General features: G+C 34.8%; 50 protein-coding genes across 50 annotated transcripts in view; 20 read left to right on the top strand and 30 right to left on the bottom strand.

Annotated features, from left to right (window-relative positions):
• RO3G_00099 (uncharacterized protein) overlaps positions 1–729 on the bottom strand; it is a gene marked incomplete at both ends in the record, with an annotated part of 1764 nt that extends 1035 nt beyond the window's left edge. Inside the window, 2 exons of the mRNA XM_067654690.1 lie at positions 1–591; positions 727–729. The exon at positions 1–591 is cut by the window's left edge and continues 38 nt beyond it. Of these exons, the coding sequence (XP_067510791.1) occupies positions 1–591; positions 727–729 (594 nt within the window). The remainder of the gene's footprint in view (positions 592–726) is intronic.
• A 509-nt stretch (positions 730–1238) lies between these two features.
• Positions 1239–2710, top strand: RO3G_00098 (uncharacterized protein; the record flags this gene model as incomplete). The annotated part of the gene is made up of 4 exons (XM_067654689.1): positions 1239–1637; positions 1695–2144; positions 2199–2480; positions 2537–2710. The coding sequence occupies 4 exons, from the start codon at positions 1239–1241 to the stop codon at positions 2708–2710; spliced, it is 1305 nt and encodes a 434-aa protein (XP_067510790.1).
• Positions 2711–3493: 783 nt separating this feature from the next.
• RO3G_00097 (uncharacterized protein) lies at positions 3494–3910 on the bottom strand (the record flags this gene model as incomplete). The annotated part of the gene is made up of 1 exon (XM_067654688.1): positions 3494–3910. One exon carries the CDS (start codon positions 3908–3910, stop codon positions 3494–3496), a length of 417 nt encoding a protein of 138 aa, XP_067510789.1.
• A 2107-nt stretch (positions 3911–6017) lies between these two features.
• On the bottom strand, positions 6018–6483 carry RO3G_00096 (uncharacterized protein; the record flags this gene model as incomplete). Its single annotated transcript, XM_067654687.1, has 3 exons — positions 6018–6119; positions 6308–6361; positions 6481–6483. 3 exons carry the CDS (start codon positions 6481–6483, stop codon positions 6018–6020), a joined length of 159 nt encoding a protein of 52 aa, XP_067510788.1.
• Positions 6484–7284: 801 nt separating this feature from the next.
• Positions 7285–9459, top strand: RO3G_00095 (uncharacterized protein; the record flags this gene model as incomplete). The annotated part of the gene is made up of 9 exons (XM_067654686.1): positions 7285–7377; positions 7430–7578; positions 7634–7682; positions 7737–7928; positions 8074–8181; positions 8246–8365; positions 8421–8520; positions 8584–8703; positions 8753–9459. The coding sequence occupies 9 exons, from the start codon at positions 7285–7287 to the stop codon at positions 9457–9459; spliced, it is 1638 nt and encodes a 545-aa protein (XP_067510787.1).
• A 403-nt stretch (positions 9460–9862) lies between these two features.
• Positions 9863–10024, bottom strand: RO3G_00094 (uncharacterized protein; the record flags this gene model as incomplete). The annotated part of the gene is made up of 1 exon (XM_067654685.1): positions 9863–10024. The coding sequence occupies one exon, from the start codon at positions 10022–10024 to the stop codon at positions 9863–9865; it is 162 nt and encodes a 53-aa protein (XP_067510786.1).
• A 2550-nt stretch (positions 10025–12574) lies between these two features.
• RO3G_00093 (uncharacterized protein) lies at positions 12575–13014 on the top strand (the record flags this gene model as incomplete). The annotated part of the gene is made up of 2 exons (XM_067654684.1): positions 12575–12902; positions 12995–13014. The coding sequence occupies 2 exons, from the start codon at positions 12575–12577 to the stop codon at positions 13012–13014; spliced, it is 348 nt and encodes a 115-aa protein (XP_067510785.1).
• A 140-nt stretch (positions 13015–13154) lies between these two features.
• RO3G_00092 (uncharacterized protein) lies at positions 13155–14574 on the bottom strand (the record flags this gene model as incomplete). The annotated part of the gene is made up of 6 exons (XM_067654683.1): positions 13155–13353; positions 13415–13950; positions 14079–14163; positions 14217–14260; positions 14307–14420; positions 14470–14574. The coding sequence occupies 6 exons, from the start codon at positions 14572–14574 to the stop codon at positions 13155–13157; spliced, it is 1083 nt and encodes a 360-aa protein (XP_067510784.1).
• Positions 14575–16274: 1700 nt separating this feature from the next.
• RO3G_00091 (uncharacterized protein) lies at positions 16275–18023 on the bottom strand (the record flags this gene model as incomplete). The annotated part of the gene is made up of 3 exons (XM_067654682.1): positions 16275–17267; positions 17337–17384; positions 17526–18023. 3 exons carry the CDS (start codon positions 18021–18023, stop codon positions 16275–16277), a joined length of 1539 nt encoding a protein of 512 aa, XP_067510783.1.
• Positions 18024–19285: 1262 nt separating this feature from the next.
• On the bottom strand, positions 19286–19879 carry RO3G_00090 (uncharacterized protein; the record flags this gene model as incomplete). Its single annotated transcript, XM_067654681.1, has 1 exon — positions 19286–19879. One exon carries the CDS (start codon positions 19877–19879, stop codon positions 19286–19288), a length of 594 nt encoding a protein of 197 aa, XP_067510782.1.
• A 1171-nt stretch (positions 19880–21050) lies between these two features.
• Positions 21051–22828, top strand: RO3G_00089 (uncharacterized protein; the record flags this gene model as incomplete). The annotated part of the gene is made up of 4 exons (XM_067654680.1): positions 21051–21471; positions 21524–22322; positions 22386–22578; positions 22628–22828. 4 exons carry the CDS (start codon positions 21051–21053, stop codon positions 22826–22828), a joined length of 1614 nt encoding a protein of 537 aa, XP_067510781.1.
• A 1635-nt stretch (positions 22829–24463) lies between these two features.
• On the bottom strand, positions 24464–24988 carry RO3G_00088 (uncharacterized protein; the record flags this gene model as incomplete). Its single annotated transcript, XM_067654679.1, has 3 exons — positions 24464–24467; positions 24644–24683; positions 24883–24988. 3 exons carry the CDS (start codon positions 24986–24988, stop codon positions 24464–24466), a joined length of 150 nt encoding a protein of 49 aa, XP_067510780.1.
• Positions 24989–30896: 5908 nt separating this feature from the next.
• On the top strand, positions 30897–32075 carry RO3G_00087 (lipase; the record flags this gene model as incomplete). The annotated part of the gene is made up of 1 exon (XM_067654678.1): positions 30897–32075. One exon carries the CDS (start codon positions 30897–30899, stop codon positions 32073–32075), a length of 1179 nt encoding a protein of 392 aa, XP_067510779.1.
• A 3728-nt stretch (positions 32076–35803) lies between these two features.
• On the top strand, positions 35804–36694 carry RO3G_00086 (uncharacterized protein; the record flags this gene model as incomplete). Its single annotated transcript, XM_067654677.1, has 1 exon — positions 35804–36694. The coding sequence occupies one exon, from the start codon at positions 35804–35806 to the stop codon at positions 36692–36694; it is 891 nt and encodes a 296-aa protein (XP_067510778.1).
• A 1107-nt stretch (positions 36695–37801) lies between these two features.
• RO3G_00085 (uncharacterized protein) lies at positions 37802–39604 on the bottom strand (the record flags this gene model as incomplete). Its single annotated transcript, XM_067654676.1, has 3 exons — positions 37802–39157; positions 39245–39493; positions 39560–39604. 3 exons carry the CDS (start codon positions 39602–39604, stop codon positions 37802–37804), a joined length of 1650 nt encoding a protein of 549 aa, XP_067510777.1.
• A 747-nt stretch (positions 39605–40351) lies between these two features.
• Positions 40352–40747, bottom strand: RO3G_00084 (uncharacterized protein; the record flags this gene model as incomplete). The annotated part of the gene is made up of 1 exon (XM_067654675.1): positions 40352–40747. The coding sequence occupies one exon, from the start codon at positions 40745–40747 to the stop codon at positions 40352–40354; it is 396 nt and encodes a 131-aa protein (XP_067510776.1).
• A 487-nt stretch (positions 40748–41234) lies between these two features.
• Positions 41235–41964, bottom strand: RO3G_00083 (uncharacterized protein; the record flags this gene model as incomplete). The annotated part of the gene is made up of 3 exons (XM_067654674.1): positions 41235–41239; positions 41372–41596; positions 41781–41964. 3 exons carry the CDS (start codon positions 41962–41964, stop codon positions 41235–41237), a joined length of 414 nt encoding a protein of 137 aa, XP_067510775.1.
• A 706-nt stretch (positions 41965–42670) lies between these two features.
• On the bottom strand, positions 42671–44719 carry RO3G_00082 (glucoamylase 1; the record flags this gene model as incomplete). The annotated part of the gene is made up of 5 exons (XM_067654673.1): positions 42671–43177; positions 43239–44161; positions 44210–44264; positions 44331–44507; positions 44567–44719. 5 exons carry the CDS (start codon positions 44717–44719, stop codon positions 42671–42673), a joined length of 1815 nt encoding a protein of 604 aa, XP_067510774.1.
• A 1322-nt stretch (positions 44720–46041) lies between these two features.
• On the bottom strand, positions 46042–46341 carry RO3G_00081 (uncharacterized protein; the record flags this gene model as incomplete). The annotated part of the gene is made up of 2 exons (XM_067654672.1): positions 46042–46112; positions 46245–46341. 2 exons carry the CDS (start codon positions 46339–46341, stop codon positions 46042–46044), a joined length of 168 nt encoding a protein of 55 aa, XP_067510773.1.
• Positions 46342–46994: 653 nt separating this feature from the next.
• Positions 46995–48504, bottom strand: RO3G_00080 (uncharacterized protein; the record flags this gene model as incomplete). The annotated part of the gene is made up of 4 exons (XM_067654671.1): positions 46995–47417; positions 47477–48217; positions 48273–48364; positions 48495–48504. The coding sequence occupies 4 exons, from the start codon at positions 48502–48504 to the stop codon at positions 46995–46997; spliced, it is 1266 nt and encodes a 421-aa protein (XP_067510772.1).
• Positions 48505–52599: 4095 nt separating this feature from the next.
• RO3G_00079 (uncharacterized protein) lies at positions 52600–55034 on the bottom strand (the record flags this gene model as incomplete). The annotated part of the gene is made up of 6 exons (XM_067654670.1): positions 52600–53161; positions 53217–53806; positions 53905–54251; positions 54309–54462; positions 54525–54659; positions 54720–55034. 6 exons carry the CDS (start codon positions 55032–55034, stop codon positions 52600–52602), a joined length of 2103 nt encoding a protein of 700 aa, XP_067510771.1.
• Positions 55035–55533: 499 nt separating this feature from the next.
• RO3G_00078 (uncharacterized protein) lies at positions 55534–56656 on the top strand (the record flags this gene model as incomplete). The annotated part of the gene is made up of 3 exons (XM_067654669.1): positions 55534–55704; positions 55755–55844; positions 55904–56656. The coding sequence occupies 3 exons, from the start codon at positions 55534–55536 to the stop codon at positions 56654–56656; spliced, it is 1014 nt and encodes a 337-aa protein (XP_067510770.1).
• A 400-nt stretch (positions 56657–57056) lies between these two features.
• On the top strand, positions 57057–57701 carry RO3G_00077 (uncharacterized protein; the record flags this gene model as incomplete). The annotated part of the gene is made up of 3 exons (XM_067654668.1): positions 57057–57135; positions 57268–57425; positions 57654–57701. 3 exons carry the CDS (start codon positions 57057–57059, stop codon positions 57699–57701), a joined length of 285 nt encoding a protein of 94 aa, XP_067510769.1.
• A 1917-nt stretch (positions 57702–59618) lies between these two features.
• RO3G_00076 (uncharacterized protein) lies at positions 59619–61438 on the top strand (the record flags this gene model as incomplete). Its single annotated transcript, XM_067654667.1, has 3 exons — positions 59619–59649; positions 59712–60789; positions 60922–61438. 3 exons carry the CDS (start codon positions 59619–59621, stop codon positions 61436–61438), a joined length of 1626 nt encoding a protein of 541 aa, XP_067510768.1.
• Positions 61439–64761: 3323 nt separating this feature from the next.
• Positions 64762–66694, top strand: RO3G_00075 (uncharacterized protein; the record flags this gene model as incomplete). The annotated part of the gene is made up of 5 exons (XM_067654666.1): positions 64762–64898; positions 64963–65224; positions 65281–65347; positions 65400–66269; positions 66327–66694. The coding sequence occupies 5 exons, from the start codon at positions 64762–64764 to the stop codon at positions 66692–66694; spliced, it is 1704 nt and encodes a 567-aa protein (XP_067510767.1).
• Positions 66695–67025: 331 nt separating this feature from the next.
• Positions 67026–69395, bottom strand: RO3G_00074 (uncharacterized protein; the record flags this gene model as incomplete). The annotated part of the gene is made up of 6 exons (XM_067654665.1): positions 67026–68052; positions 68240–68588; positions 68757–68813; positions 69005–69107; positions 69172–69286; positions 69343–69395. The coding sequence occupies 6 exons, from the start codon at positions 69393–69395 to the stop codon at positions 67026–67028; spliced, it is 1704 nt and encodes a 567-aa protein (XP_067510766.1).
• A 1872-nt stretch (positions 69396–71267) lies between these two features.
• On the top strand, positions 71268–71568 carry RO3G_00073 (uncharacterized protein; the record flags this gene model as incomplete). Its single annotated transcript, XM_067654664.1, has 2 exons — positions 71268–71282; positions 71332–71568. The coding sequence occupies 2 exons, from the start codon at positions 71268–71270 to the stop codon at positions 71566–71568; spliced, it is 252 nt and encodes an 83-aa protein (XP_067510765.1).
• A 456-nt stretch (positions 71569–72024) lies between these two features.
• Positions 72025–72978, bottom strand: RO3G_00072 (uncharacterized protein; the record flags this gene model as incomplete). The annotated part of the gene is made up of 3 exons (XM_067654663.1): positions 72025–72333; positions 72389–72833; positions 72881–72978. 3 exons carry the CDS (start codon positions 72976–72978, stop codon positions 72025–72027), a joined length of 852 nt encoding a protein of 283 aa, XP_067510764.1.
• Positions 72979–74917: 1939 nt separating this feature from the next.
• On the top strand, positions 74918–75262 carry RO3G_00071 (uncharacterized protein; the record flags this gene model as incomplete). Its single annotated transcript, XM_067654662.1, has 2 exons — positions 74918–75103; positions 75134–75262. 2 exons carry the CDS (start codon positions 74918–74920, stop codon positions 75260–75262), a joined length of 315 nt encoding a protein of 104 aa, XP_067510763.1.
• Positions 75263–75758: 496 nt separating this feature from the next.
• RO3G_00070 (uncharacterized protein) lies at positions 75759–76703 on the top strand (the record flags this gene model as incomplete). Its single annotated transcript, XM_067654661.1, has 3 exons — positions 75759–75840; positions 75897–76034; positions 76087–76703. The coding sequence occupies 3 exons, from the start codon at positions 75759–75761 to the stop codon at positions 76701–76703; spliced, it is 837 nt and encodes a 278-aa protein (XP_067510762.1).
• Positions 76704–77120: 417 nt separating this feature from the next.
• RO3G_00069 (V-type proton ATPase proteolipid subunit) lies at positions 77121–77783 on the bottom strand (the record flags this gene model as incomplete). The annotated part of the gene is made up of 5 exons (XM_067654660.1): positions 77121–77222; positions 77275–77351; positions 77409–77486; positions 77541–77699; positions 77753–77783. 5 exons carry the CDS (start codon positions 77781–77783, stop codon positions 77121–77123), a joined length of 447 nt encoding a protein of 148 aa, XP_067510761.1.
• Positions 77784–78138: 355 nt separating this feature from the next.
• On the bottom strand, positions 78139–79430 carry RO3G_00068 (uncharacterized protein; the record flags this gene model as incomplete). Its single annotated transcript, XM_067654659.1, has 4 exons — positions 78139–78561; positions 78608–79121; positions 79167–79308; positions 79427–79430. 4 exons carry the CDS (start codon positions 79428–79430, stop codon positions 78139–78141), a joined length of 1083 nt encoding a protein of 360 aa, XP_067510760.1.
• Positions 79431–79972: 542 nt separating this feature from the next.
• RO3G_00067 (uncharacterized protein) lies at positions 79973–80455 on the bottom strand (the record flags this gene model as incomplete). Its single annotated transcript, XM_067654658.1, has 4 exons — positions 79973–79999; positions 80041–80123; positions 80181–80298; positions 80360–80455. 4 exons carry the CDS (start codon positions 80453–80455, stop codon positions 79973–79975), a joined length of 324 nt encoding a protein of 107 aa, XP_067510759.1.
• Positions 80456–84094: 3639 nt separating this feature from the next.
• RO3G_00066 (uncharacterized protein) lies at positions 84095–84739 on the top strand (the record flags this gene model as incomplete). Its single annotated transcript, XM_067654657.1, has 4 exons — positions 84095–84263; positions 84363–84380; positions 84431–84486; positions 84557–84739. The coding sequence occupies 4 exons, from the start codon at positions 84095–84097 to the stop codon at positions 84737–84739; spliced, it is 426 nt and encodes a 141-aa protein (XP_067510758.1).
• A 251-nt stretch (positions 84740–84990) lies between these two features.
• Positions 84991–86812, bottom strand: RO3G_00065 (uncharacterized protein; the record flags this gene model as incomplete). Its single annotated transcript, XM_067654656.1, has 6 exons — positions 84991–85427; positions 85486–85671; positions 85715–85909; positions 85959–86258; positions 86313–86468; positions 86521–86812. The coding sequence occupies 6 exons, from the start codon at positions 86810–86812 to the stop codon at positions 84991–84993; spliced, it is 1566 nt and encodes a 521-aa protein (XP_067510757.1).
• A 2699-nt stretch (positions 86813–89511) lies between these two features.
• Positions 89512–90055, bottom strand: RO3G_00064 (uncharacterized protein; the record flags this gene model as incomplete). Its single annotated transcript, XM_067654655.1, has 2 exons — positions 89512–89905; positions 89964–90055. 2 exons carry the CDS (start codon positions 90053–90055, stop codon positions 89512–89514), a joined length of 486 nt encoding a protein of 161 aa, XP_067510756.1.
• A 1069-nt stretch (positions 90056–91124) lies between these two features.
• RO3G_00063 (uncharacterized protein) lies at positions 91125–92133 on the bottom strand (the record flags this gene model as incomplete). Its single annotated transcript, XM_067654654.1, has 5 exons — positions 91125–91172; positions 91284–91437; positions 91494–91627; positions 92003–92011; positions 92074–92133. The coding sequence occupies 5 exons, from the start codon at positions 92131–92133 to the stop codon at positions 91125–91127; spliced, it is 405 nt and encodes a 134-aa protein (XP_067510755.1).
• Positions 92134–92352: 219 nt separating this feature from the next.
• RO3G_00062 (40S ribosomal protein S3) lies at positions 92353–93332 on the bottom strand (the record flags this gene model as incomplete). Its single annotated transcript, XM_067654653.1, has 4 exons — positions 92353–92722; positions 92775–92984; positions 93034–93140; positions 93324–93332. The coding sequence occupies 4 exons, from the start codon at positions 93330–93332 to the stop codon at positions 92353–92355; spliced, it is 696 nt and encodes a 231-aa protein (XP_067510754.1).
• A 752-nt stretch (positions 93333–94084) lies between these two features.
• On the top strand, positions 94085–94822 carry RO3G_00061 (uncharacterized protein; the record flags this gene model as incomplete). Its single annotated transcript, XM_067654652.1, has 1 exon — positions 94085–94822. The coding sequence occupies one exon, from the start codon at positions 94085–94087 to the stop codon at positions 94820–94822; it is 738 nt and encodes a 245-aa protein (XP_067510753.1).
• Positions 94823–95197: 375 nt separating this feature from the next.
• On the bottom strand, positions 95198–95641 carry RO3G_00060 (uncharacterized protein; the record flags this gene model as incomplete). The annotated part of the gene is made up of 1 exon (XM_067654651.1): positions 95198–95641. One exon carries the CDS (start codon positions 95639–95641, stop codon positions 95198–95200), a length of 444 nt encoding a protein of 147 aa, XP_067510752.1.
• An 855-nt stretch (positions 95642–96496) lies between these two features.
• Positions 96497–97644, top strand: RO3G_00059 (uncharacterized protein; the record flags this gene model as incomplete). The annotated part of the gene is made up of 3 exons (XM_067654650.1): positions 96497–96558; positions 96712–96861; positions 96912–97644. 3 exons carry the CDS (start codon positions 96497–96499, stop codon positions 97642–97644), a joined length of 945 nt encoding a protein of 314 aa, XP_067510751.1.
• A 1401-nt stretch (positions 97645–99045) lies between these two features.
• On the top strand, positions 99046–102003 carry RO3G_00058 (uncharacterized protein; the record flags this gene model as incomplete). Its single annotated transcript, XM_067654649.1, has 3 exons — positions 99046–99215; positions 99261–101907; positions 101962–102003. 3 exons carry the CDS (start codon positions 99046–99048, stop codon positions 102001–102003), a joined length of 2859 nt encoding a protein of 952 aa, XP_067510750.1.
• A 663-nt stretch (positions 102004–102666) lies between these two features.
• Positions 102667–104655, bottom strand: RO3G_00057 (uncharacterized protein; the record flags this gene model as incomplete). Its single annotated transcript, XM_067654648.1, has 6 exons — positions 102667–103325; positions 103379–103987; positions 104050–104194; positions 104256–104422; positions 104472–104538; positions 104605–104655. 6 exons carry the CDS (start codon positions 104653–104655, stop codon positions 102667–102669), a joined length of 1698 nt encoding a protein of 565 aa, XP_067510749.1.
• Positions 104656–109852: 5197 nt separating this feature from the next.
• RO3G_00056 (uncharacterized protein) lies at positions 109853–111813 on the bottom strand (the record flags this gene model as incomplete). Its single annotated transcript, XM_067654647.1, has 3 exons — positions 109853–111248; positions 111384–111665; positions 111713–111813. 3 exons carry the CDS (start codon positions 111811–111813, stop codon positions 109853–109855), a joined length of 1779 nt encoding a protein of 592 aa, XP_067510748.1.
• Positions 111814–116525: 4712 nt separating this feature from the next.
• RO3G_00055 (uncharacterized protein) lies at positions 116526–118543 on the top strand (the record flags this gene model as incomplete). Its single annotated transcript, XM_067654646.1, has 6 exons — positions 116526–116942; positions 116993–117097; positions 117149–117238; positions 117291–117623; positions 117674–117812; positions 117933–118543. 6 exons carry the CDS (start codon positions 116526–116528, stop codon positions 118541–118543), a joined length of 1695 nt encoding a protein of 564 aa, XP_067510747.1.
• A 975-nt stretch (positions 118544–119518) lies between these two features.
• On the top strand, positions 119519–120895 carry RO3G_00054 (uncharacterized protein; the record flags this gene model as incomplete). The annotated part of the gene is made up of 4 exons (XM_067654645.1): positions 119519–120072; positions 120136–120331; positions 120394–120463; positions 120522–120895. 4 exons carry the CDS (start codon positions 119519–119521, stop codon positions 120893–120895), a joined length of 1194 nt encoding a protein of 397 aa, XP_067510746.1.
• A 592-nt stretch (positions 120896–121487) lies between these two features.
• Positions 121488–129477, bottom strand: RO3G_00053 (uncharacterized protein; the record flags this gene model as incomplete). Its single annotated transcript, XM_067654644.1, has 4 exons — positions 121488–121589; positions 121638–128441; positions 128573–128686; positions 128824–129477. The coding sequence occupies 4 exons, from the start codon at positions 129475–129477 to the stop codon at positions 121488–121490; spliced, it is 7674 nt and encodes a 2557-aa protein (XP_067510745.1).
• Positions 129478–130635: 1158 nt separating this feature from the next.
• RO3G_00052 (uncharacterized protein) lies at positions 130636–131550 on the top strand (the record flags this gene model as incomplete). Its single annotated transcript, XM_067654643.1, has 4 exons — positions 130636–130689; positions 130745–130810; positions 130865–131043; positions 131100–131550. The coding sequence occupies 4 exons, from the start codon at positions 130636–130638 to the stop codon at positions 131548–131550; spliced, it is 750 nt and encodes a 249-aa protein (XP_067510744.1).
• A 61-nt stretch (positions 131551–131611) lies between these two features.
• On the bottom strand, positions 131612–133130 carry RO3G_00051 (uncharacterized protein; the record flags this gene model as incomplete). Its single annotated transcript, XM_067654642.1, has 4 exons — positions 131612–132037; positions 132106–132423; positions 132475–132943; positions 132997–133130. 4 exons carry the CDS (start codon positions 133128–133130, stop codon positions 131612–131614), a joined length of 1347 nt encoding a protein of 448 aa, XP_067510743.1.
• Positions 133131–134225: 1095 nt separating this feature from the next.
• RO3G_00050 (uncharacterized protein) lies at positions 134226–135727 on the bottom strand (the record flags this gene model as incomplete). Its single annotated transcript, XM_067654641.1, has 4 exons — positions 134226–135216; positions 135344–135374; positions 135414–135609; positions 135662–135727. The coding sequence occupies 4 exons, from the start codon at positions 135725–135727 to the stop codon at positions 134226–134228; spliced, it is 1284 nt and encodes a 427-aa protein (XP_067510742.1).
• Positions 135728–137810: the final 2083 nt, after the last annotated feature.

Genomic DNA, 137810 nt, shown 5'->3' with positions numbered 1-137810 from the left:
ACCTGAGAGACCAATAGTTTTACCTTTTGTCTGCAAAATATTCGTATAAAGCTCAAAACATTCCTCAATCGGCCAAGGAAAAGGATATTCAGGTGCTTTTCTATAGTTGATACTGATCACAGGAAGGCTAGTATGTTTAGCCCATGACGTCAATGCATCTTCATGACAAGGAGGTGGCATAGATACAAAACCACCTCCAGGAATACTAAGCAGGATAGTATCTTGGTCAGCATATGTATCCATTGGCCCTGCATAGTATCGATAAATTTCAGTCAAAGGCTTACCATTAGATCGTTTTACATTCATACGATCCCGAAGGACCATACGAGGCTGTATCATGAGTCGGGAGATAGTCCTTAGAATTGGATTGTGATCGGCCTTTTCCCAGGAGTAACGCAACTGCTCAATGGAGATCGTTGCCCTAATCCTTCTCACTTTTTCATCTGCGGCATCTGCAAATACGAGATAATAAAGTGAGATAATAATAGACAGGATTTCACGAAGCCATTTAGGTCTTAGAGGCATAGCAGTAAAGAAACCAGCATCAAGAGCTGTTAATATCCAAGTTGCACGATAAAAGTTGCGATTGTACTACACGAGTTTATATATATGCTGCTGCTTAATAATATCTATTTTATGATTTACCGATCTTGCTAATGGATTAGGAGCTAGTTAGGATATAAAGCTTAGATTGACCGTTATCATAAACAAAAATAAGTATTATACCATTGAGGTTAGCGAGTAAGAAGATGTTTCGAATAAAATATTGAATTAAATAAGTAGCTAACGCAATTCTCCAAGGTGATCCGCCCACTATATTGTTTGTTTTTAATTCTTTGTTTTAATGTGGAATAGACGCTACTGACTACCTGATTTTTGGTTTATATTTTGTATAATATTTGGCAACTGTCTTGTTCTGCCCTTTAAAATGATATACCAGCTATAGTTATCTTTAATATCTCTTGCTATAATATTATTTCATTAATTACCCTATAACCAAAGTAATCAATACTTGAGTTCTTTTCCAACTAGGCGACGGTTTTCCTATTATGTGATCTAACATATCTAAATAAATAAATAAAAAAGAGAAAGAAATAAAACAAAAAATGGCAGTCTTTCATATACCAGCTTTTCGATGATCACATGCGTACTACGACGTACACGGTCGGGCATTGATTAAATATTACTACCGCGTTTTGGTGGCTTTCTATTGCACTTTTTTTTTTTTGTGCACAAAAATGTCAAAAAGACTTGCATCGGAAGAGCCTTATGTTTCAAATAAAACACTTAAACTTGATTTAAGCAGAAGCCAAATAAACTCACTCGTATTAGGAAGGCTTAATGGCAAAGAATTACCCAACAAGCTTCATGGTCTTCATGATCAATACAATAAGCTATACTCCTTACTTAAACAGACAGTATCTTCAGGAGAAAGCAATTCTTGCTTATTATTTGGAAATAGAGGAACAGGAAAAACTGCTCTTGTCCAAACTGCACTGAGAGATCTTCGAAAAATATACCCTGATTTTTGTATTGTCAAATTAAATGGATTAACAGAAACAACCGATCGATTAGCTCTCAGTGAAATCTCCCGACAGTTAATCACTGAACAAACAGAGCAAGGCCAACGTTCATTTGTACATTTCACTCATAACCAATATCAAAGTGCTTTGCTAATTTCATTCTTTGTATAGACTTCTTTTGCCGAATCACTTGATTATTTATTATCACTCCTCAAATCAGGCAACAAATCATCACTTCCCGTTGTATTCATCCTTGACGAATTCGATTTGTTTGCACAGCAACCTAAACAGACTTTGTTATACAACTTGTTTGATGCGGCTCAAAGTGCACAGAACCCTATGGCAGTTATTGGCCTGACCTGTCGACTGGATGCACTGGATTTATTAGAAAAGCGCGTCAAATCAAGATTTTCACATCGACAAATTTATCTATTTTCTACAACAAACTTTGATGGATTTATGGAGATGGCTAAAGATACCTTTATTATTCCTGAACATATTCATGGATATAAAGAATTCAACGCTTCTGTTGAGGAATTATTTAAAACCCCTGTGATGATTGGTATTGTTCGAAAAATATATGATATTTCTAAAGATATTCGTTTATTTCATAAAATTGCAGTAAAAAAAAATGCAGCTTATATGAAGATGTTGTTAATATAATTTATTCTATAGTATTATCCAGCAATAAAGCTATACACTCAACCTCACTTATCAGTAGACGATTTTATAGAATCTAATTTAGCACAGAGAGCAGACGCGAAAACTGAATTACTACAAGGGATTGCTTTGCTAGAACTCATTTTAATTATTAGTATGAAGAAATTGTTAGAAAAGGAAATTAGCACCTTTAATTTTCAAATGGTATATGATGAATATAAAGAATTCATGACACAAACACAGGTGAAAGGGCAAGGATTTGGTATGAGGCTCTACAAACGGGCTGTAGCATTAAAGGTAGAAATTTTTTCTATTTTAATCTGTGAATGAACTTTTGTCTCAATATTTATTAGGCCTTTGAAAATCTTCAATTGTTTGAATTAGTTGCTCCAATTGAAAGCTCAGGCAAATGCCCCAAAGAATATCGCATGGCAAAATTAATGCTAGAAAGAGCTCAAATAACAGAAGCCGTTCTCAAATATAATTGTCCTGCTATCATCAAAAAATGGGGCACTGGTGGTGCATAATACTAAATAAAAAGAAAAAGCACACTTTTTTACTCTATATATACAGATTAATTTAATCTCCATTCGACGATAGAATTATTCAATGGCTCATAGTCCGGACCAGTTGTATCGTCTTGTAAGAGCTTGTTAGCATGCCTCAAGAAATGTGATAAATATTCAATAATACCTGATGTATATATGCCACCTATCAAACCATATGTATTGACAAGATATTCCCATAAAGTTGGAGTAACAATTGAAAATCCTCCTTTGAATGATCCACGCGGTCTTGAAGCAGGATTCAATCGTCCAGGTACATCTGGATCTTCTAAACCATCATTTGTTACTGGGCCTTCACCCAGTTTACCATCACATAAATGTAAAAACCATGAGCACATCCACATTCTATCTACAAAATAGTATTTTTCCCCAATATACACCGAATACCGATCAGCCTGCTCTCTGTATAGTTCTCGTTCTTTCATACATTGGTTTCTTCTTTGCAAGGCCTGTTTGCCTTGCACACTATCATAGGTCAACGTCTGTAATAATAGATCAACATAATGTGCCTCGCTTTTATCTCCTCGCATTTCGCCAAGCTATTGGAATTGTAAATAAGGTCAATGATGACTCCAAGAAAAAAAAGCACTCTTTTTCTTACTAATCTGTTACAAACAAAGCAATATAATTGTAAAACATTCATTCGAATCAGAATACCCTGTCCTTCGACAGATTTGTGAAAAGTGTATGCACAATCTTTGCAACCTAACAATCAACCAAAATTCAATAATCTTGTGCACATCTCTAGCAAGTATACATACGATTTCTAACATTGCCTTTCCAGATATAGAGACACAGCCCTGTGTCTTTGCAGTTCGTTCCACAAGTTGCACAGTTCAAATTTTTAGGAAGCCAATTGAGTACTTGTTGATACTTTGCAGCATAAGGTTTCAATATATTTCCATCAACATGGCCAACATGAGGACATATTTTGCAATCGTTCGGATCTTCTGATTTGCGTTCATACATATCTTTCCAACTTTCTTCGGGCAATTTGTAAGTCACGCCAAAAGTATTGTAAAGCTGCTCTTTCCATACAGCGTCACTGTGAGCAACAATGGCCAATTTATGGCACACTTGAGAAAACACCCTTAAGTCTTTGAGCGACAAATGGCCTGCAATGCAAGTGAGCACTTCATTATTAATATCTGTCAAAAGCATATTGGTGTCAAAGCAACAAAAAAAAAATGTTTTTAGAATTTTTTTTTTTTTTGCAAGTACCGCTTTGAAGATAATGAATGCAATCTCCGGCTTTCGTCATTAATTGCCGCAGTAACTCTAAGCAGACTACAGTTACTTGAAAAGAAAGAAAAAGCAGAGTCATGAAAACTGCATAATTTGTATGATAAAGTATAAGCACACAATATTTATTTTAAAAAATTATAAGCCTAATTCTTTCATATTCTGCTGTAAACCTTGAGTTTACGTAAATGATAGCCCATGCAAAGGATTTCCCAAAATGTATAGCGTTTGAAATTGTGATTGGTTGTCCAAGAGCATTTTTATTTTGCAACAATTTAGCTACTTTTTTTTTCCCTTTGTCATTACACATTCAAGAACTATTGATGTTTTAGTTGAGTTACAACTATATACTGTACAAATAGCAAATTTTTATTAACCCAGTATTTTTGTGAGGAAAATTCATGTAAAATTGAAGTTTATTATTTTGTCAATGAACACATGTATTTACATAAAAGACATCAAGAAATAACAGTATCCCTATGTTGTTTGTAGATATTACAGCTTGACCATTTATAAAAAAATACAAATTATTCGTACATCTTCAAAACACTATATTGGCTTATTGTTCACGCAATCCTCGATCTAGCGGCTAAGTATCTATTTTCTGATATCAGTACTCTTGTGAATAGGAGCATTGTCCATAATAATGTACCTGCTCTTCAATTACTCTTGCTGATACAAATTTATCAACAGCATTGCAATAAAATTGTAATTCTCAGTAACATTTCCCGTCTTGGCATTTCAAAAGTTTGAGCACCGCCTGCTGTTTTTCTCTTCTTCGAAAGAATAGTTGCTCTTGGTCTTTTTCACTTTGTTTATTACAACATAAGGAGAAATAGCATTCAAATAGTTGTTGTTTTGATCTTTGTCTTGGGTAAATATGCAAAAGGAAAGTAACCCCTCTCATTTTTCTATCATGCCACAGAGCGCCTCGTGTTTATTTAGTTTTATTATTTATTGATACATTCATAATTATGTTTAGCCATTAGCTTTGTTTTAATATATTCCATAACAAAGAAAAAGCAATGCTATTTTAATCCTTTGAGAGAATTGATAACCAAAATAAATTACAAATAATAGGACCTTTTTAATAAAAGAAAGATACTTATTCTTTGTACATGTTTATTATTTCTAGTTTGAGAAGCTGCATCTTCATTTCTTTGACTTGATGCAGAATAATAGTGACTTTTTACTATTTGAATTTTAGGTCGAGGCTGATGACTTGAATGCTTGTTTAGATATTCTATACCTTGACCATCTATTAACATGTATTTCTGTTGAGTCCTTTCAATGTCTAATCAAATACTCTGATCAATGATTATCAAAATTGTTTGCTGACGTCTTTTTTCATTTTTTTGTCTCTTAGATGTACAAATCAAAATTGCAAAGTGACTGTGCAAAACATTTCAGGTGCTGAAGGGCTTCGTGAACGTTTATGGAATCGGGATTTAACAGCATATCTAAACATGATTCGAATTATTCGTAACCTTCATTTGAATGGTGAAATACCAGATATGTTTCGACGTGCTGGAGCTGAAAGAAGAGGCACAACTAGAAGAAGAAAAAGATCTGAAGAAAATGAAGAACTATGAGTTTTATCTAGAACCCTGTAATTTCCAACACAGTTATCGCTGTGTTACCCTAGATGCTTGAACTTAAATAATTTGGTACTTTGTTTATTGACATTCAGATGTCACACCTTTTATCGTTGAATGTAGATTTCGAGTTATTGGTAGGTTTTATGTTATTGATATATTATCTATTTCCTACTCATTATCACTGTTATTCTTATTCCATCTTTTGCATCAAATTTTTCTTGTACTTTTGCTCAAAAGTTTTTCCTGCTTCTACGCTAAATTTCTTTTTACTTATGCATCATTTTTTTCTATTTTATTTACACGAATTTTTTCTCAAAAGTATACCAATAATTTTGGAATAAAGTGTATTACGAGCTCTCGGTGCTCTCAAACATCCCTCATCAACTCACTCAGCCTGGACTGTCCGCTGGCCTACTATCTGCCAAATTCTATTCGAACTCGACTACCTCCATCATGGCAAGATCCCTTCGGAAACCCCCTCTCTTGGAAACAAGTTGGTGAACTGGCTCAGCAAGACCTAACCTAGTATCCTATCATACTTTTCCTTTCTCCTCTTCCCTTCTCTGTCTTTTTTCCTTTTTGCCTATCAAAAAGGTTTTTAGCTCTCTACACATTTTTTCGATCTAGCCCAGGCAATTCAATCACAAAAGTGATTATGTGCTCACATGGGTTTTAATTATTTTATTTATATAAATAAAAGTCACTTTAATCGTATTACGAGCTCTCGCCGAGTGCCTATCTCTTTGTTAACAAGAGTTACCAACTTCGCTTGCTATGATAATCAATGTATGATTCCTGTTTTCCTTTGACATTATATTTATCGCTTTGCCTAACTTGCACGAAGTGTATATCGATTTTGAAACCCACACTCTTATATTTTTGTATTGTTACCATTTCATTTGAGTCGTTATACTACTGATATTTTCACGACCACATTAAGAGGAAAACATAGCATTTTAGTAAACAAACTGGTGACATTACCAAGAGCACATCATTTGGGCCCCACCGTTTCCTGCTTGGTAACCTTTGAGGTACTTGCAGTTAATAAGATTAAATAAAAAAGTTAATATTTGAAAGTCTAGTGAATGAGTTTCTATATAACTTTCAATCAAACTAAGTCTTGACACACAATATGGAAACATTAAAGGTGATCCATTGTTTGAAAATGGATTTTATGCTAGTGATGTTTTTGAATTAGCACATCTATCAATAGCTTTTTGGCCTCCACCTACTTTTCTTTGCCACTAAATATTTAATACACTAGAATTCACAAAACCACAAAAAATAGCTTATAATTTTAATGTGAAATTTTCTTGCTGATTTAATACATTGATTGTCATCTTCTTCTTTATTATAATATTCATAAGTAGTATGTGTATATATAGCTAGGTATGGGACAGCGTTTCTGAGAGATAATGAGATTTCTATACACTGGAAGGAAGGGGGTGAGGGTACTGTACGCATTTTCTCATAAATCAAGTATCTTAGCCTAAGCGGCAACTAAATTATATAAAGATAAAGCGACTATTAAAAAAATGTTATTTTTTTATTCATATTTTCATAATGTGTATACCTAGAACCGCAATCGACATAAGTACCCAAGCCAACATTGATCAAGTCAAAACAACACATATTCATTTAAATTGGAATGTTGACTTTAAACAACAAATTATTTATGGAAATGTCGTGTTAAGTATGGTTACTTTGGTTAATGAAGTTGATAAGATTACTTTGGATACACGTTATCTTGACGTTAAGTCCGTGAGCATGGAAGAACAAAGCTTGAAGGTATACTTTATGCCGTGTTTGCTTGAAATTCATTATTTTTTCTTGGATGTAGTTCAGCGTTGCCGAAGCATATGCAGGTCTAGGTTCTGCTTTGACTATTCATTTACCTAAGACTATTACCAAATCGGGTGAAAAGTTTCATATTAAAGTAGATTATGCTACCACTGAAAAATGTACGGCTGTACAGTTTTTACATCCCGAGTAAGTGCTTGAAAAATAATCTTTTGGCACAATCACTCAAATTTTTTTGTTTTAGACAAACACTCGGTAAAAAATATCCATACTTATTTTCACAAAGTGAGCCTGTAAGATAAACTTCATATGTAAACTATACATTTTGGCTAAACATATATAAATAGATTCACGGACGTGCTATGATTCCTTGCCAGGATTCACCATCCGTCAAAGTAACCTACTCAGCTTCTGTCACTTCCCCTCTCCCTGTTGTCATGTCTGCTCTCCAAATCGGTAATGAGGAGGCTAGTCAAGGTTTAACTACATATCATTTTGAGCAGCGCACGACAATCCCTTCCTATTTGATTGCTATTGCTGTAGGTAACTTGGTTGGTCGTGAAATTGGTCCTCGTAGTACAGTCTGGTGCGAACCTGAAATGATAGAAAAGGCTGCTTGGGAATTTTCTGTAGTGTATTTATTTAAATAGAAAACAGAAAAGACTTATAAGCTTCAAAACATAGGACACTGAATCATTCATTGCTGCAGGTGAAGCATTGCTAACACCTTATGAATGGGGCCGTTATGATTTATTGGTTTTACCACCTTCCTTTCCTTATGGTGGCATGGAGGTAAATTTAAAAAGAACTGGAAAGAAGAACATTGAATCTCTTATACTTGCATATTAATGTACAGAACCCATGTCTTACCTTTGTTACACCTACTTTACTGGCTGGAGACAAGAGCGCCGTAAATGTAATTGCTCATGAAATTGCTCACAGCTGGATGGGCAACTTAGTTACGACTAATTCTTGGGTAAAGCATTGGGAGAATATAAAACATAGGAAAGATTATTGATCTATTATATTAGAAACACTATTGGCTGAATGAAGGCTGGACTGTATTCGTTGAACGTAAAATCCTTGGCCATCTTTACGGAGAGGCTACTAGACAATTTGAAGCTCTGAGCGGTAAGTTCTTTTTACTTCATGTAAACAAAGCCAAATGATTTAGTATATTTTTCTTTCAAAAAGGCCTTAAATCACTACAGGAAGATGTTGACTTATATGGTAGCAATTCTCCAAAAACTGTACTAAATCCTGATCTTAGCGGAGGCGCTGATCCTGATGACTTTTTCTCTGAAGTTCCCTATGGTAAGTTTCGTAGTACGAATACGCTTTGGGCTCACATTTTGTTTTTCAGAAAAAGGATTCAACTTTTTATACCATATTGAAAAGGTAGTAGGTGGACCCTCTATCTTTGAGCCCTTTATGAAAGCCTATGTAGAAAATTTTGCATCAACTTCTATTTCAACTGAAGACTGGAAAGACTTTCTATTCCATTTTATGGGCAAAGTTCACGGTTCTTCGATGATTGAAAAGCTTAATACCATTGACTTTGATACATGGATTAATAAACCTGGTATGCCTCCGGTGGACAATGAATTTGATAGAACGCTTGCTAACGCCTGTATTAATCTTGCTATCCGTTGGGATAAGGCTCGTGATCAACAAGATTTAAGTCAATTCACATCAAAAGATGTGGAAAACTTTTCTGCTAGTCAAAAAATTGTGTTCTTGGAGCGTTTAACAGACTGCAAACCTCTACCCCACCATCTTATAAGCAAGATGGATGATGTTTATCGCCTTACCCCAAATCGCAATGCCGACTTGCGCCTTCGTTGGCAACAAGTCTGTTTGATGGCAGATTATGAACCTATTTATTCTGAAGTTGTCAAATTCGTCACAGAACAAGGTCGGATGAAGTTTGTTCGTCCTCTTTATCGACTTTTGCATCAGGCCAAGAACGGAGCACAGTTGGCTGTTGATACTTACTTGAAAAACAAATCATTCTATCATCCCATTGCTGCACAATTGATTGAGAAGGATATTGGGCTTACAAAGTCCTAAACAAAGTCTCTCAATTACGCACCCGTAAGAAAAAAATAAAGATCAAGTAGAATTGATTGACAATTTTGAAAATAAAGTGTACTGTAAAAATACTTCTATTTGCTACTCTTTTGCTTTGTTTAACCGAAAATACCGATACCCATTTCCTATACAAATGATGACAATTAGCTGATATTTTTGTTGCTGTCATAATATAAACATATATCATCAGATTTTTTCTTTTCTTCTTTGGCTTTAGCAGCAGAATCGACAGCGGAGACAGCGGAGACATTAGCACTAGCAGCAGCGACAATACCACCAGTAGGAGCAGAAACTATCTTTTCCTTACCTTCATCAATAAGCTATTTTGTTAACAGTAAATTGCTTGTTGTAAGCATAAATTAAAATGTATCTTATTGTCTTTTTACTTCATCCACATTCTTACCTTGAGGGAAGAGATTAAGGAGGTTAAACGCTCTTCTTCGACTTCAATACCGATGGAAGCAATAAGTAACTTGATATCATCAGCAATAGTAGCGGCCTTGCCACCAGCGATGAGGGGAAGATAGGAAGCGAAATAATTCATTATCTCGATCGATAGAATAAGTAATTGAGAGAGTCCACCCAAGCTACTAAAAGCTTAATACAAAATTCGTTCATGTTCCTAATCCAACCTTGGTTACTGGATCCAAAAGCTGCAGCAGCCGATGCATTTTCGCAGCATTGGCCCAAGAAAGGGCTGCATTTCCACCCATCTTATGAACTAACCTCGAGAATCCTACAATATTTCTAAGAATAAAAAGTATGGGAAGCAGGGTTGATGACATCCTTAAGGACAACAGAGTATTGGTATCCTATTGCTATAAATGACCAATCAATCTCCAGTTGTGATGAGGCTAAAGGAACACTGAATATTAGTCACCTAAAATCTATTCAGCAAAGGCAATATAAGATGGGCTTAGAGGCAGACTTTTTTTTTTTCACAAACTATCAAATCGGAAGGAGAACTTCTCATGTTTATAACCTTGTATGGCCAATATAGATAAAGTAGTGTATTTCTTAGGAATCGAAACTCAACCCTTTGATCTATGAGCCAGAACTACTCTTACTGTTTTTTATTTCTCATCATCAATACTCCATTCAACAATTGAAAGTGTGTCGTGTAGTGATGGCTTCAGTATTTCGAATACTTCATCCAAACCACCTGCCAATATTTTGATTCAAGATTTTTCCAAGCCAAGCATAAAACGGTGCTTCAAACCCCAAAGCAAATATAAAAAGAGACTTGCGGCCTCTTTATTTTTACTAAATACTTTGAGGGCAGTTTTAATGACACGGATTCGTCTAGTTCACAACAGCTATTATATATACTAGCCAAACCATCATATGCAGTAACTTCAATGCAAGAATGGGAGTTCATACTAGAGATCAAAGCTCAAACCTTAATTAACTAGATGCAAAACTGGATTCAACGAAACAATCTAATTTTGTGGAATTCAAGGCTATTCTATGGTCAACTTACTTATATGACATGTCAGGACAGCAGCATAATAGACTACTTTTTTGAACAGCAATGAATTGAAACCCATTACTTGATAATAAGAATCAGCCTGTATTTGGATTTTAATCACAAACTGATCACTTTACCCTTCAATCTGTTGGAAATCTCATAAACAAACGAACCACTTGGAGATTCAATAGACTAAACAACAAGAGCTCAAAGCAATACATAAAGAAATTTGAAGTGACTACAAATATATATTGTACAATCATACAACAACTGTTGCTCAACTACGAGATCATCAAACATCAATTGTATATATTGAACAGTTCATCAGGCAAGCTTGTCAAGCAACTTAGCATTCCTTGACCATAAGTTATAAATGTCAGTCATAATTAGTAAAATCATTGAAGGGCTTCTGGAAAGAAGTAATTAAAAGCAAATTTTAAAAAACAGCAAACACCAACGATAAGAAACTATTTGAATTCGATAGTTTCATAGCATTAGACCAACATAGCTTGAAAGCGATTTTAAACAAAAGAATATGGGATCAATATGTATTACCAGTCGTCATCTAATATTAGCGCTTATCTTGCCAAATCGCGTACTTATTCATATACTGCTATTATCCATTGTAAATTGTCATTTTATAAGAGAGTATCTAAGATCATACTATGCATCTTTGTAATCCCCATAATTTTCTATCAGATCATGCAGATATACAAAGTACCTATATAAAGAATAGCTTATATACAAATGTCTGAATACAATACCTCAGTGATACATTAAAGGTACGTGATCATGATACAAAACTAAATCTTCTCTTCATCCATGCAGCCCAGAGTCTAAATATTAAATTAAAATATTTATGCTTTAACAAAGAGCCGGTTAAGGAAGTAAATATTATATGAAGTAAGCAAAGTACCAGCGGGATCTGTGCTATTGTCTCATTAAGCATGTGATACAATAGTAGAAAAAAAACTTTGATGCGTCCATATTTGTTACAGATTTAAATTAAACCAAATCTTTATATATTAGCTTTTAATCAACCTATTTGTGTACAAAACTACTGTTTTGGCTTACAAGTAAGCGAGAATAGGGATTTTGATGTTAATCTATAGCAACGTACTAGACCTAAACTTGAATATTTCATTAAAAAAATCAAGTTATAAAACATACCATTATCTTAAAAGCCCTTCACTTTATCAACTTTAAATCTTTATTAACTCTTAAGATACAAATTTCTTGAACAGGTAGACATTTAAACTTTACGAAAGAAACTAATTTAATAAAAGCAGTGCTCAAAGCCTCTTTCAATTGAAATTAGATAAATACTACAAGTGTATGCAAATGCATTAATGCTACTAATGACTTTTATTTATATTCTTATGCGTATCCTGAAACAATAGGCACAAACAAAAGTGTATAAAACAGAAAATAAGAATTTTGAAATTCTATTGTTTATAGATCAGACTGGAGCAATTCTGTGAAACATGAATATACTCTTTTCTTTTATCTTCTGGACTGAATAAAAGGTATAGTAACACTTACACTCAGTCTGGACTCATATGATCATACATGTATATATAAGAAATAATCATCGTCTCTTTCTTCTTTTCTCTTAATTCATTTGAAATGTCAACAGTGATCAAGCCATCCAGTTTCAACAGATCTTCTCCGATCATATTTCCATCTTCTTCACCTACTCCTAAATTATATGCCACTCTTTCAAAAAAGATCCCAGAAGTAGAACCATGGCAAGATGCTACATTAGACTTCTGCCAAAGTCCAAATCTATTTGGCTATGAAGACAGCATATTAAAAATGAGGGAAAGATACCATTTGTCAAGCACTGATTCGCCCTTATCTATGGTTAGTGATATTCAATTGGAAGAATCAGATCATTTATTAAATGAAGAAGTCCCAACTTCTTCTGTTATCCTATCGAAATCTCCTATAAAAAGTATTGAATTACATCAAGCGGCTTCATTGCCATCATCTGATGAAGAAAATGTTTACAAACAAGCTTCAATTGAATGCCCAACGACTATAAAGACAACAAAACATTTTATTGATTTTCCTGATGCAATTGAATTAAAGAATAGAAGATTTGGTAGCTTTAAGAAAGTTATCATATCAAAGATGAAGAAAGCTACAATAGGCATTTAAAGAAATTGTGTATAAACAAGAATAAATATGCTTTGAAAGCAATTTCTTAGTGAAATTTGTTCCTCTTTGAGTTAGGTGTTTCTTCCCAGTCTGCAAAGTCTTCGAAATCACTTTCTTCATCATCATCGTGATCAGCTATTGTAAAACCGTCTGTTGGCTGCTTATGCTGTTGACTATTGAAGTGTGATTCTTCTTCAGAATCTTCCGCTTCAAATATAGTAGGAGTTTCAACTACCAATTCGTCACTGTGCACAATATATTAGTTATGCGCACATCTCATTTCAAAATGAAAAAGCAGTTACTTACAGTTCGTTTGTTTCATCTTGGTCTCCTAAGCGTAAATTCTTCTTCTTTCCATGAATAGCCTTGTGTTTAAACAAATTCATGACAGAAGCTACAATACCTGGCTTTCGAACTCCTTCGCGTTCCTGTCTTGGAGCGCCACCAAATTCTTCGGTAGGAGACAGTTTTCTTCTTCTGGTGCACCAACAGCAACAAAGCAAAAGAGCAAAAAGTGAGATAATTGCCAGAACACCGGTACCCCAATTATAATACATGGACCATTTTTCAGTGTTCGACTCTTGTTCACTATTCACTTCTTCATTTGATTTGTCTGTATCCTCATGTGATTTTTCATCTTCTTGGATCGTATCTTCATGAGTTTTTTTACCTTGTTCTATTTCATCCTCTTGTTCAGAATCACCTACTTTACTATGCTTTCCTTTGACTTTGCTATGACCAACTCCCATAAATCGGTTCATCATATCAAGAGACTCGATGGGTTTATCATATGGAACCATATGACTTCCATCTTTAATAATCACATAGGTCAGGTTACGATCCTGGGTATAGTACCCTGTTATTTTGCCCTCTATTTCCCAAGTCTCTTTTATAGTTCCTTTCTATTGTTTTTTTTTTTTAATTGTAAAATAACCCACCATTTGTTTAATATTCATTCTATTGCATTTACCTTAAATCCTTTAGAGCCACTCCATGTCATATTGCCAATTAAATATTCTATACCCAAGCTATTACATATTAAATCGTATTCACCACTAAGAATATAAATGTAAGAGCTTCTGTATACCATTTTTAAACAACTCCTTACCTGTAAAGCAACACAGGAATTTCTTCTAATATATCAGGCAAAAGCTAGTCAAAGTTAGCAACAGGTTTATATTATTATTATTGTATTTACTTGATCCGCAGGAGGACTCTTATCCCCATTTAAAGCCGAAGATACAAGTGAAGTACACTCTTTCCAACCTAAAGCTTGCTTCTCTGCATGAATTGCTCTTTTTACTTCTTTAAGCTAGATTGAGGTTATTTGTTGTTTTTTAAAAGAGATTGTTATTGCTTACTCTCAAATAGTTTGTCACATCTGACAACTCATATGGCCAAGATAATCCGCATTCAGGATAAGGTTCATCCTTCATGCGAATATCATAAACATTCATACAAACCATTTTGCCCTCCTTATTTCTAAGCTTAAAAGTTAGTTCTCTTTACCTCTTTCCTTGTTTATATTTACTCTTGAGTATTGCTGTCTGTTATGTCTGTTAATACCCTTTCACAGGAACTGACATGGATTGTTTCTTCCTTTTCTATATCTTCCTGACATTGTTTAAAATGACCATCCATAATGCCCTAGAGTAGCAATTTATTTCAGTGTTTATAAAATTAAAATATTACTTACTTGGCGATCTTTTTCTATAAGTCCTTTTTGCATGCTAAAATCATAATAAGCGCTATACTTGTTTATTTTTCGATTAAACAAGAATTCACTGTATATACTCTTTTTCTTAATGTTACCTGATGTTTAGGTGATATCCAGCCATTTCCAATAGCAATTCCTTTTATATTATACTGCCTTTTCCCCTTGTTTATATCCAGCAGACGAGATGCAAAATAAGGTATATATGATCCAGCAAAGCTTTCTCCAGCAATATATAAAGATTGTTGACGTAATTTTGGAAATATCGTAAAGAGTTTGTCCACAAATTCAACAAATTCATCTGTGATCTGTGTCATATTATGCATATAACTACTTGTGTCTGCGAAACTGAAACCAGTTCCGACAGGTTGATCCACTGTAAAGAGTACACATAAGCTACCGCCAAAGAAAGATAAAGCCAGTTCTTTTCTCCCTTACCATATACATTAGTTGCATAGTTTTGCCATCCACCCTCATTAATTTCCAACGATAAATCTTTCTTTACTCTAAAAGGACCGTTTTCCAAGAATAGGCCATCCATACTAAATTGGGCTAAGCAATTCTATTTTTTATTTTTTATTTTTATTTCACCTTGAGCAGCCAGGTCCACCATTCAACCATATTATCTATATTTCTCCCCTCTATTATTAGTTTTTTTTTTTCTTTTTCTTTTGTATGTGTCGTTCTACGTACGAGATTTTCAGGATCTGTCTTTTGTTCTTGTTCTAGCATCCAAAAGAATATATTGGAGTTAGTTTCTTTTGATAGTTCAATATGCCTTTGTATATACATATTAGAGGCTACATAAACATTAGAGCGCTTTTTTTTTTCTTTACCCAGCGTATTGTGAAAACCCGAGAGTTGTAATATCGATTCCGGGTAATGAGGTTATTTTGTAATCTGCCGCTATGTTGCAATAAATGAGTAAATAAGCAGTGGTGCATCTATTAAAGTAATCGCTTACCATTTTGGCATATAACTCCAATTGCTGTCAGAGATGCAACAAGTAACCTTCTCATTAGATCTTGATAAACAAAAAAAGTCGAAAACAGAATAACAGAAGACATCAAATTTGTATCTCGTTTTCTAAGCCCCGATCATGCCGTTAAACAATGATAAACGGTGATGCATATTGAATTTATTTCCCCATGTGAGTAAAGGAAAAGCCTACTTAATGAATGTCGCTTTGCTTTCTCGCTGGATCTACCATCGAATTAATATAACATTCTATATTAATGATTTTCTATCTTTAGCCTCAATAGTGATTCCAGGTACACACCGAAAAGCTTTTTAGTCTACAAATTATTTATCCATTTTTGTATTGCCGTTAAAGTGAAGACTACACATTGCCTAATAAGTAGAATAAATCATGTTGAACAAGGCAAGAAGATTTGAATTTTATGTATTAAACACGGCTGTTTTTATTATAGCCCAATGCTTGAGAATACAATACTAAAATGATAATTTTCCCAACTTGTCCACTAGGGCTACATTTTTTCCGTATAGTATAAGTGATTCCTCTTTTAGTGTCATATTCTTTTGATACAGGATTTCAAGATTGCTATGCATCTGCACTTGCTTCAGCCTATGCTCCAATAATAACTGTTGTATTCTCTTTTCGTATTCTTCGCTAATCTTTTGTCTTTCGATATTCATTTCCGTTTTATGTCTTTCTTTCATATGATCTAATTCTTCCTGTAAATCCACTATTTTCCATGACAATTCTCTAATTTCTTTGTACACATTTACCAGGCTAATGTCGTGCTTTTTTTGGAATTCTTTTAATTGCGCCTGTTTCCACATTCCTTGTTCTTTTTCTACAGTTTGCATAAACTCTTGATGGATACACAGCTTATTTCTTTTTGAAAGCTCTTGCTTGAATTTATCTTGTAAATCTGTCATACAATCATTCAAATCGGCCAGCTGTTGGTGATGATACTTTTCTAATTGATACACTCTAGCCCTTTGAATTACACCATCTGATTTAGCTGCTTTGAGGGCCATCTGAAGTGCATACGTATCTATCTCATCAACACCAGAACATTCAGAAAGCTCTAGTAATTCTATTTTTCTCTTAAGCTGTTCATTTGAGAGCTGCAGCTTTGATATCTCTTGCCTCATATTCTTCACTAACACCTGATTAGCTTCTTCGGTAGCTTTTAATCCTTCTCTCACGCTTGTTAAAGCCAGGGCTTGCCTTTTACATTCGCGATCTAAATCTGTAGCTTGCCGCTCTGCCTCATTCAGTAATAGTCGAACAGCTTCCATCTCTCCATCTTGTTCTTCGTTTTCGCGGCTTCTGTGGATGGCTTCTAGACCTGCTTTAAGCCTTGCTGCTTGGTTTTTAAAACGTGATTTTTGCTGTCTTGTATCCTCTATTTCTTCCATCATGTTTTCCATTTCTCTCCTCACAATTTCCACCGTCAATTCAAATTCATCTCTTTCCTCTTTACAGGTTGATAGCATGTCTTCCAAACTTTTCACTTGGGCCGCGTATGTGCTGCGACATTTTACCAGTTTCCTTTGGCAATGAGCATGGCTCATTTTGTCTTGTTTTTGCTTCTTTAAAATGAATGACATATCTGTTTCCAGCATTTTGTTTTTTATCAAACTTTTCTGCAACGCGTCCAGCAGCCGTTGTACTCTACTTTGTTCCCTCATCATCTTTTCATGTTCTTTCAGTGCCGTTTTGTAATTTTGTACCTCCCATGCCTGAATTCCCTCCAATATCTCTTGACAAATTTCGCTATGTGGATCATTGCTGTGGTCATAAATGAACGATTTTAATCGAAACAAGAAGATAGGGGTCACATCTTCACCTTCATTATCGTCGACTACTGGCTGGTCTCGATCATCAAATAAACTCGGCAGTTCACTACCCGTCAAGCTTTGCCAAATGTCCTTTGACTGGCTCACTCCTTTTTCGTGCGATGATAAGAATTGATCGATATGCTTACTGAGTTGTACAAAAATAGACTTGTCTTGTTTTTGCTTTAAAATAATCAGTTGACTTTCTAAATCCATCTCTCGTTTCACGTATTGCTGAATCTCGCTTTCTAATATCTGTACTCTCTTTTCTAGTCCATCAATGACTTGATATAATGATGCTTTTGTGGATGAGCAACGGCGTATCAGCGTGGGTGTATTTAGTATGGTATCTGCTTCACTAAGAGAATCGTCTGTTATGATATCAATCTCCATATTAATTTTATCTATTCAAATATAACAAACAAAAAAGAAGAAAAAGCAAAATCAGAAAAGTGAGGGAGAAATAATTAAGATCCTTTTTATTTATCTGCGTATGCAATTGTTTCCCCTTCCTCCCCTTAATCTATAACTTTACATTGAAGGCCACTAAAAAAGGACGCTTAAAATTTTTTCAATATCTATAAAATCTTTCAGTAATAGTAAGATTCTGTTTTCTAGTAAACATTTCCATTATATTGCAACCATATTCAAACAATGACAAAACCTGTTTTTAATAACCATTCCATTTGCAGCAGGTAAAACTTCCTTTTCAGGACAATTGATAGCTATAAGTTCCTGACCTAATGGTTCCCTGGGCAGTGAGTCTGTGTAACATTGCGGGTTCATTTTATAATAAAAGCTCATGCCAGGGAACTGAGAGAAAATTTGTTCTATTCATGTAAAATTATTTTACTATGGTTTGGCCTTTTTGTAGTCTAAAAAGGAATTAGCCCATTTTTACTATTGTCCCCTTTCAATGACTTCAATGGCTTTCATTCTAAAGTCTACAAGACGTACTTTTATAAGGAATAACTTTCATAAATGTCAGGGTTTAGTTGTTAACATGGCTTCTACTGTAATGCAGACATAATATAATGATTGATCCCTTCATTAGAAAATAAAGCTTAAAGGGTTTATTGACAAATTATAAATAGCCTAATCAGGTTTATGCAAAGGAATACGGAGACAAGTTTATTACCGAGCCGAGACCTTGTTTAGTAGGCATTTTGGTCATAAAGAACGTGAAAAAAAAAAACCTAGTAAATAGTTTCATTGTTGCATAGACAAATACATTTATTAAAACAGGGGGGTATAAAGCTTATAGCTGTTCCTTTTTGCTAAGGTATAGATATAAGATAAACAGTGAAGAAAATAAAGTTACATTAGAATCTACAAGTCAATATACAAGAGATGTGAAAACAGACTAATTAGTGAATCTACACGAGTGGTTCGGAGATTTATGTTTTTGGTATATTCACACAACCCAATACTTTCATCTCTTTTTGAGTAATCATTTATGTTAGCATCTGAGGATTGATAAATAACACTATCGATATGAGGTATCAATTCATAGTCACAGGCACGCATTTCTCCACACAAAGGTTCAGCATGATTAAGCATTTGACAGATTTCAGTTGCCAAATCACCTATGTCTACAGAATCATAATCTGTCAAAAATATCTTTTAGAATGACTGATTGAAGAATACAATGAGCTTTAGAAAATATTACCTTCAGACACACTGTTAATACAAGTCAGTGAACCGGATTGTATATGACTACCATGAGGCTTGCAGACAACAGGAAAGATATCTCTGTCTGATCTTGTCAAATAATCATCCGTGTCTTGAGGACTACCTGTAAAGCAAACCATTATTTGACCTTTTGATTTTTCAGGGTGATTTAATTTTTTATGCCAGTGAACATCACTTTTTATGTCTTGTAGCAACCACTTTATAAATCGATTACGGCTGATTCGATATGTTTTATTTGCTTTCTTTCCAACCCCACCAGGAGTTTGATCATCTTTACTGTTGAACGCTGTGTTATTATCAATGCTGATCTCGTCGTTAACGCCCATTTCTTTATCAAAATTTTCAAATCGTTCAGAGGATACATATTTCTTGAAGTAAGCCAAGTTCACATAAAGATATTCCTTCAGATGTTCAATAGCTTCAGGACCTGTATCTTGCTCATAAACGCTGAAGGAGATGTCCTGTTTTTTTAAAGCATTCGCCAGTACAAGCCCAGCTAAACCACCTCCAAAAATGAGGATTTCTTGTAGCGAGCTTTTGACTTTAAGATGAATCATCCTAAATAATCTATTTTTTTTGAAAGAGAGAAGAAGAATGTTGAATAATTTTTATTCTATTTCTAATTTAAATAAAATTCATGCTAGAGGGCGCTGAACCGGAATCAGGAAAGCCCCACCGCAGTTCCGCGCATGGCCGCATTTTGCCGCTTTGCCTTAAAAAAGATCAGCTTGTGTAACGAGTATCCATACTTTTGAAAGAAAAAAATGAAATAAAACACCAAAAGTTATATTCTATACTAAGTACAATTCACTATTGGCAAAAGAGATCTTTTTTTTTTCATATATAAAATTATGTTACCTAAAACACTGTTTACTGTAACATTCCTCATATACGACGAAAGTATACATTTACACCTACCCCATATGCTATAAACAAGGAATGGCCAAAAACTACCTTATTTCTAAGAACTTTATTTTATGTCAGTCTTAGGTCTTTCATTAGCTTTAAGTTTATCCTCTAAATGGCATAAATATCTAAAACGATCTTAGGCAAGTTCATAAATGCTTCTTGCTAAACTTCATATTACTAAGGTGGGGAATATGAAATACAAAACTTGTGTATGTGTGTTTTTGTTTACTCGAAAAACTCATAGCATTTCTTTCCCTGTAAATAATTAGCTGCGCATTCGCATTATACAAGCCACTAGTATAATAAACTGACTATAATCCTTTGTTCTTTTCTTGCTTTTCATTAAGGGGAATAATCCGAGATCCAAATTTGATTTTCGCAGATGATATCATAGACTTAAACTGAGAAGTGTAATCTTTTGAGTTTCACAAAAAAAAATGAAGTGGCGTTATAAGAGATTCTTTGATCAGGTGCTTTGTCTAAGCGAAAATACAGATAGTTCTCTTACTGTTAAGGCTGAACGAGGAGCCTGTGCTATTCATATGTTAATCGATAAAACGCTAAATTAGTTAGAAATCATTTAATTTTTCATGACAAAAATTTGATTATTCTCGACAATGATAGGTTTATAAAGAGCTCATGAATAATATTAATTCAAGGCATAAATTATGTGAATTTTTGTTAATTTGCACACTGTTGAATCATTATTGGCCTAAAAAAAAACTATGCAAACCTTAATATTGCAGTATTGCTGAGTTCGTAAAAAGTTTAAACAAGCTTGACATTTACCCCACTTTTTTTTTTTCTTGTTAGACAACAATGGCTACAATCCTATTTACATTAAATTCGAATTATTATAATTGCCCTCAACGGGTTCCTCTTACCGAAGACAAGATTCAACCAACATTCAGAAGATTATCAGAGCAATCTGAAAGACGTCGATCGGAACAACATCGAAAATCAGAAGCATCCATCGAGAGAGCATCCATGGCTGAAAGACTTTCATCTATTCGACAAGGAAGGTTCCCATCCAATCAGCAAATAAACGCTTCTATTAGCAAGTTCTTGAATAGTCGTGTGATACAGTCTCAACCAATGTCAGAAGATGGACAACTTGTACTGAAAGATATTCAGGCTCTTTTGATTGCACTTCAAAGGGCTCTCTTTTTAAAGAATTCAGATGAGTTATTTCAATCTATGATATATCATACAAAAAGAGCAACCGAGCTATTAGATGCAGGTGAAGCAGGTTTTTTTTCTATAAGCAAAACCAACTAATTTTTTATATGCAGACAACGATGAATTAACCATAGGAATTTTTGCTGTGTTGAAAATTATAAAGTTCTTCTTATTTGATACATGCTTTAAGGATTTATTAAGCAACATCTTATTAGCAGCCCAAATCATTCTAGTTGAAGAAAATATGTCTGATATTTTGGCTCGTGAAGACGCTTTACGTACAACTCGAGCAAGCTCTAGTAATCAGGGAAAGGAAACACATGATGCAAAGCCAAGCAAATATCATGGTAACAAGGTCCATGAGGATATAATGAACTGTTTAAGAAATATATTTGCCACACTGAAGAAGCATCATGAATATGAATCTCCTCTTAAGACCCTTTTGAAATTACTCATTACATGGACAAACCGTCTGGCCTTGGGTACTTCCGCTGATGATTCAATCCAATTTGATCCAGCGGGCACCATTAACTCTACAGCGATTGGACAAGATAAGGAATTGGCGGCGTCAGAAGCAAAAGAGGTTTTTGAACGATGGACTGAGGGTATAAAACTGGATCCTTTCTTGAAAAAACTAAATGATCTCGCGTGCGCCGTCAAGAATGATCCTCAGCTTTCTGATCTCTATGACCGAATCCGAGCTCTTTCTGAGCAATCATATCAAGGCAGCTTTGACAAACAATCTTGGTCCCAAATCATTGACGAGCTACAAGGCTCTTCTAATATTGCGAAATATCGACAAAAGATGATGGATTTGATCGACGAGGCTCAGGTTATCCTCCAAGCTTTTAAGAACGATGTAATCTCCAAGGAAATTTCTGAAAAACTTTATTCTCTTCATCAGCACTTGTGGTAAATATTGTCATGCGATGATATCGTTTATCAATAGAAAAAACGCTAAACGCATTGGTTTAGGAAGGACAAGGTCATCTTGAAACCCCATTTACTTGATGATCTTAAAATGACTCTACTCCCTGCTCTGATTGAACAAATCAAGTATGTTCCTTTGCCTCAGTTAGTTATTAATGACAGCGACCAGTATGAAGTCATAATTGACAGCATGATCTTACCAGGAGATACTTTAATGCCTGAAACGATCGAATTCAAGGTAAAATAGATTCAAGGTAGAAAAGAAAGGTTTCTTAAGGTTTATTTAGATCGACGATTATCTAAAGTTTTTCCCAAATGCTCAACAAGGATCATCTAGTGTACAGGGTTTATTTATTCATCTAAGTGGTATACAAACATCTATGGAAGACGTTAGTTTTTGTTACAAACGTCAAACAGGATTCTTGGGTTTAAAAGATTCCGGAATTGCTTCTGTTAATGTAAACGATGAAAACAAGCCATCAATATAGCCAGTTAATCATTTCATATAGATAAATGGGCTCTCATTATCCGTTCGACTAACAAGTGATTCAGAAGACCGTTCGCACAGATTCCAGGTGGAAAGCTGTGTATGTAATATCAGTAAGCTCGAAGTGAATGTGAAGAAGAGCAAACACAAGTAAGATGAAAGATAGCTATGTTCCTAACAGATGTCTAATTTTAATTTCTATCTCTACAAAGCAACTTGTATAAGCTGTTCAACCCGGTTCTGACTGGTATGGTCAAGCGACAGATGGCAAAGGAAATAGAAAACAGTGTGATTCAAATGTTTAATAAGGGAGACGCAAAACTAACAAAGCATTTGGGAGGTCGAAGGAAAAGTAGAAAAGAAAAGAGACGCGGTAGTTTTATTTCTCAAATTGCACAATCTGTAAATCATAAAATTATTGGAATTCAATAAAGGTTCATACAAATACACAACACAGACAATCAGAAAAAAAAAATTTATCACTTCGAAATATTTTAATGCTTTGTTTTCTATCATTAAGAAAAAAAGAGCCTTTGAGTAGAACATTTGAAATCAACTGTACATAAGTGCTTTGTTGTCTTTTATTATTATTATTATTATTGTTCTTGAGTAACTTGTTCAATTTTAGCGATAGATCAAACTGAAGGTTTCTTTTTAAATTCAAAGAAATGCATCTTTTTTAGTTGCGTAGTCAAAGTAGCTCTTTTGACATACCCTCTTTCCTTACCTTTTTTTCTCTTAATAGTATTATTAGGTTCTATTTTTAAAGTTGAGGAATAAAAAGAAAGGCCTAATAAGGTTTGACCAAAATTTTGCTTAAGTTGGTGGTCCATTACATTGGAGGGCTCAACCACGACTGGTGAAGTAAATGAATAGCAAACAAGAAAACCTTATGCACAATCGTAGTTTCAAAATAAATCAATTTCTTTACAGCATAGATTCCTACGCCCACATATAAAACTTAAAGCAAAATTAAAATTGTATCTATTACCTACTTTAACTGGATTATACTATTTCGACAGATAATAAATTTGTAGTCAGTTATAGTTATTCATTATACAATATTGGTTTCAATATTAATACTATTTTACGCAAATGATGTCCTGGTGGTGCATTAATGTAAGTTATATTTTACTATAAAACAGTATTTTTTTTATTTCTTCTTTTCAGCCTTTTCTCTGTCCTCTTGATCTATGGATGCCAATGTTTTGCTTGCATTTACAATTTGAACAATGTTGATAAATTGTTTACCAAAACAGACTGTTCCTGTGATACTAAGAGCAATCCACCAATACACTTTTATAAAATGAGAAAATGATAATAAAGTATGCTTTTCTTTTCCTTTCTTATCCCAATAACTTACAGTTTAAAGCACCAGAGAAGTTTAAGATATAAAGTAAGACAAAGAAGAGTTCATTGCCAGCACACATCAGAAACAAGACAATCTGTAGTTAAAAAAAAAATTGATCACCCGATATACTATCTAATTATTTTTTTTTTCTTTTACGTTATTTGTATAATAAATTCGTAAATACCAACTTTGTCCTTCACTAATTTTCTTATGACTAGAAGATCCTGAAACCATGGAGCTTGTACACTGGTTAATACAAAAGAAGTCCATTCATTCCTCTGTTTCTTACCTATACATATGCATATAATGTGAACTAAAGTCGAGCGAAATAAGGAATTGGAATATTAATGTCCATTCAGGATATCGAATTGAAAGAAAGCATAAAAGACATGTTGTTGTACATCTAGCTTTATAATCAATCTCATTTTATATAATCATCCTTTTCTTTTTCTTTTCTTTTTTTACCTGTCGGTTACCATATCCAGTACAGAACCAAATTTACTACCTAATATAATTCATGTCAAAATCACTCTTTTTTTCCCCCTTTTTTCTTTTCACCCACATTGACCAAAATAACGAGCAGCATTTCCATCTACTGCATCCAATAAACAAGAAATACAATACAGTGGAACACACACTTTAGGATGTTCTGGCATATAATATAAAGACAAGGATGCCAAAATAATTCGCGTATATCCTATTACATTGTATTAATAACAAACATGTACACTTGTTCACTTTACCAATAAGATTGGGTATAAATAAAAATACATTTTCTTTTGAAGAAGGGTTGGCTACTTTTGCAGACATTTTTTTTAGGTTTTAATAAAAAAAAAAAAAAGAAAAAGGAAAATGAAAATAGGGCAAAATATAAAAAAGAAACTTTTTTTAAAGAACCGCAACTTTATCATTGTTCTCTCTTTCTCCACTGCAAATAAATGACATGAAAGAGTAGGCCACGATAAGATCACATGATTTAATCTATCTTGAATTCTATTCAAAGGTTTATAAAGTACATTTTCTTTTCATAGACGGATATCCAATTTCTTTGTAAACCCCAGTTCCCGGTAATCAAATTCCAAGGATGATTTTTTTTTTATTGAATAATTTTCAACCGTAATAAAGTCAGGTTCATTTTTTCATATTGCACCATGGCATTTTAAACATTCCTATTTATGAAATCTAGCAGCTACCTAACAAAAGCGTATCAAACTGAATGATGTCTATAAAATTGGTTTTAATCATCTGCTTCTTTTAAAAGCAAAAAATTCATCCTAGCAAATTTACCTTTAAGAGACCGACCAATACTTTGGATCCAATACAAAAGCAAATGATTCAGAAAGTTCATATCAAACACGTTAAAAGAGCATTCATATATATATTTGTAAAAAAAAAAGATCAAAATATTGGAATGGATTTAATGTAGGCGTCAAAGTCAAGAAGTGAACTATAACAAGAACTATCACCATTAAATTATAGGTCATAAAACATTATATTCGTTTGCACTTTAGCAATCACATACAAAAATAGTTGGAATCAGTCTGATATCAAAGCTTACAAGTTCCATGAGTCTCTTAATTATACCAAACTTTCAGACGATTTATGCTTTGCTAACAACGAGGCTAGAAGAGTTTGCATAAATTGATATTGAAACTCAACACATTGAAAGATTAATTTTATTGGATGGATAATATTATCCGTTGAGCTCATAATAAAATGACTTTTCTGTCTATTTTGTACTTGCAGGCATAAACTGGCATTCACATCTAGCCTAATGTCCCTTGTTTAAACCATATTAGTACCATAAAAGCTTCTTTTGTCCATTAATTTCGATCTTTCATTTGGTCATGAATACCCTAGGGCTGAAAGTGAAAACCCCATATTCACAGTATGTGTATAGTCATAAATATTATAAAAGAGGCTCGGTAGACTCATATAAGTCAAATCTGATCTCCTGTTTTCGCAAAGTGAGCTACTATCTTGAACTAAGCCTGATTGATGCATGCTCCTGCTTGAATTTTTTATTCTCCTTTTGCATTCAGGAGAAAAATGATGGATTTGGCTTTATTGGCTTGTCTATGTAACACGATCTTTTATCTAAAGATCTCTGTGAAGTATACAATTGATCCATAATGGTATAATAATGACTATTTATTTTCATGTTTTCATCAAGCAAATTATAACATCTCGATTAAAATCATAAAAGAGTAAAAATGTTACTTTAACCAAATAACACAATGAATTTATTATAGTTGTTGATTTTCCTGTGCACAACAAAAAAAAAGGAATGTTTTCTAGTTAAATACCTTAATGTTGAATACTCCCTATTGTCAAAATCTATTATAAGGAAAAAGAGAGTGTGTGTGTGACGAAGGAAGAAAATGTTGATTGCATTGAAGTAATTGATTATGATTCCGTTAAGTTGTTTAACTCCAAAAAGCATCTTCATTTCCCAGGTACAAAAATAATTATTTTTTTCCCTTTATTGTCATCTTGTGCTTTATTTCAACTGAGTAGTATCAAGATCCAAGCTGAATTTTTTTGCTTTGGGTGACACAAATATCTCGCTCTTTTATTTTGCACGTTTTCTTTTCCATTTTTTTTCTTTCCTTTCAACCTCCCTTTTCCAGCTTCGAATACAATGAGTTCATTGCCAAGTCTAATACAGATCGTTCATATTTGGAATACACTAATCGGAGTCATTCTGTTTGGCCTTTTGATTGGAACTTCTTCAAAGATCAAAGTATTTATCACAAACGGTGCACTGGTTGCAGGCTATGGTGGGTTTTTTCTTTTTTTTTAAAAAAAAAGAGCGAGTTTTATTAATCAATGAGAATCACAAAAAGGCAATTTTCAAACATTTGCATATCCTGCCACATTTGTATATCTCTTTATTCCTACCATCACAGCAACCATCTATAGTGCGATATTAGTCTTTGATTCTAGCCCGAGATATAAAGCATGGCTTCCGTCCAAAACAATGCAAAGCTCCATCCTTTTCTTTACAATTGCCCTTTTTTTAGCATCACTTCTTCCAGAGATTTCAGGAGCTGATGTGATGACAGACGGCTCTGCAGTAGAATGTCTTTGGACAAATTACATGCAGTGGAAAGTTCAGTTCAATAATCCCACTGTGTTCCCTTGGGTAACTGCTATGGACGAAGCATGCTCTATATTCAAAGTATCAGTAGCTTTCTGTTGGATCCTATTTGCCGGATGGTTGTTACAGTCGATTTGTTACATAAGAGCTACTCACCTTGCCAAGGACTACCTTAAAAAATAAAATCATTAGATTTTTTTTTTCCATTCAAAACGATTACTTAGCATTTCACAAATTAAAACTCATAATTAGCTCTGTAACGATTAAAAAACATAGTTCGACAAATTAAGACTGCGTAAAATTCATTTTCATGAAAACTGTAAAATTAAAAAAAAAAAATATAGAGTTTTCTCCATAACTTATGTGGTACGAAATATAGTTTATCTAACGTTACACTGCACATCAACTGCCAATTGCATTGTTTAAATGTGAGAAACATGCAGATGATTGTCACTTTAACTATAACCATTTGCCATTAGTTATAAGAAAATTCATGCATACCTTAAATATGCTAACTCTAACAGCAATGGAGACCTTTTTAATGAAGTTAGTGTACGTTTCACATAGCCTATCCCTTATAAGTAGTAAAGTTTCTTTTTCTTAAAAAGTTGTACTGTACTCCTTTCCTATCTAAAAATTGTTGCCATAAAAACGTTTGATGTTTATTGCGGATTAAATTTGTCAATCATCATTCGGATTCTTAAAACTAGGTAAACATCAAGAAGAATAATCTCATCCACTGCTCGTATCTTTTGACGGTTTATGGGAAGAGATATTAAATAACTGGTGCTTCTTCTTAAGACTGCAACGTATATCGCATCTATATTAGCACACTGAGTATGATAAATTTTGTCCGATCTATTTTCTATTGAATCACACATGTTAGCTTGCCTTACGTAAAATAAGCTATGATAATAATAGTGAGCTCTTTTTTTTATTTTTTTGCTGAGCAGCTTAAAATTATTTCCATTATTTACCCAGTTCATGTCTTACTCAAATTATATATTCAAATAGATCACATCCTTCATGGAAAAAGAATGCCACATTTGAAGCATCATATATTTTGTTCCAAATGCCAATAATAGGTTTATGAATTTGACTCATAAATTCTAAATCACTGACTCCTTTTTTTTTTAGCAAGCTAGTTTAATTATGTATAGATCTCTCTAGAATAGCAAAATAAAACATGTTTTATTTTGCTATTCTTCTGCTTCTTTCCGTAAGGGTTTTGTTACACTGCAACGCAAGAACGTTCTGGTCAACGCCATTAGTTACTACTTAGCTGATCATTTGGCTTTAAATAAAAGCTCTAACTCTTCTAAAAAATTAAAAAAAGTAAAACATTCAATTGTCCATTAAAATAGATAATTAATTTTTACTTTAAACATTTACATATCCTACTGTTATACTTCTAAAGATTAAGTTCTAAGGTGCAATTACGCTTCATTTGGTCTCTAGAATCACTCGGCCTTTGTCTTCAATCTCGGTGAGAAATTATGCATTCATGTACCAGGAACCATATGTATTTGGTCAAAGTTTAAACTCTCATTGAAGCTAGCTTTACTTAGCATGTATAATGCATTCTGTGTTACTATCGGAAATAGCTGAACTATAGATAGTTTTTACATGAAAATGAGAGAATCATAACATGGAACAGGTTCTTAACAATCCAAAGAATGTAAGGAATCATGTACAAATTAAAAATAACTCTTATCATAATAGCGGCGCAACAAAATATTTAGTGTGCTTGATGAAAACGCGAATGTGGCATTAGAAGGTTAATCACATGTTTCACTATGATGTGATACAACTATAAAAAGCTAGCAATCTGCCAATAATACATAATCTTTGTACTGCAGAAATCCAGGAGCAACACAAATTCATGTTTTCACACATTGTCATACATGATCATTGAGCACGAAGAACCCTTTGGCTTCAATAATAAAATAGGTAGCAAAGTGTTCAACTATGGATATCTTGAAATCAATATGAAGCATTGTATGGTTTCGAAATTTAATTCACTGTAATTCATACGCGTATAAAAAACTAGTAGAAAACTCACACGCATTGCTTAATAATCATGTTTCATTTATAAGCATAATAATCTCAAAGAATTAAATGACTAACAGAATTAAATGTTTCATGGATATTCGGGGCCAACCTACAAAGTAGAACGGATTCAAATTGTTGAAAGAATTAAGTTGCAATTTAACATCTCATTAAGATTATAAAAAAAATCAGATTATGTAAACTACATGAACGAACACAAAACATTTGCTGAATAGCATCTTATTCAGGACTGATAAGTTACTTTCAAAGCACGATTTCTTAAGCATTGTATATTCATGTACAATACACACATCCTCGTTCAATTCAAACATAATTCAATTAAGTGAAAAAAGCATAGTCCTATCATTTACATAGAATGAAAAATTCTTGTTTTGTTATACTTCAACACCAAAGTCAATGTAAAAATAAATTACAATGATTAAATGTTTTATTTTGGGTCCTATTTGTTTCACGGATGAATAGCAAAATATTTTCCGAAATTTGTTAAAAAGACAATTGTTATTTGTGAGATGAATGAACTATTTAATTGATTTATGGTGTATTATAAGCTTTTGCTTAATACAAAAGCTATATGAAGGAAGGATTATATCTACAGCAAGTTTACATATCAAACACAGTCCGAATTAATTTTTGTACTATAGATGATGAGCTTACAGTATAGATATTGGTGAGATAGAACAAATGGAGCGCGTATACAAAATAAATTTAGGGTCGTCTTAACTTTGAGTTCATTATGGGACCTTTTTCTGCTGGGAAAAGGACACAAAGTTGCATAACCTCCTTGGTCAATAAAAAGTAATTGAGTGCTTGTGTTTAATGAACCTTTATGCTGTTTCATGCTCTAGAACAAATCATGAGATAAACTTCTGTACTCAATAAATAAAAGTCCTTTCTAAACAAAGTTTTTAATTTGATGAAGTGATCAAGTAATCCTTGTGCCTTGTGGTTGAAGGATGATCAAGTTTGTGCTTCAACAAAATGGGTTGCATAGTGCACTGCTTTTTATATTCTTAATAACATTTCTATTAACTCAAGAGATCTTTCAAAATAAGCTTCATATCAATGTTTGACTTATTTGCTTCAACTGTCTACAAAACTAAATTGAAATAGTTCAGTTTTACTTTTTCAATGGGAGGAAACGGCTGAATTCTTTTGAAAGTTAAGTTATAATATTCAGCTTATTGTCGCACATAAAATCAGTTTATTTTATCCCAGCCAGTTATATAGGGGAAATCAGAACTGTCCCCTTTTTTTGTCTTATTTTATGTAAAATCCGCTTTGTGTGATGTTTTGTATTACATTCAAAAAAAGAGGAATCAGTCGTAACAATAATTGATTACTTGGTACTACTATTAAATGTACCTAATTTCATGAGGGGTTACAATGTGCGTGGATAAATTGCCATTGGTCTCGCTATTTTTTGAACAAAAAAAAACATATAAATAGAGCAAGTTTATGTTATGTTCAAGTCTCTATCTTCATCAAGTCAATTGATACAGACTCTTCTTTTCTTTTCTTCTTACCCCTTCCAGTTCTTTACTATCAATCATGGTTTCATTCATTTCCATTTCTCAAGGTGTTAGTCTTTGTCTTCTTGTCTCTTCCATGATGCTCGGTTCATCTGCTGTTCCTGTTTCTGGTAAATCTGGATCTTCCAACACCGCCGTCTCTGCATCTGACAATGCTGCCCTCCCTCCTCTCATCTCCAGCCGTTGTGCTCCTCCTTCTAACAAGGGAAGTAAAAGCGATCTCCAAGCTGAACCTTACAACATGCAAAAGAATACAGAATGGTATGAGTCCCATGGTGGCAACCTGACATCCATCGGAAAGCGTGATGACAACTTGGTTGGTGGCATGACTTTGGACTTACCCAGCGATGCTCCTCCTATCAGCCTCTCTAGCTCTACCAACAGCGCCTCTGATGGTGGTAAGGTTGTTGCTGCTACTACTGCTCAGATCCAAGAGTTCACCAAGTATGCTGGTATCGCTGCCACTGCCTACTGTCGTTCTGTTGTCCCTGGTAACAAGTGGGATTGTGTCCAATGTCAAAAGTGGGTTCCTGATGGCAAGATCATCACTACCTTTACCTCCTTGCTTTCCGATACAAATGGTTACGTCTTGAGAAGTGATAAACAAAAGACCATTTATCTTGTTTTCCGTGGTACCAACTCCTTCAGAAGTGCCATCACTGATATCGTCTTCAACTTTTCTGACTACAAGCCTGTCAAGGGCGCCAAAGTTCATGCTGGTTTCCTTTCCTCTTATGAGCAAGTTGTCAATGACTATTTCCCTGTCGTCCAAGAACAATTGACCGCCCACCCTACTTATAAGGTCATCGTTACCGGTCACTCACTCGGTGGTGCACAAGCTTTGCTTGCCGGTATGGATCTCTACCAACGTGAACCAAGATTGTCTCCCAAGAATTTGAGCATCTTCACTGTCGGTGGTCCTCGTGTTGGTAACCCCACCTTTGCTTACTATGTTGAATCCACCGGTATCCCTTTCCAACGTACCGTTCACAAGAGAGATATCGTTCCTCACGTTCCTCCTCAATCCTTCGGATTCCTTCATCCCGGTGTTGAATCTTGGATCAAGTCTGGTACTTCCAACGTTCAAATCTGTACTTCTGAAATTGAAACCAAGGATTGCAGTAACTCTATCGTTCCTTTCACCTCTATCCTTGACCACTTGAGTTACTTTGATATCAACGAAGGAAGCTGTTTGTAAAACACTTGACGTGTTACTCTAATTTTATAATAAAATTAAGTTTTTATACAATAAATTTTTGCATGTCTATACATAATTTAGAACATAACCTCAACTTCAAACTTGTATATCAATAGTCTCTTCTCATTCTATCTCGCCCATTTTTAAAACAGTGTTCATAGAGCCATTTATATTAGACGTATTCTATGATATCCTCTGATCTACAGCTTTCATTCATTCTTTTATGATTCAAGTAATGTCTTGAATTTAGAAAGAATAGTTTGAGAGTTATTTTGTAGTTAAAAAATTAATCTTTTACCTTTTTTTAGGATTTAAGTATTATAATGTTTTGCGTAACTTGAAGCCCATACCAAAGTATTTTGGTGCTATTTTACTAATAAAATAACCTTATTGCTTGTGAAGCCAATTGACTTTTATGCTTATTTCATAAAATTGTTCATTTAGGGAAAGAAATAATACAAGGTACAAAGTAGATTGTTTATAAAGGAAAGGAATTGAAATTGACCAGAATAGCCATCAATGTCATTTGTAGAGTAGATGTATTAAGCTAGATCCTGAAGCTATCTAATTGCTCCGTTACATTTAGCCTAAATGTTGTTATTATGAGCATTTTGCAGTGTCTGTAATTTGCTGAAATACTTGCAAGAGACTGACTTGTTATTGAACTAAGATTAACTGAATACTTTGTTTTCTTTTCCTTTTTTGACAATCATAATCGTTGTCTATGTGTGCTTAATTCAGCTTTTGAAGAAAGGCGATTAACCAGATTAATTTTAATTTCATGACCTTCTTCTTCTCCTGATGTTACTTTTAAAAACTTGGGCACTTCATTTGCTATTATTTTATGAGTTTATGTATATTAGAGCCTCGAAGTATTTCTTTCTGTTTGTTTTACAATACTAACTTGCTACTCTTGTACCTTATTAAGAAGATTTTTCATCTGTTCTTTAGTGGTGTCTAGCTATATATATTAATTATTTTTCGTTAGGTCTTCCTCTCTGTTTCTTATGACTATAGTATCTTTTTTTCTGAGAATAAATGTTTCTTCATTTCTACATATCGACAAGTTGCTTTTTACTCATTCGTTCAAATGCTGATATCCTGCTCATAGGATTAGCTTCTCTTTTTGTAGCTTATTAATGAAGGTTCATGCCTATTGCACATACTTAATCATTCATATCAAGAATATATAGAAACAGCCTCTTTCTTTTATCAAAGGAAACCACGATCCTTAACTTTAGATTATAAATATACTAATGGTTACTACCTGTATAATGATAATAGTAAAGATTGTCGTTTGTTTATATAATTATATTAGCTATTTATGATACAAATGCTTGGATTCTAGTGATTAGATATATCAAAAGAGCAGGAAGTTGTAAAATCACTAAATGGGATAGTATATGTATATTTGAATCACTTGGATACATTAAGGAAAAAAACTGCAGATTTTATTTTATGATCTTTTGGAAAGAGCAATTCAATAAAAATGATTCCTTTCGATTGACTAAAATACGGCTTTAGCAATTTTAAAATATATTTCCTTCTAATGATATATATTCGTCTAAGAAATATATCTGTTACAATATAAAAATCCCCTTCGAATATAAACTTTAGCTTCCTTCATGTAGGAGAAGAACTATTCAATACATATTTCTATCATCCTTTACCTTGATATTATCCTATACGTTGCAACAGGCAAACATGAAGGCATCATTCTCTTATTGGTTAAATTCATTAATTTCATAAAATAAAAGTTTATACATCATTAGATTACTCTAAATAATGTATTTAACACATTTTCTTTAAAAATATATGACATAGTTTCTACATAATAAAAAGAATTGTGAGTTTTTTTTTTTTTTTTTTTTTTTTTTCGAAATCAATTGATTTGCTTTATTGTTGTTTATAATTTCAGCTAACTCTGCTGTAATTGGGAAATCAAGGTATTATTAATTTGTTTTTTATCCGCCAATTTCAGCAAAAAGTGAATAATATCAAAACAATTAATATTATAAATTATGTCAGCTACTGATTACTTTAAATGGAGCAAAACGATTACGGCTCGCAATATTATTGTTCCAAAATTGGACCGTCTATTGATTGGCTTCAATAGCATTGGCCTATTTGGTAGCCTGAAAATAAACTTTTATTTTTGGAAAAAATGATGAGCCCGATAAACAAATTTTGTGCGTGCTTTACTATTAATAAAAATAGTATGGATTTGCTCATATTGCACATTTGTGACATTATCTACATACTGGGGACATAGTGAATGTCACAACAATATTTGTCTTAGTCTGTTGCTCTATATATTAAATAGTTAATTAAATGAAGAACTAGGCATTTGCTTGATCGTTTTTTTTTTCCTGCCATGATTTGTTGGACATTTTCAAAATTGTTCAGTTCATTTACTGTAATGATTGATTCACGTCAGGTGGCACAATGGGTTCTAAAACTTAAAATAGCAAAAGGCTTGTAAGAACATCACATTCAAATCAAGACAGCAAAGGGGTAATCCAAAAAAAAAAAAAAAAATCAAAAGGAAACTAGTACAATGAGAGAAAAAAAGGTTAAAAACAATATTTGTGAATTTAATTGTTTTTTTCAACCGTATGTTTTCTATTATGCCAATGTCTAATATATTCAATCTATTATGCTTTTGTTTTGTTTTGCTATTTCGCATTGGAGTAACTCTATCAGTCCCAAATATTCTGCTACCTGTATATTTTGCTTTTATTGATATAATTAGATTTTTGCTTAAGATGAGCAAGAAAAGCAAATAAGGACAAAGACAATACGAAGTGATGAGTGGTAATGTCCCACAATAACAAAATTCATTATCAGATTGAATAATAATACCATTTATGGCACATCCAATAGTATTCCTTAAGTTTATGGAGGAATGGGCCGAATAATTCCTTAAATTAATCCAAGCTTAAAACTCCGTATCCAACCTGTATGTTTATCAGTAGATGGCCGTGAACGCCACAAAAGTCTATAGACAATCTCGTTCATTATAAATGCAAATAAAGTATGCATAATTACTGTTTTTGTATATCTAATCTTAATTTGATTAGCTGTAAAAGTAACTATGGTCAATTGATGACAATGTGTTTTCTTTTTTCGTGATCTAAATCTTGTTCAAGCCTTGTGCTTTCTGCGGAGCCTTCAGATTCTTGGCTAAAAACTCTTGTAGAAACTTCTTAGCAAATAAATGTAAACCAATGACTTAACGGAATAAATTTTTATTCATGATGTTCTTAATCAAAGAACAACATAAGCGTAACAACAGTATTCATATGTAGCATGCTCATTGGCGTTGTATTCTACTTACACATTTCTTCGTTCCTTTTGTTTTCAAAGGTATTATTTGATCCAAGCTACAATAGTTACACCAGCAGTCGGCACAGAGTATCTATTTATGACACTGGATCAACCTGACAAGAAAAGCTTAGATCGTTAAAGACTAATAGTTAACGGCAAATTCGTTGATATTATATGTGTCAATTATGCTCTATAGTACTCGTTATGGGCTTGTAGTATACTACTTTATTAACAATAAATTGATGGTTTTCAAGTTAGAAATGACAAGACAATTTACAAAAGGCGTGCTAATTTTTTCATAATTGTGCAACAGTAATTGAACGTATAAAAGGACACCTCGAGAACCGCAAACTAGAACAAATTACTTTGTTTTTCTTTCTCAATCTTAATTTACTAACAAAATGGACTCATCAGATACATCCGGTCGTCCTGAAGGTGACAGAACTCTTCAAATATTTGGTTACATCCCTAATCTGCCATTGTGTATTGTAAGCTTGGTTGTGTACTTACTGTTTATGCTATACTTGACATATCGAATCTTTAAGTCAAAGAGTCGTCGTTTCCTGTATATATTACCATTTACTGCGTTGATGGAGGTTATCGGTTATATACTTCGAGCCTTATGTCATAATTTTACTTCGGTTGGTCGCTACGCTATTATGCAGTTGCTTTTGCTGCTTGCTCCTAATGCTCTGGCTCTTGTCAATTACAAAACTGTGGGTGAAATGATAAGATTGTCTAATGTTGATGAAAAGCGCTTCTTTTTAAAATACAAGTTTGTCACCTGGTTCTTCTTTGCAAGCGATATTTTCTCGTTTTTGATGCAAGGATCTGGAGGAGGTTTACAAGCTAGTGGAGGAGAAAGCAATGCAAATACGGGTAAGGCCGTTACTTTGGTTGGTCTTTTTATTCAGTTGGTGTTCTTGGCTTGCTTTGCCGTTATTACTGTCTATGTTCATCGTAATCCAAGATATGTATTCCATGTTGAAGGTGTACAAAACCCCAAAACTAAACTGGTATTATGTATGTATACCACGCTCGTTTTACTCTATATTCGTTCAATTTATCGTGTTGTTGAATATGCTGATGGTTATGCCGGTCCTGTTGCTAAAGCTGAATGGGCTTTCTATATTTTCGACACTTTAGCCATCGCCATCTGTTTTATCTTTTATATTCTTCTATTTATTGGCGATTATATTCCAAAGCGTGGTGCTGAATTAATTCCAACTTCTTCACCCACTATCAGTATGAATCGTATACAAAACAAGGAAAATTGGCAGCAGGGAGTATAAATTAGAAACCCCATGAATTTGAAACAACACCTTTCATCCATTATTTCATTAATAAACATACAATCGATATATATATATATACATGATAATCAAAATCTTTGTTTTTGATTCTTTTCTGTTGCTTTACTTCAAAAATACGTTGCTAAATTTTTCTTTATGCTTTGCGTTATATTTAGACATCAATAAGAACTTTATTTTTACCAGGAATATACTCTTTTAAAACATATCATTGAATCCTAATTTTGAAGTACAATAGTGTTACGTTAAAGCTCCATAGAATTGCCTTGTATCATTATACTATAAAAAATCAACTCTGTTCAGTCAAAAAGAATACAATGTGAGAACAATCTTCTGAAGATCATGTTTGGTATAATACATTAAATAGCGTGCAAGCATGTAACTTGATAAATTAACCTTCTCCCTTTTCTTCTCAATAAGTGATTGAGCAGGGCCCGATCACTTAAGCCTTTGAATAACTCTCGAGCGACGTTAAACGACTCGTCGTAAAATACCGTCACTATCAGACAAATAAATTTTAATTTTGCTTCTGGGTGATCATCCTTGCTTGATCCTTTTTCTTACCTCTAGAACCACTGCGTAGCTGCCAGTCTCCTCTTCAAATCTGGAGGGAGAAGTTAATATAGTGTATTTTTCAGCTTCAATGTTGCTGATTTTATGTGATTTGAATGCTGGTAACGGAGCGCCAAACAAAATAGTACTAAGACCTACGATACCGATTGCCAACGCTGACAGAGAATCTCTCGACTTGGCAGCACATTTGGACAGAACTGAAACACACACCGGGTTTGTACAGTAGATGCTGCCTTTGACCTTCCTTGAAAAAAGCTCTCCGTTTTTCGTTACTGATATACAGGGATGCGTCAGTCGTCGAAAGCAAAAAACACAGGTCCTGGAAGTCAAGTTCTCATTGGTAACGCAAACGTTTGCTGCTTCGGAGTGGATGACCTCTTTCCACTGTCCACCGTATCTTTTAAATCCTTTGATGCAGGAACCGACTCCGGTTCCTCTGTCTCCAATGAACATGACCAATTTCTTCTTTGTTGAAGGATTATCTATTAAAGCGCGTTAGAACTCAATTATCTTCCATCATCCTGAGAAGTTACTACCAGAAGTTTGAGACAGTGCCTTTCGTTCCTTTGTGCATATTCGATGAGTGAATCTATACTTCTGAATTTCACGATGTCGGCGCTCATTCATTCTGTTGCCAGTGTTATAGAAGTCACGCAGTTTTTTGCGATGTTCAACATGCGCGTCAAAGTTACGTTTGAATTGTTCAACTGACACATTTGAAGTTGATCTCACTTTCTGAGAAAGACTATTTTCAATCAGTTGTACCTCCTTTCCCTTTCTAGTGAGCTTCTTTCCTGTTTGGCGCTTGATCCTTTGTTTGAATGCACCACAGCCAAAATCTATCTCGCTAGCTGATATGGTGGTTGCCTTTGGGGTCTTCAAATATTTCTGAATTTCAATGACTTGTACCACTGGAGCTGCTTTATTGTCATCATCCAAGACAGAATAGTAATTGTGTAGCTTGAGGTGAAATGAAAATCTTTTCAAAGAAAAAGGGACAGCTGCTGTCATATTCACAAGTCCATTATCTGTGCCGCAAAATGTAAAATCTTCAAAATCACGAAGCACACATGCTTCACTGTTGACTAAACCACGCGAAGCTTTTTTCAATTCCTTTTTCGTTGTAGGTGGTGCACTTGCAGTGTCAATGGTGTGGATTCTTGAATTATGTCTGATAGCCATTCGCTGGTAGTACAACACTTGCTTCTTTTCCATCAATTGGTCTTCGATGTCGTTGATTTTAAGATAAGTTTTATCTCTCAAGTGTCTCTCTTCTTCGATCCTCTGGTACAAAATTTGTTTATCCACTTTATTGTGCCATTCTTTTCGCAATGCCTTTATTTTCTTGATGGAGTCCTGTTCTTTTTGATACTTCAATGCTCTTTCTCTTTCCTGATCAAGTGACTTGACTTCTTTTTCAAGCTTGGCTGTCTCGGCTTTCAAATCCTCCAATGGCGTTTGTCCTTCCCGAAGAATGTTGGGATCTCTCAAAATCCTTTTCAAGTAGGACATCTTCTGAGGTTTAACCAGAGGCACAGTTGTCTTCTTTACTCCAAGAATTCGTACCACTTTCAATTTGGGAAGGACTGACATTCGTTGACCAAATTTCAAACCATTGGATTCACATGTATGTCGGACCTTCTCCATATCGAACAAAGAGTTGAAGACAGCATCTTTATTCCGACGTGCAATTTCGACTGAAGGCAGAGGCTCCTCGTTGTAGCCGTAGATTGTAAGCTCCGTTGACATACCTTCAACTTGTCCTTGATTATCACCAGTTTTGCTTTTCATAATTTGAAAGAGTGACGGGGCATCAATGTTCAAGGCGTTGACATGAGCAGATGACATTGCAGGACATAATTTTCGGGTAAACTTCGAGTACTCAGCTTAATGAAGAACGTCATTCGCAAATATACAGAATAGCAATTTGTAAGGCAATATATGATATTTTGATCTAACAGGTGCAAATTTTTTCAGAGAGTTGATGATGAGCAGACAGACAGAAACTTCTTTGCGTGTAGCATCAGGAAACTCATCGTTCACATCTTTTTCAGTTACAAGATCCTTTGAGAATATAAAATGCTTTGCACCGCTTTTTAATTGACTAATTCTTCCTCTTGATAAGTCATCGCAGGGTGTGGTTTCTTCCTTGATCGTTGTAGTGCTCTCAACAGATTTTTCTCTACTTGACGAGCTGGCATCCTGTTTCTATAGAAATATTTGAACAAAATCAGTAAGAATCACGGCTATTGTGTTCAAAAAAGTTTAACATACTTGAGCGAACTTTTCTTCTAAGCTTTTGATTCTAGTTTCGGCCATTTTGACCGCTCTGATCCGTTTCAGAAGAAGGTCAGAATCTGCCTCAGCTTCTCTCACTTTTTCCTTATATCTCGCGAGCTTCTTCTTTTCAGCGCGAAGAATGTAACGACCATAGTTTTTTGAGGGTTACTTCTCTTCTGATTTTCGTAAGATATAGTTCAGCATATTTTATCTTCGTTGTAATTCCCTCTTTGGTGCCAGTTGCAGACGTAGTAGAATAATCGACATCTTGCCCAGTAATTTATTGATCATGGTTTTATCCGCCCACATGTTTTTGAAGTTTGTCACATATATTTGCAGAGCCAAAGACATCAGACTTGAGGGCACATTTTCGACAGGGAAAGTTTCCTTCTTTATATCCTCGGCGTCCATCAGTTTGAACAAGGCAGTTTGTATTGGATGCGCATTTAATGTTTGATCTTGACTTCCACGATTACTAAAAATATTTAGTACTTATCAGAGAAAGATGCTGTTCTTGGAACAATTGGCTGAAATCAGCGTCGAAGGCAGGAGAGTCGCTGACACCCATTGCAAGTGGTGTGATTGTATATTTCGGTGAATCTGTATGAAATTCGCTTGGTGCTATCGTAGTCATATCAAATCCATTAACCTTTCTTGTGTTTATGACGTCTCCGTCCAGAAAGAATTGATTGGTTTTTAAACAGATTATCATCATTTGAATTAAGGAAGAAAAGTACAGTACGTAGTCTGTTGAACCAATCATAGCACGCTGTAATTTTTTCATGATCAAATCTTTATAGATTGATCCAGGTCTTCTCTGATCAACTTGTTAATTGACGCTGTGCAGGTACGATATGAATTTTCATCTACGGCAGGACAGTCTGCGTCAGGTACTGAATCACGATCAGTATCATTGGATTCGAGCTGTGCAGATTTGGCGAGGTTTGTTTCTTCATTTTTGAAAGTATCAAATTTTTTGACAACAAATTCTTGCCACTCTATTTCATTCTTTTTACCAACCCGATTATCCATGAATGATCGCATTTGTTGTAATATAAGATCTGCTTGGCTAGGCTCATTGTAAGTAGATTCAACTAGTTTGGCAGCTCCAGTAATGATACCACCGGGAAGCTTTTTAGCCGTTGATAATTTTTGGTTCAAGGCTGCAAGTTGTTCGTTCATCTTTTAGTTATTTTTGCGCACGACGGTACGAATACTCTCCTTTAATTTGTTTTCCATCGACAAAAAGAAGAAAGCATCTAGCTCTGTATCAGAAAATTGAATGTGTTTGTGCTTGTTATCACTGGCCCCTTCTCCAGGACTCGACGACCGAGGGCGTTTTGAGTTTGAGGGATGTTTTCTTCTTGGGGGTAGAGTGGAAGTTCCCACAAAACGAGAGGATTGCTTAGCCTTCGTTCTGTTCATTGTATAACCTGTAACTACTAAATTAAACCCAGAGACATATATTACTTGGAATGATCTGTTTTACCTTGACTGCAATGGGTATCTTCAGAATTGATGAATGTGTGATATCAACTACAAGGTTAATCAATATATAAAATAAAAAAAGATAGAAAGAAAAATGATCGAGTATTCAGACGAATGTTGTTAAATAAATTCGAAAGACTTGGAAAAAGAATTGATCTTTATGAAAAATGAACAACAGAATTTAGTCTTTATAAAATATGAATAACAATAATAAAAAAGCAGAGAAAGACGGTGCATTTTGAGGTTGTTTAGATGGAAGGGCTTGGGAGGATACACCAATACCACTTAAAGAAGAAAAGCAATCACGTTTGACTTTACTTAGAAGTTGGTCTAAATTTTCGACATCTCCTTTAACTTCATTGAGTTTTCTTTTTACGATTGAATTATACATTGATAAATACTTTTCAGTATCTTCAACATATTCTTCACAACAAAGAGCAGCAGAACTAGAGTTATCATTATTGATAGAAGTGTTGATAGCATCATCAACGTGTTCTTCAATCCAACGCTTAACTTCGGCAGGCAGACGCGATTGTACAATACCTTTAATATCATGGGGGACATGATTAGCGTGTTTCCAAACATAATCCACGGAGATGGAGTTATCAGTCAGGAAATATTTGTTCAATTTAGTCGTGCATTTCACCTTCATAGAGGTGCGGATTCTTTGGCAGACGAGGGAGAGTCATTTTCAGCAGGTTCTTTTTTAACACTTTTCTTTTTTTACCAGCATGGTCACAAACATAGAAAGTAGATTTAACAGGAAGAGGTTTAACCCAACAACCAGGTTGAGATGCAACATTACGATACCAATTGTCATACTCTATCTCATTTTGAAGTGAGAGCTTAACGCTTTCTTCTGCATAGTCAGGAACAGTACGATAAGCGAAAGCAGATTGAATGTTAAGCATGATAATGAAACATACGATGGTGTTAAAGTAATGAATATAACTAACTTTTTTATTATGGAGGGGGGATGTAGGTAAAAATATGAAAAATAAAAAAAAAATACCCAGTTAGTGGTTTAGTTGTCATCACTAAAGGAAATCGTGGGCAAGATCAAGTCTGGTATGCGTATGCATACATTGAGTAAAATGAAAGACGCCATGAGGAGATCTGTTGCCAACATCAGTGATGTTGATGAGAGCTCTGCTTCTCTTCCTCCTAGACAAAGATAACTTTTTTTTCATATAATATTATTAAAATAAACCTTCAAAAATTTCATCTCTCAAGTGTCAAGTAGAATATTTTTATGTTTTTTTTTTTTCATTTTTTCCCTGTGACTAGCATTTATCGTTGGTCATTTAGATTTATCCATCTCTCACAAAAGCGGAGATTAAACGAATATGTTTATTAAAAATTAAGCCACAGGGCAAATTTCAATACGATACCTGCATAATTGTCCTTGTTTCTCATTGGCTCAAGCCATTACAATAAGAAACACCTTTTTTTTCTCTTACAATTTAATCAAAATAAAGTTTTGCTGCTTTTTGCTGTTTATGCTTATGTGGTTACCCATATTACAGTACAACAAACAAGAAAATGTTATGAACATATCAATATGTTTTTATTTGAAAAAGAAAATAAGCTGTAATGCTTTGCATTTAAATTTACAGCTTAAGCGGCAGGTGCACCAGCCTTAGCGTAAGAAGCGGTGATTAAAGAAGCGTGAGACCAGGTCAAGTCTCTAGCACCGGTGGATAAACCAGTGGTGCGGTCAAACTCTTCAGCAAGAGATCCATTGTTGTGAGCATGGAGCTGGACAGTGGACAAGAAACGGTCAGCAGCGAGTGCAATATTTTGAGCAAGGTTGTTAAAGTCGGAGGTACCAACAGTGTACTTCTTTCCAGATGTAGCAGATGAATCAAACTTCTTGAAGAAGGGTAAACTTATGCTGCTGACAGTGACACCACCGTTGCCGATCCATTCCTTGATGGCACGGTAATAGAGCTCAGCGTAACCAGTTACAGCCAAGAACCAAGGGTTTCCTTGAGAGTTTCCGTTACCATTGTAAGTGTCTTCAGGATATCTACCAATAGAGTTACCAAGGTAAGATGGAAGGTTTTTGTTGATAGGATACAAGGAAGCGAAGGAGTCTTCAACAGCAACAGCAGTGGCAAGGATCTGAGTAGAAAATGTGAATTAGTAATGTTATAGTCTTATTCTTTTATGCATGTTAATTTACCTTTTCAGAGCCAGGAGTGAAGAATCCATCATCAACACTACCAAGGTTAGCAGCCAACAATGTGGAGACATCCAAACCCTTTTTACTGACACCACCAGTAACGCTTTGACTGACTTGAATCCAGTTATTAGAAGAAACCCAGAAGCTAGAGATCTTGTTTGCAATAGTGGATGCAGTGCTGCTATAGGTAGATGCACGAGTAGAGTCACCGTTACGTTTAGCGAAATCTGCACCAAGAAGCAAACCCTTACGCATAACCATTAAAGTATAGAAGTGAACACCGTTGACTTCTTCCCATAAATCGAAACAGCCATTAGACCAGACATTGACGACATAGTCCAAGTCCTTGAAGATAGCAGGCTTGAGTGTACCAGTGACATAGGAAGCATCCTTTGTTTGAGTAAGATAACTGTCAGCAAACAAAATGAAGGTAGTAGCACGTTCAGCAGGTCCATCATTTTGAGGTCTTCCCCAAGCACCAGTGTAGCCAGAACCATCAGGATTGAACTTAGGCTCACCAAGGCAGTTACAGACGGTAGAAGTTGATTGGGTCTTGACTGAGAATGTAACATAGTCCTTGAGGACGTTGAGGATAGTCTTATTACCGGACAAAGTAGTGTTGTATTCGTAAACAATTACATTGGAGGTTAATGCAGCATCACGAGTCCAAGCATAGTAGTAATCGGGACCAGCGGTAGAGAGTGAGGCAGCAATGAAACCGGTAGCGCTTCCAGGAGGATTGATGTTTCGAAGCATAGCAAAGCGGCTGATACCTTCTTGCTTCTTAATCCATGAGGAGATTGTAGAGTTACCAGTTGGGAAAGTAGCTGGCTCAGAGCTTGAGGGGGGAGTCGTGGTTGAAGTGGAAGGAGCGGTAGTAGTAGTAGCAGTAGCAGTAGTAGTAGTAGGCTTGGATGTAGATACTATAAAAATGTGAATAGTTGTAGGCATTTGTATATTATTATCTTTACCTTGGTAATTGGCAGAATTGTTGTTATCATAGTATGTTTTTCCACTGACCTCATACTATAGAGAAAAAAGGGTTAGTTAATTAAGTATAAGGGCAAATATCATAAAGTAAAAATAAGTTACCTTAATGTAGAACTCCTTGATACCATTAATGGAGGCAGAGAATGTCCAGTATTCGTAATTTGATCCAGAAATAGGAGCAGAGTAAGAAGCAGCAATGGTGTTTCCATTATTATTCCAGTTGTCAGAGCCATCGGCGTAAATTACAGTAACCTTCTTGGAGTAAGCAATGTTCTTGACCTACAGCGTACAGCATGAACATTAATATTTTTTTAATGTTTGAATTATATGCAACCTACATAAATTTTTCCTGAAAAAGTAGAGCCATCGTAATTGTATGAATCAAGCTGGACAGAAGCACTACTAGGAATGCTTGCAGCAGAAACGAGCAAAGAAAAGTAAGAGAGGACGAGAAAGAATGAAACTTTCAATGGCAAATTGAACAGTTGCATTAGAGAAAGATCAATTTGAAGACAAGTGATGATTTTTGAAAAACGAGGAAATAAACGCGTCTTATATATGTTTGAAATTTTAAATCTGAATATATCACAACACAAATTGAGATCTTTAACTTCAATTAGACAGGAACATAAATCAAAGGATCTCCCTGATATTCCAGCTTGAAACATTGAAACTGGGAAATATAATTATTGCTTAGCATATTACAGTGTATATTTATGGCAATTTTCGATGGAAATATCAATAATTAATAGATCATCCCAAAATGTTATGCAGTGTGTGCCATGTTGGACAAATAACTATTGGCCAATGCATGATGTTAGCCTTGTTACATCATGCTTTGTGAACGATCTAGAAAACGTTTTACCGACAAACAGTGTCATCAATCAAAAACAATTGGATGATTGCCCTTAAACATAAGGATCCTTGGAAACATGTGGAATTATTTATGCATTCAGTTTTTTACAGTTTTTTACAACTTTTTACAGTTTTTTACAAATCAGAGTTACAGTGAAACTGCATGTTGAACAATTGGTTCAATGTTTAATGTTTATATGAAATTAAAAACTTTAATTGAAGCTTTTTATGCTTAGTATTAACTCGTAACTACACTAACTTGTATGGCTCATGGTAGTTGAAAAAAATGAAGGGTGAATTCTAACGTATTACAGTTGCATTTTTTTTTTTTTCTTTCTTTTTCCTTTTTCCTTTTTCTCAAGAAGCAGAGAATTCCAAGTCTAACCAGAGGCATTGAAGAATTTTACACAAAGGTGGGAAAATGAATTACACAAAGTACCATTAACCGATGACTGGACTCTATATATCTTTCAAAGTAACAGTTTCTAAAAAGACCTACTTTAATGAACGAGCTATTTATGATTGAAGTGGACATAGAATATAAGCGTGATCTTTGCCATTGATTTTGCAAATATTTGAAAGTAAATCATTATTAAGCAGGCATTATGGGAATTATGTTTAGAAATTTATGTAACACTGCTCTCTCTACATTACACCTATTAAATATTTCTAATTGCTAATCCAACTAGCACATAACTTCCCAAAGGAAAATATAGCTACAAAACAGCTGAATACCCGTTTTTTACAGTAAAAACTGACTCTTGGACAGTTTTTTTAAAAAAAAAATTATAATGAAGTACCATCGTACCAATGTAATACAAGAAACCTAGATCTAATTAACTTACCACCCCATTTTATTTTACTTTACCACTTTTCCCAGAACCGAGAAGTCTAAATACACCAAGTTTTTCAGTGGCCACTAATGTGTTTTGAGTTCAATTCTGTCCTCCTTTAAAAATTAATCTGTACCCCTCTTTTTTTTTTCTGACGACAAAGGAGCAGTAAAATGAACAGCATTAACGATATTAACTATACATATCATAGATAAATTTCTTATTGTAAAAAGGTAGTAAATTTCAGTTTGGTTTAGAAACTTCCTTTCTTTTTTGACAACACAACGAAGTTGATAAACACAATGACTGGTATCTTCGTGAAACTTACAATGTGCTAAAAATACGACGCTGCTGGTAGCACTCTCAGGTAAAATGATGATAGTTGATTGTAACCAGACTGAGATACTTACTATCCGTAAAGTCATTTTGAATTATTCAATGTAATAGTGCTATTGGGATATAAAATGAGCACAGGAAAAATATATACAATCAATATCAAACTTGATAATTCTATAATGGAGAGTGTACAAACATATGCTATACCAAAGCTATTTTAAATGTTACAACTTATGTTCATACATAAAAAAAGAAAGGCCGTCGTTTTAACAAGGAAACAAAAGCTTCATTGGATATAGACATAAAGAAGAATAAGAAAATACAAGTAACAAATACCAGCAAAGCCCTTATTACTTTATTAGCAGCTGCCTTCCAAGATAATCATTGAATAAAAAATCAACTATTACACCTTCTCAGTAGTAAATTATGTGACATGCACATTATTGAGACAGGCTAATCGCTAATAATATATGTTTATATTATGTACATATAGACTTCCATAATACAAAGGATGTATGGCTAATTGAATAATACATATATTATGATTTGCATTATGAAATGTATGAAATTTGAACATTGGCTATTAAAAAATCATCGTGTATTTTGGCCCTACGGAATTTTATTCTTTTGTTATTTCCTAAAGAAAAGACTGACTACTATGTAATTCTTATTCTTGTTGTTCTTATCTTCACTTTCATTACAAACCTCGTCCATTAATTTTATCAAAAGTACCTTCAAAGGATCACTTGTCATGTTTTTCATTTTCTTCACTTCGATCCTCAGGTGACATTTTTGATGAAGGTGGTGATCTGTTTGGCGAAGGATTATTCTTCTTCACTGACTGCCCTTTTGGTTTGTAATCATCATCTACTAGACTAGCATATTCCTCAATTATTTCCTTTTGTCTTCCTCGTAAGCTTCTTGGAAATTCAACCTTGAGTGTCACAATTTGATCACCGCGAACAGTGTTACGAAGATGTTGGATACCATGGCCTCTTAATGCTATGTTGTCCTCAGGTTGTGATCCCGGAGGAACTTTCAAATCAACAGCACCATCCACTGTTGGAATACGAATGCGTCCTCCTAATATGGCTTTATAGAAAGGAATCTTTGCATCCACAAAGATATCTGTATTCTGTCTGCGAAAGATCTTTGACGGTTGAATCTATAAAACAGCACAAGAAATAAACCAAAAGAGATAAGAGTATAAACCAAACCTCTTACATTTAACGTAATAAACAAATCGCCATTAGGTCCATTTCCTTTCAATGGCGCATCGCCTTCACCAGGAACCTTTATTCTTGAATTTTGGTCCACACCAGGTGGGACAGTCACTTGAACTGTCTTACGTTCTTTTATTTTACCCATACTATTACATGCAGAACATCCACAACCAGGTGGAATGGAAAAACCTTCTCCACCACATGCCTGACAGGTGGTTTGCATACCAAATGCACCACCCATCATAATAGTTTGTAAACCTGTACCGTGACATGTCCTACACGCGTTTTTACTTTTACCAGGTTTGAGGCCACTTCCCTGACAAGTATTACAATTTATCACTCGATTAACATGAACGTATTTCGTTGTTCCCTTCACAGCTTCCATAAATGTCAATGTCAATGGCATCTGAATTGTATTTCCTGCTGAGGGTTTAGCGAATGGATCACCCTCAGTAGCACCTCCTCCACTAAAGCCTCCACTAAAGCCTCCGCCAAAACCTCCACCAAACCCTCCACCAAAGAATTGACTAAAGATATCATTGGGATCAAATCCACCAGGGAAGCCACTTCCGTGAAATCCACTACCGCCCGCTGCCCCTCCAGCCTCAAATCCATGTCCAAATTGATCGTATTGTTTACGCTTTTCATCATCGGAGAGAACTTCATAAGCTTCTTGAATTTGAACAAATTTTTCACGAGCATGCTTGTCTTTGTTGGTATCTGGATGATATTTTTTTGCAAGCTATTATTGTATTCAATATCTTTTCTTGACTTTTTCTCTGGTGTATTTATCTTACAGCATAATAAGCCTTTTTAATTTCATTTGAGCTCGCATTCTTTTTTACACCTAATACTTCGTATGGATCTTTCTTCGTCGATGTTGTTGGTGCTGTATTTAGATCATGTCAATTTTTTGCATAATTTTTTCTGTTAATTACTTGTTGCGTGGAAGCATCTCTACAAACATAAAAGCCACCATTAGGCAAGATCTGTTAAAATTGGTCTTTTCTTTTTGTTACCTTTTGACATGTGGATTTAAGCGTGCTTCCTAGAATACAATGCTTTTCTACATAAAAGTGAGTAGCTGTCAAAAGAAGTCCAACTTCAATTTTTATGTTCTTCTTTTTACTAACGTTTTTTAGCTGTATTAACAAATCGTCTTATTAAAGGCTTATTCATAATTGTTTGTCTTTTCAAAGCTATTGCAAGAATCACTGAAGCACTTGTCCAACTAAGTCGAGAATTCATGATTTTGTAAAAAGAAAGAAAATAAGAGAAAAAATACTAGTCGTAGTCCCAAATGGCTCTTGAGTTTATCTGGTTTTACATTGCTTCATTTCTTTACTCACTCCATAAATAGACAAACATTATCTATAGCAAGTAAACTGAGCCACTCTAACTGATGATAAATACGTGCTTTGATCAAAAGGATAAACAAATGAAGAATGTTTCTTTTTTTTTTTTGCTTATAGTTTGGACAAGGTCCTCCTCAAGAAAGAAAGGATGCTTCAACCACTAAATGAGTTACTGAAAATATCAAAGAGGGCTGTACAATATTCAATATCTAAATAAATTGGCCTTCTAACGTCAATTTGGTTTTTGGAAAACAACCCATTTGTTTCTATTCTGTGCAATAAACAAGTTGTCATTAGACACAGGATTAGAAAGAGGTACATTTTCTAATTAGTTTCCTTGCATTGAATGCTAATGTAGTTGAAAGATCTGGTTGTCGTGCATTAATAAAATAAAAAAAGCTTCTTTTAAATATTATTGGAGTGTATATATGTTGATATAAATACACCTCTACTCTTGAATACGTTTCATAAAAAAAAAAAATCGTGAAGTACATTTAATCTCAGTAGCTCAATCAAAGACAGCTTTCAGTTGGACAAATCAAACTTCCCCTTTTTCTTACGACAAACAACAGAACATTAGTGATAACCTTTATTAATTACGAGTATTTAATTTCATTTTTCATTTTCATTTAATTATATAAAAAACTAAGCCTTGACTTTTTTCGCAAGAAGCCAAGGTAAAACTTGAATGGTTTTTTTCGCAAGAAGCCAAGGTAAAACTTGAATGGTTTTTTTCGCAAGAAACCAAGAAAACTTGTGTTTTTTTCGCAAGAAACATGTAAACATGAAAACTTGAGGGATAAGTAAAAAAAAAGAGAAAGTGAAAATAGGACGCGTATTTATACCTTTTGTTGAAGTCTGTGACTATGGAATTTCTTCATTCTCAGCATTGAAAAATGAAAGAATCATATGTCATTCCAATATTATGAATGGATAAAACCGGATTTATCATTTTGTTGTGATGCTCAGCCAAAAAATAAAAGACTGTAAACAGGTTTCAACCAAGTTTACTGCATAACTATGAGCTAGCATACTAACATCACCTTTTTAATAAGGAATCATACATTTCAATAAAGTAAATCTTTCAAGCTTCTTTCAATCTTTATAGACATTTGGTCTTTGTTCTTTTTCTTTCTTATGTTGACCTCTTTTTTTATATTTCTTTCACTTTACTCCAAAAATATCTGAAAGGCGTTTAAACAAATCGCAAAAGCATTACCATTTCAGGATTTCCGGTACCTTTTTAAACTCAAAAAATGATTAAAGGAACACATTTTAGCTAAATCCTATGATTCAAACAATAAGCAAAGCATGAATCATCTTGTCTTGAATTTTTATGTCATTTTATTCAATAAATTACATTTTCTTATTTTTTATATTAAAGGAGCTTTAATCAATTAGTAATAAAAATGAGCATTATTCCAATAAAAAAACTTGCATAACAAGAGAGTAAACAAAAGAGGATACGGTCTTGAAAAAAAAGTTTGTTTACTAAAAGAAAAAGCTTGCGTAAAAGAAATAAACATCTTTAAAAAAGCCCATAACCCCCCCCCCTTTTTTTTTTAAAAGTAATAAATATACTCTACAAACCAATTCATTTTGAATAAAGGTTATATATAAAGAGATAATGAACCATGTAACACAAATAAGTTTTTTTATGCAAGAAAAGAAATTCAGCTACAGTCTTTATGATAAAAATCACGTTTACATTCCACTTATTTGCCCTTTGTACTCTACAATCAAATAAGTACTGCAACTATAGATCATTTAGTCTTTATCATACAGCTTTCAGGCACAAAATTAGCCTTGTATGTAGTGATGGGAAATTTTACTGAGTTAATATTTGCGGAATCAATTCAACGATATTTTAGTAAAAATAAAATAATTGGCGCATCACATTTTGTTGAGTTGTTTATATTTTGTTTATGTTTGACGGTTCGTTTTAGTATTTGTGTGAAAAAAGAGCTCAATAATACAGGATGTGAGCAACATGTTCATCCTATTCTCATCTTTATTCTGGATTTTATTTATAAACAAGTAAAAAGCTAATTTATCCCATATTTATATACATGAGAGTAAAAAAGACAAAAGGAAAAAAAAGGATTCCAAGTGAGTAAACATACATAACCAATGTAACGGAAGATTAAGAATGTAAACATAGCTTCTATCAACATATTCTCTATTGAAATGGTTTGATAATCGCGGTCTTTGTCAGAAATGGGCGTCGGTCTATAGTCCTTACCATCTAAGCATTAATCATCGACAATACTTGATATAACTTGTCTTTAGTATAACTCTTTTGGCATTGCTGCTATACACAAGCTTAGAGTGAATGATCACAATTAAGATTTGTAATTAATCTTCATCAAGTTGACAAAGTCTGTGCTAATGCTTTATGAAATTTGGACATTGACTTTAAGACAATGGTTCAGTATCTTATGTATATTTTATTCATTTTATTTTGTATTTTTAAAAGTATGAACAATGAACTTTTCCTAAAAAAGAAACAGACAGACAAAGAAACCTATTAGATGCTTTTCTTTATCATTCCACCGAACTAGGAAAGACTGGGTCATTGTACTTTTTCATTATATTGGCTTATTTCCTGGATTGTTGATGTAAATCTTGTTGCAACATTTTTAAAACAAAAATAAAAGTCAAATTTAAGTTTATGTAGATAGTCTGTAGTACTCTTGCAAAATATCAAATTGATCGATATGGTAAAGGTTTGTTCTTTGGCTATATGAATGATATGAAAAAGAAGTTTTTCTCTTTAAATTAATAGCTATCATTAGAAAGCATTAATCAAAGAGGGCTTGTATCGATATGTATCATATGTCATGGCTTATTTAAAAATTTTATGAACTAAACTTGATTTTATTGCAAAATGTGATTCTGCGAACATTATGGATCAAATGAGATTATCTTTAGCACACTTCAGAAAATGCATTAGCAGAGTTAACAAATAGATTTGCAGTCCAAAAAATTGTACAGGTTACATTAATACACAAAGACATATACATATTAGGTTATTTAGTTAATTAATGGTGATGTTACAGGATAATGTATGCAAGCTAAATATATAAGTGATAAAATAGTCTGTTAAGTTTGCAGCAAGATAGGTTGATTTGCGTTACAGTTTACTTATGTATGAAAATAGTTTGTATGTTCGTATATTCCAATATTCATATCTAATTTACTACAGAAAAATTCTATGGTATGCGAACATATTTTGAATTTTTTTTCAGAGCGACAGCTCAAGCAAACATCTTGTTGAGAAAAGTATGTCCTTTTCTCAATTGTGCATTGTTTCGAATATTGTTATTCTGAATTAGCCCATTCAATTTTTGCTTATTCAATAGATTAGAATATATAAGTATATCATCGATTTCCTAATTACTAATGCTATTTAAGCTGAATATGATTATCTTCAATAATAATTGCAAATTTTATATGGCTGTAAGCTTTGAACCTAGGAAGTAACTTTAGATAGCAATAAGGTACACTATATAATTGATCAGATAGCCTTTTGTAAAGTCGATTTTATTTATTTTCGACATATATTGCTGTCATTTTATTTTTTTATGATATAACCTTTTTAATTGATTTCATTGCATCTTGTTTAATGCCATATCTGAATGAGCCTTTAAAATGCATTTTGTACACAATAAAACATAATAGGTTACTTAATGTATATAAAATTGCTAAAAATAAAATCGGGGCGACGGTAATGAAAAACATAGACGTCTGAAATAACAGTGACTTTATTTCAATGGTTACCAAGTCTTTCTTCCTCTTCTTCATCCTCTTCATCATGCTCTGTTAAAGGTTGAAGCACATCAAATTCATAGCCACCTGGTCTTGGTTGCTGTCTATCAATTTTATCTAATGGGTGCCAACTATTACGTTTATAGAAGTAAAGGCCAGTTGCAACACCAAAGACGGCCAATGAACCAAAGATGACATAAACCACAGTTAAATAATCATCGGCTCCTTTTTGTGCATTATCCTCAAATGAAGAACTAGAGGCTTCTGTAGGAGTAGGTGTGATAGAAGCAACTTCAGATGGTTTGCTTTCAGGTTTGATGCGTGTAGGTCTTGAAGGAGTGTTATCAACGTCAGTAGGTGTAGAAGCAGCAGTGGTAGTAGTGATTGTCACTTCATGTTCTTTGTCTTCGTGAAACCCGATAGTTGTATGAATCGGAGTTCCTACAAATTCAGGGTCTTGTTCTCCGTATAAGGTTAATGTCCAATTAAGCAAATGCCCAGTACTTTTTGGATTATCAACATCATAAATAGTCAAAGTCCAATCACCTACTGGGTTTTCTTCCCTGTTCATGAATTTGAGTGATCCGATTTCTTTTATGTCAACTCCCAATTGCTTACCAATGTTTAACTGACATAAATTTCCAATTAGGAAAACCTTCTGTACTTGTGTCTAAATTTCTTCTTGTAGCCAATTCAGATTTGACTTGATGAGGACTCAAAAGATCAATCGTTAAATCACCACGTCTTTGATGTTCAATGTTGACTGTAGCAGTAATATGTTCCAATCGAAGCAGTCCAGCTGCCTTAATCATTTCCTCTGTTACTTTAACAATACTCTTTAATGCCTTCTTTGTTTTCAACCCTGTCGAATCTGGTATCGTTCTCTTTTTAACTGGACTAGGCAACTCAAGCCAGGTCTGTTGATTGACCCCTTTATGCCCTTTGGCTGCTTCTACCAAAGCATAGGCATCCAACTTTCCATATCCGAATTTATGATTGTAAATTCGACCTGAAGGCAATCGTTTCCAATCACTATCCTCTGTCTTTATAGGCACTGCTGTTTGTACACATAAATGCTGAAGATCACGCCAGGATAGATCCGGTCGAACAGAGAGGACAAGAGCAAAAATACCTGCTGCATTGGGTGCAGCCGCTGAGGTACCGCCATGTCTATCTGAACAGTCATTTTTACCTACATCAGTTGTTTGCTATGTGTTATGAAAGAACAATTAATAATTTTTAATATTCATGTTTATAATATTTTTAAACTCACGATATATTGTCCGCCGCCGCTTGAATAGGTTACCACCAATTGAGCAGAACAAGCTTCAGAATAAGGGGGATGGCTGTTTGTAAAATCAATTGCACCTACAGTAATTGTATAGATACTATTGGTGTATCCATCAAAATTACAATTATCTCCCGAAGTACCGCCGTTGCCTGTCGCAAAGACATAGATGGACCCTTTACCACCTCTTCCATTTTTTATGCCGTTTAAAAAAGCGTCAGCCAAGATACCTTTGGGTGCTTCCATGGTTTCACCATTATCAGTAGGCCCCCAAGAACATGAAAATATGTCATTTTCTTGGTATTTGTAATTCAACGCCAATGCCTCATCTGCATCTGTAAGATCTCCAGAAAGGATACGGACACCTAGCAACCGATATAATTGAGTTATTCCTTGCTTTTGTTGAATAAGCCCTTTATTACCTGCTATCTTGGATTCGTAAGCTATACCAATACCGCATGCGTTGTTTCTAACAGCTGCAATTTGTCCAGCACATCGAGTACCGTGAGTATCGTCCCATAATTTTGGTGTAGGTAAAGACTCATGGTCATTGAAGTCATAGGATCCTTCAGCGTACTATGCAAATGTTTATGTTCATATTATAACAAGTCATTATTATTATATAAAGTAAAGCTTACAAAATTGGCAGCTAAATCAGTACTATTATAGTCCAGACCATCATCAACAATCACAACAGTTACGCCTTTACCAGAAATACCTTGTTTCCATACGCCTGTGACATTAATATCGTTACCAGTATTCATTTGATTAATCTATCATATACATACAATTTTAATACATGGTTTATCACTACAGCAACTATTTCATCTTACCAAATGCCACTGTTTATTGAATAAGGGATCTTGAATACCCAATGATTCTTGTGCATCCACTACTCTTTCTTTTGGTGTAAGAATAGGTATTGGGCCGCGCTTGACTCGTCTTTTGGGTATCTGCTTCTCAATCGACTTTATTTTTGCCCATGGTTGCTCATCTCTTTTCCAGTTAGATGACAAGAGTTGGTTATATTTAGCAATAACAGGGTCTTCATCTCGTTTTTGTAGCGTCTCCTTGGGTGAACTGACCATATAATATGTACTTAGTTCACCGACCTGTCCCTCAAATCGAACACCAAGATGTTGAGCCATTTGTTTTGCTACTGCAGATTCGCCTTGTGGGACATGTAGAGTATAGTAATCTCGATCGGCTTCACGTTTTCCAATGTACTTGGCCTGTATCAGCGAAAGAGATGCGAATAATGTAATAATTTTTAAAAGACTTGATTGTTTCCACATTGCATAACACTTAAAAAAAGGGGAAAAAAAAGATTTCTTGGTTTTTTCTTGCTTTACAAAAATATAAACCCAGACTAACGGGAAAAAAAAAATGAAAAGGCTTTGTTTTGATACGTTCAATGATCTTCAGCATACAAGCTGCAGAGTTTTTGGCTTCTGGAACAACGTTCCCTCACGTCAAATATAAACAATTTAATTAATTTCAGGGTGGTTCCTTAAAAAAAAAATATACACATTTATCAGCTATTTTTGTTTTACTTGAATTCATTAGTCGTTTGTGACTGTCTTAAAGATGGAAGTAGTCTTCTCCAGGGCCAAAACCTTTTTTTTTTTTTTTTTTACAATAAAAATTATGAGTTTGCCATTTGGTTTAAAAGCGCCCTCAAGAGGTACTCTTATATTTAGTGGTATTGCTGGTGCTTTAAGTGGTATCATTTATACAAGTAATCAGAATGCAGAAAAGTCAAGAAGAGCACTTGCTCAGCGTGTTCAACATCTTGCTGAAAGACCTTGTGGTGTTCATGTAAGATCTATAAAAAGAAATTGTATATATTAACATATTTTGACATGTAGGAAATGCCCAGAAAAGTTACCGTTTATATATCTGCACCACCTGGAGATAGTCTTGAAAAAAGTCGAAATTGGTTTAGAGAATATGTCAAGGTAAAAGCGAGATTATATCTTTTAATGTACGATCACTTAAAATTTCTTCTTGTCAAAAGCCAGTTCTTGTTGCAGGTGCTATTGATTATGAAGTAAAAGAAGCAAAAGAACCAGGACAAGTTGAAAGTTCTGTGATTGAAGAAGTTGTTAAACAACGTCGTGAAGCATCAGAAGTATCTGAGAAACCAACAGAACGAGTGACAAACCCATTTATAAATCTGGAAGTTTTAAAGAAACCACCGACTAGTAAAGTAGAGATTGATGGAATTTTGGCTATTGGTAGAAATGCATATAGGGAAGTGCTAAATGGGTTAGCAAAGGGCTGTGAGGCTAGCCTTTTGGAAAATCAAGAAAAGTGGGCAGATTCAGTGGATCAGATTACTTCAGAAGAACTTGATATTGCTGCTTCAGAGACTATCATGGAGCCTTTGTTAATAGAAGAAGAAAATAAGATAGAAGAAAAAGAGAGCACCTTCTCACTACCACCCAAGTTCTCACCTGTAATTTATATCCCTCACATTAATATTATTGGATGGTCGAATATTCCTTACAGACTTTATATGTGGTATGCTGATTACAAACGTATTGAGGATGTTGGTGAATATGTAGTTGCAGCAGTATTAAACCAGACAAGACCTTTCGAAACTAAAGATGCTGATAAGGGACAAGAAGAGAAAAAGTATTGGATTGGGGATGAGAAAGTAGAAGAATTGAAGAAAAATGATCCACCTATTGTGATTGATGAGCGAATTATAGACAGACTTTCAACTTATATTATGAACTCAGATAATACAGAGCCTATTGAAAAATAAAGTAATTCAAAAAAGTTATGTAGAATATATATCAATGGATTCATATTTTGTGCTTTAACAAGGGCTGAAATAAATTGAGTGAGATATTATTTTATAAAACTGCATTATTTGACATTGAGTAAGCAACCTGATAACATGCATTCAATTTGTATATGGCCCAAAAAGATAGTTCATCTTTGGAAAGAATCTTGTTTTTCTTTAATTATAAACTCACTCTTATTGATTATAATAAGGTTGCCTTTAAAAATAATAAAGACTGGTACAGAATGTTGTTTTGCAATAATTTATTTATTTTTGATACTACTTGATCTGTATAAAACACTTGGAAATATTCTAAAAATTGTTGCTCATACACTGGGCAAATTCAAGAGCTATCAAATTCAAAATATTATATCAAGATATGAATGGAAGCAGCGGTGAATCTCTGCTTTCTTTTTCAAAGCGTAATGAAGCAGCAATCAGAAGCACGGAAACTGACAGTGAGCTTTACATGAAGACTCTCTTTATGAATCTGCAGCGTTCTATTATGTTATGCTGCTTGTCCCTGAATAATACAGCAGTATGATTATAATCGAATTTTCCCTACTATTACTCAATAATATATGTCAAAGTCAAATATGATGTTACCAAAGATTTTACTCAAAGTCGTACTTTTGAAGGATTCAAAAAATTAGGCCATGTTATTTACAAGGTAGGCCAAAAGGAACTGGAATTCGTGAAAGCAGTAACTGATCTATTCATAATTAGCAAACCGTTCATTTACGAAAAAGTAAGTATATGGGCATAACCAACATTATTGAAGCTATACAACCAAACAGAGCCACTAATTTAACCGTATAGTTGACAACTTTTTTAATTCGTGTTAGCATGCAGAAATTGCCGGTAAATTGTTGCCCAATTAAATCCGTACAAGATTGAATACAGTGACCTTAGGGATAAATAAATTAGAGACAAGCTCGTTTAAGAGTATGATATATTTATACAAATTGTCTTTTAGAAATTATCATATACACTGGATTTTCTCGAAGGTTATAGTCTTAAATAAATAAAACAAGTTACGAAAACCAAAATCCATGATTTTTAAGTATAGATTTCCTTTTTTTTTTTTTTTTGCTCTGGAGAGCATAATAAAAATTTGATAACTGTTTTCACAATAATCTATGATTAATATAATGTAGCAACGACATTTCTATAATGCAGATTGATACAGACTGTGATAATTATCGCATTTATCATCAATTTAAACAACGAGAACGTAGCAGCCGATTCATTTACAAAAGTAACTTATAATGCATACACTTTTCCTCAATCTTTTAATAAATTTACTGTTTGAACTGCTATTTTTTTTTTTAGAAGTATAAATTTTATATATAAACTATTTGATTTTTCTATTTGTATAACTACTGATATGCGTTATTTTCCAAGAATGGAAAACTTAATTTTAATATACTTTCTGTTGCTACTGCCTGACTATTCGATTAGAATCGCTCCAGATATTTCAATTAGAGCCTGTAAACTTTCTTGATTTTAATATCTTTCGGCTCAGATGTCTCCCCATCTCCTTATGACGCCCTATATATCATTTTCACTTTCTACTTTCAAGCATTTGGTCTTGTATGTTGTACAATGATCAAGGTAAGAAAGGAAAAGGTAGAAATAAGATCGAGAAACAGTTTGAGTTCTTTTTGAGACTGATCTTTATTTCAGTTTTTAGTTAAAGTAAAAATTATTCTAATTGAAGGCAGGTATTTATATCTTCTATTGTGATCGTTCTTCTAATCTTCAGGTACTTTAGCAAGTGTCATTAATTATGATTATGAAAACTTTTCATTTGTTCTTTTGTATGTCTGTCATAGATCATCTTTTATTCTGGGAACGTTATTTTACGCGTTATTTCAATTATGTGAAAGATTAGCAATATTCCTGCCATTGGATTGGATTTTGTTATTTTAGTTGATACTTCTTCTTATCAAAGAACTCTCATGAATACAATACATATTCTAAAAGAATATGTCTAATTGGAATTGATTGTATGATCTTTTATTAAGACTTATATTTATTAATATCAACTACAATCAGTTACTATTCTACAACATTGTGGACCCTTCAATTCCATGTCGCTTGGTTACATTTTTTTCTATTAATGAGAATATCACCGACGATGTGCTAATGACGCTGCTGCTTTGGTCAACTAACGCGTTTACCCCAAACCACTATTTATTTATTCGTTTATCTTTGCACACTGATTTGTCGTTACAGCGGCGTCAGTTTCTATAAAGTTTATATATAAAAGATGACTTAAGAATTCTCTTTACTTACTGCAATTAGTTAAATAATGAGCTTCTTTATGCTTCTGTAGCTAAATCTCAATAAAAGCCATTTACTTTTACTGTTTTAAATTGATTATCGGAATCAGTAAAAATATTTCCTTAAAAATTGCGATTTTTTTGCTGTACACTAAAACTAGACTAGTCGCTGAACTAATCAAAGACAAACATCTCGAGCTTTGGTGAGCATTGAATCCATATTGTTAGCTTACAATGATCCACAACCCTTTTCTTAGTTTGTCTATCCAGTTTACCAATCTAAACCTAATGTAACAGTTTTGTGAAACTAAAAGTCTATATTCAATTTCAGACTCTTTTTGTAATGGCAAATAAATAATACATTTTGTCGACAGAAGCAACTGCAACAGCAAAAGTTAACCAGAGAAACATAAATTTATAGGCTTATTTAGCAAAAATTAAGAACAATTTGTTCAATAGCTTTAATCTAAATAAGAAGGACGTTGATCTTATTTTCGGACAAAGATTTTTTTATAGTAAAAGGACAGATTAATAATTACGCCGACGTACATGACAAAAAGAAAAAACCTTTCACAAGATTTAACTGACCAGTCACATGCATGGACTATAAATTCGCTAGGTACTGTTTCTGCATCTTCATCTTTTCAAAAGAAAAAATGTTATTTTTGAAATACATATTAGCAACATGTAATGTTTCAAGTCAATTTATGATTTAACATGCTCTAATCGATTTCTATTAATCATTATAGGGCTGCTGTTTGCGGCTGTTACTAATGCACAATCAGATCAAGGTTCTATGATAAGCTACAATGCCATTGCTCTTTTAAATCAAACCACCTTCAAGTCAATGGTTGTCATAGTGGACAGTATTAGTTATCCTTTAGAGGCCAACAAGACATTCCCAATCCTTTTCTCTGGAAAGGCTCCTTCTGCTAAATCAGGCTACCATTATGCAAAGGTGTATGCCAGTGATAACAGTACGCTTGCAGAATCATTTGAACGTCAGCCTGTCAACCAAAGCACACCTCACGAGTTCTTCAACCGTACCTGGAACACACATAACAATGCCCAGTTACCACAGGTCTATCCTCCTTTGAGTTCTATTCATCGTATCAAGTCTGATTTGCACAGAGACAACGAGATCCCCACAATTCACATCATCGGAAATCAAACAGAATTTGACCAGATGAAGGGCAACACCACTGTAGATATATCTGCCAAGACTACCATTTCCTACCTCTCACTTCATGATGCTTTCAAATTTGATAAAGTAGAGCTTTCCTTAGCTGGAGAAAGTGCTCGATGGGTACTTAAGAAATCATTTAATGTTAAGCTGCACAAGGAGGATAGATTGTATGGCTATAAAGATTTTAAGCTTCGCTCTTTAGCTTACGATCCCTCCTATATTCGTGAACAATTAGGCTACGACATCCTTAAATCAGCCGGCCTTATCTCATCCGAGTTTTCCTTTGTACGTGTTTTCATGAACAATGAAGAGCTTGGCTTATATGGTATTATTGATACCTTCAAAGGGCCCTGGCTTTCTAATGTGTTTGCGGATGGAGATTCGTCCTATAAACATGGATACCTTTATCAGGCAAAGTCTTATGGTGCTAATAACCACATTTCTGACCTCTCTTACTATGAAAATATTACAGCATACGCTGATGGCGAATATAAAATCAAGGAAGAAGCCACCGATAGAGAGAAAGACAACTATCAGCCTCTGATGGATTTGACCAAGTTCATTGCTAAGGCGCCTATCAATAGCTCAGATGCTTTCAAAGAATGGAACGAAATACTTGATATGGACTCTGTTCTTCGGTCGTAAGTAGTAGTCATCTTTAGTAAAAAATTTTAATGAATGGTTTTTAGAATGACAATTGAAATATTGGGTGGCTATTCTGATGGTTACATAGCAAAGGCAAACAATTTTTATGTTTATCAAAATCCTAATAGTGATCAGTATATATATATTGCTGCTGATCTTGACCTTTGCCTTGGTAATACTTATGACAATATGTCAGATTTGTGGAGCGGCAACTACAGCACATTTCCTTATTGGGGTACACGACCGTTGACGAATCAGATAATGCGCGTACCTGAATTAAATAAAAAGTTCAATCAGTTGCTTCAAGAGCTGAATACCAAGCTTTTTAACCCAAAGGTAGTAAGCCCTCGTATTACTGACCTTGTAAACATGATTAAGGAAGATGCTGAATGGGATCGATCGCTATCCAATGCTCGTGTGATTAAAGCCTTTGGTAAATCAGGATCAGATGATATTAATTATCTTGGGCTGCCATCGGCCTATCAGAATAATCCTGTAGCCGTAGACATGATTGAAATAACTTTGGAAGGAATTCCACTTGATGATGCAGTAAATGGACCAACTGGGCATATTTCCTTGTCAGGCGTTCGAGAGTGGTTCAATAACATTTATCAAAATACAACAAATTTCTTTTCTCAACAGTAAACCTCCCATTTTTGTTATAGAAATAATCCTTTCTTTTTAAATTATTTTTCAATTCCTTTGTCAATGTTTTTTGTTCAAGAAAAAAATCCTGCAGTATATGGCCCGTAGGACTCAATGAGACTAATGCTTTTTTTTTACTTCCGACAAAATTTTATAAAGCAACTTCCTTTTCGAATTTTTTTTTTCAAGTATTGATGAGTCCTATCACTTTAGAAAATGAGAATACTTGTTAAAAAACTAAAGTATTCGCCTGTAAGGTCTCATAGTGATAGGTCCTAATATTGACTTATCAAAATCGAGCTTTTGACAGTGGAGAGTAATTACCCAAAGACAGATTCAAACGTCTAAAAGATTGACATGATTTAAAGAGATAAGACAAAGTCAACGAAGCCATCAACAAAGGCTACTCATTCTGACTAATAGTCGTTGAGTTCAGAGTGCTTAAACCAGTTTATTGAGAAGAAATAAAAGTATATAAATGTGCGTTTTCCAGACTTTTTTTTACACCTGCAATTATGGCTTTAAGGTGTTTAACACGCTCCTTCTCCTGTGTAGTCATGGGTTTTTAATGAATACAGATGGCGATATATCGGTACAAAAGACTAAGGGAGAGCTGATTAGAAATGTATTGCCATCTTCTTTTACAATAGGCTTTTGATCTATCATACCAATTGTGATATAGTCGAAGTTTACTAGTCTTTATCATTTTACTTTGTTTTGTTTTTCTTTGGGAAAATAAAGCAAGATTTACCTATACAAGTAAAATCTAAAACTTCATCTTGTGCCAACAGTATCAACGATGTTAACGTTGAAATTGAGAAAGGGCTGAGAAAGAAGAATACTAAGGCCATATTAAAGAATAGAAAGAGATATGAGGTACACTACATAAAGCTTTCTTGTTGTCCAACATTAAACTAAAAAAAAAAAAAGTGTGATAAATGTTCAGACCCTGAGAAGGTAAATCTTGTTTCAGGTTCCTTCTAGAAAGCTACAAAAAAAAGGGCCATCTCTTTGCTTCTTTGTTAAGCATATAGAAGAGGCAGACGTAGTTTTGAACTTTAATGAGAGAGTTACATTTATACCTTATCCTCTTTTTGCATAAGTTGCTTCAAGCAAATGTTAAAGAACAATCAATTTTTGCATCATAACTAACCTAATAAGATAAAAAATGATAAAACAGGGGTATGCGTCGTGTTCCAAGAAAAGAAGACATTTAAAAAGAGTGAATGGAAGACTTGCTTTGTTTATTCATCGTTTTTTTTCCTTTCAGTTTAAAAACAACATGCGTAAAAAGAAAAAGAAAAAACTCCTATTGTCTCGCTATCTGGTCTTTCATTTATGGATATGGTCATACTCCCGGCTTCATTAAGCCTTTCTAAACAACAGTCAATTCTACACTGTAAACAAAATTCTTGCCGTTCTCTTCTGAAAAGGAAGCAGAACTAGGCTGCAATCGATGATTGCTTTACTTTTCGGAGGTAAGCACTTTTATTCTTATGTTGTTTATGTCTTGATGACTGAGACTGACACTTCATATACCCTATCAGTATGACAAAAGTTAAAGATACATCAGAGAATATTTACACAAATCCTTTTTGGAATTACAAACAAGGATATTCGGAAGTATGCTTTCTTTTTTTTATGTTTCAATTTTTTAATAAGATATAAATATAGGTGTTAGCGGTGCATTTACTCTTTTTCTCTTTCATTTTCTTTTTTTTTTTTGAGGCAAGATCTTTCCATAGTACAATTGCTATACTTCAAATCAGTTACTGATACTGTACGTAATACAATTTCTTTTTTTCTCTGCTCTGTTAGCTTATGGTTCTTAAAAAAACTGCATTGCAATATTTCATATTAACTCCCTCCATGAAAACTCGTAAGTACAAATGTTTCTTTACTCTGACTTAGTTTGATGGAGCTATGTTGTCCATCTCTTAGGGTTATTATTCGATATCAAAGTATTATAAGGCACTTCCTTTGCTATCACCAAGTAGTTTTATTTAGCTAATTAAGCAAACAAAGAAACTTAGACATATGCTTTTTGATGGTGACTTTTTCTTCATTAAAAAACATGGATGATTTTGAGTAAGTATGGCATGCTATAGTACAATCGCTTGGCAAAATAGCTGTGTATTTATAGATTAGTAATGATAAAACAGTTCACAAGCTGACAATCATCTCGAAGTGTCATATGACAAATGACCTTCCTTCCTCTTTCCGTATTCGATTCATGCTGATTCAAGCTAAAAGGAAAGCTGATTCTTTATACGTGCATCTGTTATACGCAATAACAAAGTAAAGCATAAAGCATTTGATAATAATTATCGTTATTAGTCATTAAAAAAAACTGACGAGTAGCGGCTATCTGTACTGTTTCTACTTAAAATAAAAACGGCCAGATGCGCCGGTGAACATAGAACACAGCGACTCAGATTAAATTGAATAAATTTTGTCTCAATAGAATATAGTAAAGTATGAAAGTTTAAGCAAGGAAGATGCTCTAGTATTTAATGTATCATATTAGAAAAAAGCTTTATTTTGCCTGACAACTTATTCAAGATAATGAGTAAACTGTTAAATTCTTTACTTGTTCTTTGTTTCGCATAAATTTTTTAGCGTAAAATATCCTCACAAATTCGAAAAAAAGCAGTTGTTTAAGTTAGTGTAATGCGATATCCAATCACTATTTGAATAGAACTAACATAGTTAGCTTGTTGGATTGTTGTTCTTATGGCTTTTGTTACACATCTTTTAGAGGATGTAATGAGATGTTTTAAAATTGAATACTTTTTGCTTGTTTTTTATTAATGACTTTGACTGCAAAAGAAAAAGATCAAGCAATAAATTTGCTTCAATAATTATTAACTTAGAAATAAATCTCTCTTGTAGTAATTTCCACGCATGTTTCTCTAAAAGACATTTGATTTCTTGGTACACACACAAGTACAAAAGGAGGAAAACTGAGCTTAAATTTTGGTCCTTGCAAAATATTGAACTGGTTTATACTTTAAGTGCATAATCACTTGAATATATGGATTCATTTGATATCATCATTCAATTTCTATGAAGAGGATATAAAGTCAAGAGAAATGAGAGTGCGTAAAGCTTAACACGGATGAGAGAACGGTTACACATCCATTGATACACCTAAAAAAGATCTGATAAATTTAATCGGTTACACGAAGTTGAGAAAAAATTTGGGAAAATATCTGATCTTTTGGGATCAAGTATAATAAAGTACTTTTTCTTTCCTTTTTTTTTTGCAAATCAAACTAAAGAACATGGGAAAGGAATCATCTTCTTCAATGAACAATTTAGACATGGAAAGTTATGGAGCTTTTCCTGACAAAAATTCACAAATCCAAAAAGAATTAGAAGGCAAACCTTATGGTGTTCAAAAAGTTATGCTTATGAAGAAATTAGGAAGTAAAAAGGACAAGACAGCAGTCATTGTTGGGTAAATTTGAAGCAAAAAAAAAAAAAAAAAGTACATATTTTGTTGTTAACTCTTTTATTTAAAGCATTATTTTGATTGCTTGGGCAAAGAACTGGGAAGCTAATGTTGTTTACTCTTCATCCACTTACATTACCAGTTATTTTAATTCTTTAAATCTCGCAAGTTTAATCAGTGTGGTTCTTTACATTGTTGAAACTGTTTTATTACCTTTTTATGCAAAACTTGCCGATATGGTTGGTAGAACTGAATCATTTGCAATTTCAATTTTCTTTTATGTTCTCTCTGGTATCGTTCAGGCAGTTGCACCTAATATGGATACCTTAGTCGTAACGATCATTTTTATTATGGCTATACTTATAACTGAAGTCTCTTTTTCATTTAGGGTGGCCAAGTTATTTATGCTTTAGGTGTAACAGGTGTTGCTATCTTGGGCCATGTTCTCATTGCTGGTATAAACATACAGTGTAGACAACAAAAAAAAAGACTAATTTCTCTGGTTAGACATCACAACATCTGTTAATCGTGGTTTATTTCAAGCCTTTTATGACTTTCCTGCAATAGTCAATATCTTTGTCGCACCCATTGTTGGTGAAGCTCTAGTGAATGCTAATGCTTGGAGATGGGCATATTCAATGATCTGTTTCTGTATTTCTGTTACTGCTATTCCTCTTATGACCGGTTTAGTTCGCCTCGAGTCAACTGTCAAGAAATCAAATCTATTGCCTCCTAGAAATAAGCAATACCGCACCTGGTCAGAGACCCTCCGATGGTTTTGTAACGAGATTGATGTAATTGGAAGCATCTTATTTATTGGCGCACTCTGTATGATCTTACTTCCACTAGTACTTGCTACTAGTTCATGGGGAGGCTGGAACTCCCCTCGTACAATCGGAACCCTTGTAGGAGGTGTTGTCTGTGGCATTATCTTTTGTATTTGGGAATGGAAGTTTGCCGAAAAACCTGTGATTCCTCTCGGCAGATGGAATACCTGGACTCCCATTGCTGGTGTTCTTTGCTGTGCAACTGTCAGTGTATTTCATGCCTCAAATTGGACATATCACATCACATACCTTCAAATCTCAAGAAGAGCTTCTATCGTTACATCGACCTACATTGATCGAAGTTATGATGCAATCTATTTAGTGTCTCAGATTTTGTCTGGTTATTTAATGAAACGATTCAAGGTTTACAGACCCATTGTCTTTATTGGCCTAAGTTTGCTTATGATCGGCATTGGTCTCATGATTCCTGCTCGTTATCCAACATCCCCTACTGGATTTGTCGTTATCACTCAATTGATTGCTGGTTTTGGTGCTGGTTTTATCTATGTTCCTATTTTAGTAGCAGTTCAAAGCTCAGTACCCACTCCTGGTAAAAACTACTTTTATTCTTTTCATTTGTTTTGTATACTCAACATTTTCTAAATAGATATTGCCATTGTCACTGCTCTTTATCAAATCGGCGGTACAATTGCCACTAGTATCGGTTCCTCTATTGCTGGTGCTGTTTGGAACGGTATGCTTCCCACCGAATTTGCCAAGCATGTACCTGGCGAATATGATTTAGCATCGCTACTTGGAGACATCACGTATATTAATGCTCTTCCAGAAGATCAGCATGAAGGCACAGTAATAGCCTATGCTAACGTTCAAAGGATCTTATCCATTGTCTCTCTTGGTATTGCTGTACTTGCCTTCATCTTTTTCTTGGGTATGCGTGGTTTTGCTTTGTCAGAAGAAGTAAAAGAAGATTCAAATGATACGCCTGATGAAAGTTCCAAGCCTCAAAAATTGTAAAGCATTAAAGACACAATTGTAGTATATATTTTAACTTGATAATAAAAACAAAATCAAATTATTTTAATATGATGAAATTCTATTTTTTTGGCTACATTTATTTTCTATTATGTAATAGGCTATAATACACGAGAAAGAGAAAAAAAAAAAAGAGGAAATTATGCTAATATTTCAAGTTGAGCTGCTCTTACTTTTAATGAAGTAGTATTTCTTACTACAACAAGTCTTTTGACTGAACGATTTTGCCTATAATACCAATTTGTGAGTGGAAAAGGAAGATAAAAGCTATAAACTTACTCTGCATCCAACATCTCCATTCTCTTCAATCCATTTAGAGTGCATGCTCCAATACCAAAACCATGGCCAAGACTAAAAGAAAAATTGCCATTTGTAATGTATCCAATATGCTGTGACTTTGAAGGAATATAGTTGGATATCTTGTATAGTAATTTAATAACAGGATTTTCTTCTTATGTACAATTTGACTTTTTACCTTTTCACATACATTCTTCTTCTCGGCTTCTAAAAGTTCATTTAATTTTCTCTTTGTCTTTAAGGGCGATGAGGAACTAGTGCGTATGTGATGCGTACAATGTTCATATACTTCTTGATCATCTACCAGATAAATCATGGCATTGGCCATAGGCTTTCCACGATCAATATACTTTAAACGAATCTTGGCTAATGTCTCATCTAGTCGAAGTTCAGGCACAACAAAATTCAAGCCTCGTTTGGCAACTAATGCATTCAACCTCGTGTTGAGATCATCCAAATGATACCTTAAGGGGGCTCCATGCAGCAAAGAGTATGTGGGTCTTGCGACTGTGGATCCTTCAGGTTGATCAATAACCATATGATCTATCAAACCAAGACTTTCAAAAGCACATTCAAATGGATGCTCAATACCACGCTTGGCAAAATTAATGCGTTTTGCTGGCGGCTTCTTTTTCCATATCTCCTCTGCTTCCTTTCGTACCAGTTCTCGTTGAATCTCAAATGCACGTGTGCCAGGGAAATCGTGAGGGAAGTAAGAGTGTCCTGTTTCAAAGTGCATAGCACGCATGTCTTCAAACCCAGCAACGCGAGCACCGGCAAAGATGAGTGATTTCCAAAATGCCATACCCCATCCACGAGGTAAAATCAGAGTCCAACCCTCAATTAACTCAGATGAGCTTAAAGGACAATTTGTGATGCCTGCTTGTTGATAAACAGGAGCGCCTCTTTGAAAAAGTAAAAGTGGAATTTGACCATCTTCAGGTGTAGGTTCAAGTTTTGTTCCAGGTACAAGATTATTCTCTCGACGTTGATTGAGTGCATATTCTGTTATCTTTTTCTCAATTAAACTCTTTCGTGTCTCGCTATCCCACAAATAAGAGTCTGCTACATTCTCAGGCCAGCTTGCAACGATTGATTCTATCTTTTGCTGATCTTTTACTGAAATTTCATTTGTACGAGGAGGCACTTTTTGAGGAAATCTTGCATATACGTATTGATGTTAACAAAGAAATTTACAATTAAAATAGTTTTTTTTTTTTTTTTTTTTACTTTAAACGTGGATCGTTAACAAGAAGACCAATAACAGAACCAGGAGATAGAGAGCATGATGAACGAAGTGATTTCAAGTCTTTCCATAGCTTGTTTCCTTCATGCTTTTCATCTGATACAGGATCCAAAACGGTTTGAAGTAAGGCTGTTGAGCGTGGACCGATCAATTCAAATCGTAAAATTTCCTGTCTAAGGTCATTTATCTCTACAGTTAATTGTTGTTCGTGTATTGACTGTTGTATAAATTGAAGTGCTTCATGGTAAGCTGACGGGTGAATCCATAGCCACAATACATCATTGGATGGCTTCCATAAGAATGATATGGGGCAAATAAGTTTTGTAGGGTATCCTAAGTGTTCATAAAGATTGGAGTGCCCGATTCGATTGCCCTTGATATATCTAAAATAATTCACGGAAATAGGTTAAAAAAAGAGAAAAAATAAAAAAAATAAAAAAGACTACCTTTCACTCATCACTGAAGGTAATCCAAGATCTGTAATTGTATTTAATGCTTTACCGATATCATTGAATTGACCCTTCAGCTCGACACATGCCATATAAGATGCATCATGAGCTATGCATAATCTTGTAAATGATTTGTAAGTGATTCTAGATGATTTAACGTTAGGTTTAGATGCAATTCGATATCCCCAAATATTTGTCATTTTCATTCGTTTTGTATGCCACATGTGTGTTTCCAACCATTTTTTAGTTTCTATAATTTTCACTAAATTATTATCTTCCTCTCTTTTTCAATATGTATACCCTTACTTTGACGTCTAAGATACTCATCCACTAATTTGACAGGTCTTTTTATCTTTCTCACTTTCTTACGCTTCAAAGTTGCATTAGAGGATGATTGAAAGGTCTATACAGAAAAGGATGTAAATAATTTATCTCTTTCTCTTTCGCGTCCATTTTCTTTTATTTACTTCTTTAGCTGCCTTTGCTCTCAAGCGAGCAGGTAGTCTATTCAAATTATGACTGGCTGTTCGTCGACGAAGGCCGCGAGGAAGAGATTGAAATGCAAGCTCGTTTAAAGCATAACTTTAAATATTATGTAAGCACGCTCGCGTCTTTATATGATTTTTGTTTCCTTTTACCTCGCCTTTTTAATAGCGCTTTGCATAGAGTTGATTTCTGATATACGGGCCATTGCAAACTTACTGGCATCTATAGGTCCCGAAATATTTGGAATGTCTTGCGCTAAATTAAGACAGTTGTCAAAATAAACAGAGCTTATATGTGTTTTTTTAATAAACTCACACAGGATATTATCTGTCTTATTATGTGACCTTATTTCTCGAATCTGTCTATTTTTTTCTCTTCGTTTTTGTTTCCCTGACAGCTGTTCTTTCTGTGTCTCATTAGGTGTTTTATTAGAAGACATATTTGTGAATAAAAAAAGAAGTGAGGAATCAAAAAAGTGAAAAAAAAAAATCATGTAAAGTCACAAAAGGAGTAAAGTCATACTAGCTGCTCATTGGCTAATTTTTGAATTTCTCAGAAAAAGATCAATCATAAGCTACTGCAAGAGGTAGAGGATAAATATAGGATAACGATTGACGGCCGGTTTAGGTTACTATGATGCGAATAACTCACAGCTGACATATTTGAAAGACTTGCCACTATATCTCCACGTCAATTATTCATTGGAGCATGTCCTCCTGTTACATTATATGGCTCTACTACCTTCCTTCTGGAAAATATCTTCTCCTTTTGTTGAAGAACACGTTGAATATTACTAGATTAATAAACAATATAAATAGTTTATAGAAATATCTTAGCCAATGGCAAATTTTATACAAAAGTACTCAACAACGAGACTTAGATGCCAAGCGACAAGATAAAGCTGCTTTGAAATAAACATCCAATAATTGTAAGATTTAGATATAAAATAACATTATGTAAAACTTAATAGCGCTTCATTCTTTACAAAAACGAAGCCTTTTACGAGGCAAAATTGAAATTTGTATGTTTAAAGCTCAAAAGCACCATTAAAATATAAAATATCTATTTCAAAATGTTTGATAAAGACTAGTAAGCATTCCAAAAGAAGTTTTAAACACTACATTTATTCAATACAAGGAAAGGATGTTGTCATACATCAGTAAATTATATATTGTTGTGAAAGATATCTTGTCAGTTTAATCAATCAAGCAGCATTCAGTTGCTGAAATACTGGATTTTTTCAAATAGTTTGCGTTTCACGCATGTCTAGTGCTATAAATTACTTCAAAAGATGTAAGCTTGGTAAGAGAAGTTTTATAATCATTGGAGCATTTTGTATTTCGCGTTCTAAAAAGAAGGCTGTGCTTACTAGCTCACCAAATATCATAGTAACAACTGTATAATATAGCCTCAGTGTCAACGCAGAATTTTAGACACAGAATCAATAAAAAAAAGTTTTTAAATGTCAGTGCATGAAATAAATTCTCTTTCTTTTTATTATATACATAATGACAACAAGTAGATCTTTTACAAAAGATGAATCCGATCGAATAACAACACAACTACAAAAACCACTTGGCCCAGAGTTTTTGACGCAAAGACCTGGTCCAGCAGGAAGATTAACTTATATTGAAGGAAAGACTGCAATCAACTTAGCAAATGAAATATTTGGTTTTAATGGATGGTCTTCAAATATAAAGGATACAACAATCGACTTTGTTAGTCCTCACATAGAACATATACATTGCGATACTCATGCGTATGCTGATATAGGTAGACGTGCTTGAAACTGGAAGAATCAATTTGGGTGTATCTGTGACAGTAAGAATAACCTTGAAAGATGGCACCTATCATGAAGTAAAAAAAAAAACAAATATGAAATAACTATACCATTTGTTTGACAGCTTCCTAGGATATTGGTTATGGATCTTCTGAAAACACTAAAAGCAAAGCAATTGCATTTGAGAAAGCTAGAAAACAAGCAGTCACGGATGCTACCAAACGCGCACTGCGCAACTTTGGAAACGCGTTAGGAAACTGTATTTATGATAAAGTGTACTTGAATGGCATAGGAAGAATGGCTAATCCTCAGGTAAAGCAAACGGTTGCTAACAGTAAAGAGTAACATAATTTGTTGTTAGATTAAATTTTTACCTGGTAACCTTTATCGCCATCAACAATTTGACACATCTAACAAGTCAACAACGCCTCAACAACAACAGCAACCAACTGATAATCCATTTGAATCAAAAATAAAGATTGAAAGAATATTACCACCTTCATTAATAGACAGTGGTAATGCACGCGTAAGCACACCTATGCATCATCATCAACCCCTTATTCCTGAAGATGGATTTTCTTACGGTAATAAATTGTGAATTAAATAACTTGAAGATTAATAAAAATGGGATAATTAGAGGGGGAAGATGATATATTTGAACAGGATTTCAATGAGGCAGATTTAAGAGCATTAGAAGATGGCATGAGTATTGAACAACGGTAAAGTTGTTTTGCTATGATTGATTGAATAGTGACACTTGATATTATAGTCATGACCTGATTCCATTATCCTCCTCATCAGCAACAAAGATAAATTCGCCCACTTTAACCAGTAACATCAATAAATATTGAAATAATAATAAAGCAAGCTAAAGTTCTAATATATAGATGAAGATAACGACAACAATAATAGTAGTAAAAAGAGGTAATACAACTGTAAATGCAAATCATTATTGCTCTAATATAAACATAACTCTTGGTTTAGGTCTCAGACATCATCAGATTCTCAAAATGATAATAGTAATAAAAAGACCAAAGCATAGAATAAAATCAATTTATTTAAAAACGGATTTATCACTGACTTCTGTTTGTCTACTTTCTTTTGCCATCGAGAGACGAGCATTACGCTCGGTATTATTTTTTTGTCTAGCAGCATATTTCACAAGCTTACTCTTGCGTACAGCAGCACGAACAAAGTTGGGATGAACAAATTCAGGATTTTCATAAACAGTGGGACCACCAAAGGAACCTTCAAAGATCCTGATGGGTGTAAGACAGAAACGAGGACCAATTTCTACTAGAGAAAGATCATCTTTATCCAAATGAGTATAACCTGGTGTATTTTGCTTGTTCTTTTCAACAACCTATCATAGATTAATAAGTAACTGTAGTTTCTATATACAAATCCATCGGGCTTACTTGATAATTTCTAAACCAAACACGATTATCGACGATTGAAAAAGTCAAGACGTGATCAATGAAAGGCTTTGAACGTCTTGTTCCTTTAGGCACATTAAACACTTGGCCCAACAACTCCTTTAATAAACTCCAGTGAGGTGCAGAATCAAATGTCTTGTCAAATGATAAAATATGTCTAGATCCCTTTAAACAATTGCCCGTCATTTTTAACTCGTCCATTGTATGTAAGTTTTGAAGGTGGAATTTAACAGAGGGTCCGTTGGGCGTCTTGGCCATCCAGACATACAAGTCTTGTTTCTTTCTGGTTTCGAAAAATACGGCATTATTACAGTTGTTTAAATCGGCTAATTCGTTCAAGATGTAAAGGTTGTTTTTTGTGTCTAATTTGGCGTCCTTCTTGGAATGAGGTAATAAGCCTTCGAGATCATTCATAAGATGACGATAACTATAATATGTTATTTTAATAGTACTTAATAGCGTTGACCTATTTACCGGTAAGTAACACCGCGAGAACAGAGCATCATGACTCTTTGTTTATTAATTCTCTTATCTTCAGAATTTTTTTTAGTTAATGCTTTATATGCTGACATGTTGATCAAGAAAAAAAGAAAAAAAAGGAAATGAGAGAGTAAATAAAAATCAAAAGTATGACTTTTTTTACTGCCGTGGCTTATAAAAGTGAAAGACACAAATAGAGAAACATGCATTACATGACAAACACGCAAGAACTGCTTACCCTGTTTATATAGTAACTTTATTCTCTTAGGCATTGAATATTTAACTTGTTTGCTATGAATTGCAATGACTATACTCTTTCCAGGAAGTAAATTCGCCTTTGTCAGAAAATGAATGCAGCCAATGGTAAGAACAAAATTCATGTAGCACGAAATATAAATTCGTCTTTGCTGACAAACTGGATGTCCAGTTGCCAAGAATGGTTTGTATTGCAGGCCTTAGCATCTTTGGATACATAAAAGCGTACCAAGTTCTCATTTTTTTATTTTTTACTTTTATTTTCTACAATTACACCAGAAACCATATGATAATGATCATTCAATTCTTGTATGAAAATGGGGAAGGTTCTGTTGTAGACGAGTATGATAGGCCTGAACCAATGGAATATATTGTTGATGAGGACTAGTTTCGTCTTGAAACATTGAGCTCTGATACACAATATTTAAATCAATTGCCTCTAGAGAGCGAGAAAGTGATAGAGGCAATGCAGATGGAAAAGGAGGTAAATCCTATTAATGAGGTTGTTATGAGGGAAACATCAATGAAGCGAAATTATACACGCTATTCTGATCAGAACAAAGTGAGATTCTTTAAGCTGCTGTTTGAGAAGTGTCTGAGCGCGGCTGCTGCTGCAAAACGGCTTGGTATTCACGTTCGCACAGCACAAAAATGGGCTGAACAGTACAAAGAGATCCTAATAGTATCTTTGAGAAACGGAGAAAGACCGGTCGTCCACGCATTTTCAATGAGGAGCACAAAAAAGCTATTCTTGAATGCATTGATGCGAATCCTTCAGTCGTCTTGGATGGAGTGATGAAGCAGTTAAGACAAGCATTCACAGATTTAAAAGTACCCAAAGGTACTTTATTTGATTTTGTAAAAAAAAAAAAAAAAGTTGTAGTTGACGAAAAACGATTGAGCCAACTTACAGGATTTTCACTAATGGACAGTGTAAATCCTATAAAAGCTTGACCAACCTGAAATGGTTTGGCTGCCCAAGTTTGTTTTGTCCATCCACATGCCCCCCTTTTTTGGCCATCGATAACCAAGGCTGGGTAAGGCACTCCATTACATATTTGCAAAGATGCTTGGATCATGGAAAATACTTATGAATAAAAGCAAACGGATGCTATCATGAAATTACAATGAATGGACTTTGGCTAGTAATCTTAGGCAGTCCTCCAAGTCCTCCAAACCAAAAAAATAAAAAAGCCTTCCCATGTCAAGTTTTTTTTTTAAAAAAAAAAGCTAGGTGCACCCTATAATCGTGCGCCTTATTTTCCCTCCTTTAATTTTTTTTTTTTGTTTTTTTCTTTATCGTAACGATGTCAACAATGCCAGAAAGCCATTCTGATACTCGTATTGGTATGAAAAAAAGACAGCTAATGCAGAGCTTGAAATATTAATGTGGATACTGTGTGGTTTTTCACCTTCCCCAAATGGCAACGACCAAGACAATCAAAAGGAGGATGACGAAAACGACTACAATCTTTTCACTACAACGTTGCCCTCACGACTAGGTTATAATTTATTTAGCAAGGAACTGTTACGTGTGGATGAAAACAAGGATATTGTCATCAAATCCATCGTTGGAAACGGCATATCGGGCGATGCCTACACTCTGGGACCAACTGAACAGAGGGATGACCGACGTGTCGATATGCTTTACCTACCCCTGAATGCATTTACCGAGAGCCTTGCCCTAGTTATCATAGAGATTCAAAAAAAATTCGGCAAGAATTTTGTTGGTCGAGCGATCCGCTACTTTTTGGACGTTTTCGATGCCACAGGTTCATGCCCCATCTCGTTGTCATATTCACTGAGGGTTTCTCCAGCAAGCGATTTTGCGATACCACATTCGACAAAGAGGAAAATGACCCTTTCTATACCCATCCGTGCCAATCGTGGGCAGAAAGTACCAAATTTTATACCCCAGAGTCCATTGCCATCCACATGGACAAAGACCTTTTGGATGAAATGGTTGCTCTGTGCCTTGTTTTTGTCATGTAGGAAAAGAATATCATACTCAAAAAATATGACAATGCTACCATTCAAGCCATGTACAAGGCTGCCCTTGACATTTGCTCCATGGAAACAGACCAGATAGCAATAGGGCATCCGATTTGTCAGCGAAGATGAATTTATATTTCGTACTACATGAATTTTGTTCCTGCCTTTAGATGAATTCATTTTCCACCAGGGCGAATTTATTTTTCGTGCTACATGAATTTTGTTCTTACCATTGGCTGCATTTATTTTCCGACAAAGGCGAATTTACTTCCTGGAAAGAGTGTACTTCTCCTTCCGTTGTTTCTTTAATAACACAGTGATGGACAAAACAATTCAAAAAGCCTAATTTATTTTTTATTTGCTTATTCTACTTGACACTAAGTTATGCTTAAAATGAGCTTGATTGCTAATAAAGGGAGTGTTATCTATTTAAAGTAAGTAAACTGTATCCCTTTTGGCGCGCAAGAAATTCCGTCCCTTAAACGCATAAAAAAACACTTTTATTTCTATTTATAGTTCACCTTCTCTCATTTTCTCGCTCTCTCCTTTAAATGGTATACATTTATTTATAAACAAGTTGACAATTGCTGTTTTTTTCTTTTTTCTGTTTCTTTTAAAAATAATAATGTCTTTTGAAAAGTTGACTGAAAGTTTTAATCAAATCCAATTTAATTCCTCTTCGCCACAGCCTCACCATTACCTTAATAGTAAAATCAATAATGAAAAGTGAATCATTTTAATACTAACATATGTACATTATTAGCTTATAAGAAGCATAATAGACAGTGCATGCCAAGTGATGATGAAGATGATGATTCATCCATTGAAAAAGAAAAAAATTCAATCAAGAAACATGTCTATAAGCCAACCACTTTGCCAAGTGATGACGATGACACCTCAGGTAATCTTCCCTTTTTATTCAATCCCCTTTCTTTACTAATAATAAGTATTAGATGATGACTGCTTAATTTCAAAAAATTCCTTTATAAAACCATCTCAGAATTCATATAAACGTACATTACGTCAAACACGTTCTGATGCAAGCACAAATAGCTCATACTCTTCCTCTTTTAAACCACACATGAACATAACCCGTTCAGCTGAAGACTTACCAAGGATACATAATAATAATTATGCTGACGATGATGACAATGTGGTCCTTGGCTCAAGATATCAGGTAATGCCAGTCAAGCAGAAAGTGCGTATGTCTGGTATGGATTTGTTAATACAAAGAGAGCAAGAGAAAGCAAAACGTCAAAAACCGAAGACAAATGTACCTGGCAAAGTGAAAATAGAAGGACTGTTAAGTAAACTACCTCAACCTGGAACACATAACATTAGCTTTCAACAATTACAACTTCAAGAAAAGAAGCAGCAACAAAAACAACGTAAAATGATGGATTATAATAATATGAGAATGCCCTTTAATAATAATGCTATGCTTTATCAACTACCTAGTATTCCTATAAGTAACGGTAGCTTATATATTAATAATAATTCAAGGCCCTCAAGTGTCATTTCTAATAATCATAAAAGACGATCATCCAGTCATTATATACCTTTTGTATAAATAATGCATATTTTGTATAATAAAGGAGGTACACATACATAAAAGTATCTTGTTTAATCTTGTTCAATAATCCACTATCCCTTCTATCCCTCAACTCCCTCAAATCATGGCCCTTGTGTTATTATGTACCCCCGTCTCTCTTTTGGATGCACATATCATCATCATTTTAGCGCGCTCTTTTTCTCTTTGGCCCTTGCATCTTTCTTGACTTGTGTAAAGCCATTTTGCATTCATGTTGATCAACTTGTAATTTTTCCGAAATGAAAAAAAAAGTCTCAATATTTACATCATTGCATGCAATAATAGATTTGTTTGTTTTACGCGTCAAATAATAAAGGTATTTCATAATTGAATGTTATACATTTTATTTCATATTACACGGTATATATTTTATATGTGCTATTTCAATCAAACCGCTTATTGACAAACACTTTCAGTACCAGAGGCTTTGGTGTTTAAAATCAAAGCAACAATAAGACCATAAAGACCCAATACTTCAGCGAAAATCAAAATCAAAATCTATTTAAAATATAAGTATATCTCTCATTTGCTGTTGTTTGAGTTTATTTACCATGCCGACAAACATTCTAGGTTGTTGAGCAGTAGCACGTACACCAGCATCACCGGTAATACCAATAGCAATACCAGCTATAAATAACAATAATAATTAATATATAATTCATGTATAAATATAATTTATTTTACCAGCAAGACAAGAAAGACCAACTGAAAGACCAGCGGCCATTTGAACAAAGCCGCTAAAGAGTGTTTGCTTCATAGCAACTGTAGAAAATGTAAGATGAGGAAAATATTGAGTTTTAAAAAAAATAAACTTACGTCCACCAGATAATAACACAGAGACAACAACACCATAAATACCCAAAATACCAGCCATAACAACGGGTACAATACACTTCAAGACCAAGTCAGGACGTAAAACACCCATAGCAGAGAGACCAACACCGGATTTAGCAGTACCATAAGCAGCTCCGAGACCTAGGAAGTGTTACAAAACATGAAACACAATCGAAAGAAAAAAACAAACTTACAGCTAAAAACGATGGCAGCAGCACAACCCATGGTGCCAAAGAAAGGAGCATAAACAGGACTATATAACGTAGTTTCATGTAAGTATTTAAAAAAAAAAGAGGCTTCATCTCGAGAAATTATATAAATGACTTACCAATATTCACTCATTTGTGTATATACTACTTTATATTTCAAATATAAGTTGCTATTTTTATAAATTCTTTTACAAGTTTCTACTTACGTATTTTTTTTAATCTAAAAAAAAGGTGTTTCAAAAAGAAGAAGGAAAAAAGGGGGGCAAAGTAAAGTGTCAGAGAAAGCAGAGAAAAAAAAATAATCGAAGACGATGTTGACGTCAACAAAGCCGTTTTTTTGGTCAGATTCAATCTGAGTGTTAATAATGCATTTATTTGATTTTATTATTTCTTCTGCCTAATAAAGTAGCATTGTTCATACTTAAATCAAATGTCTTTTTCTTAATGGTCGGTTTATCTTTTAATGCTGTTGACTTTATCTTTGCTGTAATTTCATTCACTTCATCATCATCATCATCATCATCATCAGAGATGTCATTACGTGAATTGAGTGTCCATCTGTTTATATTCTTCTTCTGTTTCCTATGGGCACCTTCTTCACCTATACGATGAACTGCATATGAAATATCAAAGACTTCTTTCATGGAAGATAGGCCAGACAAAAATTTATCTCTTTTTCTTGGCTTCTTTGTAGGCATGGGCGATGATCCTGAAGTATCTAAAGACGATGAGGATGTAGAAGAGACTGGTAAATTGATTTGGTCTTCATTTTCTTTGCTGACAACAGGTGTATCCTAATATGATATGAGTATGATATAGTGTCTTCCTTGTATATAATACCCATTTGTTTAACCAAGGATGAGACAAGAACTGATCAATTGTATATCTCTTCTTAGGATTGATTTCCAGTAAGTGACTGACAGCATCTTTCGCTTCATCCGAAATATGATCCCACCAAGGACTAAGAAACGTATATTCACCCTGCGCCACTTTCTCTGTAAGTGTATCAATGCTTTGATCATAAAATGGCGGGAATCCACACAGCATCGTATAGAGAACACATCCAAGGGCCCAGATATCAACTGATCTCGAGTACCTTTCATCTCTCACAATCTCGGGTGCTGTGTATCCGACGGTACCGCAAGGAGTCATCGTCTGCTTATCCCACACAATTTTTGATAGACCAAAGTCAGCCAGCTTGACTTTGCCTATTCCTCCTCCACCCAAGCCAGGTACAAATTCACCTTCATCTTCTTTGGGTTCATCATCATTCTCTGGTTGTGTGGGAAGTGGGCTGTGTTTGCGTTCCATAAATGGTATAGATTCAAACAATATATTCTCAGGTTTAATGTCTCTGTTAAATGTTGTAAAAAGTGTCACACATACTAGATTTTCTTACCTGTGAACAACTCCTTTTTCTTGATGTAAATAACGAATACCTTCAGCTACTTGTTTAATACAATGACGAGCCAAGTCTTCACTAAAATAAGTTAATTGGGCAAGTTGATGGAATATCTCTCCTCCTTTCATCAATTCTAAAACTAAAAAATAATGCTTTTTTTGTCTTATTAAATAAAGATCGTCTTGATGTTGCTATGAGTACCTGCTCTGTTTCTTTAAATAATAATAGTTTAACAATAGAAGAATGATTTATTGTACGCATGATCTGTGCTTCTTTAAGTACACTTGCTTTCTAATCATGAAAAAATAAATACACATTTTAAGTTTTGGCTAAACTTGGTTTTACCTGAGCTGGTTTTAATCCATGTTTTCTTATGATTTTAATAGCTACAAACATATTTGATTTCTTATCAAAGCATTTATAAACAATAGAAAAAGCACCTCTGATCATTTATAAAGTTAATTATAGTTTAAAATAAGAACTGTAACTTACTCTCCTAATTTCTTTATTAAAGTATAATCCTCTAGTCCTTCATATTTTGGTAAACTTGATTTTATAGTACAAGATGTTGGCACTATTTCATCCTCTTCCTCTTTATTACGAAAGATGTTCTTTAATTGATGAAGGACTGACATAAATATATAGAAAACAGAAAAAAGAGAGTCCGAAATTTTTTTTTTTATAAATTCTGTAATAAAATATTGACGTCCATGTACCAAAGATAGCCAATCTTGTATTTAAACGATCTAAATCTGTTCTTAAAAGGTAGACCAATAACATGCATATGTAGGTGATTTACAGAATTAAAAGGTGGTACATGAAAACCAAGTCTATTTACAGTTAATAAATGATGAATATTGCATGTATTTACCCAGTACCTAATCTGATCCTCATTTTCAGGATCAAAACCTTCTTCTTTTAAAAGCCTTTTACCTAATTCTACCATTTCATGTACTACAAGAAAAATCGTTCTTTCTTATTATTCGGTATGCTTGTATAATTCGGTTTTACATAAAGGCATATGTTCTCTACTTAAATCTTTTACTGTTGAAATATGTTCTTTTGGTATAACAAGTAAATGAACTTTGGCTGATGGGGACCGATCTCGAAAAGCAACAAGATGTTCTGTCTAATCTTTTATTAAAACAAATAAAAAAAAAAAAACCTCTCTTTTTCTTCTTTGTGTATACCTCAGCTACTATTCTAGTTATTCCAATTGTATCAGATACGTTACAAAATATACAAGGTTTCTCACTAGTATTACGACGACTGCCGCAACAAAACATGTTCAATAAAAAAAAAGTAATAAAAAAAAAAAAAAAAAAAAATTGTAAACACCGAAAATCCAGGGCAAAATGACACTTGACAACCAAAAAAAATTTTTGAATGAAATACTTTGAATTCAGAGATTTGAAAGAATACCATGTCCGTAACGGCGATTAAAAAGGCATGTAATATTGGGACTACTGGTTGTATTTTCTGTTCCTTTCTAGGTGGTAACACTTATGCTTGTCAAGTGCTTGGATCGTTTACATTCCAGTTCCAAAGTGTATCGCATGTTTTGCAAACAATGATATCTTGACTGCGGATTTGTTTAATGCACTAACAATAATAAAGATGTACGAGCAAAGCATTTTGTTTTATTGGTTTCAGCTAAAAATGTAACAAGAGTAATTAAGAAAGTGTCTCCTCTTGAATGTATTTTGTTAAATCTCAAGACAAGTAACACACTCTGTGAGTGCTTCCAAGTGGTTTAGAGTAGGATTAAAATCAACCAGGATCCCAATCTGGTATTCATAAAACTGGAGGGTTTTTTTTAGTTAAGAATCTCTCTTACTTTTATTGATCAACATAGGAAGATCTAAGATTGTTCAAGATACTTGACTTCTTCATCACTCCACTTGATGTTAAGAGCACTTATCAAACCACACAATTGCTCAATTTTAGCAGGACAGTTACCTTTGGCTTTGCGAGTAACCAAGCTAATGCGACTTGAGCAGGTTTGATATCATGTTTTTTAGTCGTTTTAGCAACACGTTCAATAATGGCATCGTTCCCCTGATCTTTCATATTCGCTTGAAAGTTCTTAAGGGTGCTTTAGTAAGCTTACTGCTTCTGCTCTTGTCAGTGAGCTAGATCATAGTCAAAGTGCTCCAAGGAATATCTGCAGTTCTTGCGTCCAGAGAGTAAGGAATCATTTTTCTTTTTTCCTGATGCTGCACCAACTTGTACAAGTTTTCATAATCACAAACCTGGTCCATTCATTCTTCTCTGCGATGTCTATTGGGCCTTTAGAATTTCCAATGCACTGGTTGAATTTGTGCCAATATAACAAACCTTTGGGGAACGAATGAAATCATCCGATGTCTCTGATTTCTTTTATGGAAATTTCCTTGATACGAATGAGAGATGGTTCTGTTGAATAGGCTTTTTGCACAATCATGCTTATTCTATCCAATTAATGACTTTGATATCAATCGAACAAAGACGTCTCAGTGAGACTTTTGTGACACTCAAACTATGCTGACGTGAAGACCATGTTGGTTGAAATGTTCACGACTGTGTGGGCAGTTTAGGCTATAGAAGGTCTCAATTAGTTTTGCTTGATCAGATATCAAGTTGAATACCTTTTACAGCAACCACAATATGAATTTGATATATATTGCTTTTGGGTGCTTCTGTTTTAATTCTTTTAATTTCAGTGTAAAAGTATTAAAACACTGATATGAACAACATATGTACTCTTTAAAAACATGTACGAATAGGCTGATATTATCAACAAGTTTTCTTAAAAGACTAAATTTTTTAGATTTGAAAAAAAAAAGTAGTATTTAAATGCAACCATGAATAGTTTTTTATTAAAAAAAAAAAGAGTGTGTATCAAAATGCTAAAAGAGGATATTTCTAATTTCCCAAAGGTTAGTTGTAATAAAACACTGGTTGCAATATTTTCTTCTTTTAGACTGTGATGTTTTGGATGAAACGTTTTTGCAAAACATTATTAGACGAGGTTTTATTGTCTGAAAGTATTTCTTTAAAGAAATGGTTTGCATAATAATATTATTTTGAACAAATCAATAAAGTGTTGAAAAGAAGGCTTTTATTTTGCCTAATTCTATTTTTGTAATTTTTGTTGATTTACATAGAGTCAAAGGGTACGTGCAGTATTAAATGTATTGCGCGCCAAATAAGAGTACATTCACATTAGGAATTTTTATAAGTTGTGTTACACTTGAATCAAGAATAAAAAAAAAGGAGAATGATGAGTGAACAAGAAGGAAGGGGGGGGAAGTAGTTTAAGATTGTTCGATTTCAAAGTTTAAAAAAAAACAATAATATTACTGCTTCTGTATTTAATAAAAAAAAAATAAACCCCCCCCCCCTCTCCGTTTACTATTTATGTTTAATGGAAAAAAAAAATCGGAATTCATAGATCAGCGCACGGATTTCGAGGTGACCAACGCTTTATCATGCAGATGATCTTACAAGCAAACGTTAGAATAAAGGAAATAGTATGAAACAGTCTTTCTATTCTGTCGATAAAGCAAATACATTTAGTAATTCAATCATGTTTCCCTTGCATCATCCACACATTAAAACTGATCAACAAAACATAAAGAGTCTTTCATGTTTTATTATGATTGAAAAGGGGAGGATGACTCGATAGACTATTTTAAACTGAATATCCGAAAATATCTCTGCACGTTTATAAAAGCCCATTCTTTCCCTTCTTTCCCTTTAAAGAAACAAGAACAACGCATAAAGAGAACCCTTTAACAATTAACATGTGATGCTCAGACTTGACATCATGATGGTCAAGTATCACGTATAAAGTACTTGTTTGAAACATTTGGATGAAAATGGCAAACGAGTTTTTTTTTTTTTTGTTCTTATTCCTTCTTAATCTCCTTCGCTGTTTAAATCAATGGTAAACATTTGCTAAGATTCATCCGAAAAAGAGTTGTGAAAAGTACCCAATTGTGTTTTGAAATGCTTATTTTACCTGTTTTGATAAAAATGGGATAAAACGTGAGAAAGATGATTTGATTGAGAAGGGATGATGATGAAATCTTTTGAATGCTTCATCATCCATCATTTCTCCTTTATGAGTCCTTTGTCTTTCTATTCAATTGTCAATAACATCATAAAATGTAAACTTGGCTCCTGCTTATTTCTTTTCATACGTGGACTAATACATATTTGGAAGGTTCTTCAAATCACCCACAAAATATCATGGGATCTTGTTCAAGAGTGAAAACAAAACAAAAATCATCTTTTGTATTCTTCTTTTTCGAGAAATGAACTTGATTTGTTCATCATTCATAAAACAAACGAATTGAATTGTTGTGAAAGAATAAGAAAGAGGGAATAGAAAAAAAGAAAAAGAGGACAAGAAAAAAATAAGGGGAAAAAAAAGAAGTGGTTCTAGACCAGATGACTAAAAAAAGAAACAAGTAACCTGTGAAACTGTATTCTTTTGTAAATAGACCTTTTGAATTAAAAAGAGAAAGAGGATTGAAAGATTACTTGCTGCTTATTTTTGTTATCAACACATACCATAGCACTCTTTCTCTCCTTCCTCTCTTTCTTTCTTACTCTTCCTCTCTTTTTCACAGTTCCTCCTTTTAGAAATCTGGATTTTGTCATTTTAAAATTCAGCTTCGTCCTTTTTTTTCCACTCTCTCTTTCCTTTTTTTTTTTTTTTTTTTTTTTCTTTTCCCTCTTTCTTACTTTCTCCTTTTTTTAATTTTTCTTTGGAAAAAAAAATCACAACACTTTCACCTTTCATTTCCACTACACGCTTTTTCTCTTTCTTTTTTTTTTTTTTTTTTTTTTCCTTCTTTTTCGTTTTGGCACTTCAATCCCACATTGCATTGTCCGGATCTTTATCCGAACTGGACAGACGTAAACGTAGAAAGACACTAATGACACAATCACCAACAACAAGTTGTTTAATAACCAAACAATATAAAATATCACCGACAAACGAAGTAAATAAAACAAATAATAAAACACAATCATCCACAACACTATCATCATCATTATCACCACCTTCACCGCCAATGTCATCCACTAGTAGTAGTAGTAGTAGTTGTAATACAATATCAATATCAACAACACATCATAAACGACGGTATAGCACAGAAAATATTATACATGACAAAGAACATTATATGTTTAAACTACCATTAGACTCTGAAGGAAACACAGGTTAGATTTCATTTTCATCTTCATTTCACTCAACTCATAAATAATAATAGCTGCATTATGCTATTTACCTACAACACGTCAACATATAATCGAATTTTATCACACTGTAAATAATAATAAAATCAACTATACTCTCTCTCTTTTCTTTTTCTTTACAAGCTAAATAATATCAATAGGAAATACCATTCATGTACAGACACCAAGGTTTAGGTGATTTATTACTATCTCGAGCATTTCAGTGGGCAGAAGACACTAAAAAAATCGTTGTACCCACTTGTCCATTTGTTCGTAAATATTTAGCAGCAAAATCACCAAATGATGACTCATGTATTTTAAATCAAGAAAATAAGAATGTGTAGAGAAGAAACAACGAAACACTCACGCCTATCTTTATCACCTTATATCACCCTTATGCGCTCTCTTTCTCTCTCTCTCTCTCTCTCTCTCTCTCTCTCTCTCACAATAATAAAAGAGACTTGTCGGCATTTGAATAATAAATTTATTTTATTTCCTCTTTTTAAATATGATTGGACAAGAATCGTTTGCCGATCTTATCTTTCTACTTTCAGTAATAGCAGTAGCCATAGTGACAGTAATAGATTACAAATGCTTATTGGTGATGATGGATAGCTTGGTTTAAAGATATTAAGGTAGGTGTAGTAACAAGATGATTAGAAGGATCATACAACATGGCATAAGTCAGTGTCCACTGAATTCTGTGAACTGCCCAACGACTCAACTGCCACCATCTCAATCTTTCGTTGTGACCAATAGCACGAATACCATCCCAATAACCAAGTCCATCTTTGTTTGAGCCATATTCTTTTACCATCCTGATCACTTGATCTTTTGGCTGATGTAGCATAGGTGTTTTGTAGGTCAGTGCATAGCTAAGGTTTTTTGTATAAATAGGAAGTGAAATCAAGTCAAACAGGGATCGATAGATGAACGGGAAACTGTACGGAGAGGAAAGAGGTGACAATCGGATGTGCATCAAATAAGCAGCAGGCAAAATAGTCAATAAAGGATAACCCAATCGATACAATGCTATCACAGAATAAATATACAAAAACACTCTCATCCTTTTTTTTTTTTTTCATCTTACCAAAAAGAGTATCGAAAATCGTAATTCTTCCTGAATGGGTTTTATCAAACACTTGTAAGCGGGCATCAAGTGCATCTCTTGGTCTTTCATCATTCTCTCCCATCGATCTATCCTTTCTTTCCCTTCCCTCTTCTTTCTCTCTAATGTCCTTCTTTGTAACATTGGCCTTTTCTTTCTCTTCATGAGCTACAGATTCATTAGGTGATGTTCGCCTTAAAATTCATCTTACCTTGCTCTTGTTCAATCAGTTCATCATTATTTCCATACTCAACCGGATGTTCCTTTCTTTCTTCTCTCTTTCTCTCTTCCAACAAGACTGTATCTTCATCATACACTGGAATCTTTTCTATGCGTGATTTAGCCGACGGGGGTGCATTTTCCAAATTGGAGGCAGCAATATCAGCAAAGGATTTCTTTGCTTCATCTATTTCATGTCAATTCTCTTTCTACCAAGACTCACTATACCACCTTACCTTCCTTTCTATCCACAACTACCATATCGTCCTCTTCCACAATATCACCTGTCTGATTCAGCTTTGAAATTTCTGTGTATACTTCTTTTTCGTCTTCCTTTGCACGTTGTGTTGCCATCAGGTTCGATTGACCCAGAGTAGGAAAGTTTTCGTCGTTCACCACATACGGCTTCTCTTCTTCCTTCTTTTCTTGTTCTCTGATGATCGTCTGAGCCCGATCACTCAACGGTCTCTCTTCCGGAGGTATTTCTTTAGCAGCCATCTTTGCGAAACTTTGAGGTGGTGGTGGTGGTGGTTTGACTGAAGGAAGAGGATATCAGAGAACTACGTTCACTGGATGATCTGTTTACTTACCAGAAGGTTGCTTCAACATGTCTTTCACGTCAGGTAGATCAGATAAAGGAGGTAAGCCATCACTCTTGATGGACTCGTCATGTTTTGGTAAAGGATAACCTTTATTAGAAGTAGCATCAGCAAATGATTTATCAGGGTTAGGTGGTTGCGTTGATTCTATTTGCTAGATTAATCTACAGACCAGTCCAACAACAAGTTATTTTTTTACCTGTGGTTGCCGATGACTCACTTTTGTTCAATAAGTCACTCACACCAGATGAAGTAGGAGTAGAATCTGACACAGCCTCTTGAAGACTGGGATATTCTTCTGTTAATTTCTTTTCGTGTCCTGCGATATCTGCATAAGAAGCATCCTGCTCATTCTCCCATGCACCCGGACGATGCTTTTCTTTGTCTTCTTTTTGTTCTGGTTGAGCTACTTTGGCCCAAGATGCGCCCAAAGTTGAATTTTCTGTGTTATTTACAGATTCACCAAGACTAGGAAATTCATCTGGATTCATTTTCTGATATAAACCCGGTCAGTACACACATTCCTTTTTTTTCGCTTGAAAAAGAAAAAAGGGCTTTACCTTTTATATTCTTTTTTTTTAATAAGAAAAGAAGAAGAAAAAGAAAAAATACAAGGAATTTATGGATATCTGGGGATATTCGCATTATTGTTACATGATGTCATTTTTAAATACAATAAAATACAAATCACCTCATTGCTTTTTTTTTTTTTTTAATTTAATTGACACTCCATCAGGCTTTTGGATTTTATGGGATCATTGTCCCTCTGCTATTTTCTCTCTTGCTAACAAGGTTCTCTTTACTCATCCTCTTTTGGTTGAACAATGGTCGGGATCGGAATTTAATAAGGTATTTACATCATATGTCAATGCAAAAAAAAAAAAAAAAAAAAATACAGTTTCAAAGTGAAAGAGACTTTAAGGATGAGAAAGAAACAAAAGTGTGTAGAATGCTTTCAACATTTTTTGATAGATTGACAACACCTTGAATACTACTTTTGTCCTTTTATATAAAAATGAAACAGACTGGGACGATAAATGACTGTGAGGGATAAGAAAAGGAACCGTTGGAGGAGCAAGATGAATGATGATGACTAACAGCTTATCGAATGAATAGAGTGCTGTAAATAAATCATCAATAACATAACAAGACATAATAGACCACACAGCAAGACAATATCTTTTGTTCCAATGGCTCAGTGGATCCTATATGACTCTATCTGTATTAACGCGCTTTAATCATCAGCCTAACCAAGCCTTTTGATGATTGCACTCAACAAAAGAAGTCGAGTTCATAAGCATGCCCTACGAAGAGATGACTGCAGGCATTGCTCATTTTGTTGAGTTGGTCAGTGAACCATACTGCTCCCTTTTGCTGTTTAAAAAGGAACAATCTATTTGATTTACCGCGTTCAGTGTCCGATTTTATACCTCTTTATTTGATGATTCATATTTTTACCTATTTTTTTTTGAATAACAGGTTGAAGTGGCTTTGATGACCTATGAATCCTGACCCTTTTCTTTTAGAATCTTGCATGATTAAAAAGACAGTACCTCCAAAAATGATGAATTGGTTGATAGTCAACATGGTAACCAAAGATGTATTATCGTTGGCACATTTTAATTTCTTTTGTTATCCCAATCACAGTTTATATCAAATTGAGGTATCCGTGAGAATAAAAGTCATTCTATACATTATTCCTCCCCTCCCTTTTTTTTTTTATTAATTGATTAGTAGACTTCATTAAACATACATAAAACGTGGTTTGGTGTTCTAAATGAAAACCTTCTGCTCTTTTTGTTTAATATAAATATGGTGCTGGTTTTTTTTTTTAAATTTATTTAATGATATCCATTGAATTGTTAAGGAACAAAGGAGTTTTATTTCTGTCTAAATACCCTTATTGATGATTGTCCTCTCTTTCTATTATGAACTCATTCAACTAAAATTGCTTATGTTTCCAAATACTTTCTTATTCTTCTAAACAGTCAATGTTTGCTAGTATTTGTTTACATTCATGTCTTTGGTTTTGTTTATCTTTGTCAATTCAAAGGAGCGAGTATTCTCCCTATCATGTGTATTTTTTTAAAAAGAGAACATTTGAATCAGATGATACCAAATAACACTCACTTTCTCACGGATCCCTTTTTCTTTTTTTAGACAAAGGATGTACACCATAAATCCGAGAGCTTGATTCATTCAAACCTGTTTCCGAGATAGGATTCAAGAGATCGGATCTTTTCTATTTGGATTTCTATTTTCTATCACTTATCTTTGCACAAACACACACAAAACAAAGTTGATGAAATTTTTACAAATGATGTCGTCTTTAGACAGATGTAAACAGTATGATAACATTTGTGGAAAAGAGAAGAAAGTAGCAGCAAACCTTTATCTTTTTAAAAGCCTTATCACAAGCACATCCATCTTTATTAAAACATGGTATTTGTTTGTGGTACATTTTGGTTGCTATACCAACCATGATTCTTCTCCCTATCAACCAATCCATTCCTCAATAGACAATTATTCACCGCTATCATCCTGGGGGGGGACACCAAATAAGATGGGCATTTAGGTTTGGAACTGTTTATGTCATCCTAACATAACATTTGAGTATTTCCTTTTTCGCCCTACAGTTTAACAACAACCCCCTTTTTTTTCACTCCATATGATGGGTGCAAAACTTCAATGATTCTTTTGGCATGTTGTATTACAATAGAAGAAATTCAAGTAAATTGCGTTATGCATTGAAATTGACCATAAAATCCTAAAGTAAAACAAGATTATATGTATAAGCCAAGCATTCCCTCCTTAGAGATGAATATACTGCTTACAGGAGAACTTGACACGTTTTACAGACTTGTTAAAGGGAGAACTTCATTCTACAATAAAAGCACACGACCATAAAACGATTCTCTCTTTTGAAATTGCTTTCTTACTGGATTTGGTTTGTAATAATGTGATCTATAATCATCCTTTCATAAAAATCCAAACAAATCAATTTTTAAATAGCCAAAAAAAGAAATACATTTGAAAAAAAAAAAAAAAAAAAAAAAAAAAATACACCGTCATCACTCTATAAAATCAACAAAAAAAAAGTTCGAAAAAGATTTTATTCGAATAATCTTTCATTAGTGGCTATCTTGAGTCCTGGGGGAAAATCGAGGAAAGAGAACTCTGGAATTAATGCTTAGGATGGAGTAGATGGCATTGGCATCATAGGTATTGTGGGCATTGGCATCATAGGTACCATAGGCATTGGAGGTGCCCCGGGTACTACCATCGGAGGTTCCACTGGACGAGGTTCCATCGCTGGAACCGAAGGGACCTGGACGGCAGCCCTAGAAGGTGGAGTGGGTGGTGTGGGTGGTGTGGGCGGAGTGGGTGGTCTGACTAACATGAATCTACCGCCAGGGACAGCGATAATCATAGGAGGGGTAGGGGGCGTAGGGGGAGTGGGTACAAATATTCCAGGTGGGGTTGGAGGAGTTGGAGGAGTTGGGGGGAACATGAATCCCGGAAGTGGGATCATCATCGGAGGAGTGGGTGGCGTAGGAGGAGTAGGCGGCGTTACTTGTCGCTTGCTGTCAAAGGCAGGTGATCAGCATGACGTACAAAACAGACCAGACAATAAAGGCTTACCTGAACTCAGCATCGTGACCATCCAATGGAGTAGCAAAAGCTTGAATGCAAAGTGCTGAAAGTGTCAAAAAGGCTGTAAGAGAGAATTTCATGTAAAAAAAGAGTGTTAGAATCTGAGGGAATTTTGTCAAATTGTCCTTTATTTATAGGAAAATTCGCTGTTTTCGTTTATCAATCCAAACGGCTTGTCAATATGAATAAAATGGCTTGTAATAAAGATGTATAGAAAGGAGTGATTCCTTTGTATTCAATCATGTTCATATCGGGATGCTCCTGAGAGACATTTATATCTTAAGACTTTTCTTGATAAAATACAAAGAGGCTCAACAAATTCAATGATCGGACTGTGATCATCATTCATAATAAACAAGGCAAGGGATTTATAGAAAAAGGTTCCATTTGGATTTTTGAGCATTTAACTCTCCTGATACTTTTTCACCTTATAAAACATTTGTTTCTTGGTTTTTGAAACCTTTGATAGAATAATGATCATTAAACTTGCAAAACCTTGAGTGAAAAAAGTTTTTATGATAGATAAATGATAGAAATGGACGAGAGTTTTAGGCATTGTCATGCTCCTATTTTGTCTATTCCTTTTGAAGATATGCCAGAACAAGTATGTTTTGAAGATAGACTTCTTTATAAGAATAAAGTAGCTACTTTCTATTTGCATTGTATGTATAGACCACAAGTACACTTTTTAAACCTAATATACAAATACCATTTAACTTGTTGAATAGATCATTTCTGTCAGCTACTAATGATCCCCACATTTAAGGCTTTAATTCAAAACGATGATAAATAAACTACGAATAATAGCCTTCTTGATGCAACCATCGTAGACCTTCACATATATGCTGTGGTTGCCGCTTGAGGCTTGATAATCAAGTAACTTTTGCTGCAGATGTACATGAATAGTAGCCATCATACTATTAATGAATGGCTTTATGGTGGTCATGCTGCTGTCTTTTTTTTTTAATGAAAATCAAAAACATTTGAAATTTTACTTTTAATGATTCAAAAACAAAGTAGGTAGTGTCAAAAGCTGAAATAAGATGACTTTGTTGGTGTATAAACCGTTACTTTATTATAAATTGAACTATTAAATAATGGCTTGTTATGACCAAACCCTATTTCTTCTATTTCTTGATGGACGATGAATTATTTTTCCAGTTCTCTTTTGCAAATTTGCAAGTCCTTCTTTTGCTTCTAATTTAATGTGTATAATAGAATTCATTCTTTTTTGTGTGCTTAAATCCTTTTCCTATATATAAAAAAAAATAAGAGGGCCTCAATATTGAATTTTACAATTTAAAATACCATGTCTTCGGGTATAATATCGTCTATCAATGATATAGTTTCTGTAGTCGGTTTAAGGCTAATTTGATCATTTAAATCTTCTTGTGCTTTTAAAGCTATGGAAGTAGCACGTAAAACCATGGCTCCTAATCCATGGATTGTAATTGTCTTTTGGCTATACACATGTTGATCAGAACATTTTTCTTTTGTCTATCTGTTGTTTCTTATTACTTTTCTTTCAGCATGAGCCGTTTTATTCTGTTTACAATAGCCGATGATTTGCTTTTACTTGAAATATAAATGTCATTTGATACAGAAGCAGGTCGCTGAGGCTTTCGTTTGTGTATGGATCCTATACGTGAAAACTGTTTAATAAATTAATATTCAAGTTTCAAAAACCCCCCCAAAACCTTCAACAGGAGTTCTTTTTTCATAGTTTGTTTCTGCCATTTTGAAAAAGGGTCTTCAAACTGTATAAAAGTCGAAATTTTTTGTTATCCAAATATGGTACGACGTTATATACTAAATACAGGTAAAAAAAATTTAAATTCAGCAGAGCATTCTGAGATTCAATAAAGCTAAACTAACGAATTCTATATACATTAATTTTATAGTTTTGAACAATAGAGCAGTTTAGCAGTTTCTATATCAAAGATAAAATAACCTTCAAAGGTGGCTTATAAGAGTGGTGAGTCGCGGTAGATTCAACACTGATATAGATCACTTAGGTTTACACATACCTGCAAGGACTAAAAAAAGTCAATAGAGTTTCTGTCGCTTTTAAATATGTAGTTTGATAGCAAGCATTCACCATTTTGCAACAGAGGATATTCTTACTCTCTGCACGCTTAGTGTCCAATGAGTCTATCATGTTCTCTTCCAGTCCTTTATGTATAGTTGAAGAAGATAGCAATGCACTTTTTAAAAAAGTCGGCATTTCTTTGAAACGTCAAAGGAAAGCCAAGTATCACTCTAAAACAAATCCTATGATGTATGAATCTTTTGTAGAAAAAACCATCATCACTGCATACATCAAGCAATAGATTTATACACAAAAAGAATGATAAATAATAAACAATATTTGCTTTTATTAAGCTTGAACAGGTTCAACTGCAGCAGGAGCAGGTCTGAAATCTTGAGCAGAGGGTTCAGTGATAGGAGCTTCATCCTTGGGTTCAAGGATAGTAACGATATCAGGAAGAGTTTGCTTGGGGCCGTTACGACCAGTGGGGTCATTGTCCAACATGATCTTGACCTTGATACCCAAGACACCTTGACGCAAATCAACATGACGAACAGCAGTTGTGATGAATTCGCGAGCGGGGTTACCAGAGTGAATCATGAAACCATCAGCAAACTTCATGGCCTTGGCACGAGCAGCACGCACCTTACCGGAAACGACGACTTCACAACCCTTGGCACCGGATTCCATCACGAAACGGATGACACCATAACAGGCACTACAGACACTATGTGAGTATTTCTATCGCTTCCTCTCTGCTGACAACCTACCGACGGACAGCCAAACCGTTGAGAAGCTTGAACTTGACAGATTCACACTGAGCGATGGCACAGAGACCACGGTTTTGAACACGTTCAGCATAAAGCTCAACGGCATTCTCAGGGAACTTGAAACGCTTTTGAACAAGAGTGGTCAACTCACGAATACGACGACCCTTTTCACCAAGGACGTTTTGTGTATGAGTGGCACGAATGATGATTCTAGACAGTTGTTAGTCACTGTTGTCTTTATCACCTTCCCTTTCTTTACTCTGTACGGGCAGGAGTCACACGGACTTCCACACCAGCATAACCAGCTTCAGCAAGTTCACGAGTGAGGAATTCGTTTAATTCAGCATAGAAAACACCATCAGCGACCTAATGGATTGTTAATATCTTTCCTCTTTTTCTCTCTCTCTCTCTCATCATTCAGTTGATATCTGTATCAATAGTGTCAACTTACAAACTATTAAAAAAAAAAAAAAGGATAAGTATATCTGATTCAATCATCCACTTTTATAACAAGATGTATCTTGCCTTTCTCTTCTTGGAAATTTGAACTGCTGCCATGATTATTATTATTCAGATATGCAAAGAGAAGGATTAGATGGATGGCTCACTATTCCTGGCACTTGCTCTCTCTCACACTTTCTCTATCTGTCTTTTTGCTTTCCCCCCCCTCTTTTTTTGCACTTTACACTTTTTTGCTTTCGCACAAAGATGTTCGGCTATTGTCCGGATCGGCCTAATTCATGCAAAAATGAAATCAATTGAAACCCAAAATATATTAAAATAAATCTCATACTGTGTCAACCCCCCTTTTTTTTTTTTTTTTCTAATTTATTACCAACGAATCAGAGCAACGAATGAGTTACTCTCTCAATAAGATCAGCAGGATATTAAAATAGTTTTGTAAATTGAACAAATAGAAACTTGTTAAAGACTTGATTTCATGTGTTTTTGAAAATTAAATCAAGTTAGAGAGCATAATGTGTAAACAAAAAGAAGGTTGTCAGTGAAAGTATGAGATCAATGTTATCCATACTACTTTAATACATGTGATTAAATCACCCAACAAAAAAATAAAAAATAAAAAAATGTCGGCTAAATTTTTCCTTTTTCTTTTCAAAAGAGCAATGGCATCCGCAGTCAATTACCCACCAGAACAACGATATACAAGAATAGAAAAGTTGGGTGAAGGTACTTATGCGACAGTCTACAAAGGAAAAAATAGAGTGACAGGAGAGATTGTTGCTTTAAAAGAAATTCATTTGGATCCAGAAGAAGGAGCGCCATCAACAGCCATTCGTGAAATTTCATTAATGAAAGAATTGAAGCATCCCAACATTATACGCCTTCAAGATATTATTCATACGGAAAGTAAGTTGAGTCTTGTGTTTGAATGTATGGACCAAGATTTAAAAAAGTACATGGACACCACCGCACGAGCAACACGCGGTGTGTTGAGTGTTGGTGTCATAAAGTCATTCATGTACCAACTGTTGAAGGGAATTGCCTACTGCCATGAGAACCGAGTGCTTCACCGAGACCTCAAGCCACAAAACCTGCTGATTAATAAGCATTTACAACTCAAGTTGGGTGATTTTGGATTAGCTCGTGCGTTTGGTATTCCGGTGAATACGTTCTCGAATGAGGTAGTGACGCTTTGGTATCGTGCACCGGATGTTCTCTTGGGGTCTCGTATGTATTCAACTTCGATTGATATTTGGTCTGCGGGATGTATCATGGCAGAGATGTATACCGGACGTCCACTGTTTCCAGGTACAACCAATGAAGATCAACTACAGAAAATCTTTCGATTGTTAGGTACACCCACAGAACAGACATGGCCCGCGATCACTCAATTTCCAGAATATAAACCACCTCAAGTGATCTATCCACCTCAACATCTATCACAAGTATTAACAACGATTGATCCGATTGGAATCGATTTATTGAGTCGAATGCTTCAATATCAACCACAGATGAGAATAAGTGCTAAAGATGCACTTGAACATGCTTTCTTTAATGAAGTGAAATACATGGCTAATACGGAATAATAAAAAGAGAGAAAATGTATTATGTATTTATTAATGAAGTATGCAGAAAAGAAGAATGTTTTTTTTTGTTATAAAGTGTGTTGTTGACCATTCCAATCCAATAAATCATCCAAGAGATCATGACTGTTTGGTGAATAAACAGAAGAATCTTCATCGGTTGATAGAGAAGGTGATAAAATGGGTGATGGAACTAGCAGTTGACTGTGATTCTTACTTTCTGGTTTAATAACCTCCGCTGCAGGGAAAAGGAAAAAAAAAGAGAGAGAAAAGAAAAAGAGAAAGAGAAAGAGAGAGAGAGTTTCCATTGGGTGGTGGAGTAGTACTTGTGAGTTGAAATGATGTCTCCCTTTTTTTCCTTTCTTTTTTTTTTTTTCTTTAAACACAAATGATTTCCTTCTTTACGATCCGTGCTGAACCGCAAAAGTCATTAAAGAGAAAAGTAGAATTTGTATTAAACTTGATTTGAGCCTGTAGAGCAGCAAATTGTTTACTGATAGATTCCAGTTGACAAGCCAACGACATATTTTCTTCTTCCAAATGCTTCATCTTTTTCTTCATTTGACCATTTTCTTCTTCAAGTCTCTTATTTGTCGATTCCAAGTCGGAAACATAACGACGCTTTTTATCTCGAGACTCTTGAGCTGCTGCTCTATTTCTTAAAATTCTTTCTTTTGTCTTTTGATCTTTATCTTCAAGTGTCACTCTTGATTTCTTTGGACGAACTACATTTGTGGTTGTAGGAATAACAAGTGGATCCATCGTGAAATCAACAGGTAAAGATAATAATTGATTGATTAAATCAGTATTGTTGCTTGACATTTTTATAAACAAAACAAAAGAATAAACCACCACCCAATGGAAATTGATTATTTCAACTAAAGAAAAAAAAAAAAAAAAAAAAGAAAAAGAAATGAATAAGGTTATTTTTATAATAAAGTTTTATCCAATCACTTTTATCCACTTGTTCACACAAGCTGCGGAATGAATGGGTCATGCGCCCAGGGCTATTTTTGGCTGGGCCATCTTCACATGCCCAAAGATGAGAGAACTCAAGTCACTTTATTATTCTCCGATTCAACTTTAAGTGAAATGTGTAACAGGACAGACATAAGATTCTTTATTTCTTTCTCTCTTTTTTTTTTTTTTTTTTTTTTTCTTTTTTACAAGTACATGTCCTACTCTATAAAATGAAGGATGTGAATATCATATTTTAATCTAATACGAGTCATAGAAAAAAAAAAAAAAAAAGGGAATAAAAAGCAAACAGTTTATTTTAATCCCCGTCTTATTTTTAAGAATAAAAAAAAAAAGATGGCTTCTACTTTTTTATAATAAGAATAGAATATAAATAGTCTTATTTTTTTATATCAATCATATTCTTTATTTACAAGAAGAGAGAGAGAGAGAGAGAGAAAAGAAGAAAAAAAAAAGGTTTAGTCTTCCTTGAAACAATTATAGTTTTGTTTGTTGTTGTACAAGCATAATCTGGTTTACCCGCTCCCCAACTCACTTTTGCCCCCTAATAATTTTTTTTCTTACTTTTTATATAAAAAAGAAGGTTTTTAAGAAAAAAGGAAATATTTCCTTCTTCTTTTTCTTGTTTAAAAAAGAAATTGAATGAATAAAGTACAAGAAATAAAAGATTGGCAACCATCTGTAAGACAGCAAACTCCGATGGAGAACACAAAGGTTGATCCGTCCACTTCACCAAAGCCCAATACAGCTTTTAACTACATGTAAGTCCTTCTTTTTCTCATTCATTTTTTTTTTTTCTTTTCTTTTTTTTTGACGTGTCCAAAGACGTCCAACAACCCATTCTTCTGAGGGACGATTTGAGTAAGAGATAAAGAAGAGAGAAAAGGGAATTCTAATTGAAATATGAAATATAGACCCAACATGCTATCTCAACCTACCACACCTCGTCCATACCCAATACATACCATGGCGCCTAAATCTCATTTGGCTATGAATGAATTAAGTCCAAAATTTATGCCTGCGAAATCATTTGAATTACTTTACTTGTCAGACAAGACTACACTGTAAAGAAACAAGGGATCTCTGTTTATCATTATTGATCACACTCTTTTAGATCACCTATTCAAATCGAAGCCAAAATGGATCGTGGATTCTTTTTGGCAAATAACGAATGGACTTGTTATCGCCGTAATTACTTTCAAGTCAGCACCGTCTTTTCCTTGGCTCACTATTCTCAAGCGTACTATTATGTCCGAACACAACGTGGGACTCTGGAACACGTCCAGAGATTCTTGGTCGGTCTCTCAGCCCGTGTGGCTAACAGCGATAAAGAGATTGAACTCATTCAGCAGACAGCCAAGAGAGATAAGGGACCTCAATTCAAACCCTCTCCAAAACCAATCCTTCCAGGCGGTCATCTTACCACGGCTCATGAACAACAATCGGTCGCTACCTTTGAACGACTGCAGTTCAAGACAGCGACGGCTAATAACGGAAAGAGAAGGGCTGCTCAACAATATTTTATTTGTAATGTTGATTTATATGCTGAAACGAGTGATAATAATACTGTTTGTATCGCAAGCTGTCAGTCGATACCTTTGGTTGTACGAGGTCGAAGTCCAGGTCATTATGCAGATGGTTTGAAATCAACAACGGTACAACCAGCAACACAAGTCAGTGATACTTATTATTACTATCAACCTAGTCCTTATTATTATGAAAAGTTACCCTACATACCCACTGAAAATAATCAGGATTGGCAACGCTCTAGGTATAATAGTGCCTCTTCTGGTTCTTCTTCTGCACCTTCTCCTTATACTCAAGAATCTTACTTTTCTCAACCTTAACTTTTTATTATTCTCTTGTTGTATAAAATGCCTCTACGTGTCACACTACTTTTTCTTATTTCTTGTAATATGATATCAAGTGTGGATTGCATCTCTATTTTACACTGATTGTGAGCTTAAGACCTATACACATTACGTCATTTTTTGATAAACACTGCACAACCTATTCTCTTTTTGAAAATAAAAGCCCTCATAAGAAACAAGGCCTGGGAACACACACACACACACACATGTCACACCATTTGAAGAAAAAGGTTAGGCTCACGAGATGTTTGATAACAAAGTGGGATGGTTGTCATCTCCTAGAGACAAAAGGAGAAAGAAAAAAAAGTGAGAGAGAGAGAACAATGGCAAAGTCCATCTTGAAGAACAATCATGTCTTCTCAATCATTCCCTTTCTTTCATCCTCTTTTTTTTCTTTAGTCAAATTATGCAATCGTACGCATCCCCTTATGTCTTCCCCCTCCCCTTTTTTTTCTTCTTTCTATTAACAATAGAATGATCCCTTTGTGTACTATGATTTGCCCCCCCCCTCTCTCTCTCTCTTTCTCTTTGGTTCGGCTATTTATTTTTCACGGATCCAAAACGTGTGCTTAGTATTCATCATTAGAATTTGTAAGAAAGAGAGGAAAGGATGGAATGGATTCTTAGAATGCATGATGCTTTTTAAGAAAAAAAAAAAAAAACAAAATGCTTGTTTGCATCTAACAAACGTTTGTTCATTCTAAAGATGATCCCTATTTGTCTTGATCTTCCAATTACTACAGTATGTTTGTAAATAAAGAAACATACTCAATCGTCAAATGGATGGTTGTCCTTGATCTTTACAAAGCTTTTCTTTCTCATCTTTTCAAAAGGGACAAGCTATGAAATGTGAAACATGAAAAAGTGATGGTATCTATGCGGTCCCCCTTCCCCTTTTTTTTTCTTTTTGGCTTGAATGGATCCCCGAGCTTTTTTACTATTTTTTTTTTTTTTTTTTAAATTCAGGTTACATGCAAAAAGTGATTTTTTGTATAAACACAAACAATCACACTTTGTATGCATACAGAATAGATAGATGGATTAAGATAGTGAAATCAATCATCTTTTTTTACTATGCTCAACAGACAACCCTCCATGGATTGATCATGATTCAGACCAAACCATCTATCCTTACTACTTTTTGTCACTTGAGCCACGAATTCCACCATTGTGTGTGTGTGTGTGTGTGAGAAAAGGGGATTAATTGTCAAGAATGGACAAAATGGTCTTGATTTGTTAAATGCTGTATCACACTCGTCATTCATCTGTACTCTGTTGCATATAAAAAGACTGAGGGAATAAGAACACAAACAGACACAAAGAGAGAGAGTGAGAGAGAAAGAGGACAAGACATCTTTTTCTTCTTCTTTACATAAAATGATAGAAACAACAACGATAGAAAGAGAAATAAAATATGAAATCAATCAAAATGTTGAAGTCAATCAAAATGTGTCTGCTATTCAACATCTGACAGTGGAAGAGCTTTATGATAAAGATAAATATGATTTATCCACAATGGAACCTGGTGATGTCTTTGTTCTCTTACAGTAAGTATCCCATCTTGTCCTTATCCTCATCTCATCTTTCATTAGAACTTCACAAGATGGTTTAACATCAGCAGAAGCTGCTCATCGTATTCAAAAGTTTGGTCCCAATCGACTCGAACACAAGGAACCGAACGCTCTTCTTCAATTCTTGGGATTCATGTGGAATCCACTCTCTTGGGTCATGGAAGCTGCTGCTATCGTGGCCATTGCTGTCTCCAATGGTGGGGGTGAACCTCCAGACTGGGAAGATTTCATCGGTATCGTCCTCTTATTACTCGCAAACTCCATCATCGGCTTCTTGGAAGAACGACAGGCGGGTAACGCGGTCAAGGCCCTGATGGAATCCCTCGCGCCCGAATGTAAAGTGAAGCGAAATGGTGAATGGCAAACGATGGAAGCAGCCGAGTTAGTCCCGGGGGATGTGATCAGCATCAAGTTGGGTGATGTGATACCTGCCGATGGTCGATTGATCTCTGCTCATGGCTCTGTCTCGATCGATCAAGCAGCCCTGACAGGTGAATCCTTACCGGTCGGAAAGGATGCAGGAGATGAAATCTTTTCGGGTTCCACCGTCAAGCAGGGTGAGGCAGAAGCGATCGTCATCGGCACCGGCCTCAACACTTTTTTTGGTCGTGCAGCCAAGCTGGTGGGTGAAGCTGGAGATGAGACAGGCCATCTGCAGTCCATCCTGGCCAAGATTGGAAATTTTTGTCTTTGCAGCATCGGCTTGTTCTTGGTGCTCGAGATCTTGATCATGTATCCTCGCTTTCACTATGCTTATCGTGACGGTATCGATAACCTGCTCGTCCTTCTCATCGGTGGTATTCCTATCGCGATGCCTACCGTTCTCTCGGTTACACTGGCGATTGGTGCCAAACAACTAGCGGAACACAAGGCGATCGTGACCCGTATTACGGCCATTGAAGAAATGGCGGCTGTGACGATCTTGTGTTCAGACAAGACGGGTACCTTGACTCTCAATAAACTCATCGTAGACAAACCGACCATCAAATCCTATGCCGAATTTGACGCAGACGGCATCGTCCAGGTCGCTGCCTATGCCTCACGTACAGAAAATCAAGACGCCATCGACTTTTGCATCGTCAATTCCCTGGCGGAACCCAAACTGGCCAGAGAGGGTATCGAAGAGCTCGCGTTCGAACCGTTCAATCCGACCATCAAACGTACCGAAATCACCTATCGCAAGGACGGTCGGGTCTATCGAGCGACCAAAGGCATGTCTCACTTCATTCTCGATCTCTGCTCTCGAGACAAGACGGAGGAACAGATTCAGGCCTTGAACGATGACGTGGATGAATTCGCCCGTCGTGGCTTACGTTCACTGGCGGTGGCCATTGAGGATGATATCCATGAAGACCAAGGAAGCGGATTCCGTCTGATCGGTCTCTTGCCCATCTATGATCCTCCTCGTTCAGACACAAAAGAAACCATCGATCGTGCGATCGAATTGGGTGTTCAGGTCAAGATGATCACCGGTGATCAATTGGCGATTGCGAAAGAAACCGGTCGTCGTTTGGGTATGGGTGATAACATGTTCTTGTCCAAGACCCTGAAGGAAGGTCCTCCTGCTGGTTCTGGTTATAGCACAATCGATGATTTGGTCTTGCATGCCGATGGATTTGCTGGTGTCTACCCCGAGCATAAATATGAAATCGTTCAACGTCTTCAAGCCATGGGCCACATGTGTGCCATGACGGGCGATGGCGTGAACGATGCACCGGCCCTTTCAAAGTCAAACGTGGGCATTGCTGTTGCTGATGCCTCGGATGCGGCGCGTTCTGCTGCTGACATTGTCTTGACCGAACCTGGTCTTTCGGTCATTATCGAAGCCCTCATTCACTCTCGACAGATTTTTCAACGCATGCGAAACTATTCGATTTATACCTGCTCTGTCACGATCCGTGTGGTGGTTGGGTTTGCTATCATGGTCTTTGCCTTCCAATTCAACTTTCCTCCCTTTATGGTCTTGATCTTGGCTATTCTCAATGATGGTACGATCATGACGATCTCAACCGACCGTGTTCGTCCTTCACCCTTCCCAGACAAATGGAACCTATTCGAAATCTTTTCCTACGCCATCGTCTATGGTCTCTATCTAGCCGCATCCACCGTTGTCTTCTTTGCTGTGATGGTCAAGACCAACTTTTTCCAATCCCGCTTTGGTCTTCAAACCTTCACGAACGTCAATGACCCCGTGCTTCACTCGATCATCTACCTTCAAGTCTCTACCATATCCCAGGGTCTGATCTTCATCACGCGTTCGCAAGGTTGGTTCTTTTTAGAACGACCTTCTGTTCTTTTAATGTGCGCCTTTGTCGTAGCTCAGCTCGTGGCCACCTTCATCTCGGTCTATGCCGATTGGCCTTTTACCCAGCTTCATGGCTGTGGCTGGTCATGGGCCGGTATTGCTTGGATATGGAACTTTATCTGGTTTGCCCCTTTGGATCTCGTCAAGTTTGCCATGCAACGATTCTTTAAACCCAAGCCAGTCGTACCTCCCTCGGACAGCACCACCAGACGATCCTCTGTGGCCTCTGGCTCTGCTCGTTATTATGCTAACCGTACACAGTCCCTTCGTGCACTTTCAAGGCCTAGTCACTTTGGAAAACGTCTCTTGGGATTGAATAAGAAAATGGAACCAAATGAGATGAGAAGGTTTTCTTCTGTTCAGGTATTATTATTTTTTGTTTTTTTTTTAAAAAAGACACTAACATGTGCTCCATAGACAAATCATGCTGCTCAGATACTAAGTGGAAGTAGTCAATAATATTATTAATTTGTATTTTGTGTTTTATTTAGATTTTTATAAAAATAAAAATCATTTTACTTGCCTATTCATTTCTATCTATAGTCAGCCTATCGAGATTCGCAAAACTTTATTGTCATGGGTTCCAAATGTTTTGTAACTCTCTCTCTTTTTTTTTTTTTTTTTTTTTGAAAGTATAGGTCATTGAGTGCTCTGATTGAAAATGGTGATTGGATATCAGTCTTGTTCTTTCCTGTTTTGAGAGAAAAGTAGATGGCTATTTAAAAAAATAAAGACACATGTCCTCTGGAATGTCCTTGTCCCACACAACCTTTCAATAAAAAATTGTTCTGTGGTACAAGGTATTCCCCCTCATCATTTTATAGAAGCACAGACAAAAAAAAAATTTTTTTTGACACATGGGAGTAATCGAATGACGGTTGATCACCAATGACAAAAGAACATTAATAAAAATATACTTTTTTATTTTTTCTATAATCAGATAGTCTAAAAAAAGAAAAAGAAATATACATAGAAAAAGGGGGGGGGGAATATGAATGTAAAAAATAAAAAGATATGCACAGTAAAAGAGATCATAAGAAAAGAAGGGAAGGGATCAAGATAATATAAAGATTCATATAAAAAAGGAACTATTCATTGAGGATGGTGTGTCTATAATAAAATTTAAGCTTGATGTGCAAGAGATGAAAAAGAAGAAGCTCTGGATAATGAAGGGTTGTTTTGAAAAGACAATGATTTGAAAGAAGAAGTTATACTTCCTCTTCTTTTGACTGGACGAGGTGATAAATTATAATTCTGATCTTGGTTGTTGGGAAGTTGACTTGACGATGAAGCAAACAAACTGATGACTTCATCGCCATAGGTAAAGTGTTCAAAAACAAGTCCTTCAAGCACCTGCAGTTGTTTTTCTTCTACAGAATTCATGGGATGGCTTGAGCTGGTGCTTGTCCTCGGTGCACTTTCATCAGAGGACGTTTCGGCTTCGGAAAATCGGTGCTGGCCTGAAGAAAGGCTTGGATGTCTTTGCATTGAGACCGAGATGATGTCACTTCTTTGTCGAGAACATGTTGAGGCTGCAGATGAACGTGAGGCGACTGGATTGCTGTAGAAAGGGCGTGGTACGTTGGTTTGATGAGATTGGACACGACAGTGTTTGCTTTTAGGCAAATCCAACTTTCGAGGCAGTCTTCCGAGCACCTGAGAAGAATTGATGGATCCTTGACCTTGCACGATATTCAAGAATTGCTGCTCGTCAAAATACTTGAGTGCAGCCCAGGAAGGATTTAAAAAGGAAAACTTTTTCTTGATCGAATTCAAGTTTTCTATCATAAAATAAGTCATTGTCCCAAAGAATTCTTATTGTTCTCTATCTTACGTTTTCCTATACCACCATTTTCAAGCATACCATGTAAAGGTCTTTCAGGTGCAGGTAGTGTACCTTTGGTGCCTTGTTTCAAAGGTTGTTTGCCTTTGACAAGACGGCAGATATTTCGAGCAATGCAAACACCAGAAATTGTGGCTGCATACCCCGTCTTTTCTTCTACCACGTTTGTCACATCCCCTCCAGCAAAGATGTGTTCATATTTCCAGTGTTCAAGTTGCAGCGTGGGCTTGACTCTTATACGACCCCATGTATCAATACAGTCATCCAAAGAGCAGTCGGGGGAACTGTTGGTAAACAGACCGGTATTGGGACGGGTACCCGTAGCAAAAAAGACTTTATCGTAATTGGAATAGACACGTCCGCTTGAACCAAGATAAAAATTGGTGCCAGTTGAATTAAAATCAATGATCTTTTCATTACAAACCACTTCTACACCAAGTTCCTCTAGATATCTCCGAGCCATACCTTGCTGATAAGATTCACTTCTATTGACCACATTAGAGTGTGAGTCTACCAAAGTGACATGCTTTTTAGGATAAGCGCCAGGAAAGGTATGTTGAGAGATTTCAGAAGCTAACTCACAGCCGACTAATCCCCCACCTATAAACAAAAGACATGTGAGAAAAAAATTTTTTAGTCATCCAAAATTCAGATTATTTTACCGATAATTAAGACACGACGTGCCTTGAGTAATTCAAGATAGGTTTCTTCTAAACCCGACATTCGATATAAAGAAGAAGTGTCTGATGATTTAAGCTGAGATGAATATGAACTTCCAGTTGCAACAACAAGGTAGTCAAAGTCAACCTTTGAAAGAAAAAAAAAATGAATACATTTCATTTACTCATCTATACCAGCCTCTTATTACCTGTTCACCATTGACAATGATACTCTTTCCTTTATTACAAAGTTCTTCGGCATATCCGATGATGACTCTACCATTTCGAACATAAGCATCATGTCGAACTCTTAAGGAACTGGTTTGTTCAGGGTTTACGATTTTTCTAACAATACCAGGTGTGTATTCAAATGAATCTAATTTCAAATATAAGATTTTGTGAAATCATTCTAAAAGGACAATTACCTTTTGTATCAATCAAGGTCACATAAAAACGTGGCATTTGATCGAGAATTGAAGCAACCGTAAATCCCTACAATAAAAAAAATATTGTAAGTAAGCATATCAAGTTTATTATAAGGATTAATAAAGAAATTACTGTAAATCCACCACCAACAATGACTACATGAACTTGATTGTTTTTAATCATTGTAGGGTTGATATTTCTGCATTTAAAAAGAAACAAGGTTAAAATTCAATTGATCTTTGTGTTACTTGTAACTTACTCGATTGGAACGTCCATTGTTTGAATAAATTCGGATAATTTTTGCTTCTATTTCCTCACACAAAAAATTAAAAATAAAATAATCAAGACAGTGTGATATTTTACCAGCATATCCAAGACTTGTGTTTCTGTTTCTTCCAAGATAGTGACTGCATCTATTCTATCGACAATGGCCCATTGTAGTGCTTGAATATCTTGTCTCACCTTTTCTTGTGTTGTTACATTTAACTCCAAAGGTGAGCCTTTGGCAAGAAAAGTCTTGTATATTCTGTGAAGAGATGATTCGGCTATTTTTGAATCATTTTCGTGTTTTAATTGACTTAGGGCCTCAATAAATAATAAATTTTCGTGAGACCAGGTCTGTCGAAGGAAGGCCTCAAATGAGCATAATAATTTTGGATTAGAAAGTACTTGTTGTAAAGTGTAAGATGTGTTGGATATAGTAGAATCAGTACTGGATGTATCAATTGATGCAGATGATGACCGTGAGTGTTGTGACATTTGGCTATAATTCATAAATTTTATATAAAAAGGAACGAAAAAATATAAATCACAAAAATAATAAAAGAGAAAGCGTCAAATAGAATTAACAGAGATTGATTTTATACAGGGATAGCTCTGCCGAATGGAGTCGGAAAAGAACCACAGCTGATTGGGTAAAAAAGGGTTTATTCCACTTTGAGTTGTCTGTGTGCTCTAGTGATAAATAGGGAATAAGTGTTATCTTTTGCCCGCCAAAAAAAAAATACCATGTAAATGGCATGATTATTTTAACCAATCGGATAATGAAATAAACACTCATACGCTGAGTTCATTCTCCCATTTTTTGGTCCCCTCATTATTCTTATGAAAAACTAATGTAAATTAAAAAATACACTTGGTAAACGTGTTCATTAATGAGCTCTATAAAAGAAAAAAAGGCGGACATTATGATATTAATATTTGCTTACAAAAATATTCTTAATATTAGCTATTATTTCTTCTGTATTATTATAGACTTACATAAGGTGCTTTTCATTCATATTTTCTAGTCTACATTGATATGATCACTAACAACTATAAGGATGTTTAGTGGTTTCATTTATAAATTATTTTATAAAGTGTACAAAGTTCTTTAATTTGCTCCTAACCTCTTTTGACCGCTTTGTCTCTCTCTCTCTTTCTTTTTCCTTACGTAAGCTTTGTCAATGTTGGCGTCACAGAATACAATATTCAACTGCGAGCGGGAAAACAACAAGTGGAGGTACACCCGCTTGTCTAAAAAATCTTGGCTACCACTAACTATAAAATTAAGTCTGAGTATGCCTTTCTTTTGATTCCCAGTTGAGCAACATCAGCATACTATTTTTAATGTAAAAGCAGAAAGAAGCATTACAGTTTGAATAAGAAAAAAACGTGATATTATGAAACAGGCTTTGTAACATACATTTACTTTATTTTAACAAAAAAAAAAGTAGGGTGACAATAGATTAGACATTACAGTAAAGAATTGATATTTGTCTGGCATACTTCCTCTCAGAAAAAAGGACCCTTATGAATATTTTTAATTGTCAAAATTCAAGCCTGAAAATCTACACTAGATCACAGCCATATTTGAGTCTATTGCCCCCCCCTTTTTTTTCGTGAAACATGTCACTTTATGTCAACCAAATGTTCTCAATTACCATTCATATTCAACGTTGGTTACCATTTGTTTTATAATGTCAGTTACCATTTGTTTTATAATGTCAGTTACCATTTGTTTTATAATGTCAGTTACCATTTGTTTTATAATGTCAGTTACCATTCATGTTTTAGCTCAAGTAGGACACTTTTATTAAAATTTCACGGTAGAAAACGATTTCTATTAGAGATTCTTTAACAATCTATTCATTATTTTGAATTCACTTTGATAAAACTCAGGTGTAAAATGTTATTGCTTTCACATTTTCAAAAAAAAAAAAAAAAAAAAAAAGATGATCCATACTGGACCTGATTCAGTACTACATGAAATGACGTAGACAGACTCTTTATGCAAGAAATGTAACGATCTTAAACAGAGAAACGTTACTTGAGCGTGATGCTGGCGTGATTTACTTTTTATTTCCTTGAGTTACTGTTAAGGGAAACTGTTGTATATGTCTTATATACTTCTCTCTTAAGAAGCTTAAAAATATTCTAAATGCCCATTTAAAGCTCAGTCTTCTGTTTCTCTTTTACATGGTGCTCCCTGCATCGCGAGACACTCCATTCATCTTTCTCTAGATCATCTATACAGACTAAAACTTTGGTCGATTTGTATTGGATCTGATCTTCTCAAAATACTCATTGTTCTCTTTCTGTGGACTGTAGCAGAACTCATGTATATCTATTTAGTTGTTTTGCTTATAACTGCTATATGCCCTTTTGAATGCTGAAAGAATGGAACGTATAGCTTAAAAGGGAGATAATTTACAATACAGTGAGATTTTAAAGTAAACATCATCTTACACATTTGTTTTGTCTAAAAAAGTATTAAATTAGTAAAAATGGATGAGTTTTCCTTAATTGCATGTGATTTAGCTGTGTTGCTTTACAAAACCGAAGATATCGTGGTTCTCTATATTTTAACTACGCATCTTTCATTTCTTCTGTTTTAATTGGATGTTAATTAATGCCTCCAAAGACTTCGCTTCAAAGAGAGAAGGGCGATGAATACCCTCTAATATACGAAATCAACTAGCAGATTCTCCATAATCAACATTATCATTGAATCCACAATCTGCCAGAAAGGCTTTTTTTCAAGAGGCTTTCATCCTTCAAGTACTATCATTATTGCTAGAATATGCGTTATGTTTAAGAAGATTGGGCTCCATTTAAAAAAAAACCAGCAAGGTTCACTTGGCATAATAAATGGATTGAATATATAAAAGAAAAACAGGCTTTCTGTCAGGGAGTCATTAAGAAGCCATTCTAGCTTAATGATATTACAACATTAAAGGAAAACCAATATTTTCTCACATTGCAACAAAGTATTTAAACTAAAAAGTAAAGACCGGTCTGTTTCTATACCAAAAACCATATCGTTCTTCAGAAAATGATAGAACGGATTTAACTGCAATCCAATATAACAAGATGATTTAGCTTCTCCCATCCACGATTTTTTTATCAACTTGTGAACGATATAAGCATTCTATTTCAGGGCAATTAAAGTATTCTCTTGTCTGAGCCATAAAGTATTGAATGTGAATTGAAAAAGATGTAACAATAGGTTTGATTGAAGAAGAGTTTTTTTTTTTTTTTTTTTTTTTTAAAAAAAAAAGCAAGTCGCGTATCATATTATCTGCGCTTTTATTTTCGTGCGTATAGTATTTTGGCGCAACGTGGTTCTTGCTGTTACCTTTAGTTGGTCAGTGCATTACTCCATGAAGTTGTAAAGTGTATGTCTTTTTTTTTTTTTGCACACAGAAAATAATATTACATAAACATAATGCTCAGATATACCTTTAGCTTTTGTTAAAGTGCTTTTTATATCATACTGGCTTTAATGAAATGAGTGGTTCTATTTGAATGTGCTATTCAACCTGTAAGTAAAAACATAAAAAATATAGTCTCTTTGTTGCTTTCATTCTTATGCATTATTTTCCTTAATAGTAAATAGGATGTGGCTGCTAATGAAAACCAGACCATCCAAAAGCACATGAAACCCATGTTACACATATCAAGGCTTTTGTGTGATGTAAAGAAGAAGGCAATAGATTTTTTCCAATACTGCAATTTATTACTTTATTTGGTAATCAAGCAAAAAGTTCATTTTTAACAAAAAAAAGTATCAACTTAAAAGATTCAAATTATAAAACAATCATAGAAGCTGTGTAATACAGTTTATTATCTTTGTATCTTAAATGCAACAATGAATATCGTACAAAATAATATTAATAAATCAATTAATGTAGACAAGGTCCTTTTCCCTTTTTTTAATGATTTATGTTACAAAAAAAATGTTTTACTGGCGGTAATCTACTGCTTTTTTGGTAAAAGATTGAATATTATATTGGCTGAGGCCAAATGTGCACAACTGTATACAAATGTCCCTGGTTAAATATGCAAAGGTGCACACAATTGTATAACATTGGCTTATCGAACAAGCATTGATAGAATGTAAATCCCTGTTCTTTCAATGTTTCTACTGTTGAATTTGATCAAAAGGATTCAACAAGATAAAACTATTCAAAGCTAAGCAGGTCAACGAAATATCCCTTCTTTAGTTTGGAAAAATAAAAAAAAAATATGGTGTAAATATTTGGATGAATACTTACTATGATAGGAGTTTATTACCGACGCTATGATTTTTGTAATACAAGTCATAAAGTTTACTGTTTCCGTACCAAGCAAAAAATATATACAAACATCATATGAAGAAGATGCATCACTAATGTTTAAAGCGGACATATATCTTGATACTATTAAAGAAAAAAATACATACATTTTAAATTCTTTCATAAAGATGTTTCTCTCAGTAAATCCTGAAAAGGTTACCTATCTGTTGATCAAACTAATCAAAAAGTGATCTAGTTCTAATAAAGTAAGAGAACAAAAAAAATAAGTTGTTAAAAATAGTGTCCAAAAATGGACATAGAGAATAGATGCATAATAGTAAACAAAGCTTTGTTGGATGAATAGCTTCAAAGAGGGAAAGGGAAAGTGTTTATATAAAACAAGTTTAATGTATCACAATAAATGTGAATGATTATTTTTATCGTGTATTCCATCGTGTAGCCATAACCTTAAATAATAAATTAGCTTGCATACATGCAGTAAATATCAAAAAATAGAAAGAAATTCTGTAAAAGAAATGTTAACTTGGAGTGCGTAAGATTGCAGTATGAATTTGCCTATTCTCCTTTCTTTCCGTCTCTGAAGTAGTATGTTTGGTATCACATAATGAACGTTTTATTTTTGTTGCATTTATAATAATATGTGTATTAAAAAAAAAACTTTATAGAAACAATAAAACATTTATAAAATAACTTTTTTTTTTGTAAGAGAGTTGAAAATTATAGTAAATAATAAAATAAAAAATTGTTATACAGTTTCCCCATTCGTATACACACACTCTCTCTATAAGCTTGCTATTTACCACCTCGAACGTCATTCTTGTTTATTAATTTGACGAATGATGCTGCATATAGTGTTTATTATCCGGTGTCATTGAACGTCCAGCGTCAAGAGAACTAGCATCCAAATTTGAGAGTGGAGCGTTACTATTACTGTTATCATTCTGAGAGCGCATATATCCGTATTGATGAGGGTAAGGGCCACTGTTAGTAGAATGTGGGTTGCCGGCATATCTTTCGTCTGGATGCGAATGTGAATGTGGTTGCTGCTGCTGCGGTTGTTGCGGTTGTTGTTGTTGCTGTTGTTGCTGTGGTCCTTGTTCCTTACTATTATTCTCTGACCAATAAGGCTTGCTGTCCTGTTGATTATAAACCTCGGTGTTATGATGTGGAGCTCCATCCATTGGTGGGTTTCCTTGACTAGGAGGATGGGGAGGAGGATTATTGTAGTAACCAGCAGAGTCTTGCACGTTTGGTGGAGGAGGGGGAGGAGGCATGGAGTGGGAAGAATAAGGGTGCATCATATAACCATTTCTGTGCGGTGCATTTTCTTCTTCGCTTCTGCTAGTCATTGGTGGGGGTGGCGCTCCAATGGGAGGATGAGAAGGGTGTGTATTCATTACTGGGTTGTAGGCTACTGGATAGGGGTACCCTCCACTTTGTTGTTGAGGGTGATAAGAGGAATAAGGGTTTGGATATTCGCTGTTTGGAGGAGGGCCACTGAGAGAATATCTTGGTTGCTGCATATAACGTTCATCGGGAGGTCCTCCAGCGCCAGCACCAGGATGAGCTACCACTGGAGAATTTGTACCACCAGCATTCGCGCCTTGACCAACAGGGAATGCAGAGGGCATTGAAGGAATGCCAGCATCCATACTTCTGTATCTTGTATGAGAATCAGCATAGTGACCAGGGCTTCGGCCACGAACAACCAAGGGAGCAGAGAGACAGTGAGCAACCTTGAACTGTTTGCCCGTTGAGGTGTTTGCGCAAAGCTCAATGACAATTTCATAGTATTGTTGTGCAGCTCTTCTTTTACCATTGTTGGCTGTAGCTGTCTTAAATTGCATACGCTCAAAAGTAACAATGTTGTGATTCGAACCAACAGAGGCCAAGTGTAAATTACCACCAGCACTTACTACGCGTGGTTCGGGTATCATTTGGGGCCCCTTGTCTCGTTTGGGCGTATGCTGAACGAGTTCAATTTTTTTATCACTGCCTGAGACACGAGCACTGACACCGATTGAGAAAAAGTCAACTTGATGAATCTCTTGATTTTCTGTTCTCAAGAGACAAGGTACTTCAGGACCTTGTAACATATAATTTGTACCGTGTACATCAAATGTAGCACTCACTTGAAAGTAATTACGACGATAGCATGTCCAATCTTGATCCGCACGAAAGAATCCACGGTCCATTTTTGCATGTATTTGAATTTGATAACTATTAGATTACACAAGAAATAAAAAGTCAATATTACACAGAAATTTACAGATGAAAAAAAATTTTCTTCTCTTTCAAAAAAAAAAAAAGTTCTCCCCCAAGGATAAGAAAAAAAAAAGTTTTAAATAGACTTACCTATTAGACTGTTCAATGTTCCATAATTCAAGTTCTTGTTTTGTCTGACTAAATGATGGGCCTGTTTCAAATGAAAACATGGAAGTTTCAGTTCTTCGGCGTCTTAATGAAGGATTCCCTGTAGGATAAGGGTTCAAATGAAAAGTAGTAGTTGTGAAACTTGCTGGCCTCGAAGGAAGAGGCGGTCTTCTTCTAATGAGGTCAGGGGCAGCAGTAAGTTTATCAGGAGGTGGGCTTATAATATCAGGTCTTGGTGTATTGGGTTGAGAACTTGACATTAAGCTAAAAAAAGTTTAGAATGAGAGCAGATTAAACAAAACTAAACTTACCCAGAAGCAGGCTGAGTAGACATCCCAGGAAGAACAGTAGAATTGGAGGTTGGGTGTTGAGGGTATTCGTTGCCATAGGGATAGCTATTTTGAAGAGACATATAATTACGAGGTGTGTCAGGGGGAGAAGTCCACTTGCTATCCTGCATGTCTCAAATACTAAAAAAAGAAGAAAAAAGCAGTAAAAATGAAAAAAAGGGAATATGAGAGATTTTCAAGGAAAGAAAAAAAAAAAGCAAAAAAAAAAGTGCCTTTGTATTACAATAAATAATAACTGCTTTTTACACGTGAGGGAAAGGGAATATGCAACGAGATCTTCTTGGTTCTATTTAGGTCCTTGAAAAAAAAATAGCTTATTATTGAAATACCAATAACGATTGGTTGGGAGGTTCAATTTGACAAATTACCGATTATTATCTTAAAAAGATTCACATATCTTTTTTAAAAAATCATTAGAAAGGAGGTTTTATAAACTAAAATAGAGTAAGCTTCCTTTTCTGTGTGTCCGTGTCGTCATGCATACGCATAAAAAAATGAGATTGTCGACTTTTTATATTGTGGTACGGCGTCTTTTTTCTATGTAACATAAATTGTAGTTCTCTTTTTTTCTATTATCTTTTTTTCACACTCTATTCTGATCTGTTTCATACGTCATATCCAGTCAACCTGCTTTTTATAAATTAAAACAAAAGAAAAAAGTTGTATTAATAAATGAAGGAGAAAGCATTAAAAGGAAAATGAGCATTTGATTTGGTGATTATTCAATAAACTTTATTCGAGACAGACGTCCTTCTCTAGTGCCACCATGGGGGTACCCAAACCGAATCTACGGTTTACTAATAAAAGTAATAATCCAAGGAATAGTAAAGAGCAAACAACTTACTCTTTTGAGCATATATAAACTATACCATAAAAAACATATTCCACTTTACTTTCTTTGGTTGTTTTATATCCCAATAAAATCGTATCATTCAAAAAAAAAAAAAAAAAAAAAAAAAAAGGAAAGCCAGTGTGGTTAGATCGTATATTTTTTTTTTTTTTCGTTGTGAATATAAGCTGCTTTTTACATCAAAAAACTGGTGACGCCTAGATTTTCTTAGTCACACAAGTAAGCAAATACTGAGTTTCAGTTTCTTAAACATTTAAAGGCTGAAATGCTGTACATGAAAAAAAGAAAAAAGCTTAAACACTAAGCCAGTCAACTTTTTTCTAAAAAATGCATATGTACTTTGGCATCAATTCATGTTGATGAAATGTTTAGTTAACTTCTTTAGAGAATTAAGCTGTGTGAATAATTTTGTAAGCAGTTACTGCGCGTTGTTTGTAAATTGTCATGAACTCATTGCAATAAAAAGCGAATGTTAGATAAATTAACGCGGCTGCTTTAAAACGTCTTGCAAACAAGTGATTAGCTATGTATCCAAAAGCTACTCTAACTTACTGCTCATATAATCTTATAGTGCTTAATTTTTGACTATAATAAGCATGTATTGGAATCCATTTCAATTGTAACATGTGTCAACAAACGCGTAATCAGCCATTGATAGAGCAAGCACAGTATCAGATGTATTGTTTCATTTTTATCCCTCTAATATGAATAACTTGATAGTCTACAAAGACAAAGAATACTGACATAGATTTGTGAGATTGTCGTATACAAACTTTTTATATCAATATATAAATGCATTAAGCATGATCATTATAAGCCAATTTATGGTCAGCGAGGAGTAGGTTGCAGTAAGATTCACATAGATTATTAGCAAGATAAAACATTTTACTCCCTTTCATTTTTTAATATCTCAATTTATTTTATTATTAGTGTTTACATTAGAGACTGAAGCTAAATATATGAAGAAAGTTTGACATTGTTTACCTTCCACATTACTACGAAACGATAAGAAATATTTCAATTCTTCGTATACATACTTTGTTTATGAAGACAATCCAAATAAACGCCACTTTCTACACTCCTTTTTTGCTCACTCATAACCATTTCAGTTAAGCCCCGTACCAACATTACACTGAAGGTCCCAGTAACTCAGTTTAAAAACAGCTTTATAGATGATCTGCTACCTTCATCTGTCTCAATAAAATCGATTTTGTCCTCCCCTCCCCTTTCTTCAATACTTTGCCCTTGAAGGCATTAGACTACTGGATTGCATGTACATGGAGTATACTCCAAATAAAATTTTAATAATAAAAATATATTAAAGGGATTACTTTTTGGTATTACTGCACCTATTATTTAATATACTATAAAGAAAATTTCATCATTTTACAGGGAGAGAAAGCAGTGAAAAATAACTCCCTTTTTTTACTCCTTGGTCTCTATTTTTTTATTGATTTCTGTTCCTCTTTTTTTTTTCGTTTTCTATTGTAATAGAAATATCATTGTTTTCAGCCATTACACTCTTAAACGATTCTCATGCGATATAACTTTCTATTTGTTCCGTCAATTTTATTATTTTTAAATAGCGATGAAACGTTCAATGTTTAAAAAAATTTAGTCTTAAAAAAGGCTTCTAGATAGTTATATTTATATCATTTTAAAGCATTATATCAAATTAGCTTGAGTATAAGAGTACGTATGAGACTGTATGTCTTAATTGCTTCTAAGGAAATAATATTTTTACATTGGCAGAAAGAGCAATAATATTCTTTATTATTCTTCATCCTTACTTTCATAATATTACAAGTTTTAAAGTTTAGTTATTCATAGCTCCGACTAAAGTAATGAGTGTTTTACTTTTCGTTCCACATCCTTTAGACTTCTAGTAACCTATTTTAAGTCGGCGATTCTAATTGGGGATAATATGACTCATTTCTGAATAGTCTTGCACAACTTAATGTGCTTCATCAAAAGTGCCTTCATTTCGTAACCTGAGGAAAGCGTGCAGTAATAAGGTTAAAGACAAAGCACTTCCTCTGTAAACAGAGACTTTTACAAAGAAGCATACTTTAGGACTGCAAAGAAAAAACAACTCCAATATTTTTGCCTATTTTCCGTTCCAATTGGCGCATGTCTGGGGTATGCTCTGACGTATACTTAGATATTGGTTTAGCGTCAATCCGATCAGTACGACAAGGGAATGGAAAGGATGATTACGGTGTTTTATTGGATTGATTATCCTATTATTAAGCGAAGAGTAGACTTGCAATATATTATTACACTTTTCTTAAGTTTATAAGGAAAGACTAACCTAGATAAAGTGGACAGTGTTCTTAAAAGAGGTGCTGACTTTATCCACAAGTGTGAAAAAGGTAGTCAGGCTGAGACAAGCAAAAAAGAAAACGCGCGCATTCCAAAAAAAACTATTTACTCGAATTTTCTTTAGATTAAATAAACGACATAGAACAATCGAAATAATAAGATAATAAAAGAGGCTAGATACCTTGTAACTATCATAAAAAAAGATTATGAAAAGTGGTAGCTACAGCGTGTTGGATAAATTTGTTGACCTTTGTTAATGATGCCGTCATCTAAACAGAGATCAAATATATTATTTTTTTGTAAGCTTCAAATCAGTTGACTGTAATAATTTCACAAGAAGGCTTATTGAACAAGATATTTCCTCCAAACAAGCAACTATACACTTAGCACATTTGATGATATACCAGAAATAGTAACAAAGAAACCAAAAAAGAGAAATGTATTCATGCATATTTTGACCGCATTTACAGTGGGAAATTAACACACAGTTTCATTACTGTTTGAATAACAGCGTAGATCCAACATGCACAAAGTTAAACCCAAGTACATCCTATGTATAACAGGCTTATTATATCTGCTTTTTTCTTTCAATCTCAGTAATGCATCTTATTTTACTATTGCCCAAACAACACTTGTGTAACAGTTAGATACTAAGAACCCCCTTTTGTCCCTGACGACCAGAGATGAAATATGTTGGGTATCGTTGTTACTTGATTTATCTTAAAAAGATGTCAACTTCATGCTAAAGTATTATTCAAGCAGTAGTATTTTAAACGTAATAATATCAAAAATTAATTTTAGTAACATATACATATTTTTGAGTTAATTAAAGCAAGCTGAAAAGGTTAACCGTCAAAAGGGAAACAATATGTTTTATAAACACCCCTTATTCTTTCAAGCATTCGCAAGCTTAATTTTATAGTGATAATAGCAACTTAATTTGAGCTCATGTTGTAAAAATAATGGTTCTGTATCATTCATAAAATGCAAAAAAATCAGTATTAACATGTTAAAGAAGTTTATCGCTTTGCACTTTTGAAAAGAGGAATCGTTCATAAAGTACTAGCTATTTTCAACTGTGTATCCGAGTGTTTTAAGATCCTGTTTATAGACATTTCTTTGTATATGAGCATGTATATAATTAAATGGTACAAATTCATTTATTTCAACTAAAATGTGTTCCCGCTTAACGTTAATTAATTCCCCTTTCTTTAACGCACGGTACAGGCATTAGCTGTCACACCTGATTGTGTTGTGTCGTAATTTTGTCTGAAGGGTCTATTTGGTTACACGGGATACTCGCATTCCAGTGAAAAATTAATTTTTATGATTGAATTAAACCCTTTTTTTCACTCGCAATGAAATTATTATGAGGGGGAAGGAGTTGTATAAACATTACACCTTTTGTTTAATTTAATTATTTCTACTCTTTAAGCCCAAACTAAAAAAAATACCATTTTATACACACAATTGCCATATTTAGATTACATTAACATTCATCATTTTTTCTTTCCCTTCTTCCTTTTTATTACATATAAAAGAGAAATACGCACCATTAAAATCACTTTCTTTTTCAAATCTCTCTTTTTAAATAGTTATATCATGTTGAAAGATTCCATTTTTGAACAAACAAGAAACAACGCAGATATAAAGACTTCACCTATACAGCCGCCTATCACACCCTCTTCTTCACTGACAACCAGTTCCAGCAAGTACTCACTTTTTGAATTCAGTCCTGCATCACAGATTCTCAAAGATTACCCTGAATTTGAGCTCTTTCGTAAACATTCCATTAATGGAGATAATGCAGATTTCATTCGCGATAAAACGTTTGCACTCAGTCCCTCCTATGACACGCCTACCTTTTTAGCAAGAAGGGCATCAGCCCCTAATCACACGATCATTAATGTGTGCTTCAAATGCTCATCTAAGCATCAGCCCTTATCGCTTTCCATTTGTGGTCAGCACCAATTCTGTCATTCCTGCCAAAGAACAAAAGAATGTTCTGTTTGCCCAAAGGTAAGCTTTGAAGAAAAATTAGTTCTCGTTTATTAATGATCGGATCTTAGATGATTACCCCTTATAACCTTGCCGCCAAGGAATATATACCTTCACCTTACAATCCATTTCAATCCTATCTTCCTTCAAGTTATCCTTGCGCAAAATTAAAAAATGTAAAACATAGTAAATTAATGTAAAAAAATGTAAACCTTTGTATTTAATAGATTCCTTGGGATGTATCACAAAATGATATTCGTAGCTTTTTTGGGAATTGTCGACTTCCTTCATCAACTCTTTATGCACAGTCCATTCATGTAAGAAGCATAATATACTTCGTTTATAAAATTTTGATTTTTATCGTGTTAGATTTTGATGGATCGTACAACTGGAAAAACGTTATCCGATGCTTATGTTGAATTCGCAAGTACGATTGATCTCTGGCGTGCAATTGAGACGCGTAGCGAAAAATCGCTCAAAGGGCGAATTATTACAGTGAGTGAATGCAGTCAGGAAGAGCTATTATCTGTTATATTTCCAAAATGGAGAGGTCAATTCCAAGGTAATATGGCTATTCCTCCTACATCAGACATTGTAAAAACAATGTCAACTGCTGCTGGTGGCGGTGTTAATTCTGGTTGTCCTCCTTTTATAACTCGTGAAGAAATCAATTCGCTGTTAGTTGTTTGTAAAAATTACAAGGTAACTTAAATTTTTCTAAGATTCCTTTATGCTTACTTTTCTATTATTAGCTTCATTTTTCAAGAAAATGCGCTGAAAGACCATTTGAAAATATTATTACAGTGATTACAAAATATCCATGGCATCAAGCTCATCTCATTACTACTATTCACAGAGACCATGTTTTTGAACTCTTAAAGCTTTCTATTGGTAACAAAAAAGCACATCAATTTGACTTTGACTCAAGTTAAAAATCTATAATAGAATCTTTGAAGATACACTTGTCAAAAGATTATATTCAAATTGACCCAACTCTACTTGAACGATTAGTTCATTCGGGTATTATGTGCCCTGCTTTTACTGAGCGTCAAAAGACTACTTTATTACAAACATCTCGCCTGGAATGTCCAGCAAACATCGTTTCTTTTTTATATCCTTTGGAGCCTATCTACTCAGCATATCATTCGCCCTCAGTTCGTTCAGCTACAGTACCAGTAGAAGCAGCGTCGCGTCCAGTGGATTATTTAACTTATCTTGCTAATTCTAATAACTTGGCTGTGCCACAAATAAGGTCAAAACGGTATACGCCACATCTTTCAAAAAGTACAGACTCCATTTTAGCAGATCAAGAAAATACATCAGAAGAACCATTTGAAGATGATGACCTTGCTACTTTATCTATTTCTTCTCTCATTTATGAGATTCAGCAAAATTGTCACTTGGATCAAACCAAGAAGCCAGTTCATGAACAAACTCCAATCAAAAAGGAAGTGGTTCAACAAGGTATTCCTCTCCTGTTTCATCCATTAGAGTCAAAACTATCACCTTGGGCGCCTGCATATTCATCATCTAATAATAGCAACGAGCTTTGGCCGATTCCATCCACATCCCCTGTACTAGAGTCTAATAAGCTTACAAGTTCCAAAGTATTAGCCGCCTGAATTATATAGCATATTCGCGGCTGCAGTTTAAAAACAATCGTTTTTATTTAAAAAAGTTTTTAGTTATTTATATATACAAGAATAATATCCATACAAAAAAATATATTTGTATATTGTTACTTTACGTGCCACAGGTATACTGTTTTCATTATAAAGACAAGAGGCGGAGCTATTCCAATAAAGGAGCTCTTTTTATAACCATCAAATGATTCTATGAATATCTTACTTTTGTTATAAATTATATCTATACAAGAACTAAAGAAAATCAATTATTAAAAGAAAATTCTAGTTTTTTTTTATTTGTATGCAGTGTTCTCTCAAACTTTTTTGTCCAAAGCGGAGTGACTTACTTTTTATTTACCTTACAAAAAAAAAAGTAAAACTCTTTCACCTTTCAGTCTGTAAATATTAAATTTAAAAATGTCATCAAATAGAGAAGGTTGGTTTTTAATGGCTATTTTATTAACCATTTCTTCCTTTTAATTTACAAATACAAACCACATATAAATAAGATTCTAGAAGAAGAAGATCAAATCGCTATAAATTATACAATAAAAAGTATCATGATATTGACTCAAGAGAAAGGTAAATTAATAGAAAGTTTTTTTTATGTACAAGCTATTCATGTTATTTCTTCATTAGTTATAAAAGTTCCAAATACTACAAACGTCAGTATACATACTCAGTCAGCCCTAAAAGAAACCATAATCGCTCTGCAAGATCCTATTCTTCTAGTTCAGGTGATGAGACAGAAGGGGATGAAGAGGATAGAAAAGATTATTGTAAAGGCGGATACCATCCCGTACATGTTGGTGAAAAGTATAAAAATGGACAATACGTTGTCTTGCGAAAATTAGGTTGGGGTCATTTTTCGACCGTTTGGCTTATTAAAGACCAAATGTGAGATAAGGTTGAAAGAGACAGAGTGACTTGTTTACTAAACTACTTCTTTATAGTACTGAGAACCATTTTGCTATGAAGGTTGTCAAGTCTGCCAAACATTATACAGAAACTGCACGAGACGAAATCAAGTTGTTAGAACGCGTAGCTGAAGCAGACCCTACTTGTATTGGTGCAGAATATGTAACAGCTATTATTGATCATTTTATGGTGACTGGTCCAAATGGACATCATGTCTGTATGACCTTTGAAGTACTTGGAGAGAATTTGCTTTCTCTCATTAAAAAATACAAAAACAGAGGAATACCAACCAAAATTGTGAAGCAAATTTCAAAGCAAGCGTTACTAGGTCTTGACTATCTGCACAGAAAATGTGGGATTATTCATACAGACTTAAAGCCCGAAAATGTGTTGATGTATATTGCGAACGCTGAAGAAATGCTTAGAAAGTTGAATACAGATACTATTATGAAGGAAGATAAAGTAAAAGAAGGATCTTACACCGATTACAGTAGAGGAAGAAGCCCAGTGCGTAAAAATCGCGTTGTTAAAATGGTCCCTTCTCAGCCATTGACTTCAGAGAATGATCGTACAACTAGTAGGGGACGCAAACATGTCGAAAAGTCCAGGTGAATTTGATTTTAAAAAGCAAAAATAGTGCATGTTGCTAATAAAAAATTGATATGCACTAGATATGACTCTGCTTCACCCTCAAATTATGAAGATATTCACGATTCTATTAAAATCAAGATCGCAGATTTGGGTAATGCTTGTTGGGTAGATCATCATTTTACTGAAGATATTCAAACGCGACAATATCGTTCACCCGAAGTAATCATGGGGGCCAAATGGGACGCAGGTGCAGATATATGGAGTTTAGCTTGTATGGTAATGAATATTTGCTTGTTATCATTTTAAACAAAAAAGTGTAAACATACATTTTGTGTTAGATTTTTGAATTGCTCACTGGAAACTATTTGTTTGACCCACAAAGAGGCAGTCGATACAGCCGTGATGACGGTAACAATATTTTCAAGTTGACAATAGCGATGATAATAATAACCTTGTTTTATGTTAGATCATCTTGCTCAAATTGTTGAATTAATGGGACCAATGACAAGAGAGTTTGCACTGTCTGGAAAACATTCTTCTGAATTTTTTAATCATAAAGGTGCTTTGAGACGAATTCAAAAGCTAAGGTATTGGTCATTGGAAGACGTGTTGCATGACAAGTATGGATTTAGTCGAAAGGATGCTGAAGAAATTGCAAGCTTTTTGAATCCCATGTTAACTTACGAAGATAGAGCAAGCGCTAAAGATTTAGTAAGTCATCCCTGGTTACATGACGTTGAACCTGTTTTACCTGAAGAGCACTCAGATAAATTAAAATGGAGCAGAGACTATCCTTGGAAAGACTGGGCCAAAGAAAAGAACACAAGGAGACGACGCTAAAAAGATTTTATGACACAATAAAAAGATTTTATTTCAAACATAATACAAAGTATATTATTTATTATTATTTTTGTATGCAGTAAAATGTCTATTTTATAATTGAGGTTTGTTAGGTGTGCTAGATGTGTTTGGTACATTATGTGTTGCTTGTACACTGGTTATACTTGGTGATTTCTTACGAGATTTTTTACGTAATGACATTTTCAGAGTACGAGAAAGACTTTCGGCTCTAGACACACTAGCGTTTTCGAATGCAAATGTATGAAACGGTGAAGAAGATGAGTATCCTGGTGATCCTTCGGCAATAGAGGTTCTTATTGAAAATGCGCGACTAACGGGAGAGGGGATGGGATGGTTATGTGAACTGGACAGACTGGCTGTATAGCTGTTTTGTCGAGGTAGAGATGATATGGAAGAGAAGTCTTGTGTACTGTCGCTGTATAATGTGGACCTGTTTTGGCTTGTAAGGGAATTAGATTTAGAAGAAGCTGCCTTTTCTTGTGCTCTTCTTTCTTTGAGTTGTTTTATTTCTTCTACAAAATTTTTCTGAAAAACTATGGATTTTTTAAAAAATCAGTTTTTGATACTAAAATTAAGGTTTAAACTTACATTCAACTAAAGTGGCATGAAAAGGTTTTAAATCTGCACTAACAAGTTTACTATGGGTCTCTAGGCACTTTTCAATGATTTGGACCTAAAAAATGTAAGTAAAAGAAAAATGCAGAAGAGCTCTGGAGTTTACCTGATCAAGTATTGCTTCTTGAAGTCTGTTAATCCACGGTCGCATTTCAGGATGCTTGCTCCAATATTCTTTACTAAGAAATGCTTTTTTATACAAAGGAACTCCTCCATTAACAGGAGCATCTACAGAACCATTAAGAGACATAGAAAAGGGATTAATATTAATAGGTTGAGTTGTTGGTGAGCGTGTCGTAAGGTAGATAGAGTATTTCTTTTCTAAAGATACTAGCTCCATGTTTTTATTTTCCACCGTCTTTACAGCATTTTCTATAGGTGAGATTTCCTTTGCTTGTACTGATATGATACGTGATCTTCTAACAATAGTAGGAAATTTATCTTCGCATACGAAATCTATCCTTTCAGTCCATAGATTTGAGAAATCAGATTCGGGTTGTTTTTCCTCATTTGACTTTATAATGTCCTTCATAATAGGATGGGTAAAAGTAAACCTTGAGACAGAATTAGATGCATAGTATTTTTTGACAATCTCTGGTGCGTGAGGGTTTGACAGACATAAAATAGAGGCTTTATCAGGGATAGGCACTACAGGTGTAATCTGAAGATATTGACCATCAAGAGAGATCTCCAATTCTTTTAATTCATCCTCATGAAGAGTGGCAGCATTGGAAAATTTACTTGGCAGCAATTGTGCATTTGGATGTCTGTTTTGCATTCTTTCCACAAAGGATGGCATCTTTTCCCATTCTAAACCACGATAAATGTATTGCTGATTTCGGCTGCCAGGTGGAAATCCGCGTCCATAGAATCCAACACGAAAGTATTCTGTAAAGCAACGATCCTTTTTTACCACATTTTGAAACAAAATCGCTTGTCTCTGTAGAATTTCAGAAAGTTTTGGATAATCATAGACGTTATTTTCGTATTCATAAGCCAGTTCTTTGCAAAGCTCCACACACAGTTCCCAAGCGCTCCCCTGCTCGAGGTACGAAATCATCTTCATGTAGAGATTTTCCTTTCTACTAAATGAGCTTTGAGAAGGTAAAAATAATTCTGGTACTTCAGGGAGCTTGGTGGTAGGATCCCAATGAAGCAAATCAGCATGAAACCGTAATGTAAGTGCAGCTTCGATATAATTACCACTATCAACATGGAGCTGAACTAGTTGATGTACATATTTAATGTAAATCTCTTCACGTTCAATGACTTGGATGAATTTCATTAATTTCAAAGTAGCCGTGATTCGTTCATCCATAAATTCGTTATCTGGCGGTAAACTTCTAATTTGCAATAAAAGCCCCAAAAACTTACAAAGCGAATCTACTGACCTCTTGCCTATTGGCAACAAATCTGCCCGATCATCTGCCTGTAATTGATATTCCAAAGCACGGTTCAATTCAACTGTCATTTTCAACTGCAACTGTTCGTCACCTTTATTTTCAGACATAACTAAACGATCCAAAGTGCCAATAAGCAAATGCTGAATATGAATGAGCTCTCCGTAAGAATAAAGTTCGATTGCAATGATGTTCGCGATAACAGTGAATGCATTCAAACGCACACGGTCGTGCAAAGTCAAACTAACAGCACACATAGCGCTCAAAATGTGATAGGACAAATCAGCTTGTAAGAACGATACTTCCGTCTTGATGTAATCGTCTGTATTTTCCTCTTCATGAATGGCAGAAAGCGGCACTTCGTCTGTAGGGCCAATCCTGACACTGTGTCGAGCAGAATAGTAAGTCTCTGGACTCTTCACGTGATCTTCTTCTACCGACCTCTTTCTCGATAAATCATCCTGAAAATTACTGTGTTCACTGTTTGAGAAAAAGTGACTTGCACCGCTGAGAACAGAAGAAGCAAAATCACCACCAAAATAATCATTGCTGAGCGGGATTACCGGCTTGTTATGGCTTTCTGTTTCTTGTTGAGACACCATTCGACGTTGCAGAACTTTTTGTTTTCCAGAAAGTTCCCACAAGGATAGGAATGTCTTGGCTCCTACTCCTCCTCGCATATTACCTGTCATCTTCCAAACAGCACGCTGTTCTTGAGGTGTCAATTGAGAAAGTTCCAATATTGGGCTTCCAACGACTCTCAAAAAGCCAACAAAGTATACCCGCCATAGTAACAGTGTCGATCGCTGCTCTTTAATAAATGTATTACTTTGATCCAAATCAAAATCGTCGTGCGTGGAATAGGCAGCCTCAGCTGGAATAAAGGCTGGTATTTCCAAAATGTCCTTAACAGGCTCCAAGATATGACAAAGTATTATTTGATGAGCAATTACATTCAGATTAAGCCAATTCTTTGGGAACCTACGCCTTTCTCTAGTCACATCTTCTTCGCTACGGGTCATACAATCAGTCAGCAGACTGGTCTCTTCAAGAATCGAGATGTTATCACCAAAAAGAATTGCCATACATGTATAGATGATTCGAAGCAAGAATTTTGATGTGTCTTCAATGCCTTCTTGATCCAGCATCTTTTTGATGAAATTCAACCACAGTTGGCGGGGTGTTAGATAAAAAAGCTCTAATATGACTACGGTAAGATCCAGGATACCAGTACTAATCATTGCTGCATAGTCCTCGTTGATATAAGATTCTGACTTTAGTTGAAAAGGATAGCTATAAGGAAAGGGAAATGTTGGGGAAGAGTTGAGCGCTTGTAAAACAACTGTGAATTTTGATTGATCATTGATGTTCACAGTAGATCGATAAGTGCTACTAGAGGAGTCTTGAGTCACATCTGATACAGGGTTTTTGCTAGTAATCGAGCTTCCCCTTTCCCTTGACGCGTTTACAAAGTGCTTTGGATAATGTTGCGAAGAACCTGGGGGTTCACCTACAGAAGATACATTAGAGACATGCAGTGCTTGAATCGTCAGCCTTTGGATATCCTTGTATGCATGTAACAATTGGGGCACTAATTCCAAAGCAGCACTGGTAATTGCCTCTAGGTCATTTTGTGAGCTCTCAGGTGATACCGTCTCGTCTTCTCCAATGGTTGTAGCAAAAGATGTAGGTCTGGAAGAGCTGGTAGAGGTTGAGATCATTGCATTAGACAGCCCTGATGTGGCCATACCTACTGATCTTCTTACTTTATCCAGCACTTCACTTAAAATTGTAAGTGACAGCCGTAAGTTTTCGATCCACTGTGCTCTGGTCAACCTTGTTTGCTGATGGTCAACCTCCGATTGTTGTTCGGCTTGCTTGGAAAAAATGATATCCTTGGCTGTGGTCATGTAAGAATTGAGCCAGACACGAATCCAACGAATGACGTTTATAGTAAGTTCTAAACGGCAGTTAGGGTCATTGAAAGCAGGACCTCTGACGATATTCAAGATCATTGCAAGTTTGAACGCAACCAGACGACCAGTAACATGAGAACACGCGTCTACAAAAGAGGTGGCGATCGAAACAACCTGATGAGAAGGAAAGAAGTGATGCAATTCAGCTAATACTCCAGCAAAATTCTGAAGAGCCATGGTTTGAGTACCAATCATAGCACTCGGTTGACCTACGCTCATGATGGATTGAATAGCTCTCAGCAGTGTATAGATATTGTCCTTAAAAATCTTGTCGCGCATTTCACGCTCATCCGTATCCTCCTTGTGCTGCTGGCAGAGTCTGGATCGAACAATAAATCGAAATAAATAATCCCATACCTTCATACTACTCCTCAACAACTTTGCCTTTATCGCATCATCCGAGTTTTTACATAATCGAATCAGACTTTTAAGCAACTCATCAAATGTATTCTCTTCTGCAAGAAAATAACTATAGTTTCTGTCACTCTTGTTTTTTTGCTGCTGCTGTTGTTGGTGTTGTTTTTTATCATCTTGTAAAGAAAATCTATTCTCAATGTACACATCCAAAACAGGTCTAAAGTTACTGAACCGACGATCTTGAACAATACCCAGCAGCCAAATAATAGAAGCCAATGCCTGGTCATTGATATCGCAAATCATCTTTTCGCTCACCTCTGTGTCATGATGGTAGGCAAGAATGTCAAACAGCACATCAAATATGTCTCTCAAAAATTTGACTACTTCAACCTCTCCTACAAAGGTAAATTGATCCAGAACTGAGAGAAGTTCCAAATATCCATCTGTGCCATTTTCAATAAGTGAATGCCAATTTAGCAATTTCACCAAAGTCTTGTTTTGTGTGAATTGAGTGGAACATAAAAACGTGGATAAAGATACTGTATCACGCAGCATGGAGAGCTTATTAGGTGTTTGCATTATGGTGTGTCCTGATGAGGTAATAGAATTAGCATCATTTACGCTTGAACTGCCTGCGTGGATGTTGTTGGATGAACCAAAAGAACCAGTAAAACTCTTGAAGCTATGGCTGGATGGTGACTTGCGATGCCTCAATCTGCGAGGAGAGCGCGGCTTGACAATTCCTTCAAAATTTTGCTGCTGCTGCATATTGGACGGAGCTGAGGATCGTGCAAAGCAAGGCGTGTTTTGAAGGTATATGCGTGGATGAGAGGATGCAGGATCATACTTGTACAAATTTAATGCATGTGTCCCGTCTGCAACAAAGTCACGGTGAAGAGGTGATAGAAATAATGGCAAAAAGCCTACTGCCAGAACCTTTTCTCCTCCACCCGAATTAAGCGATGTCCCTGGTTGGTTTAGCTGTTTTGATGCCATGTAGTGACTACTTCGATGTTTAACGGTCAAGTAAACATGCGATCTCTCCCATTGATGAAGGCTATCCATACTAATCTTGATCATCTCACCCCATTTGGGTCGTAATTCATGGTAAAAGACAATACTTTCCCAATAGGTCATTGGGCGTATACCAGATCCTGCAAAGATGGCGTTTTCAATAATTTCTCCCGTCTTGTTGTCTCTGACGCACATTGTGACTTGGATGTTCCTCGATCTACCAAATTGAGAAAAGTCGCCCGAATCTAAAACGATGTAGAGTTCGTTTCGATTATCTTCCGGGAAAACCGCATCAGCAAATCCAAGCCGTAGTGTATGCGATATACCGTGCAGCAGGGCTGCATTAATATTTAGCACTTCGTCCAACAAACCATAAAATGTACGCAAGGAAACTCGAATCATATCTGCCTTGGGGTTCTTTGCGTACTCCTTAGTGTTATTGAAAATGATGTCTTCATGGAGTGTAGCATAATTAGATTCAGTGACTGCTGTATAAATAGGCATGCTGTGATCAATCAAGGAATGCTGCTGAGTTGAAGTAGTAGCTGTGGTGATGGCTGATTCAAATTGAAGCAGGAGTGAGCTTAACTTTAACACAGCACAGCCAAATGGTCTTCTGCACATATTAAGGGTGTTTTGTGTGACAGCAAGTTGTTTTTGAAAAGATTGGTGTTTGTTTGAGTGAAAAATGTAGGGTGTATGTGTGTTACCAAAATGCTCCTTTTCTGTAAATTTCATGCCTCCTAATCGGATAATATGACAAATCAAATAAACATTGTCAAGTAAATCATGGGTAGACAGGTCAACAAAAAGAGTTTGAAGTTTTCCTATTTGACTTTCCTCCTTGGGCATACCTTGATTGTTCAAGACGACAACAAACGGTTCGGTTATGTATTTCTTTTCAGAAGCCGAGTAAAGCGTGAAATAAAGCTCGGTAAACTCACCTAAATGAGAAATGTGGGCGATACATGCTTTAAATTCGAAAAATAAGTGATAGAACTTTGCGCGCTTTTGATGTTTTTCAGAAGCTCCTAAAGTATTATTTGGGCTCTTTAAAGTGTTTAGGGTGGCACTGCTGCTATTCAGGGTAACATCCTCTTGGTGCAGTAATGAGCCCGAGGCAGTTCTTGGCAGTAGTGATGGTTTACTGCCTGCTGTCACTGTTGAAGCTATTTTCCAGTGCATTTTGTATATCATGCTTAAGGAAGTATTGGTTGCATCTAACAAATAACCCTTTTCAGGATGCCGGATGATCATTGCCTGATTTCTTTCCAAATTCCCAATGACCATGCGATTGATAATGCCCTTTCGGAGTTTGATTAATTCTTCTCTGGACAAAGCTTGATCTAATAACTGTCTCCGGGCCTGAAAGAGATAATTGACATTATCCTTGATTGCGTGAAATGCATTGTAGTCTCTTTTTTCAATACAATCATAAAGTAAACCATTCCATTCACTCACACAAGCTGCAATCTCGTCTACTAAGGGCTCCGAACTTCCAATAGCAGTTGACTGATCAAAACGTGCAAGTGGCAGAGCAGGTGGGGGTATATGCGCGTTGGATGGCTTTTTAGAATCAAGTGGTTGGTGATCTAGGTTAAGTTCACTAAAGCTACCTGGTCGAGTTGACGTTGGGCTATCTAATGAATTGCTTAAGCTATGTCTAGGCTGAATAAACGACTCCGAAAACGATCTCGGTAAGCCAATCGGAATCTCGATTACTGTATTCGGTCTGCTTGTTTGTTCTTCAGGCAAATCACGATGTCGTTTGAAAGGTAAAGCTTCAGCTTCATCGGGATCAATGTCAATGTATTCCTTGATCTGAACATGGGAACGAGGGAAACAGCCCATTTGAGCATTGTTCGGTTTTTTACCCTCCTCTAGCGTACACAAGACATAACCTCTGTACCATTGTCCCTGCTGTTCGATGGCAAATACTTCATCGCCGACTTCAAGAGATATAAAATGACTGTAATCTTCTATATTAGTTGAGATGGGTTGGTCTGTGATGACTGAAGAAGAGCAAGTGATAATGGAAGCGTCATCGTTAGCTGAATTATTTATTGATAAGTTACTAGTTGAATAAGGTCTTGTCGGTATTAAATTGGAAGGAGAGAATGGGTAAATAGCAATTCCATGTGCTATCTTTGGCAGTGGTAGCCACTTCATAACAATAAAAAAAAAAAGTACAAAAATAAAAGATAAACAAGCCAAAAACTAATAATACATATCAACATAAATATTAATTAAAATTCAATTGCTATTTGTTATCAAAATATACCTTTTTTTATTACAAATAAATAAATATATTTTTTAAAGAAGGCAGGAAAAAAGAACAAGAGGAAAGAGAAATTATCCAACTTTTTTATTTTATTTTTGCTGACTTTGAACGTTTGCTCTTGTTTAACCTGTAAAAATTCAATGTCTCATCAAATTTGACTTGGTCATTTATTTTCTTTTGCCATTGAACTGCTGGTATCAAATCAATCTTAAATCTATTACTTGCTTCTTGAACAAATTTGTCTTGTGCGGCTTGATTTCTTACTTCACTAATGCAAAGAATAGTCGTATTTTCGTTTGACAAGTAATCCATAGTCTCAACTAAATCAATTGCACTTGCTTCTGAATAAATACAATCACAAGCTAAAATATAATCAATATCCCCTGCCGATTTTATATAATCCATCTCTTGTTTGTTATTCCACAACAAGGGTTCCACTACAATTGTATTTTCATTGGTTTCATTCTTTCTTCTTCCACTCAATGATTTTACTGCTATTTTATTGGCTTCCACATTCTTCTCAAGCGTATTAATTAGTTCTCCAATATCTGTCATCATCACTTCTTCAATACCAAGTTTATGCAGCATAATACCGATAAGCCCTACTCCAGATCCTAACTCAACCCAACGTTTTGAATGGTCTAATTTAATTAAGCTATGTCGGTCTCTCTTGGTACTCAATCTTTCTAAATAAGAGCAAACTACAATTGAACTCAACCAAATATACCCACCCAAATAATTTGAATGAGGATCTTGGACTAATACAATGTCATGTGGTCCAATATGAATGGTCAAGGTGTCTGCTGATTGAAGTGCCCAACGGTCTAGTTTATGAATATCGCGTCGAAATGGTTGGCCATCTTCCCATCCTTCAATTGTTGCAATAGCAGGTTCTTCCTCTGCAAGTTTTTTACCCATCCTCTCATACAAAAAAATGTTTGGGGTTTAAAAGTAGCACGGGGAAAGGGGAAAAAATGGCGCGTTACTTGTTTACAGCAGGAGAAATTTTATGTTGTACAAAAGCATGATATCCTACTATAAACTTTTTACAAGTGGAAGACTAAACGCCAATAAAAAAAAAACAATCAAGATCCCTTATTTTCGTTTTATTATCTGTGTAGTGTCCTTCTGTGTTAACTTTCAATTCGTTTTTTACGAATTAAGGTTTCACAAGCTCACCTACTTTAAAAAAAGAGTTGAAGTAGATCATACAGTTGGAAATGAAAATTGGTTCTTGTACTGTTTGTAAACTTTTATTTATAGTGTTTCTACCATTGCTGAATTGAATTGAAAATAGAAAAGGACAAATTTGTGCATACAGCTCAATTATGTAAACAAACTGGCTATCACAATGCACTGAAATAAATAGTGGTTTCACTAATTTATATAAAGTAGAAACTTATAAAAAATGATGTATGAAAACGAGGTCAGTATTTTAAAAAAGTAAAAAAAAAAAAAGGAAAGAAGAAAACAATGGGAAAAAAAAGTGTTGTTCCACAAAAAGCTTACCTGATGATTACTGCTTTGTTCAAATGGCGAGTCCTATTCTTATTGTACCACTTGGATTTTTACTGCACCTTTTCCCCTATTTTTTTTTTAATGTCAAGAGGAAGAGATTATTTAAATCAAGCAAAATGGAATAATTTTGATAAATTATTATTGGAAGCATCTAATCTTAATCTATCAGAAGTAGGCACAGACTTTTTTTTATTATATTAAATAAATTAATCCCTTTAGAATAAAAAGATTGAACCAAGTACAATTCCTCAACACAGAAGAGAATCACAAGTCAGTTATGAATCGTTTGACCAATCAAGTTCTTCTTCAGTGTATTCCAGTGTTCCTGCGCTCTCTAGAAATTCGACACTGTCTTCTACCAGCACTCGAAATTCCAGTTTTTCATTCCAACATTCTAGCATCTCGCGAGAAAATGCAATACACAAACCTCATTCTGTAGATGATCCATCTTTTCTTCCCTCCAAACCAGGATCATTTCATAATTCAGAATTATTACAAAAAAAGCATCGCCACAATGTAGAACCTGGCTGCTGCTTTGTGCCTTGTAAAAGAGTACACATGGATTTTATACCAACTGCTCAGCAACATTTTATCACCCCTATTTTTGTTATGGTAACCACAGCAATATTAACAAAGAACAGTATGATATACTTACATATAAACAAAGGCAGGGAAACATTTTGCAAGTATATTATCTTTGCTATTCAATTATCATGAATTGGATCCATTTACAGTAAGTTCAAAGAGCATATACCCTATTTCAATATGTTTTAATGTTTGCGGATAGCCTAAACAAGATTATGAAAAAACAATAACTTGGGAAATAGACGATCAAAGCTCACTTTTAACCATGTCACAATACACATATTTGCCAAACAGTCATTCCGCCTGGCAGCATCTTGCAAATAATTTAGGGCAACGACTTGGAATCACTTCTATTCTAGTTGCTTCGCCTTATGATACCATGTAAAAAAAGAAAAAGAAAGCACATTGTGCTCTGAAAATAATCTAATTTACAATAGAAATACCTTATATAAACTTTTGGATCACCTTGTGCATTCAATTGATCAGGCTCACGCAACAGATACATGTCCATGGTGGACTCGGGTAATCCTTATTATCGATCAAGCCACGTATGAAGAGCGCAAATTGTTTCTAACATACGAGATGCCAAAAATCATGGCGCGTTACAGACTTTCACATCCTCTTTCTGTTTTATTTATTAATACCCTTTACGATAACCCAAAGTACAGTCAGCGCATCCTTTGGCAGATGATGAAAAAGCATATGCTATGTGGACGCTGGACATATACACCTCAGAATGATAATGATGATGATTCTGACAGTAGCAGTGATGACATGTATGCCTTTGCAACTGTAATTGAATATGAAAATGGTAAACGAAAGAAACCACCAAAGATTGAAAAGCTCAACTGTTATCCTGGTGATGATGGTACTAGTGTTCCCCAATAAATATACCTTAATTCTTAGAATAAACAAAAAAATACGTCTTTATTTGTTATATTTACATATTTCACGTATTATTATTATTATTATTTTGATTGGATGGATCAGGAAAATAAGAAAATCCTAAAGGCTGGTTAAATCCTCCAGGTATAGAAAATACATTGTTAGATGCTTGTATAAAATCCATCGTGTCATTCAGTCCAGTATAAAAACCAAGGTCGGGTGTAGTTTCAGACATGGCAGCCGAGTAATAAGACAAATTCCAGTCATTAATATTTGATGTTGCTGTTTCACTGTTGTTATTCACGAGAGGCGGTATATCGGACATAGGTTGCTGTTGAAATAAATCAGGAGAAGATTGTTGATATAGTTCAGGCGTTGATTGTGCATCAGTGGCTTTCCGATGCCCTTTTAATACTTTATCATGGATCATGTATAAATCTCGAATCATAAAATATAGCTTATCCGCCATAGCCCAGTAATTTCTTGCTGCCTAATATCATTATTGAACAAAGTTTTTGTGAGTGAAAGAATAATGACAATAGCAAGAAAATACTTTACCACCAAAAATTTCATATAAGCAGGAAGTGCTTTTCTTGCTTTCTGAGCTTCTTCTTCTTTTGAAGAAAAGGAGACACTGACAACGACTGTGGCAACCGTGTATATCAAATAAGTAAGATAAGGTGGAATTAATTCTTTTCTTGTTCCAATCTTATCGACCAAAACAGTAACGTTATCTACAGCCTTCATACACTTAGCAAGACTCTTGGCAACAAAAGCCTTCAATTCCGGTAAAACAACTTCAGAATCAAGGGTATCAGCTACCACCATGGAAGGTCGATGCAATAAAATGACTAATGTATTGTGTAAGATATGCAACTACACAAAAAAGTTATATTAAACCTTCCTCATGTAGAGAAAAAAACGTACCATGATGAGTGCGCCTTGGTGAGTTGGATTGATTTGTAATTCATAATTTGTTGGAATATTTTTAAATTCTATAGGCAAATCCTCATACAAATCATCAATCATTTTATCTAGTTTCGAAATCTCTGAATCCGGATGATAAGGAGGATGTGTGCTCGTCTGAAACTTTTCTTTCTTATTCACAAATGCTGTCACTTTGCCCAAGACATTACTAGCCCTGGTGAAATAAGCAAAACCGTTCAAAACTGGCTTTTGCCCTGAATTCTGTTCTTGACGACTACTGTCAATATAACTTCCTAAAAGCTGGCTTTTACGAACACCACCGATATTCAGAAGCAGGTACTGACTTCCATCCAAGGATTCAGTATAATAATGTCCAGAATTACAGGTTGAATTCACTCTGGCAGGTAACAAAGCAGTACAGAAAGGTTCCGTCAGTGTACTTGGCCTGCCAGTAGCGGCAGTGGAAAACCTAAAGTACAATATTTAGTATAAAGCATACAACAGGATGCTATATATAATTACTTGTCTATTGTGTAGATACTCCAAAATACTTTTCTCGAAGTTTCTTGTTCAGTCAATCTCTCAAGCGTCGGATTCGCATTATCATTTTCAATATTTTCATGAAGCCCTAATTCCATCGCCATACGGATAGCCATACCACCATACATCCAACTCCTATATAAAATGTTAGAGAAAAGAAAAATAAATAAAGAGGAAGAGATTTTGCCTTGGTCCTCTACCACAACCATATTCATGTAAAGTTAATAAAGTAATGCCTTGAACATTAGATATACTTGGTTCATCAATTGCTTTTATCAATAACTTTCTAGCTGCATCAGCATATACTTCTCCCCCACGCCATGGAGGATTCTTTTTAATATCAGGTCTTTCGGAATACCTTTGTTAAAATACTTAGCGCACACATTATAATTTTAACACATGAGCTCGGTAATTTGTCCTACCTTGCACAAGCTGCTAATAAAGAAAGCAACAGAAAGTCGGCACACTTTCCTTCTCTGATATTTTTTCTAAGTGTGGCTTCATCAAATAAGGGACAAAATGGATGAAGATAAGTAAAATATAAATCGGTTATATGCTCAATAACATCCATAGGTGGTAATGTTTTTTCATTCAGCTCTGTTGATTGTGGTTGCTGTATTAGAGCATGAGTCGGAGGTGAGGGAAAGCTCGAAGATATACTCGAAAAAGAGGTAGGTGAACTCGAATGTTGATGATGTTCTTCCCTACTTGTTTTGCCTCTTTTTATACGTTGCTCATATTCTGGTGTTTCATTTTGCTGTTGTTCTTGACTACTGTTACTACCCGCTGCTGCTGTTTCTGAAGATAACAATATTTTTTCCATTTTAGCTAATCGTTGTTCAAGCAATTCTATGTATCCTTGTCGAGGACCTCGCTTTTTCATACTCTTGCTATACACACATTCAGTGTTTAATCGCGTGCAGTTTCCACAATTAGGTTTCGAACCATCGCATTTGATCTAAATTAGTTTTTTATCATCTATTTGCTGCGGAATATTTGGTTATCTCTTTGAATTACCTTTTTTCTTCTACACAGTTCACAAGCTTGCGTTAGTCTTTTTCGTTTATTTTCACTATTTTCTGCATTATTTGAAGACATATTAAAAAAGACAAAATAGGAAAAAAAATCAAAAAGAAAAAAAAAATAAAAACAGAAAGAGAAACCAATCTATTTTTTATTCATTTCATGCTGTTTTAAGCAGTCACTTGTTTTTAATGTTGAAATGTGAGTTTCACATTAAAGAGGGTCTTGTTCATATAACTGTTGATAGATACACCACTCTCTCCATTAATCTTGTACGGTACTGCAAGTTTTTCGATTCCTGATACAAGTCCCTTGCTGCATATAAAGTCATCCAATGAAATCTCTTTGATCTGCCTTAATCCACCAAAGAATTCAGTCAACGCCTTTTCTAGCTCCAGCTTTCTCGACGCGTTCTCTAGACCCTCCAGATCTAAGAAAGCAAATGGGTCGTCCTCAGGTGGTTCTCTAGATACATCACGCTTTCGACCAGTCAGAGAAAGGTACTCCAGTTCTTGGGTACAAGGGATCATGCAGGTACGCCAGATGTTGGCTGTCAGCGCGCTGCATCGGTTGAGCGAAAGAGATTGCAAACAGATTCGACTCGTAATCATTTTATATTTAATTAGCAAATCTTCTTCCGCGTTTCCCAGGTAATGAATTGGTCGCACAGGTTGTTCCCACTCGGAGCGCCCAGCATCTCTCGCCCGCATCACTGACTCTTCAAAATCGTAAATATTTAACAGGTGAAGTGCCTTCAGGGACGCTGGGAATATGGGTGAAATAGATGAGGGTCGGTTAAAGAAGGGAGTGCTCGCGCCTCCGAGATTACAAGGTTTGTGGAAATGTAGCTGTAGCTCTTCCAATTTGATTAGGTGAGAAAACATGGATAGATGCACAGTTACTCGATTGTCCTCTCGGCGTATGTTATCGCATATTAATGTCTTTATCTGGTTAAATGTCTTTACAATTTTACTAATGTCTTCTATATACAAATCAGCCAAGCGAATCTTGTTGAGGTGTTCAAATGGAGAAACGCTGGGTACATTAATAAGTCTTGATAAGTTGGGTATGCTTGTTATATTTTCTTCTTGAAGGAAAGGTGATGTGATAGTGAGTGATTCTACGTGAGAAAGGTGAAAAGAGCCTCTTCCATTTCGACATAGTATGCTGAGATGCTTACTAAAGTGATGAAATTCGTAGTGTACGTTTTTCCACTATATTCAAAAAGGATTAACTGCATGCACGCTTTTAGCACAACACGGTTGTTCTTGTTACCAAAAAGGGTTGTAAAGCAGTCCGCCTCCACTTTTTACAAACATTCGCAATGGTCGTCAGTGCTTTGATGTCAGTATAATATGAAAAAATTCGCAATATACATTCTTGAGGTAATCTGAATATAGGTGTGTCATTTGTCAAGAACAAATCCTCATCACTCGATCGTGTCGATTGGTATTTTGCTAGTTCATTAGATTTCGATGCAGTAGTAATTGTCATTGTCTTTTTAGGGAACGATCGTCGAGTATATACTGGATCGGTTTCATTCTCCTTATCAACATTGTAAGGAATCTTTTTCTAACGTAATTTAGACCACAAACACATACATTATTTGATTGATTTCACTTACCATGACAGTTGACGTTTTATTGTCCTTTCGCACTGACCTCACCCTCTTTTCTCTATCTACAATCATTTTACTGTTTACATTCTTGGCTTGTAGAGGCATTGGCATCATCTCTATGTAAAAACTAAAGGAGAAGGGGACTGTTACTATTAAAAAAAGTTGGTCTTCAGTTCTTACAAAAGTGAATTTTTATTCAAGTGCCGTTCAGTGACGTGCACTGTATACAATCAGAGAAAGCAAGAGAAATAGTAGCTAGTCAAGTACACGTAGGGTTAGCAAAAAGAAAGGGGTGCTATTAGAATTGAATGGATAGCTGGGACGCGTCGTTATTGTATTCAGTGATCTTTGGAACTCATATTTCTTGTGTACTGCGTACTTTGATGAGATCAAAAAGTAGTTGATTACAAGTAGTTGCAGCAATTTCTTCTACAGCTTCAAGAATAGCGCAGCCTACAAGGGTCTTGTGTGTATAAAATGAATTTTTGAATAGGTAAGAATAATTTTATAGCATTAATATAAAGTATTTATATTAAATTAGAACGGTAGACATTTGATAAATTCTTATGTAAAAAACATGCTAGATCTAGGATAGGGCAAATTTTTATACAAAAGTATTATAAAAACCTGATATGAAATGGAGATTAGGGTATTTATAATGAAGTTTTTTTTTTTAACTATTCCTTCGATTGTTCAATGCTATCAAATATTCACAATCAGAAGAGCCGAATTGCTTTTTGCATTCGTAACCACTTATAATGCGGCGATCAAAGTGGCCCAGTATAACTGGCGCTTCCATCTTTTTATTTTTCCTGATAAAGAGGTAGCTTAAGTCAAAAGATTTATTGTTCGAGTGTTTGATCAAACTGACTTTACCATATTTCTCACTTACTATTCGGTGGCGATATTAAAAAAGTATAACTGGAATTTCATTCAAACTTTACACTGATCAGCTTGGAAAGCGCAACTACACTGTATCAACAAAGCTTAAAGTGTAAGACTGAATTTTCTCATAAGCTTGAAGCTTGCAAATCGATATTATTATAAACAAAATGCTGCAGTGCTATTAAGAAAGGTGATACAAAATGTTTAGAAGCATTTGTGTGTTGATATGATTTTCTCTGAAACTATGTATTCTTATTTGAGATAGATTAAAGTTTAATTACTTTATTACTTAATTCTTTTATTTAAAGCATCTTGTCAACAGTCTAAAACATTCTATGAAGGATGCTAGAAATTGGCTGTCCCCCACAAACAAGGTTTCTTTTTAACACATGTTTAAGGTATATATTGATATGAAGTTGATGCGGAATGATATATGTTTATTTTAAAAAAAAAAAACTTTTTGTCCCTGGTCCAGTGTCCCAGAAGCTCTTCCATATCTAACAAGCATGTTTCGATAGACAAGCAGTGTAGCTGGGTTAAAGCTTTTGAATTTTTGCTCATTTTTTCCTTTTATTATTTTCAACTCTATACATATATTGATTATTCTTACTTTCATGTAAGTATACTAAGCATATCAGCCAAAGACGTATCTAACCTTCTTTGATTTCATTTTGTATCCATTTGAGTATTTTCTTTACTTTCTATTTGGGTCTCTTGCAATTTTTTTTATCTCTTTTCCGATTATTTCAACTCAGTTTACCAATAATTAATAAAAATAGTGTATAGTACTCCTTCTGTCAGCATTCAAGACAGCAAACTATAAATACCATGACGATGTTCAATGTGGACACTCGAATTACTACCGCAGTTAACAGGAAAGAATAAACCGGGGGGCATCATCGGGTTTGCAAGGTTTCTTAGTTTGCTTAAAAGAGATCAAGTTAAATTTATGTTTGAGTTGAAAGAAATTACCAGTAAAGCAAAGGGTAATGGATGAAATCGGTTTAAAGTATAAAGCGCATTCATTTCAATTGGTCCGTGTAAAGTGCAGCTTCAGGGACACGAGTTTAGAATAAGATTACTTTCATATCATTCATTGTATTAAATACACGATTAAGATTTTGAACTTATTTAAAGTAATGTTCATCAACAATGTATGCTCATGTATTAAGAAAAGCAATTTCCATTTGAATAATGAGGTCAATGTATATGGAGCGCTAATATCATAACATGATTGCTATCAAAGACATAAACTAATTCAAGACAACAT

Source organism: Rhizopus delemar, genomic scaffold, assembly GCF_000149305.1.
Source record: "Rhizopus delemar RA 99-880 supercont3.1 genomic scaffold, whole genome shotgun sequence".
In the NCBI taxonomy this organism is placed as follows: domain Eukaryota; kingdom Fungi; phylum Mucoromycota; class Mucoromycetes; order Mucorales; family Rhizopodaceae; genus Rhizopus; species Rhizopus delemar.
Note: the sequence above shows the minus strand (reverse complement) of the source record. Positions and strands in the feature narration are given on the sequence as shown.